This window comes from Pinus tabuliformis, chromosome 6, assembly GCF_031772625.1.
Source record: "Pinus tabuliformis cultivar Carrire ecotype Pingquan chromosome 6, CPIR1, whole genome shotgun sequence".
Classification (NCBI taxonomy): Eukaryota; Viridiplantae; Streptophyta; class Pinopsida; order Pinales; family Pinaceae; genus Pinus; species Pinus tabuliformis.
Window position 1 is genome coordinate 1,138,241,090 of NC_142292.1, and position 144,179 is coordinate 1,138,385,268.

At 38.7% G+C, this 144,179-nt stretch overlaps 1 long non-coding RNA gene across 2 annotated transcripts; it reads right to left on the minus strand.

Annotated features, from left to right (window-relative positions):
* Positions 1–24,824: 24,824 nt before the first annotated feature.
* LOC149262879 (uncharacterized) lies at positions 24,825–99,470 on the minus strand. 2 transcript variants are annotated; one of them, XR_016249591.1, is made up of 4 exons: positions 99,259–99,470; positions 69,371–69,437; positions 69,140–69,242; positions 68,413–68,949 (listed from the first exon to the last, which is right to left on the minus strand). It is a non-coding gene; the product is annotated as an uncharacterized LOC149262879 (long non-coding RNA). The 2 variants fall into 2 exon arrangements; XR_016249590.1 differs by lacking the exons at positions 68,413–68,949; positions 69,140–69,242; positions 69,371–69,437 and adding an exon at positions 24,825–24,906.
* Positions 99,471–144,179: the final 44,709 nt, after the last annotated feature.

Sequence of the window (144,179 nt, forward strand, 5' to 3'; positions counted from 1 at the left end):
ATTTTCAAACCTGGGATCATCGCACCCTTTTTCATTTAGATGTTTTTACCCAAAAATTCTTCTGTTTTTTGCAAGAAATGGATCCTAATTTGCCTTATGGTTGTATTTTCAGGTATTCAACGGATTAGAATGACGATTACATGGAGAGAACAAGAGCACGAAGAATAGGATATGATTGCTCTAAATAACCAGGGTACAGTTGAGGCCCTAAGGAATTGTGGGTTACTCAAATATTTCTGATTATCTAGTATGAGGTAGCAAATTGAGCTTTTGCAGTTCCTTGTTCGTTCATGGGATCCTACCAATCAGGGATTTCAAATTTGAGACAAAGTGGTCTCAATTACCCTCGATTACATGTACTTTCTTACTGGACTGTCGAGGCGGGGTGCCCCCATCTCACTTTCTGGATTTGCCAAAGGGGGTGAATTAGTGAGAGATGACATATGACAGTTCTGTCAACCAGGTTCATAGCCTAGTAGGGATAGAAAGATTAACATCAGGGATGTTAGTGATTTACAATTGAGGATGATCCTCTTGCCATTGCTAAATTGGCTGGTAGCATGACACTACATTTGGCAAACAGATCATACATGCAGTATGCATTAAAGTGTTTAGAGCCAAAAGTGTTCAACTAGTGCGAGGCAGTATTTTCATCCTTGAAAGAACAACTAACCAAGGTGAAAAGTGGAAAGGCAAAGAACTTTGGCTATGGGTCGATCTTGATTTCTTTCTCCTCGGAGAGAATTCCACTTATGCAGCCACAACTTGTTTCACTGGGTGTATCTAGACCTAGGGATCCATGGATGCAGAGATGGGTAGATCTTATGGCTAGGCATGTTGGTCAGTCATTGATTAAATTTACCCCTTCATTCTTTGAGTGGCTTGATCGGTAAGATATGGCCATCGCAGGTATCCATATTCAGGGATGGATTTCCACGGAGATCCATACTTGATGTTACCAGTTGGAGCACAGTGGGGTGCTATAGGTAAATTGTTATGACCAAAGTGTTTTTTTATTTTAAATTTTCTACATTTTTTGTGTTTTTTTATTGTTTCCAAGACTAAACAAAATAATTTTTTATGTATGAAGATGTTGGACATGTTCAACTTGTTGGGCACCAACGAGAGGTAGGGGGGCCAGCACAGAGACCTGTTGGGAGATCAGTTCTCCAAGGCTTAGATTTAGCCGAGACACTGGCTGAACTATAGGACCACATAGAGGATTTGACCCTAGGCATTTTGGATGTCTGGATAAAGGAGTTGCCTATGCAACTGTAGCGCCACACCATTGGTGTTCTGAGTCGTTGGATGAGACTTTTACACATGATAGCACAGGTTGTGACCTATTATCATGAGCACCACTAGTTCACTTAGATGTTTTCCGCAAACATTTGAGTTTTCGGGTCAAATGACCAATTTTTGTCTTGGACACAAACTATTTGTAAAAACTTTTAAAACAACTATCTATTTTACTTTAAAAGTTTTATTATGGTTATGTGATGCAATCCTATTCAACTGATGATGTGAATTGAAAATATTTACTTTACATATGTTGCAAATGTCTATTTAACACATAATTCGCTAGAGAATCAGTTAATGTGTTTAGATTTCTGGAAATATGTTGATATTGAATGTTTTCAAAATACCTTTCCAAAATACAAACTCTAAGGAACATGCGATAAATTGTTGGGTTTCGGACGGTATAAACACCAGTAAGTTGTAGTACAATGAGTTGTGAGTCCAGCCTAATGATGATTTGGCATATGCCAAGTGAAATTGCATCAGAGAGAAGTTAAATCAACGTGTTATACTCAGTGATATTGTTCGTCGATCGACCAATACAAATCCCTCTAAAACTCACTAATTTGCTGCTTGGAGCGAAAATGGCCCATGCTGCAAAGGATAGGTTCTGCGTACTACGACTATCCCCATCGGCGTAACCAACAAATGGTTCCGAAAAGTTTTACATCTACAACAAATGCAAAGTGGATTACTTAACCAAATAAAATCTCTAAAACAAACACACACACACACACACATACAATCAAAGAATATATATAGTGAGTTTTACTACACTTAACTAAGCATAGTAACGTTTAAGGTACAGCCCATTTCGGGGCTGCGACAATGGAATCCCATCATAGTCCACTAACTCGTAGGCACCTTTCGTCAAAAACACGCTTAACAATATAAGGTCCCATCCATAGTAGTTCAAATTTTCCTGCTCCAAGTTTATCAAACTCCTGATCGTAAATCAAGACCAGGTCACCTTCTTAAAAGACATGAGGCTTGAAATTTCTATCATATTGCGCCTTAATACATTTCTTATGTGCTTCATTAGCCAATGCGGCATCACGACAGGTTTCATCCAGATGGATTAACTCCAAGAAAAGCACTTCTTCCTTAGAAGTGTTGGGTAACAGGTCAATCGCGAGTTTGAGAGACGAGATCTCACCTTGAATCAGTAAGACTGCTTCCAAACCATACACCAAATGAAAGGGTCTGAATCCAATTGCCTTTCTCACCGAGGTTCAATATGCTCACAAAGCCGAGTACAGGATTAAAGGCCAATTTCTTTTATGAACTCCAATCATTCTCTGCAACATGTGCTTAAGGACTTTGTTGATGGCCTCAACTTGTCCATTAGCTTGCGAGTAGTATAGAGTAGAACTATCATGTGACAGTCCTAACTTGGCAGTCAACTCAGCCATCATGTGATTGTGAAAATGTGATCCATGATCTGTAACTATGGATTTTGGTACACCAAACCTGGCAACCACATGGTTGAAGAAAAATAAAGCAGTCGTTTCGCCACTGTTGTTCAATGCTGGCTTCACCTCGGCCCATTTGGTAAAATAGCCAACGACGACTATAATATACCCATGCCCCCCAACCGAGGTGGGGATACATGTCGTAAAGTCAATGCCCCATTTAGTGAATGGGCCAACAACAACGACTGGATGCAATGGTGCAGGTGGTAATTTGGTTTTTCAATCATATATCTGGCATGCATGACAACTTCTGATAGAAATAATGCAATCTTTAAATATAGTTGGCCAGAAGTAACTATCACGGAGAATTCTCTGCTCGATAGCATACCTAGATAAGTGTCCACCACAAGCACCTGAATGACATTCATTCAAAGCTTTCTCGGCTTCCTCATGAGTGAGGCACCTACGTAAAATCATATCGACACCACGATGATAAAGCGTATCACCAATGATCAGATAATATTTGGCTTGGTATCGGGCTCGTCACTGTTCAGAGTGAGAGGTATTAGGATTGAAAGCTTGGGTTTGGAGAGAGACTAGTATTTCTCCATACCACAGATCACTTGACGAGATAAGAAATAGAGACTTATCCAAGATTGATGCTTCTGATGTTGAATCATTGGAGGGTGCAAAGGTCGCAAAGTAATTCAACGAAAACAAGAGATTTCTTTGACTTAGATTTGATGAATTCCAAATCAAACTCCTGCAAAATAACTATCCATTTTGAATATTTGCCCCCCAGCAATTAACGTGACAAAATGTATGTCATAGGGTTGTAATCTGAAACAATAGTAGTTTTACGGAGGAAGATGTAATGACGAAATCTCTGCAACACTTGAACAGCTGCCAAAGCTAACTTTTTGACATAGGAATGCTTACTTTCTATATCGTTGAGATTACGACTCAAGTAATAAATAGGATGTTCATTTCCACTTTCTTCTTTGACTAAAACCATGGTGTTGTATCTACAGCGGTGAGATACACGTAATAGTCTTTTTCATAGTTTGGGGCATACATTAATGATGATCTAATCAGGGAATCTTTAAGAGCGTCAAAGGAAGCTTGTGCAACCTGATCCCAATGGAAGGGTACCCCTTTCTTCAATAGACGAGAAAAACCTTTAGCTGATTCAGCATAGTTTGGAATGAAACTCCTCAAAAAATTTGCCTTCCCTTGAAGTCTCTGTAACTGTAATAAGTTTAAAGGTGGAGGCAAGTCAAGGATTGCCTGAACCTTAATCAGATCGAGTTGAATTCCATCTTTTGAGACCACGAATCCAAGCAATCAACCAAAGCCAACACAAAAAAAAACACTTGTGCGGATTGAGTCGTATCTTGTAGTGTCGGAAACATAAAAATATTGCTCTCAAAGTTTGTGGGCGATTAGTCCGCTTTAGTGAATGAGCAAGAAATCATCAAGATAAGGTTGAACAATGTGCTTGATGTCATGAAAGGCATAATTCATTACCCTCTGAAATGTAACCCCTACATTCTTCAAACCAAAAGGTAACTTTCAATAGGCGAATGTGCCCCACGGAAAAATAAAAGTTGTTTTAGATTGGTCCTGTGGGCGGATATCCATGAATGAGAAGATTTCACATCCGGCACATTCATCAATAATATAGTTGATACAGGGTGTAGGATAATTGTCTTTTGGACATGCTTAATTTACATCCCTATAATCGACGCACACTCAAATTGTCCCTTGTTTTTTCATAACTGGAACAATGTTAGATACCCAATTGGTAAGAGGTACAATGAAAATGAAGCCAACATACAAAAGTTTTTCAACCTCTACTTTAATGGCAACGGCTTTTTTTGGATGAATAGGTCGAAGTCGTTGTCGTACTAGTTTGACATCAGGGTACATTTTGATTTCATGTTCAACAATGCTTGAGTCAATTCCTGGCATCTCCTCGTAAGACCATGCAAAAATATCTCTAAATTCATGAAAGAGAGTACAGTAATTATCAAGTTCCAATGGAGAACAAGATTTGCCGACATGAATGTTCTCTACAATGTTAGGCTTGGTCGAAATGTTTATATAATCATTTCTTCTATGTTTGACAAATTATGCTCAGAATCTACAGTGTTTACTCTAACAGAAGTTGATAGGAAATCAACGATTGATGGGTGGTTTAGCTCATTTGAATAATGTTCGATATCAACTAGAAGATGGGAACGATGATGATACTATCATCATTGATTGAATGATCACTTCATCCATAGAATGTATACATGAAAAAGGATCTAAAGAGGTACCATATTCCAACGACCTATCTACCCGTTAGTCCTTACAATCTCCTAAGCTAAAATGGAAATCGACAAGGGTAACCTCAAACCACTTCAGCTCAGTAGCTAGCCCTACTCAGCATGAGAGGGATCTCTCTAAGTCTTTTATCAGTGATATGCCTTTAGATCAAATGGATTTTAGACTAGATATAAGTAGTTGTTTGTGAAAATTTGGTTTTTAAAGGGTTTGTTGAACTTAGGGTTTGGAGCCACAAGTAGGTCTAGGCTATGGGAATACAGGAGCAAGCATAAGAAGGAACTAGATGCCAGAAGCCATGGTGTAATTTGAGTATTTTTCAGTGCAGTATAGAGGATATAGTGAGGAAGAAACTAATGAGCATAAATAAACATGATTTCATTAGCTTAGGAAGACCAAACACATATTAACCATGAAAACCAGATAAAAGAGCTTGAAAAACAACAATTATGAGTATTTATCACAAGGCATTCATAGAAAGAAGATATAAAATGTAGATAAATATTTTTATACCATGAGAAAACAAAAAGAATGAAGTACAACCACCATGAACTCACTGGGCTATAGTTCCTTGAAAATAGCTGCAATATGGGTTTGTATTAGCTGAAATATGATTACAATGCAAGCCTCCTTTACAAAAAGTTCAACCCTCTTATCCTGAGGTGAAATAGTACTTATAGACTCTCCTAGACCACTTTCCCACCTTCAGGAGTTGAATTCCTTGGTGGAGGAACTGACTCCAAGATTCTCTCAACCAACATGTGAGAGTGAGAAGGTGCAACTCAAACACCTCATGAAGAGTTTGATTAGGAGTTTTCTTCTTTTATGAGGCCTAATAAACATCAAAAAAAACCTATGATATGCATTTATTCATGCCTACATCACCTAGCCTCATAAATTGTGCCATTACATAGAGAATCTTGACTTTGACCAAGTCAGACTAGAAACTAGAAATTTTACACAGTGAAATTTTACAATTAAAAACACAGAAAGTGCAGAAGCGCAGTGCCAACTTTGAGCTCATTTTTAGGTGCCTTCTAGGGGTCAAAATGAAAATCTGAGAGAACGATCAACTCGCCCTTCAATTCTAGTTTCCATAACAGTTTGAATTTCTGAATTCGGAGCATGGGAAGACCTTCCAAAATCCATTCTCCCAAGGTCAATCCAGAAGCGCAACACCTATCAAAAAATGGTCCAGAATGCTAGTTTTTTGCCACTTTTTTGCCTTTTTCTCCCAAACTAAGCCACCTCTGCAAAATCTAGGAAAATGGGTTTTTAGAGGATGCCAAGAAATTTCTAAAAATGTAAACCTTTCCTCAAATGGATGCCTAAGGAAAAAGCACAGTTCCAAGGCGCTGCGCTTTTGGAAAGGCCAAATTTCTAAATTTAGACCAAAATTTGCCCAAAAACTCAAAATGCTTAGAATTAGCTCAAAATTGGAGGGAAGGTGTAAAAATGAGTTTTTTATAGCTTCATGGATGCTTCAGCAAGCATCTCCAAGTTTCCCTCATCCTTTTGATCTTTTTTGGTCTCCTTGAGCTTGTTTTTGAGTTGTTTCACTTTGACATTGGCGATCATGTTTTGAGCTTGATAGTGATGTGCCATGTGTCTGAGCATTTGATTATCTCTGTTTGCCTTCTCCAGGAGCTTCTCCAAGTGTTCATTCACCCTGTTGAGCCAATATTCTTTGTCTTGATGTACCTCAAGGGCAATCCTCTCTTCTAGGTCAAGGTCTTCATTGAGCAATATTTGTTTTTGTTCCTCTTGCAAAGCTTCCTTGAGACCTCTGGTTCTTGGTCTTTTCATCTTTCCTTTACCTTTTGATCCTTCAGGCTCGCTTGATTTTATGATCTCCTTACCTTTTCCAACCTGCTGCAATAACTTGGCTTTTTCCTTTTCTAAGATCAACTCTTTTGCTTTGAGTTGACTGTTTTCTTGTTCAAGGAATGATATAATGAACTTTGCTCTTTCCATATTAATTTCCAGCTCCTTGATTTTGTCGTCCTTGTCCCTGATAGTCTACTTCATAATTGAAATCTCATTTTCCCCTTCTAGATCAATAATCTCTAATTCATGCTCAACTGTCTTCTTATCCTTTGTTGTCGATACCTGCTTTTTCGATGAAGAAGGCTTGGCCCCTTTCTCTTTGTGAGAAGAAAACACAATCCTCTACCCTTTCTTATACACTTTGGTGACCTCTGGCCTAGGTAGTTGAATCTTCTCTGCTAGTTTTCTAGATGACCCCATCTTTGTTTGTTGTTTTGGTGCGCTTGTGGACTGAGATGTTGCATTTTCCTCATGCCATTTTAGCGCTCTTTCTAAGAAGGCTTCCCAAACCATACCCCTCTCTATCAACTGATGAAGGAAAATGGTTTTGATGAGATTGTGATGGAACAAGCTTGGAGAGTGCTCTTTGTCTTTCAACTGTATCTTCTCAAACATTTTTGAAATACTCCTAAACAAGTAATTACACATGTTGAGTGGCTTTTGAGATGTGAAGTGCATCAAGAGGCGAATGTGGTATGCATACAACCTTGAGAATATCCCTTCACAGGTAAAGAACCTCATGATGGTCTTCATTAAAGGAGCATACTTCTCAAGCAAATATCTGAAAGGCATAAGGTGAGTATGTGTGTCTCTATATGGAGTCTTTAAGAAGGGCTCGTAGTTTTCAAGATCTAGACTCATTCCCTTGAACCAGTATTCGCCATTGTCTGGTAAACCAGTTGCTACTGAGATGGAGGCCATTGAAAAACTAAACTCAATACCAGAAATGACAACAATCTCCCCTTTCAAGTGTGTAGCTACCCAATCTGTCAGCTGCTCATAAAACCCTGCTTCACTTACTCTTTTGCAAAATTCCAAACAGTGAACATATTGAAAGCATTGTTTGATGAAAGGATAGGAGTTGATCTGATTGCAATCTGATGATTCATATCTGAGAATCCTCCCTCCTTTGTTTTGTCTCTTTCTCTCCAGTGAAGAATCAATCTCCATGATGACACAAAATCCTAGCAGCAGGGAGTGAAAATAGATGTGAGGTGAGTTTGAAAATGAAGTGATATATGAGGGATTTTGAAAAAATGATGGGAGGGATTTTGTGAAAGATGAGATGGCTTTAAGAAACTGATGGAAATGAGTGAGGAAAGTAGTGAACAAACGTGGCTGCTTGTAAGTGAGACCAAGAAGGTTTATGATGTGATTTGGCCAAAATAACTCTAGGAATGAGCTAGGGTTTTGTTTTTTTAGTGTTTAAACTTGGTTTGGAGGTGGATGGACTGGTCAAAATGATTCATCATACATGTGTTCCGGTGTAGAATGTCATTTTACATGTTTAGGAGATGAAAAATTGTGATGACCATTTCTACCCTAGCCTTTCCCATGGACATTTTTGCTACAACCCCTAGCTTGAGAAATTATCGACATGGAATGCAAATGGGAAAGCAAAATTAGAGGGAAATGGTGTACTTACTTGTTCCTTAACCTTAGAAAGCAATTTTACCGAGTTTGAAAGCAAAAAATGTGAATTTTTGGAAAATTTGGGTGAGTTTTGGGCACTCTATCCTGCACGCAACGCAGTGTATCTATGCACAACACCTTCAATTTTTGGCCAAATTCTCCTAGGGAAACGGATTTTTTGCTTTTTTAGGTGAGTGAGCTCGATGACAAAGAGTGAATGAGAGATGAATGAAAAGGTTTTGAGTATTTTTTAGTTTATATAGGTGTAATTTCTTCACATTTTCAAAAAGAGAAAAGAAATTAATCCTCCTTTGTGAGCTAATTTCACTTTTTGAAGGCAGATTTTACCTTTATCGTTGCAAATGTGCTTTTTGCATCTCCTGCATGTTGGTTATTCCTTCTCTTGAAAATTTTGATGTCATGAAAATGTGAATAAATCATGTTTCAATTCTTGAACTCTTTGCTTTGTCATGTTTGACTTATTTATGATTTTTTTAAGAAATGGTGGACCTTGGGGGCCCTTATGACCTAATGGATGACTTAAGACCTAATGGAATGATGATGATGACTTGACCATTTTTCATGGTATATGATAAGCAACCATCATGAGTGAAATTTCAGACAATGACTTCATCTTGGACTGATCATACAATGACCAAATTTGTTGTGTAAACCTAGTAACAGAAAAATTTGATGATGAAAGCCTGAAAAGATCATGGTAAAAGCAATTTTTTTGATCCAGGTGACAGGCTAACAATACTGACACTAACATTAGCTCCAACTGGGGATGGAAGCTCCTTGGAGGTGTCAAGAACACCGTAGACCAAGTAGCCTTATTCATTGGGCAATGGAGTCAACATGCATAAAAACTGATTTTTTGACTGACAAAAGAACTAAAAAAAAATGAAAACAATACTAACTAAAAGAGCCTTAGGGTCTTCACTTCAAACTTCAAACTCTAATAATAGTTATCTAAATGCTAGAAGTAAAATACACACTGGTATGTACAATGTTGATGACTTTTCTGTATTTTAAACATAGTAGTGCTTGAGAAGCCTAGCATTGGTCACCCCTCCTAAATAGTCTTTTCCATCCATCTCTTCCAACAAGAAATCATTCTTTCCTGTGAATGTAGAAATTTTGTATCATCCCTTCCATAAGTTCTCAACCTTACCATGTTTGCCTTTGTCTTCATTTCTAGCATCCCATCGAAGGACTACTTCTCCCAAATTGAAATTGTCCTCCTTGGTTTTGTGATCATAAATCTTTTTGATTTTCTCTTGGATTTTGGATGTGTTCTGAAAAACTTCCTCTCTTGTCTGTTGTAAATGAATCATCTGGTTTATTCTCCTTTGTATGTCATTAGTTTCACTATCCAATTCTTGTAGGATTTTCCTTCCTGGGACAGCAAGAGATGTAGGAAACGTTGTGTCAACTCCATATACCAGCTGGAAAGGAGACATACCTATTGACTTTTTGGTGCTGACCCTATTCACCCACAAAGCATTGATGAGTTTTTTATGCCAATTCTTCTTGGTTGCCTCTAGGACCTTCTCGATGATGTTGACCAACGATTTGTTGGAAGATTCAGCTAGGTCGTTCCCTTGTGGATGATATGCAATGGAATTTCCTAGCACAATATGATATTTGGCACAGAAATCCACCATTATTTTTTATTTGAAAGCAGCAGCATCGTCTGTTATTATTTTCTGTGGGCAACCAAAATCTAGACAAGATATTAGACTCCAAAAATTTAATGATGACAGAATCAGTGGCTTTCCTGGTTGTGATAGCTTCAATACACTTTGTAAAGTAGTCGATGGTTGTTAATATCCATTTGTGTTGTGTTGAAGATGATGGATGGATTTCGCCAATGAAATCAAGGCCCCACTACTGGAAAGGATCTGAAATCAAAATTGGTTATAGTGGTAATGGCAAAAGTTTCCTCTTTCCTTGAAAAATCTGACATTCATGGTAGCTCATGACTGTTTTGTATGTATCAGAAAAGAGGGTGGGCCAACAGAAACCAGCTCTTAAGATCTTGTTTGCTGTAGTTTTCCAAAAATGATGACCTTCAAAATCTCCCTTATGAAAATCCTTCATTAAATCTTTACCTTCATTTTCTATTAAACAATTCAGTAGCACACCTCTAGGATCTTTCCAAAATAAAACACCATCCAGAATACAATATTTTGAAGCTTTGAGTTTCAGTGATCTAACTTTACCTTTGGGAAATTCCAGAGGAGGATTCAAGTGTTTCAAGACATAGACAATGTCAGAGTACCAAGGTGAATACATGAACATATCAGACACTTGCAACAAAGGGTCCTTTTCTTCTGATTCTTCTGATAGTGCAGCCATCAAATTAATGTCCAGTGCATGTAGATTTGATTCCATCATAAGCTTGGCTAACCCTTGTCCTTTGATGAGCTTTGTAGGTTTGATCTCCAGGTCATATTCTAGCATTGCTGCAATCCATTTTCCTCTTCTGCCTTCTGGATCTGTTTGTACAATAATTTCTTTCATCGCTGTAGTAGGGTCATAAGCAATAGTAAGTGAATGTAGAATATAAACTCAAAAATCCTTGAGAGATTTTACTAATGCCAATGCCTATTTTTCAATAATATTGTATTACAATGCTGCATCTCTTATAGTGTGACTGAAGAATGCTATAGGCTGCTCATTTTTCTGATCTTTTTTTTGCATTAGGACTACTGCTAATGTGTGCTCAGAAGCAAAAGAAAAAATGATGAAATCTGAGGTATAATCTGGACTAATTAGAATAGGAGCAGTAGATAATGCAAACTTTACCACATGAAATGATTTCTTAGCCTCTAAAGACCACTTTACCTCATGTCCTTCTTCAATATATTTGTCATTTCTTTCAAGTGCTCAGCTAGATTAGGAATAAATCTCCTTAAAAAAATAATTTTCCCATTGAATGATTGAATCCCTTTCTTGTTCCTAGGGAAGTCTAATTACTGAATAGCCTCCACGCTGGCAGGATCAATGTGGATGCCATCTTTAGAGATGATGTGTCCTAGTAGCTTACCTTCTTCCATGGCAAACAAGCTCTTCTTTGGGTTAAGTGAGACGCCAAAATTTTTGAATTTCTGAAAAAACAATCCTCAAGTGATGCAAGTGATCTTCATCATATTTTGAAAATATTGTTAGATCATCAAGATTGATAACCAGAAATATATCTATGTACCCCGTGGCATTGTGAAGGTTGTCTTGAGCTGATCGTCTTTGTGTACCAGAACTTGATTTTACCCAGAGTATCCATCAAGCAGTGACATCCTGGAGGATCCCACCACCTTCTGAAGTATGTGATCCATCTTAGGCAGGGGATAGTTGTCTTTTAGGGACACCTTATTGAGATTTTTGAAATCAATACATAGACGAATTTCCCCGATCTTTTTCCTCACAGGTACTAGATTAGACATCCATTTAGAAAATCGAATGGGAACAATTATTCCAGACTTATAAAGTCTATTTACCTCTTTTTCAATTGATGGCAGCAACTTGGGGTTGATTCTTCTCAATTTTTGGTGAAATGGCTTCTGATCCAACTTTATATGAATGATGTTCTAAATGATACTCTTATCATAAACTTTTAGATCAGAGTAATCCCAAGCAAATGCATCAGCAAACTCCCTCATTAAATACATATACTTACCCTTTGTTTCAGGAGATAAATACTTTGATAGTTTGACCAATTTAGGATTCTTGGTTGTGCCAATGTTAACATCTTCTACTCCCTTTCAGTAGGAACCATGGTGGGCTTCTTAGAGATATCATCCTTGTCAAATAACTCTTCCAAAGGAACAAAACCTCTTGGAATGTTGTTGTCCTTGAGATTTAATACTTCAATGTCAACGAAATGAATGTGGGAATTATCAAAATTGTATACATCATCAATGTGAGAATTCTGAAACTCTCCTTCCAACTGCAGAAAACTATTTATTTTCTTATCTTCACCAAATACTTGCCAAAACCTCATGTTATATGGGATAGTTGGGCGATGCTTAACATGTATGGAGTATTTATGATTAGAATGCAAAGGAATTTTCACCATATTGGCTGTAGTGTCAAGTGAATCAGCTATGAGATTTTGAGTTCTAGGAATAAGATATAATGTGTATTCTGGAAAAGTTTTGAGAATATCAAGTACAACATTGTGATAAACTCTCATTCTTGGGCGTTTTTCCTGGTATTCCCCTTTGACTTGCTTCATCACTAACTCGAAGTCGCCATAAACAGAAACCTTTTTTGCTCCCAACTTTTTCAGAATTTTGAGGCCAGCAATCAATGCCTCATATTATGCCTCATTATTTGAACATTCAAACACCAGCTTGTAAGAACTCATTCTCACATTTGGAGGGATTTTGTTTGGCTGATGTAATGGCCCAAGTATCCAAAAACCAATTCCTACTCCTTCTCTTCCTGATGCACCATCAAACTCCATGGTCCAAAGACCATTTTCTTCATCTCGAAAAATAATTTCTGAAGACTTAATTTCTTAATTTTTAGGATCTTGAATGGCTAGCTCAGAACTTTATGTTTTTTGAACTATTATTTGAATCTCCTTAATAGGATTTGTAGGCTGTCTAGATTCCCCACCAACCTATTTACTTTCTGCGGCGATAGTTTCATGTATGCTGCCCATTAGGTTGGGAACTTATGAAATTTCTACTAACTGACTTTCATCATCAATAAAATCCATATCACTAAACAAAATGAAATATTCGAGATCAGTATGAACAGCATGTGTAGGATGATTGACTGGCTTTTCCTTACTACTAATCATAAATTTCATCCTCTTTTCTCTATAAATTTTCCGGAGCTGTCCAAAAACAGGGATAGTGGCGTATGAAAAGTCAAGCTACAGAGTGCCCTTTAATTTTGCTCCCCAAGATCTTGAAAGTAACATGCCAAACCTAGGAGGAATATCAACCACTACAACATCCATAAGTACTTTTTTGGCTGGGATTTAGTATAAGGACACTACCAAGTCTTTAATAAGGCCAAGGCATTTCACTCTTCCAGAATCAAAAGAATAAAGATCATGGTAAGGTCGGGTGATGCTCAATCATAGTTTATCCATGATGGCTTTAGGCATCAAATTATGAGAGGCGCCAAAATCTAGCATAACATTATGAAGGATAAGATCATGAATTTTAAGACTCAAATAAAAAGGAGGAATTTCACTATCTTCAGGAGCTCCTTCTAAGGCTGGACCAAAAAGGATGGCTGGCTCATCATCAGCTACATTGAATGTATCAGACATCTGATCAACCCTAAGCATTTTTGCAATCTGAACTTTGTATTTGTCATTCCTTACCAATTCAGTGAGGGGAATGGCTATCTTTAATTTAGAAATTTCATTTTCCAAACTAAAAAGATTGGATTGCTTTTCTACCTTTTTTGAAGCGATGTCCTTCCTTTCTGTTTGGCCTTTAGCTTGAGTTTCCTTCTTTTGGCTTTTAGTTTTCATTTCTTTGTCCTTCCTCACATTGCTAGTAGAGGCTTCATTAGTTCTATCCCAATTCCATGTGACAATAGCTTTGTCTTTATTCTGGCCTATAGGAGGGGTTTCTTTGCTTGGTGCATCCTTTTGCAAATTTTGTCTTTTCTGAATTATAGTAATAGGCACATTTCTATTTCTTAAATTGTACTGCTTTTGGAGATGACTGAGGGCATTCTAATATCCTCTTTGGTACTCTTCAGTCCTATCAGCCCACAGATCTTCACTTGCAAGAACAAATCATTGGTCATCTAGTATAAAAGTGTCTTCAGAAAACTAATCTTCTTCTGTTAGGAAAGTAGGCAGTGCATCTTCTTGAAAGAAGTGGTTTGCCTCTACAATTTCTTCTTCATCTTCTTCCTTGCCTTCAATATAGTTTTGCTGAAATGGAGCTTTCACTTGACCTTGTGGATCTTGATTTCACTGCTCTCTCTATCGATTTCTAAACTATTATTGCTGTTGTCAGCGAAAGTTAGGATTCCTCACTGATGGTTCAGCTTTTTGATCAGTTACGGATATTTTATCCATCATCCTTTCCATAGTTTTTATCAGGCTGTCAAGCTTTGCATCATAAGATGATGCAAGTTCTTCTCTGAAAACAACTCTTTTTTATACCCTCTCTGGCTTTGATTTTGACTTCTTAATGAGCAAATTGGCTTCAACACTGATTACACTCCGTTGCATCTCCTCAAGGGTAATTGGGTCTCTTTCTCTGAGCTGATAGGCCATCTCTGGATTGAAAGCATCAGGATAATGAAGACGAGCCAAACCAGGAGGAGGTTTCATATCATCATGTATAGAATTGTACACTATATTAAATCTTGATGTGAATTCTTGAACTGTTTCATTGGGGTTTCTTTTCATTGAATTATATTCAGCCAATATTTGTAATGGATTTTTCTTCTCTTACCAACGAGCTAGAAATTATTCAGTCAATCTTTGAGAACTGTTAATGGAATTTGCAGCTAGACTTTGAAACCATTTCTTAACATCTCCTGAGAAACTCTAAACGATAATCCTCATTTTAACATTCTCCTCATCAATTACTTCTAAATCAATGAAGTCTATTAACTTGTCAACATGCTGCTAAGCTGTAATTTTTGCACTTCCATCAAACAAAGGAAGTCTTTGACCATAGTTCTGAGGAAAAGCAGTAAGTTGAGCAGGTAGTAAAAGAGGCGCAAATCTTGCCATGGCTGCTGGAGGAAGTAAAGGTGTTACAATAGGTTGTGTAAGTATGGGTTGTGTAAGTACAGGTTGTGATGAGGATGATGGAACTACTAAAATGGGTTGTAGAGGCAAGAGAGATGATGAAACTGAAGCTTTAGGAGATGTGGTAGATGAGCTTGGAGGTGTAAAAGAGGATGAAGTTGTGGCTAAGTATTCGAGTTGGTATTGAACAAAAGCTTTTTCGGTTGTGATTTGGAGTTGGCCAGCAAGGATTTGAAGCTTATCAAAGTTTCACCACAATTCATGATCAGTCTTAGTAGATAAAGATTCTGAAGAAAGAGAGTGAGTTTCAACCTTTAAAGGTTCTAGTGTTGTATCAGAGATGCAGGAGTTAGACTTAGACCTTGTAAGTGATAATTCTACCTACTCTTCGAATGGAATTTTCTTAAAGGCGAATAGGTTTTAGCCAGAGAAGTTGTTCTTTTAATTTTTTGAACTGCACTTTGAGTGATAGGTAGTCTAAGTTTTCTGAGCAATCTTTCAGGATCTTCAACAATAAACGGTGGATTTGGGTCAGGATTTGACCTGGTATGCCTTTTGGAAGCCAGAATGTATACACCCAAAACTGATGAGATTTATGAATTCAGCCTATCTTCAGATATTGGAAACTGAGAGGTATAGAACCAGTTCTTGAAAGCTCTTAAGATTTTTCCCAGGGATAATTTAACAATCCTTCCATGGCAACAACGCCAAAAATGTTAGTCCTTACAATCTCCTACGCTGAAAAGGAAATCGACAAGGGTAACCTCAAACCACTTCAGCTTAGTAGCTGGCCCTACTGAGCATGAGAGGGATCTCTCTAAGTCTTTTATCAGTGATATGACTTTAAAGAAAATGGATTTAAGACTAGATATAAGTAGTTGTTTATGAAAATTTGGTTTTTAAAGGGTTTGTTGAACTTAGGGTTTGGAGCCACAAGTAGGTCTAGGTTGTGGGAATATAGGAGCAAGCATAAGAAGGAGCTAGATGCCAAAAGCCATGGTGTAATTTGAGTATTTTTCAGTGCAGTATAGAGGATATAGTGAGGAAGAAACTAATGAGCATAAATAAACATGATTTCAATAAATTAGGAATACCAAACACATAACCAAGAATTCTGAGTATTTTATCACAAGGAATTCATAGAAAGAAGAGATATAATGTAGATAAATATGTTTAGACTGCGAGAAAACAAAAAGAATGAAGTGCAAGCACCATGAACTCACTGGGCTAGAGTTCCTTGAAAATAGCTGCAACCTGTGTTTGTATTAGCTAAAAGATGATTAAAATGCAAGCCTCCAGTACAAAAAGTTCAACCCTCTTCTCCTAAGGTGAAATAGTACTTATAGACTCTCCTAGACCACTTTCCCACCTTCAGGAGTCAAATTCCTTGGTGGAGGAACTAACTCCAAGATTCTCTCAACCAACAGGTGAGAGTGAGAAGGTGCAACTCAAACACCTCATGAAGAGTTTGATTAGGAGTTTTCTTCTTTTATGAGGCCTAATAAACATCAAAAACAACCTATGATATGCATTTATTCATGCCTACATCACCTAGCCTCGTAAATTGTGCCATTACATAGAGAATCTTGACTTTGACCAAGTCAGACTAGAAACTAGAAATTTTACATAGTGAAATTTTACAATTAAAAACACAGAAAGTGCAGAAGCACAACGCCAACGTTGAGCTGATTTTTAGGTGCCTTACAGGGGTCAAAATTAAAATTTGAGAGAACGGTCAATTATCCCTTCAATTCTAGTTTCCAGAACAGTTTGAACTTTTGAATTTGGAGCACGGGAAGACCTTCAAAAATCCATTCTCCCAAGGTCGCTCTAGAAGCACAACGCCTGTCAAAAAGGGGTCCAGAATGCTAGTTTTTTGCCACTTTTTTGCCTTTTTCTCCCAAACTAAGCCACCTCTGCAAAATCTGGGAAAATGGGTTTTTATAGGATGCCAAGAACTTTCTAAAAATGTAAACCTTTCCTCAAATGGATGCTTGAGGAAAAATCGCATCACCTAGAAAGGCCAAATTTCTGAATTTAGACCAAAATTTGCCCAAAAACTCAAAATGCTTAGAATTAGCTCAAAATTGGAGGGAAGGTGTAAAAATGAATTTTTTATAGCTTTAGTAGGCATCTCCAAGTTTCACTCATCCTTTTGATCTTTTTTGGTCTCCTTGAGCTTGTTTTTGAGTTGTTTCACTTTGACATTGGTGACCATGTTTTGAGCTTGATAGTGATGCACCATGTGTTTGAGCATTTGATTATCTCTATTTTCTTTCTTCAGGAGCTTCTCCAAGTGTTCATTCACCCTGTTGAGCCAATATTCTTTGTCTTGATGTACCTCAAGAGCAATCATCTCCTCTAGGTCAAGGTCTTCATTGAGCAATATTTATTTTTGTTCCTCTTGCAAAGCTTCCTTCAGACCTCTGGTTCTTAGTCTTTTCCTCTTTCTTGTACCTTTTGACCCTTTAGGCTCACTTGATTCTATGATCTCCTTACCTTTTCCAACTTGTTGCAATAACTTGGCTTTTTCCTTTTCTAAGATCAACTCGTTTGCTTTGAGTTGATTGTTTTCTTGTTCAAGGAATGATATAATGAACTTTGCTCTTTCCATATTAATTTCCAGCTCCTTGATTTTGTGGTCCTTGTCCCTGATACTCTACCTCATAATTGAAATCTCATTTTCCTCTTCCAAATCAATAATCTCTAATTCATGCTCAATTGTCTTCTTATCCTTTGTTGTCGATACTTGCTTTTTCGATGAAGAAGGCTTGGTCCCTTTCTCTTTGTGAGAAGAAAACACAAGCCTCTACCCTTTCTTATACACTTTGGTGACCTATGGCCTAGGTAGTTGAATCTTCTCTGCTGGTTTTCTAGATGACCCCATCTCTATTTTTTGTTTTGGTGCGCTTGTGGACTAAGATGTTGCATTTTCCTCGTGCCATTTTAGAGTTGTTTCTAAGAAGGCTTCCCAAACCATACCCCTCTCTGCCAACTGATGAAGGACAATGGTTTTGATGATATTGTGATGGAACAAGATTGGAGAATGCTCTTTGTCTTTCAATTGTATCTTCTCAGACATATTTGAAATACCCCTAAACAAGTAATTGCACATGTTGAGTGGCTTTTGAGATGTGAAGTGAATCAAGAGGCGAATGTGGTATGCATACAACCTTGAGAATCTACCTTCATAGGTAAAGAACCTCATGATGGTCTTCATTAAAGGAGCATACTTCTCAAGCAAATATCTTAAAGGCATAAGGTGAGTATGTGTGTCTCTGTATGTATTCTTTAAGAAGGGCTCGTAATTTTCAAGATCTAGACTCATTCCCTTGAACCAGTATTCACCATTGTCTAGTAAACCAGTTGCTAGTGAGATGGAGGCCATTGAGAAACTAAACTCAATACCAGCAATGATAGCAGTCTCCCCTTTCAAGTGTGTAGCTACCCAATCTGTCAGCTGCTCATAAAACCCTGCTTCACTTACTCTTTTACAAAATTCCAAACAGTGAACATCTTCAAAGCATTGTTTGATGAAAGGATAGGAGTTGATCTGATTGCAATCTGATGGTTCATATCTGAGAATCCTCCCTCCTTTTTGTTGTCTCTTTCTCTCTAGTGAAGAATCAATCTCCATGATGACACAAAATCCTAGTAGCATGAAGTGAAAATAGATCTCAGGTGAGTATGAAAATGAAGTGATATATAAGGGATTTTGACAAAGTGATGGGAGGGATTTTGTGAAAGATGAGATGGATTTGAGAAACTAATGGAAATGGAAATGGTAAAAGCAATTTTTTGATCCAATGACATGCTAACAAGACTAACACTAACATTACCCATACAATTGTTGAGTGCAGATTTGGGTTTACTGCACAAGCCTGAAAGATTGATTGCTAGGATGATTCAATGGGGCTTAACAGCATCACCTCATTATTACTATCAACTTCAACTTGGTTGGTAATCGTCCTTAAATCATATGAGGTGGAGGAAATCATGTTGCAAGTCTCTACTCTTGCCACTTCCACCAAATCAGATGGTGACGGGAGGGTAAAAGTACCCATTAGGGAAGGATCTTTAAAGAGACCTACTCCAACACTTTGAAGTGACAGCGGGGGTCCGTGTACCAACGAAATGCTTCCCGTAGCCTGTGAACTATTGGCAAAGAAGGCTAGCTAATCAATGATTGTGATTCCACCCTTAAAAGGGAATGCAATAGTATGAAAGTACGTGGAAACCACAGCATCCATAGCATATACCCAAGCCCTTCCCAGTAAAATGTTGTAATCAAGGGTTCTGTCAACTACCTCAACTTCAATAGTAACTATTTTTCCCCCAAGTTCGATTTTCAAGTTACTCAAAATCCCAGATGGAGTATATGTTCTTCCATCAAAAGATTTCAATATGGTTGGTAATCATGACAATGGCGGCGAACCAAGTGTTTTCCAGCAACTCATGGACATAATGCAAGTAGATACCTCCTCATCAATAATAGTTCGGTGAACATTCTTATTGATAGCTTTTACTTGGATTAGGAAAGCTAATTGTGCCGGTAACTGTGGTGAATATCCCGCATAGTTAAAACCCACAAGATTTGAATCCGTAGGATCTATTCTGCCTATTGCTGACAATAAAACCTGCTTTTGGGAGGGATAGTTTTGCAACACCTCGAGTGTCGACATAGAAGAATGTGATTGAGCAAGATCTTCCACTATGTTGTAATTTTGAGCTACTCGAGCCCGAGGGGTGAATGTCGATTTATGCACAACTCCCTTTGGTGGTTTTATTGTCAATTCAGGTATAATAGGTGGAACAACTTTAGATGAAGTCGAAGTCGAATGATTAGGTTGATCAGTGGCCTAATTATTCGACAACGACGGATTTCCATAATCGTTATTTCTTGTTAACACCAAAACTTCATTTTGTGGCTTTGTGATGGATAACATGAGTACTTGGGATGTGGAAGCATGGTCTGTCGCAACCAAATGTGTCTCCAGGGTTGGGAACGGATCAGTCAACACTGTCGATGTGTTTGAAGTCTTTAAAATTTTAGATACCTTAGAGCGATGTGGACAATCTCTTATAAAATGCTCGTCATTACATATCAGACATGGATAATGAGATTTCCTTGCCGAAGTAGAGGAATCAGATGATTTCTCTGGAGGGGAATTTTCTTGTTTCTTTTTGTTTTTCCCCTTTTTCTTGCTCCTTGGTTTCTTTTAATTTTTGCCTTTGTTAGATGAGATGGCATTAATCTCAGAGGCAAGAGTATTTTATGATGCATTGGTAGTTATATTAGAAATAGAAAGATTTTGACCAGATGATCTTCCTGCTGTTTGTGTGCTTGAAGAACCGATCACACCATCGCCGACATGATAGTCCTTACTCGATTATGGAGGAGGGGAACAGTGAAAGTTGGTCAAGGTGCATTGGGAATTTTATCATAAAGCGTGTCGGATTGTGTGTAAATCAAATCCAAGTATTGGGCACGAGTAATAACTTGCTCTTCTGTGACAACTACACCTTTTTCCACATCCTCGGTGATTGATGGCAACAAGGATTTTATGAACCACTCAGCTAAAAGTTGATCAGGAACATATGTCTTAACCATTCGACGATGACGCTACCACTCATGAATATGATCTGATATATGCGTAGCAGTAGTCTGTTTAAAGTTGGTTAGGAGTTCTGTTCCAATCTTGTATCTGATAGGTAACTGGAAGTGGGTCAAAAATGTAGTGGCTAAAGTGGTGAAATTATCGAAAGAAGTTGTTGGTAATTCAATGTACCATTTAGCAGTTGGACCAGTAAGTGTTCTTTGGAAAAGACGAAGTTTGACCGAATCGTCATTTAAGGATTTTGATGAACACCACAAATGAAAGGTCATAACATGATTTGATGGGTCTTCTCTAGGATTTCCATTAAATTTTGGAATGTCAGATGGTAACTTATGCAGAATTATCGGCCACCAAGGTGCATATAAGATTGGATCATTAGTGAGCTGATTTAAATCTGGTAATTCTAAAGTTGCTACAAATAGCAACTGTTGATTCAATTTAGGTTGATGATACCCAGGATATGATGGAATTGCCTGAGAAATAGGTCTTTGCATACCGACATAGAGCATCTGCATTTGGTTACCTTGGTATGGTTTTTGAACAAAACCAGTATAAGGTGGTTGTTCATAACCAAGTTGAATGTGTGGTTGTCGATAGCATGCAAAACCTTGTTGACCAAGACCTTGGTAAGCTTGAGATTGACCAAAACCAGGTTGAACTGTGGAACAAGTCCAAACTTGGGTTGGAATTGCTAGAATTGGGGTTGTTGAAATTGAGGCTGCCACGGTTGTTGAATCAAATGTTGTTGTTGTTGGTATAATTGTTGTTGATTTAATAGTTTTTTTTGTCCAGCAATGAAAGGTTGGCCAGGTTGTGAATAAATTATACTAGTATAAGCCTGGGTCAGTCAAGATAAGGGTATACTAACCTGAGTTTGTTGCTAAACTCCAGAAACAAGTGGTTGTTGTACAACAACTTGAGGAACTTGAACTTCTTGACTTGAAACTTGTGATTGCAAGGTAGAAGGACCAGTTTGTACTGGTTGAGATACAAAAGTTTGAACTTGTGACTGTGGTACAGTAGTAACAACAGGTGTAGTGGGAATAGCTGACACAGTTTGCATTGGTTGTGTTGGATACACAAGCCTTTTTTGAACTGGCATTGTTGGTTGCCATTGAAAAACTCTAATTCCAGATTGACCTAAATACTGTGGGATATTACCATATGGTAGTCCCCCGGAATAAGGAGGATATGGTGAATAAGCATATTTCTCTCCATATGGTGGCAATCTAGTATTTAATGGATACATAGGTCTTTGTTGACCAAATTGCCCAGCTTGATACTGATATGTAGGATCAAACTGTTGAGTTCCCATTAGAGAAGAACCAAGTAAAATTCTGGTTGAGGACATGGGTGATGACCATGGTGTAGAAGCAACCCCTCAGTGGGTTCCAGAAAATGATTGGTAACCAACTGGGACAGAAGATTCACCATACAGGTGCGACTCAGGTGTGGTAGAAAACATCGAAGAAGTTACAACAGAAGATTCTGCTACAGTTGCATCAGATGATACAGTCTAAGATGTTGACGGTTTTTCAGCCATAGTTAACTAACCCAAAAGTTGTCCTAAAGAATCAAAGGGTACTTGAAAAGAAGCAAGATCAAATGAAGCGAAAAAATCAGGAGTATTAGGGTAAAGATAAAGCCTAGTTTCAAAGTGAAACGAGGTTCCAGGTGTGGAATCTTCTTCCAAATCCTCCTCTATAGCAATTAAACCTGGTGGAAGAACTTCACCTTTAGGTCCGTAAAATATTTCTGGTGTTGATGAAGTCGAAGTTTCAACAGTTATTGATGTCTTAGGGGTAACTGGTTGATCATCTTCTGGTAAAGTAACAACTTCTTAATGTTCAAATTCGAAGTCCAGATGTTCAGTTAAATGAACAACAGTTTTAGAAAGAGGTTCCTGAACAACTTCAGGTTCAGATGTAACTTCTGTTTGAACTGGGATAGATTCTGGATTAACTTTTGGTTGAACTGATTCAAGTTCAGAAGTACTTTCTTGTTGAGGAATTTCAAGTTGAGAATCAACTTGTTGTTGAACAACTTCAGTCACTGTTTCACTAGGATCAGTGCTAATGTTCTCAGGTAATTGTTAACCTTCTTCTTCAGTAATGGATGTACCATAAATATTTGGAGTAACTGGAGTCTCTGTACTTACTGAAATAGATGATTCAGGTAACCCAAATGAAAAACTAGGAGTTATTGATGTACTAGACTCAGTTAAGTGAGACCGCTTTGCCTGAATTGGTGTCACTTCGGGAGGCAAATGCATTTTGCTCGTTGTTCTCCACGAATGATGGGTTGAAGTTCCTCCACGATTGCTAATTAATTTTATTATCAAAAAAGAAATAAACAAAAAGGGTATACCAGGCAAAAGATTTACCAAGCAACTGTGAACTACAGAATACCTCCTAGCGAACCAAGAAGTACGGCCAGGAAATCTCCCTGAATGTTGTGTTCAGTGTATCACAGTTTACAAGGCGGTCGACTCAGTTACTTAAGAATGGATAGCAACCTAGAGTTGTCCTCCCATATATACCTGAAGATACGCGGAGGCCTAGTCCGTATAAGGGTTGTCTAATGCAAAACCACACAGTGAGAGCATTCCCATATATTTTACGTACTGTAACACCGCCCTATATACCCGAAGGTACTTGGATGAGCTATGATATACTCACGTACGTGGAATGAGGTATCTCACTCAGGATGTATTGCAGACAATTTAGCAACATCTGCTTTTTTTTACAACGCCAGAACACGTCTCTAGCCTAGAACCACTAAATTTTCTCATTAATGACAATGCTCCATTAGGTAAATTGATGTTTATTTTAAGTTGATATTGCTTAGTAATCTGCCTTTCAAGTTCACCACATGATGTATTCTGAAATTCCTAGGAATGCAACTATCATGATAAGCATTTTTTCCATTCAATTTAACGATGAAAATCCTAGCTACTTAGGGATAGAGCAATCATATTCCTTTTGATCAAAGAGCAAAGATCACAATCTAAATGCAAATTCCCTACACTATTCCTATCATCACACACAAAAATTTTCAATGAAACATGCATGTATTCCTTTTCGATTTCCCTTAATGTGAATTAACAAAAAGGAAAACTAATGCACAATCGATCAATAAACTCTTTTCATAAAAATAATGATTTTGCGACAATTTCTTTTCAAGGAAAGGAAGACTTTACGACACTTTTGTTTTCAAAGAAATGAGGAATTACGACACTTTCAATGAAAAGACTAATCATATGCACACATTAATCAATCAATCTTTCATGAATGAAGACTTTATGACAATTAAATTTTCAAAGGAAAAGATGATTTTACAACACTTTCTTTCGACAAAGATTAATCGATAAAAAAAAACTAACTTTCGACTATAGGTTGAAAATGACAAAGTAAATACATAAGAAAAAATTATCAATCCTAGTCTAAGTAGGGCCAGCTAAGGAGATGAAAAACTATTTTCAGAGACAAGACATCATTGACATTTAGAAAATCATTCAAACAAGAGAAAATTGGCAAAAACTTCAGCTCCTAGATGGGAAACTGACCCTCAAGGGATCAGTGCAGGTTGCAGTGATAGACAGTGCACTTCAGTGCATTGGCTATATGCGGGAAGTGCATTGTAGCACATTATGTCCTTCATTGGGCTGCGTTGGTGACAGTAAGCTAATTTTGAAGGCAATTTGACAGAGTTTTGACTCAATTTTCAATGAAATAAGACTGAAATTCAATCAACGACCACAAGTACAGTATGTAGAAATGTCTTAAGAGGCTGATAAGCTACTAAGATGGATAATCGTCTCCCTAGTGGAGTCGCCATTTTTTTTGGGAAGTTTTAGTGTCTTTGGATAAACACCTAATCCCCTAGACTGGTAGCTAAGTCTAGAACAACAATGCAAAGCATTCTCTACTTTTTCTATAACCAATAGATTAAATAAGATAGTAAAGAAGCCTACCTGAACCTTTCGCTTACTCCTTATCTCCCTTGACCAATTTTGTCGCTCCTTCCCGTACTTAATTCACTTGAAAAGTACCTGCACACAGACAGAAGACAAAAACCGATCAAAGCATATGATAATGATCTATTGATTAAACATAAAATGGAATCAAGTGCATAATACACATATGAAAGCATCAATAAACAATACAAACATATGGAAAAATATTTGAACACTTTATTAGTAAAAGGAAGAGCTATAACCCAATTTGCTTGATTCAGTGTCACTCCTCCAGTTCAATCCCATCCTCTCCTCATAACAAGCAAGACATTTTGACATCATTACAATACTTGAAACCAACTCAAGTCTCATACTAACAGCATCTCCCTATAATTCAATGATTTCCAACCCCTGATCACTTAGATGAGTGGTCTTTTTATAGGTGAATGAAGGAATTTATGTCATAAATGGTGACAATGGATGCCCTCCCGAAATTAGGATTTAGTTCCATGGAGGAAGGGATAAAGGGATTGATATTCCCTAACTCCCTCCCTCATCCAATTTCGAGCCCAAAGGAGTGGATAGCCTTGGGAAACTTCTAGAGGCATCCTATGGATAAGAATATTCCAAACCCCAATGCATATTTCGCCCAGCGCAGGCCAAAGAGGGCTCAAGTGCACTTCAATGCACCCTGGCAGTGTACTAGTTGCACTGTAGTGCACCCTAATAAAGGCCTGCCTGCGCTGATCTTCTTAGAGGCAGTTTTTGGATGATTTCAATCATGGAATCCTTTGGGAAGGAAGCATTCTGATGATTGACTTCATTAGTGCATGTAACAACTGAATTATGGTTTGATGGGCCCTAATAGTACCGATCTGTAAGTCGAGGTTGATGTGCCCAAATGGATCTGTAACAAATATCTTTGGATCAATGGTGTCCAAATGATCACAGATCTTGGATGGCCCTTGGTGTCTAACTTTTGGATGTTGACTCGAAACTTGTCTGACTGAAAGTATAAGAACATGTGAAACAATACTGATGAGTATTTAAATACTCTCTCATTTGGAAATATGATAAATTGTTCATGGATTTTGTCTGCCAAGAACTGAGCAAAGTTGTAAACTGCAGCTGGAGGTTTCCTGGGAAAAAAATACAAAAGGAAAGAAAGTATAACCTCATCCACATGCTCATCAACGGTGTATCCTAGAATACAAGAGAGCATGGTTATAATTTGTCTGGCTCTCTCAGAAAATATGGTGGCAGCATATGGAGAACTATCTGTAGGAGTATGAGACTCTTCTATGATTAAATTCTGAAAGATTTGGGCTTTCTTGGGAAGGTCTAGCTTTGTTTAGAGTTAAAGTAAAGCTTCAATGAAAAGTGAGATCTCATTTGGGCTTGGTTGGATCTGCAGCATTTGATTTATTGAGTCTGCAGTAATTGTGAATAAAACTTGTTGGTCAGGGGAGACTATGGCTCTTTTACTTGGTATATAGCAAGTTTGGCAGAAGTGGATGATTTATGGGAATAAGTGTACCTTTGGGAACAAGTGTTTGGGCAAATTTAATTCCCATAGGTGAATGTCATCATTTTGGTTCAGGAACTTATCTTTAGTCCAACAGTGGAGTCTCAGTAGGTGGTTAGGGGAAACAGTATCCTTAATTTGAAAATCTATGTTGGCTAATGGGAGGTGATCAATATCTAGGTGAGGGGTTTGCAAGGGTCTTACATCCAAAGAGATTTGGGAAGCCATAATTTGTTTTATTCAACTAAATTACTTTTTCTTTGGCTTTAGGAGTAAGGTTAGAAGCTCTGGAACAGTGGGGAAGGTAATTACAGTCTATAGAACAGGGCTTTTGGATGCACAGTAAGGTTTTCTTCAGTTTAGCAAGGCTTTTTTAATTAATTATCTTTTTAATAATTATTGTGCATAGCTTAAATTACAGGGTTGTTCAGGTTCTTTCAAGAATACCTAGAAATTGACGATTTGGTAGATAGACAGGGTTCTGTGGTAGCAGCAGAGGTTTCTAAGGCTTCAATTGTCTATTTTATGCTTCAATTTGGTGTTTGTAGCATCTTTTGGTTGCAAAAGGTGGTTAAAATGGTTGCGCAAAGGTTCAAGGTGTCAAAATTAGTTAATAGAGGTTTTCAGCGAAAAATGAGTGAAAAGAGTGAAAGGGGGCTTTTTCGGCCTTTTAACCAACATCAGTTACATTTTGGAACGAAATTTGGTAAATGAACAGTGGATAGTTTTGTTTTGCGCGGGGAGTCGGTTTTAGGCCATATCGCACTGATTTTGGGTGGAGGGCAGTATTTTTTGCGAGCACATGATATAACTTGGTGTCTTCATATAGTGAAACAATGCTCGGCCAAAACTGCAAATCTCACGTGCTTTTGGACTTTTAACTGCTGGATGATGAAACTGCGTGATATGGATATGCATCGTTGGATCTGGAGGTGGGAGATTGGAGGGCTATCACACGGCAAAGTTGCATGGATGGAGCTGGGGAGTGGGGTCGGGTTTTAATTACAATGAAATGTAATTAATTAAAAAGTAATCACGGGATTTTAATATAAGAAATGGGTTAATAAAGGGTGGGGACCATGGGTTATACGGCGGAGGTTTTAACTATACACCAAGGTTTGGTGAATTAAAAGGGTGTCGGGGAATTATAACGTGGGGGACTTTAAATACATAAAGCGGGAGTATAGGAAATAACTTAGGATAAAGGGGTTTAGTGGGTTTTTAAGGGAAAAGGAGAAATTAATAAGGGAAGAATGTATTATTTTGTGTTGGGAATGGTTTTCACACTAGGGAAACGGGTTTTGGGAAGGGAGAATGATTTTTAAAGGGTAATGTCTAGGGAAACATGTGAAACTAAGGGAGAAAAGGTCAAAATGAAGGGAAAGGGTTTTTACAAGTGTAAATGAAGAGGGAGGGGTGCTTTGGAACGAAGAAAAGGGACAACATTAGGGGATGAAAAGTAATGAAGGGATAATGAGGGGAAATTAATAAACTAAGTATGTGGGGGTCTAGTGAAATGAGGGGAAATTAGTAAATAAGCTTTAGTGAATGTCCTTTCTCTTTGACAATTCTTCATGCACATGAAACATAGGATTAATCATGATGAAGGTGCTTTTGACTTAGCAACCTTGTGAACTTGCAAAACTTCTTCTACCTACCCTTTATTTACCCTAGCATTTTCTCTTCATTCATTGGGTGAATTTGAGCTTGCTGACCCTTCATTTCTTTTTCTTTGATAAGTAAACTCTCTAATTCTAACCTTATAACTTCCAATGGCTCATATTAAACTGATGAGCCCATTATTATTCTCTACCTAACTATTGATCTGCCAAGTTTAAACAGTTTGGCTAGATCTTTATTCTCTATCTATTAACCTGAAACTTAAAGCATAAATTAATCAAGTTTAAACTATTTGACCATCATGGATTGTGGCATTTTTGACAAGCTGCACACAATATTATTTTGCAAAGTAAAGTAAAAAGGAGTGGCATTTGAATTTGCACACTTTCATGATCTATTCTTATCTCTTTTTGGGGTTCATATTCTTTTAGTCCTTTAATTATTCTTTTAGGACTTACCCTCTTTACATTTTTTTTTAATATGGGAAAACATTTTGCAGAAAGAAAAAATATGTACAATATTACAAGACTAACCATAGCCAATTCAAAATTATGAATCATATTATTATAGGACCCTAACACTAAGAAGGGGGAGAAAATTGGTCAATGGACATGATATCATCGTCTCTATTATTAGCATCGTCTTCATTGATCAAATTTTTCATTTTGTCAATTATAATCTTATGTGTTGAGAAGATGGGGATATGATACTAGCATTAATGATAGGTGCATCATTTATGTTTTGTTTGTTAGAAAATTATATATTACAGAGAAATGGAACACATAAAATATTGCAGAAATATAAACACAAAAAAATGCATAAAACAAGAGAGACACAGATATACGTGGTACACCCAGCTTGGGCTATGTCCATAGAGAAACAGTCAGCCCTCCCTTTTATATTATCCATCAAATTGAAGAGATACAACCTATAGCAGATCCGTTGTAATTTCCTCTTCGCTCTCAATCTCATCTCTCTTCCTCACGCAGAATACATATCTACATAGACGCAATACAATTCCCTCATATATAGCGAGGGGTTTCCTTCTAGGGCAAAAAACCCTAAATTAAACATAAATTCTACCATCAGATCTCTGCCTAATGAACGGCCCAGATTGACTACGAAATTACATCATTTTACAAGGCAATTTTACATCTATTTTTAGCTTCGGGGGCACTACCCCTAATCCCCCCGCCAGGGGGGGGCTCCCAAAGGTCACTGTCACCCCCCTGGACCCCCCCTGCAACGAATATTTTATGGGCGACATTTCCACCCCATTACGAACTGGGGTCTAATGCGGCAATACCTTTGAATACAGAAGATAATCAGGCTCCACACCCAACAATCTCCCACTTGGAGACTGATTATAGCAACACCACCGCTTCTTCATTTGTTGGAGAATGACTCCACTTTGGACCTAGTTGTTTCTCATCCTCTTCATCATACTTGAAGACCAATTGAAACTGAGAAGATTCTCAGTTTCTCCTTGGTTACAACTTTTGTTAACATATATGCAGGATTCTGGCTAGTGTGTATCTTTTCCAGCTTCAACTATCCATCTTCCAACGCTAACCTTATGAAATGGTACTTGAGTTGTATATGTTTAGTCTTGGAATGAAATGTAGAGTTCTTTGCGAGATGTATGGCACTCTACCTGTCACTGTATAACCTGTCCAACTCCTGCTTCTTACCCAATTCATCCAAAAACCTATGTAACCAAATCATTTCTTTACTAGCCTCTGTAGCAACAATATAATTTGCTTCTGTTGTTGAGAGTGCAACAACACTTCGAATTTTTGAGACCCAACTTACAATTGTTCCACCTATAGTTAACACATACCCTATTGTTCTCCTCCTATTATCTCTATCACCTGCCATATTTACATCAACATATCCTTGTAGAGCAGTGTTTGAACCACCAAAGCATAATGCTTGATTTGTGGTACCTCTCAAATACCTGAGAATCCACTTCACCGCCATCCAATGTTCTTTTCCTGGATTCTTCATGTACCTACTTACAACTCCCACTGCATGTGCAATATCAGGGCTTGTGTAGACCCATGCATACATTAAGCTTCCAACTGCTGATGCATATGGAACTTTAGACATATGAGCCATTTCTTCCTGAGTCTTGGGACAGTCCTCCTTACTTAATTTGAAATGGCTAGCCAAAGTATACTAACTGGTTTTGCATTCTGCATATTAAACCTTTTCAACACCTTTTCTATGTACTCACTTTGAGACAATGTAAATTTGTGATTATTATTGTCTCTATTTATTCTCATACTAAGGATTTGTTTTGCAGCACCCAAATCCTTCATTGCAAATGAGTTCACCAATTTTCTTTTGAGCACATTTACTTCCTGCATGTTAGACCCTGTAACAAGCATGTCATCTACATACAATAACAATATAATATAGTTGCCATCATTTTGCTTTTTGAGATAAACACAGTGATCAGAGTGACATCTAGTATAACCTTGTTTAGACATAAAACTGTGAAATTTAGATACCACTGCCTTGGAGCCTGTTTTAAGCCATACAAGCTCTTCTTCAACCTTCATTCTAATTTCTCCTTCCCTTTTACCTCATATCCTTGTGGTTGTGGCATATATATCTCTTCCTCCAAATCCCCATGGAGAAAGGTTGTCTTTACATCTAACTGCTCAAGATGCAAATCTTCAGCTGCTACTAGACTTAAAATAGTTCTGATTGAAGTCATTTTAACAACAGGAGAAAATATCTCATCAAAGTCTATAACCTTTTTCTATGCACACCCTTTCACCACAAGTCTAGATTTATACCTCTTTCTACCTCCATCTTCTTCCTTCAACTTGTAAACCCATTTATTCTACAATGTTGTTTTACCTGCAGGCAACCTAACTAAGTCCCAAGTTTGGTTATGTGCTAAGGATTCCATCTCTTCTTTCATGGCTTTCTCCCACTTCTTCCTGGTTTCTACTTGTACTGCTTCTTCATAACATTCTGGTTCACCAGAATCAGTCAAAAATACATAATATAATGAAGGAGAGTATCGTTCAGGGGGTCTACTTATCTGGTAGATCTTCTAACACCACTTCCAGGTGTTTGAGGTGCTTGTTGTTGTTATGGTTGTTGTTCTAGATGTTGATCATTATGATTTTCAAGCAGCATCACTTTTTCTATGATCTCATCAAGCACTGTGTATTCTCTGTTTTCTTTTTCCTGTTTCTTTTCTTGTAATTGATCCTTATACAAAACCTTTTCATTGAATATGACATCTATGCTCCTAATTATTTTGTGTTTTTCATAATCATAAAAATGATAACCAAAATCATTAACACCATATCCAATAAAGGTACATTTCTTTGATTTGCCTCAAGCTTTGTTCTATTTTCTTTATTAATATGGACAAAGGCTTCACAACCAAAAGTCTTTAAAAAAGAGTAGTTTACCTTTTTACTTGTCCATGCCTCCTCTAGAATACCACCATCCAAGGAAATTGAAGGCCCTCTGTTTATTAGATAAACAACAGTATCGACAGCATCTGCCCAAAATTATAAAGGCAATCTTGCATGCGATCTCATGCACCTTGCACACTCCATGATTGTCATGTTCATCCTTTCTGACACACCATTTTCTTGTGGTGTTCCTGTAACTGTCTTCTCTCTGCGAATTTCATTCTCTAAACAGTACCTATCAAACTCTTTGCTGCAATATTCACCTCCATTGTTAAATCTAAGACACTTCAACATTTTTCATGTCTCATTTTCAACTAAAGCTTTCCATTTCGTGAAAGTATCAAATACATCGTATTTATTTCAAATACAGTAAATCCAGGTTTTTCTGGTTGCATCATCAATAAAAGTAACATAATAACAAGAGCCACAAAGAGATGATACCTGAGCAGGTCCCCATATATCTGTATGCACAAGCTCTATTTGTTTTCTCTTCTTTTCTTTCCCAACTCTGATGAATATGACTCTCTTCTGTTTTCCATAAACACAATTCTCACAAAATTTTAAATCAACATGCTTCAAACCTAGCAACAAATTTCTTGAGTGAAGGATCTGCATCCCCTTCTCACTCATGTGCCTAAGCCTATGATGCCACAATGTCGTATCTTCTCCTATAGAGGTAAAAGCATTAACAGAATTAGAAATACCATTACATAAATACAGTGTACCAACCTTTTCTCCTTTTGTTATTACCAGGGATCCTTTAGTGACCTTTCAGGTTTTATCTGTAAAAGTAGTCACACATCCTTCACCTCCCAACTATTCTGTTGAAATAAGATTTTTCTTAAGATCTAGAACATGCCTTACCTCCTTCAATAGCCATTGATTTCCATTCTGTTGTTTTATGAAAACTGTACCCATTCCAATGATTTTACATGGTTTATCATCACCCAACCGAACCCATCCAAAATCTCCTTGAACATAATCATGAAAATGTTTCCTATCAGGTGTGGCATGGAATGAGGCCCCTGAATCTACCACCCAGGCATCAATAATATTTTCTAAAGAGAATCAAAGCATCTTGCAACACATCACCTATCACATTCGCTTCATGATTGTTTTCTTGTTACGCATCTCCTTCTTTTCCCTTCCGAGACTTGCAGTCTTTCTTCAACTGTCCTTTCTTCCCACATTTTTAGCACACTATCCTCGATCTGGACTTAGATCTGCCTTTCCTTTACTTATTACGATATCCTGGGCTCTTTCCTCTTTCCATTTTTCTTACCCTAGTCTCTGTAGTCAAAGCATTACCTGATGTCTCACCAGAACTTTTCCGTCGCATTTCCTCGCTAAGGATTGCACCGACAACATCATCAAACTTTAAAGTATTAGATCCACGAACAGAGTTACTAATGGCCATAACTAAACCATTCCAACTTTCTGGCAATGAGCACAGAAATAACAAAGCCCTAACTTCATCATCAAAAGTTAACCCTACAGAACTTAACTGACTGGTAACTATATTAAATTCATTTAAATTATCAACAACAGATCCACCTTCTGACATTTTCATATTAAATAAACGCTTCATAAGAAATACCTTATTTGAGGCCGAGGGTTTTTCATATATTTTGGCCGATGTCGACATTAAACCCTATGTTGTCGTTTCCTTTGAAATATTAAACACTACCAACGCCGCTAGGCACAGCCGTATTGTTCCAAGTGCCTTTCTATTGAGAATATCGCATTTTTTGTCTGTCATACTCGTCAGCTTCTTTGCCTTTCTGCTCAATGGTTGGTACAAATCTCTCTGATACAGATAATCTTTCATCTACATCTTCCACAGCTAGTAGTTTTGGCCGTTAAATTTTTCGACCCTAAACCTACCATCTTCCACCATTGCTCCCACTCGAACCAGGAACCCTTCTCTCCTGCAAGTTTATCAGCCAAATAGACCTTCAGCTCTGATACTAGTTGTTAGAAAATTATATATTATAGAGCAATGGAACACATAAAATATTGCAGAAATATAAACACACAAAAAGACGCATAAAACAAGAGAGACACAAATATAAGTGGTTCACCTAGTTTGGGCTACGTCCACAGAGAAACAGCTAGCCCTTCCTTTTATATTATCCTGAAAACTGAAGAGATACAACCTACAGCAGATCCGTTGTAATTCCCTCTTCGCTCTCAATCTCCTCTCTCTTCCTCACTCAGAATACATTTCTACATAGACGCAAACAATTTCCTCATATATAGCGAGGGGTTGCCTTCTACGGAAAAAAACCCTAAATTAAACATAACTTCTACCGTCGGATCTCCGCCTAATGAATGGCCCAGATTGACTACGAAATTACAACATTTTACAAAGCAATTTTACATCTATTTTTAGCTTCAGGGGCACTACCCCCGATCCCCCCGCCAAAGGGGGCTCCCAAAGGTCATAGCTGCCCCCCCCTGGACCCCCCCTACAGCAAATATTTTACGGGCGGCGTTGCCGCCCCATTACGAAATAGGGTCCAATGCGGCGATACCTTGGAATACAGAAGGTAATCAGGCTCCACACACAACATTGTTGGCACTGCATCATTTGCTCATATTCTCAGCATATAACATTGTGATCGAGTAGGGGCTCCTAATAATCGTAGGGCTTCCCTTCAAATCGTTTTGGTGCATTTGGATCATAATACATCGGCAAACAATATAAGACCTTGTTCATTGTATATATTACTTTAACTCTTCTCCGAATTAATAGCATGGCATTATCTATTGCTGGTGTGATTGTTGTGAAATTAATTTTAATTTATTATTATTATTATTATTATTATTATTATTATTATTATTATTATTATTATTATTATTATTATTCTTTCTTGGTAGCTTTGATTGTGTGAAAGATGGGATTCAAAGAAAGATTGGCATTGTTCACTATTGGGTTGTAAAAGCTATTCTAGACTAATTTTCTTTATTAATGATGAAAAAAAAAAAACTAACAGTTGTGTAAATTAGTACATATTTTCGATATCAGAAGAAACTTTGGCTTCATTAACTTCTGGCTTGAGTTGAGAAGGGGGATAACATTGGTCAATGGCCATGATCTCATCATCTTTGTCATTGGTGTCCTCTTCGTTGATAAAAATTTTCATTTTGTCGATTATAATGTTATGTGCAAAGAAGATGGGGATATGATACTAGCATTAATGACAGGTGCACCATTCCTCGGTCTTTGGCACAACATCATATGCCCATATTCTCAACACATAACATCGTGATCTAGTAGGCGTTCCTGATAATGGTAGGGCTTATCTCTGGTGTCTTTTGGTGCAAATGGATCATAACACATAGGCAAAAAATATAAGCTCTTGTTCATTGTAGATATTTCTTTAACTCTTCTCTTAATTAATAGCATGTCATTATCTATTGTTGGTGTATTGTTGTGTTGCTCAGTTTCTTTGATAGGTTCATTCTATTTGTTGTAGTTCTATAGTTGTAGCAAATTCACAGGACTTGTTATTTTCGGTAGGCGATTATTACATTGTGATGACGATAATATATTATTTTAATATGTTCTTAGCATCTTTTGTTGATTATAATGTTATGTGTTGAGGATATGGGGATATCATATTACAATCAATGACAAGTGCATCATTTCTAGTTTGTTCGTACTACATCATATGCCCATATTCTCCGCACAGAACATTGTGATGGAGTAGGGATTCTCTTCGGAGTGTTTTGGTGCACTTGGACCATAGAAAACTAACAAACAATATAAGATTTTGTTCATTCTATATATTCCTTCAGCTCTCATCTGTATTATTAAATTTCCATTATCTATTGCTAGTGCGATTGCAGAAATTGTCATTTTTGGTAGATAGTTTTTGCACTCACTTTATTATTAGTACTTGCAAATCGATATCGATACACTTATGTGTGAAATTTGCATGAAATCTTTTTAGTTCAATTCAAAAGGATAACTCACATGTCGAATTTCTCAAATATATAGCAATCAATTCATTTGTGATTATTGTATCAATTATGGTAATTGTTTCATATTTCGTGAGATTTCTTACCATCAATTTCGCTGACTTTTCGTCGTCAATATTGCATTGAAGGCGTTGCGACGATTAAAAATCTAGACTAGATAACAATGTATCTAGATAACGATGAGGAAGATTAAACCGTGATTATGAAATAATGTCGGTTGCTTTATTTTAATTCAATTTTCATTTATTATTATTATAGAAATTATGGTAATTAATTCGTATTCGGATACCAATTGCATTAAATAACTTATTGTCACTTCTCATGTTTGGACGTGGTCAATATTGCATTGATAACAGTGTATCTAGATAATAATGAGGACAATTAAACTGTGATAAGGAAATAACATCGGTTACTTTGTTTCAATACAATTGTCATCTCTCTACGAGTAGAAATATAAGTTTCTCTTCTTGAGGAGCAAAAGTCGTGGTCAGTTGAACGTTGGTTGTTTTCCAGATAAATGATATATTGGAAAAGACATTTTTTATTTTCAATTGAGCCTAGATGGCATCTCCAATCTATGTTTGTGTTTTATACGATATTTAGAGATGCCATTTAGGCATAATTGAAAGTCGAAGGTGTGTTCATCTATGCTTTGTCATTCTAAGCAAATTCCTTATTTTGCATAGATCTAGAGCTTTATGCAATTGATTTTCTGGTTATGTATTATAAGGTTGCTCTGCTGGTAGTGGTGTTCGTTCTCAATGTCGTTTAGCCCTATATTTCTTGTTTTTGTGTATAACGAGCACGTGTAATTATTTTGCGAGTGAGGTAGAAACATATGAAGTTAAATAAATATGAAATTGTGTGATACATTGTATCGAATGAGTGATGTCAAGTGGGTTTTGTTGTTTAAAAATCAGTATTATGCAGAAGAAAAGTGTGTGGGAGACATTAGGGGAATTTTGAGGTCTGAAATGGGCCTCCTAAGGAAATTATAAAATAATAGTGGAAATAATAAAATAAGAATAGATTACATCATCAAATCTTAAAGGGAAAAAAGAAAAAACTATTTTTTCAACTCATTAACGTCCCTATGGGTTTGCTCAAATTTCGAGTGGAAACACTCGTTGGATGCAAAATTTGATTCCTCATCCAAGGAGTACCCATGTTGCATATTTTCGATGGACCATGCAACACAAAAAATGAAAAATACATGAAAAATGTGATTGCAATCACGTTTTTTCATGTATTTCTCATTTTTCATGTAGTAGGGTCCATCGAAAGTATGCAACATGGGTACTCCTTGAATGAGGAATTAAATTTTGCATCCAATGAGTACTCCCACTGAAAATTTTACTAAAACTTAGGGAGATAAGTTAAAAATATGAGTTGAAAAAATAGTTTTATTATTTTATTATTTTTTAATATTTTTACTTTTTCACTCCAAAAATGGTGAATCATCCCCCATGGTTGACATCATCATCTTGAATCCTATTTGTTCTTATAGAGCTTATTTTGGTTGTACATTTTTATTAGGAGGCCCATTTTAGTCCTCAAAATTCCCTAATCACTGTGCAAAGGGTTCCTAGAAATTTTAATTCTAATTTCTGATTGGCCTAGCATCTTCTGATGGGACTTAATTCCCCTGGTGGAGAGCGTTTATTTTTTGTATTTGTCAGTACCTGAAAATTGATTTAAAACAAACAAAAAAATATTTTCTAATTGGCCATTTTTTCAATGAGTGCTCTGACATTAACACTGACACAATTATGGTATTGCTTCTCCCCATGATTACAAAATTGGCACAATTGCAGGTCCTTTGTGTAGGCAAGGGGTAGTGGCAGCAGGCTACACAAGTCATTTTGCACAAATATTTTTACAAATTTCCAGATCGTATATCATATCATTGTTTATGGAGGACGAGGTATGTGTGGGAAAATGGGGAATATTATCATGTTTCATTGTGCGGAGCTTTTACTGTGCAGATTACGAAGTTTGTGCAAGAGAGCAGTTGCGTAGAGATTTATATTTTAGAGTTATGTATCTTTACAAAATGATTAATATTGTTAATTTCAATGTTCTGATTTTTCCAGAATATGAAGTCTTGATCTACTTTATCAGATCAACATCAGGGAGTGCTTGTTGATCTCTTTTAGAGGAATTTTGAGGTCTAAAATGGGCCTCATAAGGAAATTATAAAATAATAGTGGAAATAATAAAATACGATTAGATTACATCACCAAATTTTAAAAGGGAAAAAATAAAAATAAAAAACTACTTTTTCAACTCGTATTTTCAACTTATCTCCCTATGGGTTTACTCAAATTTCGAGAAGAAACACTCATTGAATGCATAATTTGATTCCTCATCCAAGGAGTACCCATGCTGCATACTTTTGATGAACCCTGCTACATGAAAGATGAGAAATACATGAAAAATATGATTGCAATCACATTTTTTCATGTATTGGTCCATCAAAAGTATGCAAGATGGGTACCCCTTGGATGATGAATCAAAATTTTCATCCAACGAGTACTCCCACTCGAAATTTGAGTAAAACCTTAGGGAGATAAGTCGAAAATATGAGTTGAAAAAGTAGTTTTGTTATTTTTTAAACTTTTTATTTTTTTACTCCAAAAATGGTGAATCATCCCCCATGGTTGACATCATCATCTTGAATCTTATTGGTTCTTATAAAGTTTATTTTTGTTGTACATTTTGTTTAGGAGGCCCATTTTACACCTCAAAATTCCCCTAATGCAAGTTCAGTCTAGCTAAAATTTAATAGGTCAAACTCGTACAATGGTGGTTGTGCGGAGAAAGCGTGTAGTTGTTCGAAGGTGATTATACAAAGGAAGTGTCTATAGAAGAAGCATGTGCGGAGGAAGTTGTGTGGAGACTAGCGTTAATCAATTAATTTAGTATTGTTCTAAGAATTAGTGTTATAATGAATCTTTGCAGAGGACGGGTATGTGCATGAGATTTCTTTGTGCAAAGATTTTACTGCCTTAAGATTTGTGGAAAAGACAAAAATAGGACGGGGTATTTTCAGGAGAAATATGATTATGTATTTTATGAAGGTATGTGCGGAAGAAGAAATGTGTGCAGAGGAAGTTGTGAGGAGATAGACTTTAATCAATTATTTTAGTATTTTTCTGAGCATCAGTCCTAGAATTGAATCTTTGTAGAGGACGGGGTATGTGCGGAGATATTACTGTGTTGCTATTATATGGAAAAGACGAAATTAGGATGTGGTATTTTCGGGAGAACTATAATTATGTATCGTATGAAGGTATGTGTAGGAGAACAAGGAATATTATTATCTTCTATTGTGTTGAGCTTTTATTGTGCAGAGATGGTATATGTTTGTCGATTTCTCGAACAAACCGAATATTTTTACAAATTTTCAGATTGTATATTGTGTGAATGTTTACGAAAGGCGAAGTATGTGCAGGAGAACAAGGAATATTATTATGTTTCATTACGTGGAGATTTTATTGTGCAGAGTACGAAGTATGTGTGGGAGAGAAATTGCGTAGAGATTGATCAGGATGGGATATGAAGTTTTTGCAATAGATTTCATTGTGGGGAGCTTTTATTAGGACTAAGTATTTCTGGGGCAGCTGGGGGTGCATGTGGAAATTAATGAAGATGGGGTATGTTTGTTGATTTTTCGAACAAATCTAATACTTTTACACATTTCCTGATGGTATATCATATAAATGTTTACGAAGGACGAGGTATGTGCAGGAGAGCGAAGAATATTATTATGTTTCTTTGTATGGAGATTTGTTGTCGACGAAGTATGGTCTGGGGAGAAATTGGATAGAGGTTTGATTTTAGATCTATGAGCGGAGAATATTGTTGTGTGGAGTACGAAGTATGTGCGGGAGAGAAATTGCATAAATATTTTCTTTTAAAACTATGAAATCTTTGCAGAGGATGGGGTGTTTTCTGAAGAACATAATAATTAAAGTTGTTAATTTTCATTGTGTGGTTTTTTTACTGTGGGTTTGTGTAGGACAATGGGTGGTGCATAACGCAATTTTGTAATTCTGTTTTTTTCCATATTTAGTAACATACAATCACTTGCACTTAGCTATTTGTGTACTCAGTAATGCTTTACAAATACTCATTTACGATTGACTATTGTAACTTCTATGACTTACAATATAAGTTATTTATTTTCTGAACAAATCTAATACTTTTACAAATTTCTTGATTGCATATCGTATGAATGTTTACGGAGGATGGTGTATGTGCAGGAGAGAGGGGAATATTATCGTGTTTCGTTGTACGAATATTTTATTTTGTGGAGTACGAAGTATGTGCGGGGGGAAATTATGTACAGCTTTGATTTTAGAACTATGAATCTTTGCAGAGGATAGGGTATTCGCGGGAGAACATAGTGACTAAAATTGTTAATTTTCATTGTGTGGAGTTTTTACTGTGTGTTTGTGCGGTTTAATGGGTGGTGCATAAGCAATTTTGAAATTTTGTCTCTTTTCAACGGTTTACAAATGCGCATTCACAATTGACTATTGTGACTTGTATGACTTAAAATATAAGCTTTAATATGAGTTTCACACAAGGAAAACCTTCATATAATAAAAATAGGTTTCTATCTTCAGTAGGAGTTATTTAAATACATATTTTCTTTAAGTAAACAAATTATATATGTCTATAAGCAAATTACTTACAAAAATTGATTTACACTTAAGCATTACAAAATGAAATATCGAGCTTTTTCGTAGTGTTTCGAATTATGCGAGTGCTTTGACAGTGTTTTATTGCTATGAACGGGACATTTCATTGTGCGCAGCTTTTAGTTTTCTTAGCTTCCTATTGGAAACTTTATTCAGTAGGGATAAAATTAGGACACAATTTTTTTGGGAGGACAAGGGGTGCATATAGAAATTAATGTTAATTTTTTATTATTATTCTTTTTGTGGAGCTTTGGTTGAGTGATAGATGCGATATGTTTTTTGATATATAGAAATACATATAAATGTGATGTATGGAAATTAATTTTTATTTTCAAATTCAGTGACAACTCAGAATTTCGAAGAAATATTGCCATTGTTCACTATTGGGTTGTAGAATATATTCTAGACTTATTTGCTTTATTAACAATGAAAACAAAAAACAAAAAAAACTAACAACTGTGTAAATTAGTGCATATTTTCGATATCAAAAGCGACTTTGGGTTCATTAATTTCTGGATCGAGCTGAGAATGGGGAGAACGTTGGTTAATGGCCATGATATCATCATCTATGACATTGGCATCCTCTTCATTGATCAAATTTTTCATTTTGTCAATTATAATGTTATGTCCATAGAAGATGAGGAAATGGTACTAGCATTAATGGAAGGTGCATCATTTATGGTTCGTTGGCACTGCATCATATGCTCATATTCTCAGCATGTAACATTGTGATCGAATAGGGGCTCCTGATAATCGCGGGGCTTATCTTTGGAGCGTTTTGGTGCATTTGGTTCATAACACATTGGCAAACAAGATAAATTCTGGTTCGTTGTAGATATTGTTTTAACTCTTCTCCAAAATAATAAAATGGAATTATCTATTATTGGTGTGATTTTGCATTACTCGGATCTTTTGTTGGGTTCATTCTATTTGTTGTAGTTTTATAATTGTAGAAAAGTCAAAGGACATGTTATTTTCGGTAGATGATCATTACATTGTGTTGAGGATAATGTAATTTGTTGAGCATCTTTTGTGTATTATAATGTTATGTTTTGAGGATATGGGGATATGATATGTTATGAGCTGAGGATATGGGGATATGATATGTTATGTGTTGAGGTCATGTTGCATGCAAGGAAAACCATGCACCATGCAAGATAAAGCTTGATCAAGTACGAAAGAAGACATGGCACATGTGAGGACAGTGTAACGGCCTTGGTGAAAATTCCATGTAATAAAATTTAAAAATAATAACGATGATTGATGGGACACTTATTCCAAGTTGAATGTTGGGAAAGACATCCTAGGGGTGTTCATTTGGTTGTTTATGGCTAAGGAAATTGGTAAAGGCAATGGCTAAGGCTTTGGAAAGGCAAAAATGGAATTTTTGGCACATTTATTTATGAAAATAATGGCAATTAGGAGAAATTGGAGGTGAAAGGTCACAGGTTGTATGTGAGGAGGAAAATGAAGAAAATAGAGGCCTCAATCATAAAAAGGCTTATGAGTATCAATTGGTAACATTTTGGCAGTTCAGTTTTGGAGCTCTCTCATTATTCTCTCTCTCTCTCACTCTTGGACACTTAGAGTTTTCTTGGAGCATTTTGGCATTGGATCGAGAAAGGCAAAGAAGGAAATAGGAAGAAAAGATCAAGCAGGGAAAGGAAGGATCAAATAGCTACAGCAAGATTCTTTGCAGGTTTCGATTTACATGTGTATTTCCCTTGCTAGATTCGGAATGCATGGTGTTGCATGTGGTTGTTTTCTATCATGGCATGGGTTTTTCTAGGTGTGACAGTGTTTTCATCCTAGCCTTGCCATTTCCTAATAACCTTGATGAGATGGGTTCTCATACTTCGGTTGAGATGGATTGTTGGATGGATTCGAAGCTCAATGGGGTGGAGCTCCGAAATCACAAACACTTGGCCTAGTGGTCCCTAAACTGGACTGTGGATCATGGTAACTCCACTAGCCTAGTAACCCCTGATCTAGACTGTGGGTTGCGGTAAAGCCAGGATTGTGTGCCTCGATGGGCCTAGGAATCCTTGTCAGTGAATGGCGGGATATACGATAAATCCAAGAGGTGGATTTCTCTCTGTTGGGCCTAGTGGTCCCAAGATGAGATGTACGATAAAGCCTAGAGACTGGGTCTCGATGTAGGGCCTAGTGATCCCTTGATGGGACTGTGGATTACGATAGATCCTCGGAAACTAGGAGGCACTCAAATTTCTCATGGCATAGGTTGAGAACTCTGGTAGCATCCATGCTTGTTTGGTTCTTTTCGGTTGGTTATGAGTCCCACATTCATTCTTAGAATATGGCATGGCGGTGATTGGCTAAAGAGAGACTTGGCTCAACCAATCTATGGCCTGGTGGAACATGGTAGTCCCATCTCTGGTTGGTTTTTGCATTCATTTATGAGAAATTCATTCCCTTAGTTTTCATGTGTAAATGTATTGGTTTATATGTGGATTTTATTACTGATATATTTATGGTATTTATGTTTTTACTATGATCCTTATATGTATGTTTTATGACATCATCTATGTATGAATCTTAGTATGTTTTTACTTGTAAATGAATGGACAATGTATCTATGACCTAATAGATTATAATGCAGCAAAAGACATGAGGGAAAAAATGGTTCTTGGTGATTCTCATATAAGTATGAGATCCTTATGCTTAATTTTGTTGTTTACACCTATAGATTACATGTTTGTGATATGTTTGAATAAATGTTTGTCATGGCTAGTAGAGGTTTGGTTAAGGGCTTGTTTAAATAATTGCTTCTACTTCATTGTTTCCCTTTTATTTTACTGCTCTTAAGATATCATTCCATTCTAGGCAACGACCTGGGCTCTAGGCTGGAAAAAGCGGCTCAAAGCCTGGGGACGTTGGCATAGAACTGGACAAATTGGTCCTTGGATGCTAGCATGCAAGCCTATGAGAGTGTCCATAGGGAAAGTGATCAGAAGTTTCAGTGGAACCCAAGGGCAAGCTGCCTGAAATGTTGGCATGGTTATCAGGGGTCCATGTGGAAGGTATGTTTGTTGTGTTTCCATCGATTCCATTTCCTTAAGGTCACATAGGAGGTCAAATCCAACCATAGTAGCTTCTCGTCGCATGTTTACCCTAGTTGGATAGTTACTTGGGTAGATGTGGGAAGAGGGTGTTACTGAGTAGTATCATAGTATGGTTCACCCCTCGGACTAGATGGATTGTGTGCTGGTCATGCATGCATGTCAGTTGCATGGGTGTCTCTCACTTGCATTCCATGTGTTTGTTGCATTGCATAATGTTGATCATGGTTGTAGTGATTTTGTCATGAGGAACTTGATGTTGTTGTTGTGGAGTGCATCGTCATGAGTGTATGACTTCCTACGTGTTGTTATATGTCGCTTACATGTTTTTATATGTTGCTTACATGTTGTTATATGTCACTTGGTTACATTCTTGTATGTTTGGTTACATTCTTGTATGCTTGGTTACATGTATCATTCTTGTAGGTTTCATTACAGGTATTGCTCGCTTATGCTTGATTGCATGCATCCATGTGTGTGTGTGGTTGCTTATGCATTGCTTATGCATGTTGATGTTTGTATGCGTCCATGTGTACAGTAGCGTAATGGTTGTTTTTGTCATGCATGAGGTCATGGTATGTTTAGTCGATATGGTAATGCATTGATGATTGGACTCTAACTAGAATGATGTTTATGTGTTCATGTATTGATGTGTATATGTCTATATGTTGTTATGATTATGTTATACATGTATCACATTGATTTGGATGATCTTGTAGACAAGGTAACCTCCCCAAATTATACTAAAGTACGTTAGTTTGTTATGATTTGGTTTATCTGACATATTATGCCTTGCAGGAAACAAGGTCAAAATGAATAGCAATATAGTAGACTACAAGGAATATCCCTATGAATCAGATGAGAAGCATAGTGGGAACTCTTCTCATTTGGTAGATAAATTGAGAAAATTGAAGGAATAAATAAGGAGTTGTAAGACAGACAATGGCAGGAACATACATGCACAAGAGAAACAAGTAGAGGTTAATACAATACTTCTTCAAAGTTTGTTAGAATTTTAGCGACAAGGGCCACTTTGGATCAGCCATGGATAGGAGGACATAACTAATGGTGCATATGGTAGTAGGTCTCCTAGTAGACACAGATTAGATAGAGCTGACACAATGAGAGATGGCAGGTTGTTGGACACTCTGAATAGGAGGGGTGATGAGTACAAGTACTATTCTAGTTATGGTTCTGACAAACATCATGATTGTCATCGTTATCATCCTTATAGGAGAAGTGATAGAGGATACTTGCTAGATGAATTTAAGAAAGAAACTCCACCTACTTTTGATGGATATGTGAAGAAGATGGAAGATCTAGAGGCTTGGATACTTGGGATGAACAAATTCTTTAAGTTGCATTAGTAAACAGATAACATGGAGGCCAGAATAGCTATCTTCATCTTGAAAGGTAAAGCAGACATTTGGTGGGAATATGTGAAGCGAGTTAGAGACATTAGGATGGATGACTTGAGTTGGCAGGAGTTCAAGAGGCTTTTCAGGAAGAAGTACTTATCAGAAAGGTACTACGATAGCAAGGCCAAATAATTCTATGAGCTAAAGATGGGGTCAATGACAGATGAAGAGTACACGACAAAGTTTCCGGACCTATTGAGGTATGTACCGTATCTTATAGATGAGAAGGCTAAAGTTCAATGATTTGCCGGTGGTTTTCCATTAGCATTTAGAGATCATATTGAGTATGATGAGCCTCAGTCACTTGAGGAATTCATTGGGAAATTAAAGCATTGCTATGAATAATCAAAGCGTAAGAATGAATATCAACAAGGATGGAAAGGGAAAGACAAAGGTAAAGGTAAATGGCAGCCTAAGAGAGCAAGGCCTCAAAATGTAGAGGAGAAAGAAAATGTGGCACCTCAAAAGAATTTTAATGTGGCTAGACAGGGACATGGATCACAGTAGCAGCATAAAGGAAATGGTACTCGATGGTTGTAGTGTTAGACATGCGGTGAGGAACACCTTATGAGATATTTTCCAGAGAATCAAGGCGGTAGGCCTAATATATACAGTGCACAATAGGCACAGACTGTTGGGGATGTTGGGAAGAGAATTCCTTGTATTTATGCACCCATGGAAAACAGATAGGCAAAGCACCAGGCATATATCATTGACATAGACGGTAAGATTTTTCATCAAGTTATTTCTATTTTGATTGACCCTAGATCTAATTATAACTATATTAGTCCCAAGTTGGTGGATAAGGGTGATTTGAGTAAGGAATTGCATGCAGAATATTGGTTAGTGCAATTGGCTACAAGCATAAAGAAGTGAGTTCAATTGAAAATACCAGCAAGAAATGCTAAAAATAGCATTGTTATAGATAGCATTTTGGGATACATTCCAATTTTAATTAGTCCCTAAATTAAAATAGTGAATTAAAATTCGAATTTGAGCTCAGTAGTTGTTTTTAAAATAATTAATTAATTCATCTTGAGTTAATTAGTTAGAGAAAATCAAACATGAAGTCTGTGTGAAGACATGCAACAGTTATCGCCTTGATTGAGGAAGTTATCCCTTAATTAAGGAGATCAGGATGAGTTATACTTTGAGTTGTAATTAGTTAGCTCAGTTAACTGAGTTAAGTCCAGTTAGATTAGTTCCAACAGTTTTTGGAACTAATTGTGATTTCAGTTAGTCAATGCATGCATGCATGCAACTAGTGTACTTCAGATAACTAAATATTCTCTCATAAATAACTCATGCATGTCAGTTCAGACAGAGACCCAGTTGAGATCAAAGGATGGGACAGTGTATTATCAGTTGCAGGAATATTCCCATGAGGATATCTCTTGCATGCATAAGGAATTCTTTCCTTGAGGATTGCATGGTTATTTCAGAGGTTAGTGAGTAGTGTGTGAGGTAATTACACACAGATGGCAGCTTGAGGACCCGGGAGAAACTGCGCAAGGAAATAGGAGGCTTGGAGGACTGAAGGAAGGCATATGTGTTTTATATTCTGTCTATGAGTAGCAATGAAGGACCGTACTGAGAGCTGGATAGCTTGTGAGCTAAAACTTTGTGTAATCCTGAGATATTTCCACTTGTATGATAATACAGATAGCAGGGTTTTTAGCTGAGTCTTTCCCCAGAGTATTCTTCTATGTTTCATGTGTGATTGAATATTCTTCTCTGTTATATGTGTTTTGTTTGATCTTGCTCAAATCGATTAAGCTTCTGTAAGTTTGATTGTAGAAGTAGATTAAGTATTTTGCTTTAGTACATTACATAATCAGTTTAATCTACGGTGAAATTTCTACATGGTATCCGAGCAAAGGTGATCAAATCAGAGAACAATATACAAAGAAGGGAGAAGTTCGAAGGTTGAAGTTCTTGATTATAGAAATCGAATTCTTATCACATCTCAAAGTTCACCAATGGCGTTCAATGGTTTGAGACTCGAGTATGCCCTGGATGGCAGCTCAAATTATATAGCCTAGAAGGACGCATGGAAGTGGTATTAGAGGACAATAGTTTGAAGGACTTCATTGATCAAGAAGTCCCCAAGCCAGCAGCAGCTAATGCCCAAGAATTGGCAAAATGGAAGAAACATGTGGCTAGAGCGAGGAGAATTCTTCTGGAGGGAGTTTGAGACCATATCGTCTTGAGTCTCCATGGGAAGGAGACACCATTTTCAATGTGGAAAACATTGAAGGATATATATCAGAACAGCAGCAATCAGAGGAAGCTTGCGCTGAAAGACAAGCTTTGGAAAATAAATTGTGAAAAGGGCGACACAATCTCTACATATCTGAACAAGCTCACCACCTGCAGGGATGATCTTGGAAGTGTAGGAATCACGACAGCCGATGATGACATGGTGAGTCTTGCTCTCCTTGCTCTTCCTAAGAGCTAGCATAGCTACCAAGACTCGATAAATGGAAGAGAGAAACTGCCAGATTGGGAATGACTGTGGTCGGATCTGATGCAAGAGGAGATCAGGAGAAGCACCAGAGATGGTTCTTCATCAAAGCATGATGATGAAGAAAATCTAGCCTTAGCAAGTAAGGCAGGGAAATGAAAAGGGAATGCTTCCCATTCCAAATCAAGTTCTTCCCATGGTGGGAAGAAGATTCACAAATCTAAAGTGTGATGCTTTAATTTTCATGAGGTGGGCCATTATGTAACAAATTGTCCACAGAAGAAATCCAAGAAGGGATCCTCGAAAGTATTAGATGGTGAGGCACTAGCCTCACAGTTTAAATTGGATTTCACCCTCATCGCATGCATGGCTTCATCAATGGTGGGTTTTGTTTGGTACCTGGATAGTGGATCCTCATTCCACATGACTGGTGACAAGAGTTTATTCAGTACCTTGGAGGAGAAGGACCTCTAGATGCGCATATAGATGGGTGATGATGGAAAGTACCGTGTTTCAAGTGAAGGCACGGTTGTGTTTCAGAGGGACCATGGAGCTCCTCTCACCCTCACTAATGTAAAGTATGTGCTTGGACTAAAGAAGAACCCAGTATCTGTCGCAATGTTGGAAGACAAAGGCTATGATGTAGCCTTTAGTAAAGGAAAATCATTCCTGAGACACATCAGCACGGAACAGACCAAGAGGATTGGGATTCGTTTGAAGAATCTCTATAAGCTAGAGGTAGTTGATTGTGTTGCATTAAGTTCCAAAGCAGAGTTGGTGAAAAGCCAAGATATTTGCGATCTATGTCATAGAAGATTGGGCCACTTGCACCATGGGGCCTTGAAGATCATGCAGCAGATTTCTGCAGGACTTCCCAAGGGTAAACTTGAGCAAGTGGATACATGCAAAGGTTGTACCTTGGGTAAGTATGCAAAATTTTCCTTTTAGGATCAAGACAGTCGAGCTGAAGCAATTTTGGAGCAAGTTCATACAGATGTGTGTGGACCATTCTCGATAGCCTCCACCGCCAAACAAAGTTACTATGTTATTTTCATTGATGATTTTTCTCGTAGATGTGGATCTATTTCATGCAGAATAAGGATCAAACCTTCTCAAGGTTTTGTGAGTTCAAAGCCTTGGTTGAGAAAGAATCAGGAAAGAAGCTAAGGGCCTTGTGAAGCGAAAATGGTGGAGAGTATGTCTCTCAAGAGTTTAAGGACTTTTGTGCAGCATAAGGAATTAAACAAGAGTTGACGACACCCCATAACCCATAGAAAAATGGGGTGGCCAAAAGGAAGAAAAGAACGATTGTGGGAGTTGCTCGGGCGATGCTGCATGACCAAGGCCTACCACTTCATTTGTGGGCTAAGGCATGCAATACAGCGGTATACTTGCATAATAGAAGCCCGGATCGCATATTGGGGATGAAGACACTAGAGGAGGCTTTCTCCAGGAAGAGACTAGACATGGGTCACTTCAGGATCATTAGCTCATCGGTTTATTGCCATGTGACCAAGGATGTTCGAAAGAAGCTAGAGCCAACAGCAGAGTTAGGGATACTTGTGGGTACACTGATACTCCCCACAACTATCGGGTGTATTTGCCTACCAATCAAAGGACAGTGGTTTACAGAGATCTTAAGTTCGATGAGCTGAAGGGCATGCGAGTTTCCCTTGAGAGGGAGCTCAAGTTGCATGCAGAGGAGGAACTTTTGGTTCCTAAGTAGGAGGAGCCTTAAACTAATGTGGAGCAGCCACATGCAGAGGATCCAGGAGTGGAGACATCCACTCATGCAGAGTCTTCCAAAGATGGGCAGAAATGCTCAAGGGAAGCTAGCAGATTGTTGATGGATGCGAGAGAGAATGTGGGAGAGCCATCTTCTCAGCATAGACAAAGGAGGTCACCTAAGCGGTACACTGGTTACATGGCCCTTGTTAGGGAGTGTGTAGAGACCGAACCATCTTCCTTTGAGGAAGCAGTGCAACAGCCAATTTGGGTTGATGTTATGGTGGAGGACTATGACTCCATAGTTCAGAACTGCGTTTGGGATGTTGTTCCAAGACCGAAGAACAAGTCAGTGGTGAGTTCCCGTTGGCTTTACAAGGTAAAGCAAGCAACTGATGGTAGTGTGGAGAAACATAAGGCAAGGTTTGTTGCCCGTGGTTTCTCACAGGTCGAGGGGACCGACTATGATGAGACTTTTGCTCCTGTAGCAAGGTACTCATCTATCAAATCGATGTTGGCACTATCAACACAGATGGGTTGGAAGATCCATTAGATGGATGTGAAGACTACATTCCTCAATGGCAAGATTGAGGAAGAGGTGTACTTAGAGCAGCCAGAAGGATTTGAGACCTTCGATCGTGAATCGCATGTGTGCTGACTCAAGAGAGCTTTGTACGGGCTGAATCAAGCACCTTGTGCTTGGTACACCAAGATCGATCACCAGGTTGGACTTCAAAAAGAGTGAAGCAGATGTGAACCTGTACCACATCATGGTAGAAGGTAAGCAGTTGATCATTTTTCTTTATGTTGATGATCTGATATTGACAGGTGATGATCAGTTGATCATGTCTTGCAAGGAGTACCTTGCAAGAGAGTTTGAGATGAAATACATGGGCCTCATGCATTACTTTCTAGGCATGGAAGTGTGGCAGAAGGATGGGGAAGTGTTTGTGTCTCAAGGCAAGTATGCCAATGACATACTCAAGAGATTCCACATGGAGAAATGCAAGCCTATGCAGACTCCTCTAGCGGGTAACTAGAGGAAGGAGCATGCTACTTCAGGTGAGGTAGTAGTTGCTACTGTGTATCAGCAGCTTGTGGGTTCATTGATGTATTTAGTGAACACACGACCAGATTTGTGCTTTACAATGAACCAGCTGAGTCAAGATATGGTTCAGCCTACCAAGCTATTTTGGAAGGCAGTTAAGCATGTGCTGAGATACCTCAGAGGCACATATCAGTATGGATTATGGTATATACAGACAGAGGGAGTGAAGCTTTAGGGCTTCACAAATGCAGATTGTGCAGGGAGTCCATCAGATCGGAAGAGCACTTCAGGAGGAATTTTCAACCTTGGTTCAGCTGCAGTTTCTTGGTACAGCAGGAAATAGAGGTCAGTTGCACTTAGCTCAGCAGAGGCTGAATACATGTCTGCAATCTAGGCAACATGTGAGGACATTTGGATGCGGAAAATTCTAGTTTGGTTGTTTGATCAGAGGATGGATCCAACTGTGATCTATTGCGATAATCAGAGTTGTATCAAACTCTTTGAGAATCCAGTATTTCATGACAGGTCCAAGCACATCGATATCCAGTATCATCATCTTCGAGACTGTGTGGTGAAGAGGATCATGTTGTTGCAGTATGTTTCGACCGAGGATCAATATGCAGACATTTTGACAAAGGCATTGTCAAAATGCAAATTCAAGTTCCACAGAGACAGTATCGTGGTGACAAATAATACCTTTCTTGTTGAGAGGGAGCGTTGAAAATAGCAACAAGAAATGCTAAAAATAGCATTCCTATAGATAGCATTTTGGGATACATTCCAATTTTTAATTAGACCCTAAATTAAAATTGTGAATTAAAATTCGAAATTGAGCTCAGCAGTTGTTTGTAAAATAATTAATTAATTCATCTTGAGTTAATTAGTTAGAGAAAATCAAACATGAAGTCTATGTGAAGACATGTAATAGTTATCCCTTTGATTGAGGAAGTTATCCCTTAATTAAGGAGATCAGGATGAGTTGTACTTTGAGTTGTAATTAGTTAGCTCAGTTAACTGAGTTAAGTCTAGTTAGATTAGTTCCAATAGTTTGTGGAACTGATTGTGAGTTCAGTTAGTCAATGCATGCATGCATGCAACTAGTGTACTTCAGATAACTAAATTTTCTCTCATAAATAACTCATGCATGTTAGTTCAGATAGAGACCTACTTGAGATCAAAGGATGGGACAGTGTACTATCAGTTGCAGGAATAATCCCATGAGGATATCTCTTGCATGCAGAAGGAATTCTTTCCTTGAGGATTGTGCAGTTATTTCAGAGTTTTGTGAGCAATGAGTGAGGTAATTACACACAAGTGGCAGCTTGAGGACCCAGGAGAAACTGCGCAAGGAAATAGGAGGCTTGGAGGACTGAAGGAAGGCATATGTGTTGTCTATCCTGTCTATGAGCGGTAGTGAGGGATTGTACTGAGAGATGGATAGCTTGTGAGCTAAAGCTTTGTGTAATCCTGAGATATTTCCACTTGTATGATAATATAGATAGCGGGGTTTTTAGCTGAGGCTTTACCCAGAGTATTCTTTTGTGTTTCATGTGTGACTGAATCTTCTTCTCTATTATATGTGTTTTGTTTGATCTTGATCAAAATCAATTAAGCTTCCGCAAGTTTGATTGTAGAAGTAGATTAAATATTTTTCTTTAGTACATTGCATAATCAGTTTAATCTACGGTGAAATTTCTACAAGTTCATCATTGGGTAAGATCTTTTGCATTTGATTAAATTGAATGGTATGTCTATAGCAACACATTTGAATGTATTACCATTGGGATTATACAATATCTTGTTGGTCATGGATTGGTTGTATCTTCATAGAACCAAGGTAGATTGTTATGAAAAATCCATTGAGTGCATTGATGACAACAAGGAACTGAGAGTCTTGCAGGGTAAGAAGAAAGCCACATCAGTGGGGATGGTGACAGCTATGCAGGCAAAGTGTAGTAGCAGGAAATGGTGTATTTTATTTGCAGTGCACATTTCTCGTGATAAGGGTAAGGACGTTGAGGATGCAGATGTGTTGAGAAGGTACCCAGTTCTACAGCAATTCAAGGATGTATTCCCTAAGGACATCTCAGAGTTTCCACCTCATAAAGAGGTAGAATTTTCTATTGAGTTAGTGTCAGGGGCAGCTCCAGCATCAAAGGCACCTTACAAGATGAGAACACTAGAGTTGGTTGAGTTGAAGTTACAGTTAAGGGAAATGTTGGACAAGGGATACATTAGGCCAAGTGTATCACCTTGGGGTGCACCAATATTCTTTGTGAAGAAGAAAGATAAAACTCTCAAATTATGCATTGACTACAGGCAGTTGAACAAAGTGACCATCAATAACATGTACCCTTTACCGAGGATTGATGACTTGTTTGATCAGTTGAAGGGAGAAACAGTGTTCTCGAAGATTCATCTGAGATCCAGATACCATCAGGTACACATCAAAGAGGAGTACATGTACAAGACAACTTTCTGAACCAGGTATGGGCATTATGAGTTTGTTACAGTTCCATTTGGCCTAACTAATGCTCCAGCTATGTTTATGTGCTTGATGAATTGTGTGGTGCATCCATATTTGGATAAATTTGTTATTGTGTTCATTGATGATACATTGGTATATTATAAAAATGAGGAAGAGCATGCCGATCATTTAGCAGCAGTGTTGAGGTTGTTAAGGGAGCATCAGTTGTATGCTAAGCTCAGCAAGTGTAGTTTCTTTTAGACTGAGGTACATTACTTGGTACATGTTGTCTCCAAGGAGGGCATTTTAGTAGATCCAGAGAAGATAAGGGCCATCATGGAGTGGGTAGCTCCTAAGAGTGTGGATGAGGTGAGATCTTTCATGGGGTTGGAAAGATATTATAAGAGGTTCATCAGTAACTTCTCACAGATTTCTTATCCTATCACATCATTGCAAAGGAAAGGTAAGAAGTTTGAATGGACAAAGGAGTGAGGCTATTTTTGAGCGTCTTAAGTAGTTTTTGACACATTCACCAGTGCTACAAATTGCATATCCGGACAAAGAGTTTGTAGTATGCACAGATGCTTGCAAGAGAGGACTTGGTGGGGTCCTTATGCAGGATGGACAGGTGGTATGTTATGAGCCACAAAAACTAAACGAGCATGAGCAGAACTACCTGACACATGATATTGAGTTAGCATCGATCATACATGCATAGAAGATGTGGAGACAATATCTTCTTGGCAAGAGATTTGTACTGATAAGTGATCACATTCGGTTGAGGTATTTGTTTGACCAGCCGAATTTGAATGCCTGACAGGCTATATGGTTGGCCATGATTAGTGAGTTCGATTTTGAGATTAGATATATCAAAGGTAAAGAGAACAGGGTGGCAGATGCTCTCAGCAGGTGGGTATAGGTAAATCACTTGACCACTATGAGATCCTATGGGACAGCCTTACAAGATTGGATCTTGCAGGCCGACCAGCAAGATGTCAGGTATATGGATATTGTGCATAGGTTGTAGCAAAGTATTGGTATAGGTACAGGTGATATTATATGTGCAGGTACAGGTGGTAGTATGGGTTAAGGTGCAGGTGCACATGATGTGGACTATTTCCTTACAACATATGGAGTACCTAGATTTAGAGACATGATATATGTGCCAGACAACAGTGAGCACAAGAAGGTGATCTTGAGGGAGTTTCATGTGAAACCATATTCGGGTCACCCAAGTTATTAGAAGACAGTGACAGGAGTGAAGAGATTGTATTATTAGCCTAACCTGAAGAGGGGTGTAGCAGAGCTTGTGGCTAGGTGTTTTAATTGTCAATGTGTGAAAGCAAAGTGTAAGCACCCAGGTGGACTGCTACAGTCCATCGTGATTCTAGAGTGGAAATGGGAGGTCATTTCCATGGACTTTATCATAGGGTTAACGAAGACAATGAGGCAACATGATTCCATCATGGTTGTTGTGGACAAGTTAACAAAGGTTGAAAACTTCATTCCAGTGAAGTCTACATTCTCAGCTAGTGATGTGGCATAGGTATTCATTCAAGATGTGGTCAGGTTGCATGGTATTCCAAAGAAGATTGTGTCAGGCAGGGATGCACAGTTCACTTCCAAGTTTTGGAAGGACTTTTTTGTAGGTTTGGGCATAGAGTTGGCCTTCAATACAACTTATCATCTACATACATATGGACTGACAGAGAGGGTCAACAGGATATTGGAGGGCATGTTAAGGATGTATGTGATTCATCAGTAGTGGAAGTGGGAGGAGTATATTCCCTTGGTTGAGTTCGCATACAACAATGGGTATCAGGAGTCATTAAGGATGATTCCTTTTGAGTTATTGTATGGGGTTGTAATACTCCTATCAGTTGGAGTGATTTGGTTAACAGGGTGTTTATTGGACCAGATGTTGGGTTGTGTTATATTCTTTCCACGACTAACCAACGTAGTGAACCGGGGGGTTCCGCCCCCCCTTCGTTGCGTCGATTGCGCAATGGGGGGGTCACAAGGGGGGCGGCAGCCCCCCCTGTCCAGGGGGTTTGAGGGGGGCGGGTAGCCCCCCTTTACGGGATCCGGGGCAGCGCCCCAAGAAAAAAAAAATTGGACCCTATATTAGGTTGGGCGAACCTACCTATGGTTTTCGGTCCTTGGTTTTGGACATGATGGTTTTCAGTCCATGGTATTGGATGCTTCGGCATGTATAAATATGTATTGTAACATTGAAAGGAATATAATGAAAAATCAAGCTGGTAGTCTCGGTTTTGGGATCCAGGGGAAAATCTTTGTGTATATGTGTTTTATGTGTTATGCTCTCGCATTGTTTATTTTTCTGTGATTTAGAATTCGTATGCAGGTAATTTCTGTACGGGGTTAAAACCTACATTTGGTATCGGAGTTGTTTTGGCTTCAAGGGGACGCCTTTGTTGCTGAGGGGTTTCGCTCGGGCCTGTGGAAGACCCTGTTCAGTGGGAGATCTACGAGATCGATTCTGGTGGTGAAAAAAGATGGCGAGCAGCGGAAAGATAGAGATCGAGAAATTCAATGGTCATAGTTCTGAGTTATGGAAACTCAAGATGGAGGATCTGTTGGTGGATAAAGATCAGTGGATCGCGGTAGATCCAGGTACTAAACCAACAGGAGTGACCGATGAAGAATGGAAGAAGTTGGATCGAAAGGCAAAGAGCACAATACGATTGTGTGTCTTAGATTCAGTATTGTTGAATGTATCAGGGGAAGCTACGGCGAAGGCTTTGTGGGACAAGTTAGGGACTTTGTACCAATATAAGTCTCTAGTGAATAAACTGTTCCTGTGGAAAACGCTGTATAACCTGAGGATGAAAGATGGAGACTTGGTGACAGAGCATCTGAACGCATTTAATACTGTGGTAAGTCAGTTAGCGTTTGTTGATATTAAAATTTCAGATGAAGATAAGTGCATTAGTTTGTTGTGTTCTCTACTAGATTCCTGGGATAGTCTGGTTATTGCAATAGGTAGCAATGCAACTGCTTTGCAGTTTGATGAGATAGTCTCAGCCTTGCTGACAGAGGAGATGAGACGGAAAAATATGGAGAGCCAGAATGGTGATGCCTTTTCTGTACGAGGACGGTCCCAGAATAGAAACGAAAATAAGTCATCGAGTGGGAGATCTAAATCTAGAGGGAGATCTAAATCTCCAGGAAAACCTGTAAAGGTGGTGTGCTGGAAATGCGGAAAGGAAGGGCACTTCAAAAGGGACTGTAAATCTAAAGCTCCTGATAAAGGAAAGGGATCTGATGATGCTCCTTCTGCAGAGGCGAAAACCACCTCAGATGAATGTGGGGATGTGTACTTGGCTTCTTGAAGTACACATGTAGATCATGAGGCATGCTTGATTGACTCATGTGCATCCTTTCACTTCACTCCCCATAGAGAGTGGTTCTATGAGTATGAGAAATACGATGGTGGTGATGTCTTCTTAGGAGATGATAGGAAGGCTAGAATCATTGGTCACGGAAAAGTAAAGTTGAAGTTGCAAGGTGGAAGGGTTAGAACACTTCCAGGGGTTCTGCATATTCCTGCATTGGCCAGAAATCTGATTTCTGTAAGCAAGTTGGATGATGCAGGTGTAATAATAGTGTTCGAGAAGGATACCTGCAAGATGGTTCGGGGAGCACTGGTATTGATGCGGGAGTTCGGACTGGAACTCTGTACAAGCTGCAAGGTAGCACTGTTGTTGATGGGTGCAATAGTTCTGTGGTCCCTGAAAGTGGAGCTGAAAATCTAGTGGTCTCTGGAGAGAATACCATGCTGTGGCATCAAAGGCTTGGACATATTGGAGAGAAGGGCCTTCGAATACTTCATGGTAAGGTATGGCAGAAGGTATGAGTAATAGCTCTCTGGATTTTGATTTTTGCAAAAATTGTGTATATGGGAAGCAGAATCGGGTGAGTTTCCCCTCTGGTACTAAGAGGGCGAAACAGATATTAGAGCTTGTGCACAGTGATGTGTTTGGACCTGTGAAAGTTCCATCACTGGGTAAGTTTGTGTACTATGTATCATTTATATATGACTTCTCAAGGAATACATGGATATATTTCCTTGAGAAGAAATCTGAAATCTTTGACAGGTTTAAAGAATTTAAGGCTCTGATGGAAAATCGGACAGAGAAGAAGATAAAGGTGTTGAGGACAGATAATGGTGGAGAGTTTTGCAGCAAGGAATTTGAAGAATTCTGTAAGAAGTGTGGTATAGCACGGCAGAATACTACTCCATATATACCTCAGCAAAATGGAGTCGCAGAAAGAATGAACAAGACGTTGATGGAAAGGGCAAGAAGCATGCTCAGTGGTGCCGGGTTAGGACAGGAATTCTGGGCAGAGGCAGTGGATACTGCATGTTACTTGGTCAACAGGTCACCTTCAACAGCGTTGGAGGATAAGACTCCACAAGAAGTATGGACTGGTAAGAAACCCTCTCTTTCACATCTGAGGGTATTTGGATGTGATGCATATGTACATGTTCCAAAGGAGAAACGAACCAAGTTGGATAGTAAATCAGAAAAGTGCATCTTTATTGGGTATAAGGATGGTTTAAAGGGTTGTAAGCTTTGGAACCCAGTCACACAGAAGGTTGTGTACAGCCGATATATGGTGTTCAGAGAGGTAAAAGATGTTATTAAACATGAAGTCCAACCAAAGGAACCTGAGAAGATAGAGTTTGAGCTAAAGGAGGAAGAATCAGACTCTGCAGCAGAGGAGGAATCAGAAGATGAAAAGCCACAAACTCCGGCTTTGAGAAGATCAATTCGAGAAAGAAGGCAGCCAGAAAGGTATAGTCCTTCTGCTTTCTGTTCAAATTTTGCTTTGTCTATTACTGATGATGATCCCAAAACTGTGAAGGAAGCGGTAGATTCAGAGTATGGAAAACTCTGGAAAGAGGCCATGGTTGATGAAATGGCATCTTTGCACAAAAATGAGGCTTGGGATCTAGTGGAGTTGTTGGCTGGAAGGAAACCCATTGGCAGCAAATGGGTGTTCAAAAAGAAGAAAAATGCAGAAGGGAAGGTGGAGAAATACAAAGCTCGGTTGGTAGCAAAAGGTTATTCCGAGGTGTCAGGAATTGATTTTGGTGATATCTTTTCTCCTATTGCCAAGGTAACTTCTATTAGGTTACTTTTATCTGTTGTTGTTGCTTTTGATTTTGAGGTAGAACAAATGGATGCGAAGACAACATTTCTTCATGGGGATTTGGAAGAGGAAATCTACATGAAGCAACCTGAAGGCTTTGCGGTGAAGGGTAAGAAAGAACTGGTATGCAAGTTAAAGAAATCTCTGTATGGGTTAAAACAGTCACCAAGGATGTGGTATCAGAAATTTGATACATTTATACGGGGACTTGGCTTCACCAGAAGCAAAGCAGATCATTGTGTGTATTTTAAATTAATTGGTGACCATGTTATTTATCTGGTCTTGTATGTGGATGATATGTTGCTGGTTGGAAATGACAAAGAAATTATCCAGGATTTGAAGACCCAATTGTCCTCCAAATTCGACATGAAAGATCTTGGTGCTGCAAACTATATTTTGGGCATGGAAATTAAAAGAGATCGGGAAAAGAGGAAGCTCTGGTTAAACCAAAGGAAGTATGTCGAGACAATACTGCAGAGGTTTAATATGCAGGATATTAAACCGGTGAAGGTTCCTATTCCTGTAGGTGTGAGGTTATCTGCTGAACAGTGTCCCAAGACAGAAGAAGAGGAAGAGGACATGTCCCGTGTTCCATATGCGAGTGCAGTCGGTAGCCTGATGTATGCAATGGTCTGTACTAGACCAGACATTGCACATGCAGTGGGAGTATTGAGCAGGTTTATGTCAAAACCAGGGAAGGAGCACTGGACAGCAATGATGTGGGTTTTCAGGTATTTGCGTGGCACTAGTGATTATGGTTTGTGCTACCAAGGAAGACCAGGATTGGACAGAGTGTTGGATATTCGTGGCTTTGTTGATGCAGACTGGGCTGGAGATCTGGATTAGAGAAGATCTACAAGTGGGTATGTGTTTAACCTATTTGGAGGTGGATTCATTTGGATGAGTAAGAAACAATCTGTAGTGGCACTATCAACTACAGAGGCAGAATACATGGCAGCCACTCATGCAAGCAAGGAAGCATTTTGGTTGCAGAGATTGTGTTCAAGTATGGGGTTAGTACAGGGAGCTATAAGAATAGACTGTGACAGCCAAAGTACAATTTTCTTGGCAAAGAACCCTGCTTATCATTCAAAGACAAAGCACATTGATGTTCAGTATCACTTTGTGAGGGATATGATAGAAGACAAAAAGGTGTTGCTAGTAAAGGTGGACACTTTGAAGAATATTGCAGATGCATTGACAAAATCTGTGAGCTCTGAGAAGTTCTCTTGGTGTAGAGAAATAATGGGCATTTCAGGGTTGGAAAAATGACTAAGCTCTCATGTGGCCCCCTATGGAAAGAAAACAACAAGTGGGAGATTGTTGGATTGTGTTATATTCTTTCCACGACTAACCGACGTAGTGAACCGAGGGGTTAGAGGGGGGGCGGAGCCCCCCCTTCGTTGCGCCGATTGCGCAGTGGAGGGGTCACAGGGGGGGCGACAGCCTCCCCTGTCTGAGGGGTTTGAGGGGGGCGGGTAGCCCCCCTCTACGGGGTCTGGGACAGCGCCCCGGGGAAAAAAAATTTGGACCGTATATTAGGTTGGTCGAACCTACCTATGGTTTTCGGTCCTTGGTTTTGGACGCGATGGTTTTCGGTCCATGGTATTGGATGCTTCGGCATGTATAAATATGTATTGTAACATTGAAAGGAATATAATGAAAAATCAAGCTGGTAGTCCCGGTTTTGGGATCCAGGGGAAAATCTCTGTGTATATGTGTTTTATGTGTTATGCTCTCGCATTGTTTATTTTTCTATGATTTAGAATTCGTATGCAGGTAATTTCTGTACGGGGTTAAAACCTACACCAAACATGTTGGCAAGCATGGAACAAGAAATGTAGGTGATCAAGAAGAATCTAAAGGTAGCACAGGATAGGAAGAAGAGCTATGAAGATCAGAACAAGTTGTTCAAGGAGTTCTAGGTTGGGGAACATGTGTATGTGCACATCAAACCGAAGAAGAGATCCTTACGAATTGGATAATGTGCCAAGCTGGCACCATGGTTTTTTGGACCCTTTAGTATCATTGATAGGATTGGGCCAGTAGCCTGTCGACTTGCACTACCTCCGACAGTGAAAGTCCATGATGTTTTCCATGTGTCATTTCTTAAGAAGTATGTTAAGGTTGTCGATCATATGATTGAATGGTTTGTATTGTAGGTGGAACCAGATGGAGAATTCTAGCTAGAGCCTCAGTCTATATTGTAGAAAAAGGTGCTCATGCTCCAGAACTAAGCAATTGAGCAAGTTAAGTTGCAGTGAAGCACTTTGGGCCTGATGAAGCTACATTGAAAATGGCAGATCAGATGCGAGCCATGTATCCTTCCTTGTTTTCCGGTTGAGGCAAAGTAATTTTGATATGGTGTTTTGGTATATGTTTTGATATGGTGTGTTTGTATATGTTTTGATAGGGTGTCTTGGTATATGTTTTGGTGATATTACTATATATACATATGTATATGGATGTAAATACCACCATGAGATATGTTATAAAGCTCCAATAAGCGGTATGGGTGTCATGTAATTATGATTGTCATGTCACTATGCTATCATGTTGTTATGATATCATGTTGTTATGTTGTCATGTGGGTTGGCACTTAGCAGGGTGATCATTATAAATATTGCATTGAGCTATGTTATAAATCTCCATGAGAAGTATGTTTTCTTTCCAGTGGTGTGTTGAGGTATATATGTGATTGAACATCGAGGACGGTGCCCCCCGAGGGGGAGGGTTCTATACCAGCCATGGTGAAAATTCCATGTGATAAAAGTTAAAAATAATAACCATGGTTGATGGGACACTTAATCCAAGCTTAATGTTGGGAAATACATCCTAGGGGGTGTTCATTTGGTTGTTTATGGCTAAGGAAATTGGCAAAGGCAATGGTTAAGGATTTGGAAAGGAAAAATGTCATTTTTCGCACATTTATTTATGAAAATAATGGAAATTAGGAGAAAATGGAAGTGAAAGGTCACGGGTTGCATGTGAGGAGGAAAATGAAGGAAAATAATGGAAAATAAAGAAAATATAGGCCTCATTCATAAAAAAAAAACTTCTGAGGACCAGTTAATAACCTTTTGGCAGTTCAATTTTGGAGCTCTCTCATTATTCTCTCTGTCTCTCTCACTCTTGGACACTTAGAGTTTTCTTGGAGCACTTGGCATTGGAGAAAGAAAGGGAAAGAAGGCAAGAGGAATCAAAGATCAAGCAGGGAAAGGTGGGATTAAACAACTACAACAATATGCTTTGTAGGTATCAATTTACATGTGTATTTTCCTTCCTATATTTGGGATGCATGGTGTTGCATGTGGTTGTTTTCTATCATGGCATGGGTTTTCCCAGGTGTGACAGTGTTTTCATCATAGCCTTGCCATTTCCCAATAGCCTTAATGAGATGGGTTCTCATACTTCAATTGAGTTGGATTTCCATATGGATTCAAAGCTGAGTGGGGTGGATCTCCGAAATGACAAACACATTTCCTAGTGGTCCCTGAACCAGATTGTGCATCACGGTAAATCCACTAGCCTAGTAACCCCTGAGCCAGATTGTGGGTTGCGGTAAAGTTAGGATTGTGTGCCTCAATGGGCCTACGAATCCTTGTCGGTGAATAGCGGGATATACAGTAAATCCAAGAGGTGTATTGCTCTTCGTTGGGCCTAGTATTCCTGGGATGGGATGTGCGGTAAAGCCTGGAGAGTGGGTCTCGGTGTAGAGCCTAGTGATCCTTGGATCGAACTATGGATTACGATAAAGCCTAAGAGACTAGAAGGCACTCAAATTCCTCACGTTGTAGGTGGATAACTCCGATAAAATCCATGCTTGTTTGGTTCTTTTTGGTTGGTTATGAGTCCCACATTCATGCTTGGAATGTGGCATGAGGGTGATTGGCTAAATGTTAAACACACATGGGCAGCGATAGAATATGAAAGATAAAACACGACAATACAATTTTTATTAACAACTGATATACCTTTATAGTACATTGTTTGACCATTGGGTTCCACATCCCAAGGTCTCTTGGACTCCTTTTGTCCATTCAGCTTCCACACTAACCCATTGAGGATTAGGTGTCCAACATTCCCCCCTTAATCCGAAAGGTTATGTATGAGTCCAAGAAGAGAGCTGTAATACAAAATGTGCAAAAATGCATGGCAGCACTAGGCTGAATGTGCTCTCTGAAATGTTGGTATAAAGGGAGGTGGTTTAAGGATGACCACCAACACTGGAACGCTTAGTGCAATTCCCGGAACTCTTCCAAAACTGGCAAGAATCTGAAGTCTTCTGCTAGAGGAAGTGCTCCTATTGTTTTGAAGAGGGAAACTTTCAACCAATAAAGGGAGGTCTCACCCCGCATAAAAGGGAGAACTTCAACCTGAAAAGGGAAGTCTCAACCTGTGATGGTTTAAGGATGACCAACAACTCTGGAATGCTTAATGCAATTCTTGGAACTCTTCCAAAACTGGCAAGAAGTTGAAGTCTTCTGCTAGAGGAAGTGTTCTCAATTTTGTTCCTGGAATTCTTCCAAAACTGGCAAGAAGCTGAAGTATTCCACTAGAGGAAGTGTCCCAGATTACCCACTGAGGGCATGCTCATGGGCATCTGTGTTTCTGCCTACAACTCTGAAACTGGTGTGGCAGGTTTTGGCTGAGGCTCGCTTGATGTGACTTTGAAGCTTGTAGATGACCATCATTTCCCCCCTGTCAGATACAAGGTGAGATGATGGAGAAAACTCAACTGCAAGATTGTTCAATACCCTAGAACAGGTTCTAACATGTGATTGGAATATCTTCTTGGCTGTTGATGCCCATTTCCAAGAAGCGATCCATCCGAGATGAATCTTTGTTCTTGCAGGGTGTTTGTTTCTTAAGCATCTGTGTGAAGAATGGGTGGTTTTATGACAGTGCTTACATGGATGAAGATAAAAACAGTGATCTTCCAAATGGCCAACTCGGTCACAGTGTTGGCATTTCAAAATTTGTTGTTGTTGTTGTTGTGGAAGAGGGGTAGAGTCTGGAACAGCTGGAGGTGAACTGTCATGAGGAGCAGGTGAACTGTCATGAATGAATCCAGTACTCTGAAACTGAATGGGCTTGGCATAGTCTAGAATATTAAAGGACAAGTCCTTGTCATATCCAAGACCAGTTTTGTGCTTGTTGTGGAGAAGCTCTTCCCAAGGTCTGATGATGGGCTTGGGAAGTGCAAGCTGAACCTCTGCATCTGCATGTAACCTTGCTGCTTTATCTGAATGAATTGTAACATTATTGACTTGCTATTGATGGGTTTTTGTCTCAATGTTCTGAACAGAAACATGTTCATAATGACTCCTCTATTTTAGTTCTTCTTGTTGTAGCTAAGATTCAAGTTGCAAAAAATCAATCTGTTCTTGTGCATTTTGCAAACAGGTTTGAATATTTCTGAGAATGACTTTATCAATCATGACTGTGTTGTCGACAGTAGAATGTATTAAATTGTTTAGTAGTTCCAACACTCCATCAACCATTTTCCAACAATTTATATTATTGAATGCAATCCCAAAATAAAATAAAGGGTGCTCCACAAAGCAAGACTTCAACGTACTAGCTTCAACGCTTCTCATCATATATGAAGGACCAATATTATACTAGCATATAGATTGGATAAGTGTACAATAACCACTAGCTCATCTCATCGCAGATAACCAAAACACACAACATCACCATCATCTCCCATGGAATCCATATATCACTCCTTCAGCATATAATAGTCTTGATCGCTGAAATTACTCCAGTATTTTATAAAATGGAAAATGATTTATTTATTTTTTTTTTAATTTATTTTTTTTACAGAGCTATTGTATGCAGTCACCAGCGCAAACTTAATTTTGAACAGAGCTAAAAATAAAGGCAATCACTCACTCACAGGTTTATTTACACAGCACCACACTATTTCTTTTCACCGGTCATCTCAAAAAACGAGCCCAAGTTGCTTGGCAGTAAGATTGACTTTGTAAACAAATTAACTTTAAATATTCAACAGCAAATGGATGGCGCTGACTCACTGTACTTTTATAGATTGTGGCTATAAATAACAGGAATCACTGGCTTCTTTACTCACGGTGTTGGCTCTGCCATAATTATTCTCCTTGTTTTGTGATGGCTCTGGCAATCTCCAGAATTCACGGTGCCCTCAGAGCGCGTAAACAACACTAGAAACTCACTGCACCAGTGCTCACGTTCACACCTCCCACGTGTTTTTCTCCTTTTCTCTTCTACTCCTGCAACAAATCGAACTTTGCTCTTCTCTCCTCTGGTGCAAGCAGCAGTTCTCTGTCAATCTAAACACACATGGAGAAATCTATCTCTTCACTGAAGCAGTGTGGACACTATAGGATGTTTTCTGGAGTACAGGTTCAAACAGTTACCATCATTGTCACTGCCAGTGGCATTTTTCTATCAACTTTCTTCTCATTTGCAAGAAGTCCACCAATGGACTGACATTGTTGATACATTCAGGCTTCAGGAACAACCTTCTTCACAATGTTCAATACATTAAATGCACGACCAATGCAATGCAGTCAACTTGTAAATACACAGCAGCAGAAATGTTTTTTTTCATAGCCTGGTGATGCCTTCTCGACAATTTCCAAACCAGCTAAATGGGTTGAAAAACTCACAGGAGTCGAAGTTTCAGACAAAACAGCCGAAGCCATAACCGGTCCACCACAAGGTTTTGCCTCATTTCTAACACCATTTTCCTTATCTCCCTCATTACCCTCCACCTTTACCCGACGATCAAATCCCTTGCCATCTCTCACAATAGGAGGCCCTCGTCTTTTAAGATCAACAACATAAGGAGATGGATTAAATGATTCAACGGTATCGGAAGGAATAGAAGCGCGGCAGGGTTAGTGTACAGAGCTGGAAGAAGAAAGTGGAGCAGTCGACTCCTCTCGATACTATGCTGAGAGTCTGTGTTCAAAGGATGGCTCAGAACAACAGCAAACTATTCCGAGTTCGATTCCCATCCACGCTCGTCTTTTATAGGGAACTGCAGCAATCTGACATGGAATAGAAGCAATCTGCTTGTCTTTGGAAGAGTTTGCATCCTCATCAAATGACTATCGCTCCACCATTTTATGTATGAAGGTCAAGGCGGAGTAAGAGTATTAATCAGGAGTAAATGCGTTTCCAAGTGATGAAACAGAGGGACGGAGGCTGCCTCAAAATAGTTGCTTCATTCAAAACCAAAAAGGTTCAGATGACACGCAACAGATTATTTCAACAGTATACATATTCTTATCAAAACCGCCCTCATACAACTGACCCACAAAACAATTGTGGTTTTCTGGAAATTATAGGTTGTAATCGTTTGGCAGAGGCTCACTATGGTTCGCAAAATATATAGGATATCGGACTAGGATTAGGATTTGAAAGAACAGGCAGAGTTATGGCTCTCCATGATGTGCAGACTTCCATAGGTTGAAGTCAATAAACATACACCAAACACTATAAACTATGGCACGAGTTCAATCAACCACGACTAGCATTTTGAAAATCAAAGGCGGTCAGTTACGCTTTTCAAAAACAGCCCTCTGCAATGGAACATTGTTACCAGGTCAGGGCCTAGGATGTCAGTTCTGCAATATGGGCAGAACAGGAAAATAGGCAGAAAAGCTGATACAAGGAGTTACATCTAATTTTAGGAATGCTAAAAATAGGGCTGGAGAAATCATAGAGGTGGCAGCTAGAATTTAGCTGAGAAAATATTCATGAAATGCAGAAGTCATGGCAGAAATAACCTACACAGAAAGGCCATAAAACAAATGGCTCAAATTAATTATGCAGGGCAGGAATACGCCTGCTCTGATACCATGTTAAACACACATGGGCAGCGATAGAATATGAAAGATAAAACATGACAATACAATTTTTATTAACAATTGATATACATTTATAGTACACTGTTTGACCGTTGGGTTCCACATCCCAAGGTCTCTTGGACTCCTTTTGTCCATTCGGCTTCCACACCAACCCATTGAGGATTAGGTGTCCAACACTAAAGAGAGACTTGGCTCAACCAATTTATGGTCGGGAAAAACGTGGTAGTCCCATCTCTGGTTGGTTTTTGCATTCATTAATGAGAAATTCATTCCCTTGGTTTTCATGTGTAAATGTACTAGTTTATATGTGGATTTTATGGCTGATATATTTATGGTATTTCTGTTGTTACTATGTTGGTTATATGTATGTTTTATGACAACAACTATGTATGTCTCTTAGTATGTTTTTACTTGTAAATGAATGGACAATGTATCTATGACCTAATATATGATAATGCAACAAAATACATGAGGGAACAATGGTTCTTAGTGATTCTCAGATAAGTATGAGATCCCTATGCTTAATTATGTTGTTTACACCTGTAGATTACATGTTTGTGATATCTTTGACGAAATGCCTGTCATGGCTAGTAGGGGTCTAGTTAAGGGCTTGTTTAACTAATTGCTTCTACTTCATTGTTTCCCTGTTATTTTACTACTCTTAAGATATCATTCCATTCTGGGTAGTGACCTGGGCTCTAGGCTGGAAAAAGTGGCTCAAATCCCGGGGACGCTGGCACAAAACTAGACAAATTGGTCCCTGGATGTTGGCATGCAGGCCTGTGAGAGGGTTCAGAGGTCCCTGGACGCTACCATTCCCATAGAATGAGAGCGTCCAAAGGGAACGTGATCAAAATTTTCAGTGGGGCCCAGGGGCAGGTTGCCTAAAGTGTTGGCATGGTTCTCACGGGTCTTGTAGCTGATGTGGAAGGTATGTTTTTTTTGTTTCCGTAGATTCTATTTCCTTAAAGTCACATAGGAGGTTGAATCCAACCATATTAGCCTCTCGTCGCATGTTTACCCCAGTTGGCCGATTACTTGGGTAGATGTGGGAGGAGGGTGTTACCATGAAAATAATGTCATGACTCACTACAAGGACAATCATTGACATGCAAAAAAATTCATGGAGCTAGATATTTCAAAGTATGAAGGAAATACCTTCCTCACTAAGGGGGAGTGTTCGAATTTTGGGTAGCTCAAAAGTTATTTCTGAGAGAAGAGACCCACCAAAAGTGAGTTGGTTGGGAAATTTACCCAAATTTGAGGTTTTGGACCCAAAGCTATGGGTTTGGGACCTAAGAAATTAATTGTTTGTTTTAAGGAGTTAAGAGAGTGAAAACCATAAATATATATGGTTTTAGCCTAAGAAACCCTAAAATAAAAGTATAAATAGAGAGGCAAAGGAGAGGCTCATTATACACACATTGTGAAGGATAACAAGTGTGGATTGATATATCCCTAGAGAGGGACAAGTTCTTCTCATGGATGTTGAGATCTTCACTTAAGAGAAGACTGCAACAAGAATACCTTATGTTTTACGAGGCTAATTCAAGGATTAGATAAGTAGCAAGAGTTCGAGGTTGAGGAGAGCTAGTCAAAGTCTATTTATGATACAATGGAGGTCTATTTAGGGTTAGGTTATGCCCTAGTTTGGGTTGCATCCATGAAGGTGACCATCCTTGTTGAAAGGATCAGACCAATCTTGAGTCAGGGCCTGGTCAAGGCTAATGAAGATATTTTTTCCATGATGTTGTGTTTAGAGGGGTTGGCCACAAGAAGCCTTAGTCTTTGAAGGAGCTTGAGTGTTTCATCCATTGTAAACATAAGTACCATGGAGGGCCAAGGGATATTTAGAGGGCATCTATGAAGCCTAAACAAAGCTAAGTTATGGTAATCCATTCTTGTGAAGAACATTAGTTTAACGAATGAGCCACAAAATCTCAAGGATAATTTGAGCTAGAAGAGGACAAAAGGAAGTTTGTTCTATTCATGTGAAGATGTCTAAGTCTATCCATAAGCAAGGCCAAAGTTTTGTCTTTATTTAGGGCCTTATAAGGATATGTTTCTAGGCTAAGATAAGCCTATCGAAATTATGCCTGAAGTGTGTTCTATTATGTAAAAAATGGGAGGGTTAAAGCCTTAGAAAGGGGCCTAACAGCCTCAAATCTGCCAATTATAGGAGGTTGAAAAGCCTCAGGACTTATGCAGGAGCTCTTTTGGGGGGGCAGCGGGGGGTGGATCCCTGAGGAGGCTTAAAAATACCTCTGACCTTAACTAGTATCAATCGAGGTACCTTAGACAAAGAGCAGGCCAGAGAGATTGTGTGGGGGGTTGATATGTCGGTGTAGTTGGATTGTTGAGTGTATATGTTGAAGTTTGCTCACTAATGGAGGCATGAACAACATGTATAGCAGTTAATTATGTAGTGAATTTGAAGGACTAAATTGGTTGTGAGTATATTTTGGTTCAGAGGAAGAAAGGAGCCTTTCTCTATAATTTTTTAATGGTGGATTGTAGATATGATAGAATAGATCTCAAGCCCTAATTGTATACTATGTATACTATTTGTATCAAGGTTTTATGAAGGGCCATGATACCTGGTATGAGAGCCCTAATGATTCTTTATTAATGGACTAATAAAGGTCAATATTTGGGCCATATAACTATGTGTACTTAATTGATTTCACTGTTGTTATATTTCCTTTGTGCAAAGTGTTTTTGTGTTGGGGTTCGTAGTGTGTTTATGTACTAAGATCAGTCATAGACCATATATAAGGCCCATGAAAAATCAACATTATTGGTTAGTAAAATGGGGCATTGTTATCTCTTAGTAAAGTTTAAATGTTATTAAATATATATTTTCTTTACTTGATAATGTACCCATATAAGTAATCTACTAATAATTTAAATAAAAGTCCTCAATAAATAATATAAATTATAAAATTTAACAAAATATGTGTTCTTACCATTTCACTCATCCAACCAAAATATTTCCAAAAAAACCCAAAATTTTAAAAAATATCATCCCAATCAACTAAAGCAATATGCACAAGTTCAAAAAAAATGATAAAAAAAACCAAGGCCATAAGCACAAGAATGTGGAGCGTCTTTATTTTTCAGTGAGAAAGATGAATGTGTAAAATACACTTGTAATTTATCCAACTTTATTTATTTAAATTTAATATGAATAGATGTAGGGACTTAATAATTATGCCAATAGGCGTTTCCTCTGCGAGGTTGGGGTGAGCATGAACTACTCACCCAAACCAATAGTATGTCTTCATTTTCGTCCTCCTCCCCGCAATTAAAATTTGACACATGGAGTTTTTGTCACCGCTTGCCTCGACGCTCTGTCGCCCTTCGCCTGCCACGTCAATGCCTCCATGGACATCATCATAAACAATGCAACACAACAAACTTCGTTTTCCAGTTCCTCGGCACTTAGTACTCAAGTCCAAGGCTCCAGTAGGTCATCGATCAACTCAAGAGGACATTGATCCATTTTTTATACTCATTTCTCTTCATAATGATCTGTGAACATCTCCAAGCATGTATTTCCGTCTGCTCCAAAACTCTAGGTAATATTCATTGTACATGAAGCTTATAAACACAGCAGGATGCTCTGCGTCAATCAATACCAGTGATAATTGCATCAGAAAAAGGGCAGTAAAATGACAGAATTGAAATGCATGCTCAACAAGATCATTTATAGCTTAAACATCATAACTCTATTATGTAAATTACATCACCATTTACTTCAGCGCAGTCATCTATTTATTTAACACAGGTACACACAATTGTGAAAAACTAACCAAGATAGCAGATAAAGCTTTCACACTTGATTCCTCAATTTCATGAAAGATGAATTATAGTCTCCAACGAACGTGCAGTGATTGGTAATGTCCCTCCTCCAGACTACAACACAAACAGAAAATAAATTTCATCAAGAGAACCCATACCTTATGATCTTCATGTGTTAATTATTAATCAAAAGCAACTGTAACACAAAAATTCTCAGATGACAGGCAGGGCGGTTATCAGACCTTAGCTTCTGAACTTGCATTACGCATCTCAACATTCGTATATCCAATATGTTCTTATGCATGTAGGCTATCACAAGAAAAACACAGTCATTCAACAAGATTATACAGTTTGTCATATGCACTAAAAATATAGTAAGATAGAATCACAAGACATGAATAAATATACAAGTTTGAGGTATAGAAGAACACCTCATCCATTAGCACAGGTTGATGTTTGCTCTTAGCATAATGAATGTATTTCTTTAAGAATTTAATAGTGAGGTTCTCACTTTTGAAATGCCTCGTATTTTTCTTGCCATGCAGCAGTAGACGATTGTATTTCACAAAAATGGATTTTTCCAACTCTAGATCATCTTCTTCCGTGTGTCTTGAATTTTCATGAACCACCACCATCCCTGCCAAAATTTACATCCAAACGGATATCATTTTAGCACTATTCCCACTAAAAATTTATCAGGTACAATGAATAAAAGGTCTTCATCATTTTACAAGAGTGTATACTAACTGGGTTCGTTCCCCAGTGGAGTCGCCATTTATGTTAACACCCAGGTTGTTCCCTATGACTCCCAAGGGAATACGGCCGGGGTAACCACTAACCAGTCTTTGGATTGCAGCCTCTAGCCAATCTGTAATCAGAGAGGGCTCTCTCTTTAAAGTTTAGCTCTGTTTTGATAGTATTTTAGGCTAGCTATGATGTTCAAAGTTTTGTTTTTGAAATGTGTTTGGTGATGATTCCACTTAATATATATAGGTACTTACTAGCATGTCTTAGTCCATTGGGCATGGGGTCAGTGGTCCTTTGGTTTGTCTGCTACTGTGTGATACCTTAGTGATGCTGCAGAGCCAGATTTGTGTCTCAAGAAAAACGTTCATAATAGTTATTAAGTGGGTGTATCCAGTTTATGTGAGGCAATTAAGAATCTCACAGAAAACTGCTAAAGAAAAGACGGTAGGAATATCAATCTAGAAGCAATGAAGAATTTCTAGTTAACATTGACACATATAAAATTAATAGACACATGAGCAGCTAAGAATTCATGTATATCGTTAATTCTGAAAACTAACATTCACAGCAGTAAAAATTGAGCACAAGGTGTAGTAAAACAAATCCTGTACTATTCTTTTTCTTCACTGCTAGCTTAGTACAACATAAGTATGGTTTGATAAACACAAGAAGACAAGAAACAGAGATTGAGGAAAACTTGTTATTTCATCAGACAGCACAGGAATTCTGCATCAGCACATCTAGCATCATCCATACATCAAATACTTCAGGAAATCACTGAGCTGGTCCAGCCCTCTGTATTAGATAAAACTGAAAGTATACAATAGATTCTCCTTGGAGTCAAAAATCACCAACCCCTTATGCTTTACTAAGGGGAGTATTTATACAAAATTTACATGTAAAAATATCAAGAAAAGGAGTTAATGGCTCATAAATGTTATGCCAACTCCTGGAGCTTGGTAGCTGAGAAAGTAAAAGCTGTAGTAACTTTTTATTGCTTTAGCTGTCAAAAACAGTCAGAAATTGATGACTTGGTGGGTGTCGAAGTCGGCTGAGGCTAAGCTGTCCAAATATGCGCATTTGCTTATCCTTTAGGCTAGTTGTCATTGTCCTTATGCTGAGTCATCCTTTCAGCTGCCTTTATTTCTGACTTTGTCATGCTGTTTGTCTTGTAGTGACCTGGAGCTGGCAGTGGCCGAACAACAGAGGCTACCATGGAAAAATCTGAAGCATCGCTTGCCACCAATCCTCCTTAGGCATTTGATGTCTCCGAATTTTTATCAAGGTCTCATCGGCTTCTGTATACCTATAAAAGTTAGGAGGAGTTTCAAACAGATGATTTACCTCATTTTCAATGAAGAACAGGCCTTCAAGTTTTTCATACAAGCTCTATCCTGTGGGGGGCCCTGTTTGCTCAGATGTACTGCCAGATGCAATAATCTGATTTTCAATAGTGGTTGCCATTCTTTTGGCAAATTGATCTCGAGAGATCAGTCTTCCTGCACCACTTAGGAGGCTGGGCAGTCCCTTTGATTGTAGCACTGCCATCTTGACTTTATATTCCTCCACCTCAGCTTGTATCTCATAGCACTTCCTCTCCATAGTTTGTACATAGTTCCTGAGAGTTAGTACCTTCTTAGCAGTGAGGACAGCCTCGGTTCTGTTGGCAATGCCTATGGCTGCCAGTTCCTCCTTTTCTTGCCTGTTCAGGAAGTCTATCATCCTGTTGGCCTGTTCTGGCTTGTCTCCCAATGTTGTCTTGGCCTTATGGATTTTTTCTTGTGCTTGGCCCATTAAGTCCATCTGTTCATGTATTGTTTTGATTGACCTCCATTGTTGATTGATGGAATGGCCAATTTTGGCCCATAGAATCCTCTTTATGTCAGCCATGGCAGTCTCTAGATTCAGTTCCTTCTCTAAGGCCTTGATCTTGTCTTTTAGGGCCTTTATTTCTCTGCCCTGCTCCACTATAGTTACTTTTGACTTGTCATATTTGGCATCCAGTTCTGCCAATTTTTCCTTGGCCTTCTTTATTTCATTGGCCTGGAGCTCCATTTCTTTGATTGCCTTAGTCAATTATTCTATACTTGCACTAGCATCTGGAGCTCCTGCTGTTCCTGTTGCTTCTGTTGTGGGGGTCACTGCTGCCCCTAAAGTTGTTGTTGTTGTTGAAGTAGTTGGAGGAGCTTGGGAAGTGGATTCTCCCTGTTTATCTTGTAATGCTCCTTCCAGCTCTTTCTCCAAATCCATGATCCTCTGGTCTAGCTGCATTATGAGGTCTAATTGGTTGTCAACCTGTTTTTGCTTTTGAAGCTCTGTGGTTTGAGGGTGCTCTGTGGGCTGCAGCTTCAACCTCTTCTTTAATGCATTCAGGTCATCATCTTTCTTCATCATAAGGGCCTTCACACCCTTTGGATCACTAGGATCATGTCCTAGATCAATGATGATGTCCTCAAGAGACTTTATTCTATTGTCTTTGGCCAAGGAGGACATTCTCTCAAAATCTAACTGTGTGTTGGTGTTTTTCAGGGATTCTTTTAGCTCATGGGCCATGGTTGCCCTCTCCAACAAGGTTGCATAAACCATTTCTCCAGCTTGCTTGTGGAGTTCTATTTGGTCCATGGGATGGATGTCTTTGGCCATGACCTCCACCCTTGTCTTCACAAAATCTGCAGCTGACTTAGGCTGCGGTATTGTAGGCTTAAAGTGACTGAGGATTATTTTTTCCTCTTTAATGTCATACACAGACATTAGCCTTTCTTGCTGGGCTGGTGTTGCATCTATAAATTTCTTGTAGACCTCAGCCCTCAGCAGATCATTCTGAGATTTTATTTGTTTGAAAGAAGCCTTAGTGCTCTTGGGCTTCTTTCTCTGCTGGGAGGAGGAAGACACCTCCAAACCAAGTTGCAATCCTTGCTCCTGCTGAAAGGAGCTTGTCCCTGTGTGCTGGCTGCCCTCCCTGTTTTTCCTTGAGCTGTCAAGGAATTCTTCAGTGATGTCTTCTACCTCTGGGGAGTCTAGCCTTTGCCTTTTGGATCCTGGTTGTTGGGAGGATCCACTAATTGGAGTGGACTCTTCTCTATCTCTTTTCATACCCCTTTCTTCATGTGCTGGGGTCTGCAAACTTGGAGCAGTCAATGGCTCAGTCTGTGGAGGTGGAGTTTGCATTACTGGAGCTGCTGGTAGCTCCGTTTGTTGAGGAGCAGTCTGCTCTTGCTGCTGTTCTGTTTGTTGCCCTTGTTGGGGCTCTTGATGCTGCTCATTTGTAGGGGCAGGCTTTTCTTTCACTGTTTCCTCCTCTGCACCCATTATCCCTTTGCCTTTGTCTGCAGCTGGTGCGGCTGTGGAAGGTGCTTGTGTGACTGGTGCAGTCCTTGAGGCCGAGGTCCCTTCTCCTGTTGAATAAGGCCGCTTGAAAGGTACCTGCTGCACAGAGTCTAGGTCAATGGTTTTTTCAAGCTCCTTCATATTCTTTAGCATTATCTCTTCTTCAGTAGTATTACAAGGCAAACATCCTCATAGGCACATATTTTGGGAGCCTGTATGGACAGAGCTCACAGCCATAGACTCTGATGACTGTATGATCCTCATATAGGTACCAATCACCTATTTTACATTTTTTGGAAAGCTACAGAGCCTTCTGCATCTCAGTTGATATTCTGGGAGGAGGGGACCTCATCAATAGGCAAGAGACTGGATACACAAATTGGTCAACAAACTCACAATAGGAATAGGGTGAGTTTGTGACTTTGTGATAGACAGAGGTCCAGAAGATGACAGATCTTCTTTCCCCTCTATAATCCAGCCTTTTGATATAGCATGGAAAAGCCTCAGACTGATAGTACATAAAGAGGTGATAGATATAGGCCGAGTACTTGAAGACCCCCTGTCTATCCACTGCACCCAACTGATCATGGATTTTGTTAGCTATAAACTTGGCAAAGTTATATTTGCGGGCAGGGGGTTGGCCTGGGCTGTAAACAGCTAGTAATACTAGCATTGTCTCATCCACATGTTCGCTGGTTCTGTATCCCATCACATAAGCAATCATGTCCAGGAGTAATTTGCCTACTTCAGTGAAGTGGACATCTAAATAAGGAGGTGGCCCTGCAGGCTGGCACTCAGGTTTCATGAATGTCCTGGTGAGCTTTTGAATCTCCTCACTGGTCATCTTGGCACCAGTGTCCAGCAGATAGTTCATGGAGAATGGGATTAGCAGCTCTGTCTGATCAAAATGTAGCATTTTGTTGATGGACTCAGGATTAATGTAGAAGAGGATCCTCCCAGATGGGGTGCTAATGGCTCTGTGCTGCACATCATAGTTTTCAGCACATAGGCGAATGATTTCAGGAAACACATTTACAGAGGGGAGACAATAGTATGGCAGGTTGGACTCCCATATGCCATATGTATCATGACCATTCAGGTAGTCCTCTCTCAATTGCCTAAAGGTCTGCAGAAAGTCCCTGTTTCCCACATAGTCTTCAATAAGGTAGTCCTTGTCAGCAAGAGGTAAGGACTGCAGGTCTTTATTGGGCGGATTTAATGGAGCAAAACTAAGAGTTGTGGGTGTAGGGGCAGCCATTGTATGATCTGACTTTATATAAGGTGAGTGCAATTGTTTGCAAAGTTCTTCAGAGCTTAAATGATAGGCCAACTGTAGACAGTGTCTGAAATGTTTTTTACAGTGGAAAAGCAGGCTTGTTTCTGCAGTTTTTGGTGAATTCACAGGGGTTGTGAATTGCTAGGGGTATGCGAGGTTATGTGAGGTCTACTTAGGAAAGCAGCTGCAGCTGGTCTACACCCGGCAAAAGGGAACAATGCCGGGCCCCTCGAGGACAAATTTAGAATTTTGGTCCGCGTTTTAACTGTTTTAGTGTTGAGTTATGGTTCTGGGGTAATGCAGGTTACCTTAGCTCACTTTTAGGTAGTAGATAGAGCTTGTATGGAATTTGACAAGTGCTTTAATGGTGAATTTACAGAGAAATGGTATGCATGGGCCAAATGGAATAATTACGGTGAATACCTGGACAAAAACGCTTGAAAAGCCTGCGGGCCGAACTGTGGAGGCACAAGGCAGCTGAGTTGATAAGCTCGGGCGGCACAAATTCGAATTTTGGAGGTTCAGGAACAATCTGGCGCGGAAGCAGCAACAAGATCTCTATGTATTTTCGCTCGAAAATGACACAAAACGGCTATTTCGGGCGTTAATAACGGCAATTTTGGCAAAAATGGGTTATTAGCGCTTTTCCGCCGATGACGTCAGCATGGCGCCACGGCGGGCCCAGGTACAGAGGTGACGTGGACGGTGAGGTGGCAGCCAGAGTAGCAGACGCGGTCACAGGGGAATGCGGTGGCAGACAGATGCGGTGGCCGACCACGTGGAGGGCCACGGGCGCGGGGGCGGGAGATGGTTCGACGTCATGATGACGTGTAGGTGACGTAGGAGGGACGGCGGTAACGGGGATGGTGGTAAGCGGTTTCCCCGCACCACCTTTGGGCAAAGGCGGTATCGGGGAGGGGGACTCCGAACAACCCCGCCGCCTGCCACGCGTCCCTTGTACGGGGCGGAAAACCACCGTTCCCCGGACGCTAAAGGTCGGGAGATCCGAAACTGAAAGTGCCCGCCCATCGTTGGATCGGGGGTGGCAGATGATGGACGGCTGGCGGGCCTTCCGACAGATCGTGCATGTTGGGGAGGGACCCGCCAGCATATTTAAAATATTTGATTTAATATTTGGGCGGAGAACTTTAGGTTTAGTGCTTTTTGTGGGTTTTTCGGGGCAAGGGTTAATCCAAGGGGGGAAAAAGGTTAAAAGATGGGTTTTAAGCAGAGGGAAGGGGTTCTTGTGGAATTTATTGAACAGAGGTGAGGTGATGGCTTAGGGAGAGGTTGTTACTCCAACCTGAGGTCAGAGCAATCCCATGACAGGGTTGACCATAGTCCCTGGTGGACTAATGTCTCCCTTAACAAACTTATTTAGCTATAGTGCTAAAGGGAGGATATTTATACAATGCTGGGGATTTGTACACCATGGTGTTATAATAGTAGGGGGAAGGAAAAAATAAGGGACTTAGATAATAGAAGTTAGGGGTTAATATGGATGGAAGAAGTGAATGAGGAGCGAAATCACTAAGTTTATGTGAAGATAACTTAGCTTAGGGAGTAGATCAAAATGAAAAGAATTTTAGACAGGAAATGTGGCTTATAAGGGAATAAGAACCCTCATAGAACCTCAAATTGTTCCATGAATCTCAACTGATGAAGGGATGTTAGTAATGAATCTGAAAGGGGAAAAATGGGAAGTTAGACATGCTTCTTTGCTTTGCTGCAACCTGATGGAGAAGAGGACCTTCTCAATCCATTGATATTCCTCTGCAACTATGCTATCAAACACACATTTGAAAGGAATGATATTTCTGCAACCCCATCTACTTACCCATCTATTTGCCTAGCATTTTTTGTTTCTTCATGGAGGGTGCACTTAGACTTGCAAACCCTTATTTGCCTTTTCTTTTCTCTTGGCCTTTTCTTTTGATTTCCTATCTAGAACTACCCTTATTGCTTCCAAGGTCCCAGATTAAGTAGTTGGTAACCTTAATTCTCTACCTAAGCTACTGGTCTGCCAAGATTAAACAGTTTGGACAAACTTCTTTCTCTATTCTACAACAAAAAATTGAAACATGGCATGGTCCAGATTAGGCTGTTGGACCATCCATCAAAATTTAGTTAACCTCACGCTATGTACACACATTGTTTTCTCTTGGAAATATGGGATCTTTGCGTCATCAAAGCAGAGCATATTTGGAACTTTCTTTGCCAATCATGAAATATGAAACCTATTGGTATAGGTAGCTAACAGTGGCTCCACATGGGGATGGTTTTTCCATTTGAAAGACCAAGAACAACAGGTCAGAATGCCTTGGCCCTTGACTGCTTTTACCAAAACTTGAAGTATGCTGCTTTGAAATGCCAAAATTGTGCTCTTCCCATCATGGTAAATGTGTGAACTTATTTGCCTTTTGCTGATACCTTATAACACTTGAGAAACTGCATTTTTACACAATTTGTTTTTTTAAAGAAAGCAATATATACACCTGGATATGTACAATGGAAACACAACTGTCCTCATGGATAGTAGTCAAAATAGTGCTTGAACATCCTGCCATTTACAGGACCTTCATTCAAATCAGTTTCATCAAGACTTTTGAGGAAATAAGTATTGTTTCCTTGCACTGCTTGAACAGCAAATGGTCTTGTCCAAAGGGAATCGAATTTTCCATCGTGGACAAAATAGATATAGGCCGAGTATCACAACTCCTGATGAGCTGTATCAAGCCTTTACTAACAGATGGGAGAAAAAGAAAGATCCTCTGCACATACTTGGCGAATATGACACTATCAAAAGAGGTCCCCAAGAGACTTTTTTGGAGTATTGTGCCAGATTCAACAATGTATATAACGCAATCCCACAAAATTTAAGACCTCCCCCTGATTTGGCCTTATACAAATTTCCTGATGGTTTTGATCCTGATATGGCCTACCAGTTGAAGGAGAGAGCTCCTGAAACCCTTGCAGATGCCCAGAAGGTTGTTGTCACAGTGGAGGCTAACCTGATTGCCAAAAGAAACAGAGCAAGGTTGGAAAAGAGAACCACCTTCAAAGAAGAACCCTCGGCCTTTGATAAAAAACTGGATGCAATACTCACTGGTATGAAGAGATTGGGAGATAGAGTGGAATCAGTTGAGAGAAAGTCATCATGGGAAGCACCACAAAACAACCCTCCTAGGAATCCAAATTTTAGGAGAACTCAAAATCCAAACGTTGGCAAGGCCAGTTCTGACCCAGACATAAGACCCCCTTTCCAAGAGAATTATGCTGAGACTTCCACAGCAAGTGAACCCAATGAAGATCCCCACATTAATCTAATGGGTTTGGATGGTGAAAGTCAAGTATTTTTAACACAAGAAGATCATGAGAATGATGAAATGAAGTTGTTCCAAACCAAATCAGGTGAGTCATTTGACTTTAAGCAAGGCTATGACACAGCTATTTATGAAGTCCATAAACAATACAAGCTAAGGAGTAGAACTGTAAATGTAACTCAGCCTGAAAAGACAAAGGACAGCCAGCAGCCCAAAAGAGCCATTGTCACAGAACCAGGTAACAAAACTGGTCCAAATACAGATGAGGTAACCGTTGAGGAAATATCTGAAACCTTTTCCTCAAAACAGCAGTCAGTAGATCCCTCACCCTTGAAGCCCAACCTAAGTAACACCTCTCAAGAAGTGAGTAAGAAGGACAAGCTTCCAGATCAAGATAAGAAACAAGAGGAGGACCTGGTTAGCAAGGAAAAGGCTGCCACTCACAACACCAAGATCCAATCTGATAGACCCTTTGACTTAGAAGCTGAAATTGGAAAATTGAAGGTAGTTATTCCCCTCTCAGAACTGGCCAAACATGACATTTATAGGCATTAAATCAAAAAGTCCCTTCAGCTAACTCGTAATAAAGATAATGTGAATGTGTTAGATGATACCCCAGAATTGCTTTTCGGTCCAGAAGTTGATGGAAAAGCAGCTGTTGCAGGTATTTTACCCTTTTATGTTAGTTTACATGTTCATGATAAGATATTACACAATGCAATGTTTGACTCAGGTGCCTATCACAATTTGATGCCTAAGTCAGTCATGGAAAGATTTAATCTAGACATTACAAGACCATATAAGGACCTACTCTCATTTGACTCCAGCCAAGTTAAGTTTCTAGGTCTCATAAAAGATCTCTGTGTCTCACTCGTCCAATATCCCAATAAAACAATCATGATGGATGTTGTAGTTGCTGACATCCCACCCAAATATGGATTGTTGTTATCAAGGTCATGGGGGGCTAAACTCCAAGGTTCCCTACAATTGGACATGTCATATGCAACCATCTCTGTCTTTGGGAAACCAAAAAGACTATACAGAGAAACACTTATGAAATACATGGTTAGCAGTGAAGAAAAACCTCAAAATTTTCCCATATATGCTGTTCATTCTGATATAGACTCATATATTATTTTCAATGATAATACAGGTCTTACAAATAATGATGGTGCAACCAAAACACTTGAGCAAGACCAGGATATTGATGGACAAACTACTACACAAGAAATAATGGTTAAACCATCACTAAACAAAACTGTTGTTCTAGAGATCAAGCAAATTCAATCAAGTGGTCAGACTGTCCTAGAAGACAAACGTGGTGAAAAACCAGAACTTCAACTTATGATCCCAGATCACAGGGAACTTATTAAATCTCCCCTAGAAAAAGAAAACCTATGGTTTCTTGAATTTGATGGGTCAGTAAACAAATTAGGGGCAGGAGCTGGAGTTTGGATACATAATAAACAACACAGTCATGCAGAGGGTCGAGCCTACAGACTAAATTTCAGATGCACCAATAACATGGCAGAATATGAAGCTCTTTTACTAGGCCTTAAACTAGTAAAGTCCCTACAAGCCATAAAAGTGTCAATTCTAGGGGACTCAGACCTAGTTATCCAACAAGTAAAGGGAAATTTTGTCACCAATGACAAAAGACTGAGATCTTATAGATCTGCTGATGCTGAAATGCTACAGTCCATCCAGTGAAGGACCATCTTACAGCTTCATTTCATCATTCTCATGATCTTCTTATGTTAAAAAGACTTGACTTTCACCATCCAAACCCATTAGATTAATGTGGGGATCTTCATTGGGTTCACTTGGTGTGGAAGTCTTAGCATAATTCTCTTGGAAAGGGGGTCTTATGTTTGGGTCAGAACTGGCCTTGCCAACGTTTGGATTTTGAGTTCTCCTAAAATTTGGATTCCTAGGAGGGTTGTTTTGTGGTGCTTCCCATGATGACTTTCTCTCAACTGATTCCACTCTATCTCCCAATCTCTTCATACCAGTGATTATTGCATCCAGTTTTTTATCAAAGGCCGAGGGTTCTTCTTTGAAGGTGGTTCTCTTTTCCAACCTTGCTCTGTTTCTTTTGGCAATCAGGTTAGCCTCCACTGTGACAACAACCTTCTGGGCATCTGCAAGGGTTTCAGGAGCTCTCTCCTTCAACTGGTAGGCCATATCAGGATCAAAACCATCAGGAAATTTGTATAAGGCCAAATCAGGCGAGGTCTTAAATTTTGTGGGATTGCGTTATATACATTGTTGAATCTGGCACAATACTCCAAAACAGTCTCTTGGGGACCTCTTTTGATAGTGTCATATTCGCCAAGTATGTGCAGAGGATCTTTCTTTTTCTCCCATCTGTTAGTAAAGGCTTGATACAGCTCATCAGGAGTTGTGATACTCGGCCTATATCTATTTTGTCCACAGTGGAAAATTTGATTCCCTTTGGACAGGACCATTTGCTGTTCAAGCAGTGCAAGGAAACAATACTTATTTCCTCAAAAGTCTTGATGAAACTGATTTAAATGAAGGTCCTGTAAATGGCAGGATGTTCAAGCACTATTTTGACTACTATCCATGAGGACAGTTGTGTTTCCATTGTACATATCCAGGTGTATATATTGCTTTCTTTAAAAAAAAAAATGTGTAAAAATGCAGTTTCTCAAGTGTTATAAGGTATCGGCAAAAGGCAAATAAGTTCACACATTTACCATGATGGGAAGAGCACAATTTTGGCATTTCAAAGCAGCATACTTCAAGTTTTGGTAAAAGCAGTCAAGGGCCAAGGCATTCTGACCTGTTGTTCTTGGTCTTTCAAATGGAAAAACCATCCCCATGTGGAGCCACTGTTAGCTACCTATACCAATAGGTTTCATATTTCATGATTGGCAAAGAAAGTTCCAAATATGCTCTGCTTTGATGACGCAAAGATCCCATATTTCCAAGAGAAAACAATGTGTGTACATAGCTTGAGGTTAACTAAATTTTGATGGATGGTCCAACAGCCTAATCCGGACCATGACATGTTTCAATTTTTTGTTGTAGAATAGAGAAAGAAGTCTGTCCAAACCGTTTAATCTTGGCAGACCAGTAGCTTAGGTAGAGAATTAAGGTTACCAACTGCTTAATCTGGGATCTTGGAAGAAATAAGGGTAGTTCTAGATAGGAAATCAAAAGAAAAGGCCAAGAGAAAAGAAAAGGCAAATAAGGGTCTGCAAGTCTAAGTGCACCCTCCATGAAGAAACAAAAAATGCTAGGCAAATAGATGGGTAAGCGGATGGGGTTGCAGAAATATCATTCCTTTCAAATGAGTGTTTGATAGCATAGTTGCAGAGGAATATCAATGGATTGAGAAGGTCCTCTTCTCCATCAAGTTGCAGCAAAGCAAAGAAGCATGTCTAACTTCCCATTTTTCCCCTTTCAGATTCATTACTAACATCCCTTCATCAGTTGAGATTCATGGAACAATTTGAGGTTCTATGAGGGTTCTTATTCCCTTATAAGCGACATTTCCTGTCTAAAATTCTTTTCATTTTGATCTACTCCCTAAGCTAAGTTATCTTCACATAAACTTAGTGATTTCGCTCCTCATTCACTTCTTCAATCCATATTAACCCCTAACTTCTATTATCTAAGTCCCTTATTTTTTCCTTCCCCCTACTATTATAACACCATGGTGTACAAATCCCCAGCATTGTATAAATATCCTCCCTTTAGCACTATAGCTAAATAAGTTTGTTAAGGGAGACATTAGTCCACCAGGGACTATGGTCAACCCTGTCATGGGATTGCTCTGACCTCAGGTTGGAGTAACAGCCTCTCCCTAAGCCATCACCTCACCTCTGTTCAATAAATTCCACAAGAACCCCTTCCCTCTGCTTAAAACCCATCTTTTAACCTTTTTTCCCCCCTTGGATTAACCCTTGCCCCGAAAAACCCACAAAAAGCACTAAACCTAAAGTTCTCCGCCCAAATATTAAATCAAATATTTTAAATATGCTAGCGGGTCCCTCCCCAACATGCACGATCCGTTGGAAGGCCCGCCAGCCGTCCATCATCTGCCACCCCCAATCCAACGATGGGCGAGCACTTTCAGTTTCGGATCTCCCGACCTTTAGCGTCCGGGGAACGGTGGTTTTCCGCCCCGTACAAGGGACGCGTGGCAGGCGGCGGGGTTGTTCGGAGCCCCTCTCCCCGATACCGCCTTTGCCCAAAGGTGGTGCGGGGAAACCGCTTACCACCATCCCCGTTACCGTCGTCCCTCCTACGTCACCTACACGTCATCATGACGTCGGACCATCTCCCGCCCCCGCGTCCGTGGCCCTCCACGTGGTCGGCCACCGCATCTGTCTGCCACCGTATTCCCCTGCCACCGCGTCTGCTACTCTGGCCGCCACCTCACCATCCATGTCACCTCTGTACCCGGGCCTGCCGTGACGCCATGCTGACGTCATCGGCGGAAAAGCGCCAATAACCCATTTTTGCCAAAATTGCCGTTATTAACGCCCGAAATAGCCGTTTTGTGTCATTTTCGAGCGAAAATACACAGAGCTCTTGTTGCTGCTTCCACGCCAGATTGTTCCTGAACCTCCAAAATTCGAATTTGTGCCGCCCGAGCTTATCAACTCAGCTGCCTTGTGCCTCCACAGTTTGGCCCGCAGGCTTTTCAAGCGTTTTTATCCAGGTATTGACCGTAATTCTTCCATTTGGCCCATGCATACCATTTCTCTGTAAATTCACCATTAAAGCACTTGTCAAATTCCATACAAGCTCTATCTACTACCTAAAAGTGAGCTAAGGTAACATGCATTACCCCAGAACCATAACTCAACACTAAAACAGTTAAAACGCGGACCAAAATTCTAAATTTGTCCTCGAGGGGCCCGGCATTGTTCCCTTTTGCCGGGTGTAGACCAGTTGCAGCTGCTTTCCTAAGTAGACCTCACATAGCCTCGCATACCCCTAGCAATTCACAACCCCTGTGAATTCACCAAAAACTGCAGAAACAAGCCTGCTTTTCCACTGTAAAAAACATTTCAGACACTGTCTACAGTTGGCCTATCATTTAAGCTCTGAAGAACTTTGCAAACAATTGCACTCACCTTATTCAAAGTCAGATCATACAATGGTTGCCCCTGCACCCACAGCTCTCATTGTTGCTCCATTAAATCCGCCCAATAAAGACCTGCAGTCCTTACCTCTTGCTGACAAGGACTACCTTATTGAAGACTATGTGGGAAACAGGGACTTTCTGCAGACCTTCAGGCAATTGAGAGAGGACTACCTGAATGGTCATGATACATATGGCATATGGGAGTCCAACCTGCCATACTATTCTCTCCCCTCTGTAAATGTGTTTCCTGAAATCATTCGCCTATGTGCTGAAAACTATGATGTGCAGCACAGAGCCATTAGCACCCCATCTCGGAGGATCCTCTTCTACATTAATCCTGAGTCCATCAACAAAATGCTACATTTTGATCAGATAGAGCTGCTAATCCCATTCTCCATGAACTATCTGCTGGACACTGGTGCCAAGATGACCAGTGAGGAGATTCAAAAGGTCACCAGGACATTCATGAAACCTGAGTGCCAGCCTACAGGGCCACCTCCTTATTTAGATGTCCACTTCACTGAAGTAGGCAGATTACTCCTGGACATGATTGCTTATGTGCTGGGATACAGAACCAACGAGCATGTGGATGAGACAATGCTAGTATTACTAGTTGTTTACAGCCCAGGCCAACCCCCTGCCCGCAAATATAACTTTGCCAAGTTTATAGCTAACAAAATCCATGATCAGTTGGGTGCAGTGGATAGACAGGGGTCTTCAAGTACTCGGCCTATATCTATCACCTTGATCCAGGTGGATGTTGGTGGCCACCCACCAACCCATTTGGACCCCCACAACTGTCTCTTTCAGTATTTTCAGTTTCCTTAATTGTAGCACAACTTACTATTTTTAGCAGTTTTTCGGGTCCTGAACTTCCGGAGCCGTTTTGAGGCCCTAAACGACGTTTTTTTGGGAATCTGGGGGCAACATGGGTCCATGGACCGATGTTGCCCTTCCCAAAGTGGTATTTCTCGGATAGATCTTTCTAACGAGCTATCGTACACGTCAAACGGCGATCGTATGCCAAAGTTACGACCCCGGGAAATTGATGTACCAATTTACCCAAACGGGGCCCACAATTTGGCGTTTCATCTTCTAGGGTTAGGTTTCAGGATGTGAAGGGTTTTCCATTGTTTCTCAACAATAAATAGGCCTTCGAGCCTCATTGTAACACAGTTCGGAACAGTTCAGAGGCATGTAGCCGCACATCTCTTCTCAGAGATAGCTACCATCGCCCTAGCTGGTTTATTTCCATTTCTGGTTGTAAGCAGATTTCAGTATTTTCCATTAATGAAATGAAGCATTATTTCCGCTGCATCTATGTGTTTATGGTTATTGCATCTCTGTATTTATGGTTATCTCTGTAATCTATTGCGTTCCTGTTTAAATCCGGATCAGTGGTATCAGAGCGGTCTGCTTTTTCTCTGTTTTTCTTTGCATGTCCCCAACGAGGTCGGGATATAAGGAGTTAGGGCTTGAACTGGTCGAACCTTTGCAAGACCAGCCTCGAAAATCCCGACGGCCTCCCATGGCGGATGAGAAGAAAGACGAGGGAGCAGGAGATCCTATCAAAATCTTGCTCGAAGAAGCGCTCGAGCGGCAAAGGAACGCGATGATGGATAGCTTTGCGCAGATCCTTCAGCGGCGACCCAGAGGCGACGCATCGACTTCCAACAGCGACTCTGGAAACGCCACACCGTTCAAGGTACAAGTTAATTTTGAAATCCCCATCTTCAAGGGTCAAATAGACGCAGATGCCGTAGATAAATGGTTAAATCTGCTAGATGGGTATTTTTCTGTTCACGAATTTTCAAGTTGGGAAAAGATTGTTTTTGCTCTTCTCAAAGCAGCCCCCCACGTCAAGGACTGGTGGGAAACCTACTGCGAGCAGAAGGATGAAAGTACAGGCTCACTGTTTTCAGCCGCAGCCACTTGGAATGACTTCCGGGATGCCATCAAGGAGCAGTACTACCCTGTCGGAAGCTATGAGGACAAATACATCAAATGGACCACACTGCGGCAGGGACGAGACCAAGATGTGCCGGAGTTCACAAACATTTTTCATACCCTTCGCACACAGTTGGGTATCAAAGATTCTGAGCTGCATCTGGTGCTCAAATACCGTGGCTGCCTGCACAGATACATCCAGGAAGAGATGGTGTTCTTGAACATCTCCTCACTCAGCACAGCATACCGATACGCTGTCAAAATCGAGCAAAAGTTCAAACAGAAGAAGCGAGACTTTGGATCTGCAAATCCGAAGCCCAAAGGACAAAGCCAAGGCGGGGTGACCCAAGATAACCCGTCGAAGCCGCAAGAAAAGAACAACACCATGAAGCCGAAGAAGGACACAGGGAAGTGGTGTGAGTTCCACAAGAGTCCCACTCATAACACAAGTGAGTGTCGGACCAAGCAGTCGCTGGTGGCTGAGTTGAAGGTTTCCGAATCAGATGCATGTTCCGATCCTGAGCCAGAACCCGACAAGGGGAATGGCAAAGGGAAGCAGATCATTGATGCGAATCCTAGTGCCACTGTTGCCACCGCCAAGATCAAGAAAAATGAGCCCGAAGATCCAGAGGAGGGGGAGCGTCTTTTCCACTCACAGATGTGGGTGAAGGGTTCACCGCTACGATTCATTGTCGACAGTGGTAGCCAAAAGAACCTCGTTTCAGCAGAGGTCGTGAAGCGGTTGGGCCTACCGACTACACCACACCCACAGCCGTACAGTATCGGGTGGCTTCATGAAGGACGAGATCTGAAAGTTCGCCAGCAGTGCCGCCTTCCATACAGCATCAAGCCCTTCACATACGAGGTATTGTGTGATGTTACACCTCTGGATGTTTGTGATGTACTATTAGGCCAGCCATACTTGTGGAGGCGACATGCTGTGTATGAGTCCAGGCCTCGTGCTGTCATTATTTCTTTGAATAATTCATTATACAGGATACCAGAGGTAGCCCCACCTACTACCACATCCTTGATCACTACCAAGAAAGGCAGCAAGCTCATATCACAGACCAGGAAATTATCTGTCTGGTTCACTCTCAAAATAAGGGGAAGATCGTTGCTACATCCATGACCCCTGCAAAGGGTTCCTACACGCAGCAGCAACAACAAAGGGATACAATCATGACAGAACACAGGAACAAATTCTCCTCACCCACAGGGGTACCACATAAGTTTCAGGTGGGCAACAAAGTTTGGTTACATCTGCAGAAAGAACGCCTTACAAGAGCCCATCAGAAGCTCCGACCACTCCGACATGGTCCTCACAGCAGTACCAAGGCTATGGGAAACAATGCTTTGAAGCACAGCATTCCTCCATTCCTTCGTTTGCACCGAGTGTTCAATGTGGATCATCGTCGACCATGCTTCCCACCATCACTGGACACATCAGAGATTGCAGGACAAGTTCAGCAGATGGAGGAACTCAACGCAATGGGGACCATTGCTTCCTAAGGGGGGAGGAATGATCCAGGTGGATGTTGGTGGCCACCCACCAACCCATTTGGACCCCCACAATTGTCTCTTTCAGTATTTTCAGTTTCCTTAATTGTAGCACAACTTACTATTTTTAGCAGTTTTTCGGGTCCTGAACTTCCGGAGCCGTTTTGAGGCCCTAAACGACGTTTTTTTGGGAATCTGGGGGCAACATGGGTCCATGGACCATGTTGGGTCCATGGACCATGTTGCCCTTCCCAAAGTGGTAGTTCTTGGATAGATCTTTCTAACGAGCTATCGTACGCGTCAAACGGAGATCGTATGCCAAAGTTACGACCCCGGGAAATTGATGTACCAATTTACCCAAACGGGACCCACAATTTGGCGTTTCATCTTCTAGGGTTAGGTTTTGGGATGTGAAGGGTTTTCCATTGTTTCTCAACAATAAATAGGCCTTCGAGCCTCATTGTAACACAGTTCGGAACAGTTCAAAGGCATGTAGCCGCACATCTCTTCTCAGAGATAGCTACCATCGCCCTAGCTGGTTTATTTCCATTTCTGGTTGTAAGCAGATTTCAGTATTTTCCATTAATGAAATGAAGCATTATTTCCGCTGCATCTATGTGTTTATGGTTATTGCATCTCTGAATTTATGGTTATCTCTGTAATCTATTGCGTTCCTGTTTAAATCCGGATCACACCTCTTTATGTACTATCAGTCTGAGGCTTTTCCATGCTATATCAAAAGGCTGGATTATAGAGGGGAAAGAAGATCTGTCATCTTCTGGACCTCTGTCTATCACAAAGTCACAAACTCACCCTATTCCTATTGTGAGTTTGTTGACCAATTTGTGTATCCAGTCTCTTGCCTATTGATGAGGTCCCCTCCTCCCAGAATATCAACTGAGATGCAGAAGGCTCTGCAGCTTTCCAAAAAATGTAAAATAGGTGATTGGTACCTATATGAGGATCATACAGTCATCAGAGTCTATGGATGTGAGCTCTGTCCATACAGGCTCCCAAAATATGTGCCTATGAGGATGTTTGCCTTGTAATACTACTGAAGAAGAGATAATGCTAAAGAATATGAAGGAGCTTGAAAAAACCATTGACCTAGACTCTGTGCAGCAGGTACCTTTCAAGCGGCCTTATTCAACAGGAGAAGGGACCTCGACCTCAAGGACTGCACCAGTCACACAAGCACCTTCCACAGCCGCACCAGCTGCAGAAAAAGGCAAAGGGATAATGGGTGCAGAGGAGGAAACAGTGAAAGAAAAGCCTGCCCCTGCAAATGAGCAGCATCAAGAGCCCCAACAAGGGCAGCAAACAGAACAGCAGCAAGAGCAGATTGTTCCTCAACAAACGGAGCTACCAGCAGCTCCAGTAATGCAAACTCCACCTCCACAGACTGAGCCATTGACTGCTCCAAGTTTGCAGACCCCAGCACATGAAGAAAGGGGTATGAAAAGAGATAGAGAAGAGTCCACTCCAATTAGTGGATCCTCCCAACAACCAGGAGCCAAAAGGCAAAGGCTAGACTCCCCAGAGGTAGAAGACATCACTGAAGAATTCCTTGACAGCTCAAGGAAAAATGGGGAGGGCAGCCAGCACACAGGGACAAGCTCCTTTCAGCAGGAGCAAGGATTGCAACTTGGTTTGGAGGTGTCTTCCTCCTCCCAGCAGAGCAAGAAGCCCAAGAGCACTAAGGCTTCTTTCAAACAAATAAAAGCTCAGAATGATCTGCTGAGGGCTGAGGTCTACAAGCAATTTATAGATGCAACACCAGCCCAGCAAGAAAGGATAATGTATGTGTATGACATTAAAGAGGAAAAAATAATCCTCAGTCACTTTAAGCCTACAATACCGCAGCCTAAGTCAGCTGCAGATTTTGTGAAGACAAGGGTGGAGGTCATGGCCAAAGACATCCATCCCATGGACCAAATAGAACTCCACAAGCAAGCTGGAGAAATGGTTTATGCAACCTTGGTGGAGAGGGCAACCATGGCCCATGAGCTAAAAGAATCCCTGAAAAACACCAACACACAGTTGGATTTTGAGAGAATGTCCTCCTTGGCCAAATACAATAGAATAAAGTCTCTTGAGGACATCATCATTGATCTAGGACATGATCCTAGTGATCCAAAGGGTGTGAAGGCCCTTATGAAGAAGAAAGATGATGACCTGAATGCATTAAAGAAGAGGTTGAAGCTGCAGCCCACAGAGCACCCTCAAACCGCAGAGCTTCAAAAGAAAAAATAGGTTGACAACCAATTAGACCTCATAATGCAGCTAGACCAGAGGATCATGGATTTGGAGAAAGAGCTGGAAGGAGCATTACAAGATAAACAGGGAGAATCCACTTCCCAAGCTCCTCCAACTACTTCAACAACAGCAACAACTTCAGGGGCAGCAGTGGCCCCCACAACAGAAGCAGCAGGAACAGCAGCAGCTCCAGATGCCAGTGCAAGTATAGAAGAATTGACTAAGGCCATCAAGGAAATGGAGCTCCAGGCCAATGAAATAAAGAAGTCCAAGGAAAAATTGGCAGAACTGGATGCCAAATATGACAAGTCAAAAGTAACTATAGCGGAGCAGGGCAGAGAAATAAAGGCCCTAAAAGACAAGATCAAGGCCTTAGAGAAGGAACTGAATCTAGAGACTGCCATGGCCGACATAAAGAGGATTCTATGGGCCAAAATTGGCCATTCCATCAATCAACAATGGAGGTCAATCAAAACAATACATGAACAGATGGACTTAATGGGCCAAGCACAAGCAGAAATCCATAAGGCCAAGACAACACTGGGAGACAAGCCAGAACAGGCCAACAGGATGATAGACTTCCTGAACAGGCAAGAAAAGGAGGAACTGGCAGCCATAGGCATTGCCAACATAACCGAGGCTGTCCTCACTGCTAAGAAGGTACTAACTCTCAGGAACTATGTACAAACTGTGGAGAGGAAGTGCTATGAGATACAAGCTGAGGTGGAGGAATATAAAGTCAAGATGGCAGTGTTGCAATCAAAGGGACTGCCCAGCCTCCTAAGTGGTGCAGGAAGACTGATCTCTCGAGATCAATTTGCCAACAGAATGGCAACCACTATTGAAAATTAGATTATTGCATCTAGCAGTACATCTGAGCAAACAGGGCCCCCCACAGGACAGAGCTTGTATGAAAAACTTGTAGGCATGTTCTTCATTGAAAATGAGGTAAATCATATGTTTGAAACTCCTCCTAACTTTTATAGGTATACAGAAGCCGATGAGACCTTGATAAAAATTCGGAGACATCAAATGCCTAAGGAGGATTGGTGGCAAGCGATGCTTCAGATTTTTCCACGGTAGCCTCTGTTCTTCGGCCACTGCCAGCTCCAGGTCACTACAAGACAAACAGCATGACAAAGTCAGAATAAAGGCAGCTGAAAGGATGACTCAGCATAAGGACAATGACAGCTAACCTAAAGGATAAGCAAATGCGCATATTTGGACAGCTTAGCCTCAGCCGACTTCGACACCCACCAAGTCATCAATTTCTGACTGTTTTTGACAGCTAAAGCAATAAAAAGTTACTACAGCTTTTACTTTCTCAGCTACCAAGCTCCAGGAGTTGGCATAACATTTATGAGCCATTAACTCCTTTTCTTGATATTTTTACATGTAAATTTTGTATAAATACTCCCCTTAGTAACGCATAAGGGGTTGGTGATTTTTTACTCCAAGGAGAATCTATTGTATACTTTCAGTTTTATCTAATACAGAGGGCTGGACCAGCTCAGTGATTTCCTGAAGTATTTGATGTATGGATGATGCTAGATGTGCTGATGCAGAATTCCTGTGATGTCTGATGAAACAACAAGTTTTCGTCAATCTCTGTTTCTTGTCTTCTTGTGTTTATCAAACCATACTTATGTTGTACTAAGCTAGCAGTGAAGAAAAAGAATAGTACAGGATTTGTTTTACTACACCTTGTGCTCAATTTTTACTGCTGTGAATGTTAGTTTTCAGAATTAACGATATACATGAATTCTTAGCTGCTCATGTGTCTATTAATTTTATATGTGTCAATGTTAACTAGAAATTCTTCATTGCTTCTAGATTGATATTCCTACCGTCTTTTCTTTAGCATTTTTCTGTGAGATTCTTAATTGCCTCACATAAACTGGATACACCCACTTAATAACTATTATGAACGTTTTTCCTCAGACACAAATCTGGCTCTACAGCATCACTAAGGTATCACACAGTATCAGACAAACCAAAGGACCACTGACCCCATGCCCAATGGACTAAGACATGCTAGTAAGTACCTATATATATTAAGTGGAATCATCACCAAACACATTTCAAAAACAAAACCTTGAACATCATAGCTAGCCTAAAATACTATCAAAACAGAGCTAAACTTTAAAGAGAGAGCCCTCTCTGATTACAGCTTGGCTAGAGGCTGCAATCCAAAGACTGGTTAGTGGTTACCCCGGTCGTATTCCCTTGGGAGTCATAGGGAACAACCTGGGTGTTAACACTAACCACCATCCTCGCCTGAAGAGCGATAATGATGCATGCGTAGAACATGCTTAGATATTCGGCGATCAACATCGAGCTCCATTTGATCGAGAACAATAAATACTAGATCAAAACGAGAAAGTAAAGAATGTGGCATATTCCTAGTTGGACAAATGAAATTATTAAGACCCTGTTAGAATGAAATGTATTCGGAAAACACAATCACCAGGGAATGCAAACAAATTATATACGATATCGATATCTCAACCAAACATATCAAGTGGAGAATGCTTTTCCATGTGCAAAAGAAGGGAACCTAGCTTGAAAATTAAATCCATTATGCAATTTCAGTAATGAAGGGTTAAGAATTCGGGAAAAACTTACTGTGCCATATATAGGATTTGCAGTAACAAACACACTACAACATGCATTAAGTGATGCGTGAATGTCATCTTTAGCAATTGTTATTATTTATTGCTCTATAACCTCGTGGATTGACACACGATCTTGATCACTCATATTATCAAATTCATCAATGCAAACAACACCATGGTCGGCCAAAACCATTACTCCAACTTCTAACTGGCGTTCACCTAAATTTCTTACAACCAGTTAGCCAAGGAATTCAAACAATTCCTTCGACAACATAATTTATTTCAATTTAAACCGCAAGAAGAATAATTTATTATCCATGATAACTTGTTGACAAAAAGTATTACCCATTTCTTGGTCGGAAGTGACAATTGTTGTCAAACCTACACTAGAGGATCCTCGACCTATGGTTGAAATTTCTAAAGAAGCAGAGAGTAGAGGCAAGCCTGCGACAACATTGATAGGTCTGAGACCATGTGAAATAAGTCAAATTGTTGACGAAGTGGTGGAGTCTCCATAGACCATAGCAACTCTCTCAATGAAGTGAACTGGGGACACAGGAGGGTGATTTGCAGCACATCACTTCAAGTCCTCCATTCTCTGTTACTTTGGGCCACTAAATTATGTAGTTTGAAATCTAAAAATCTAAATGACTCATTTTACATGCAAATCCTTAACCAGTTAATACACTCGTGAACACAATGATGTGTGTTGATGATGTTGATGCACCTCATGACATTTTTCGACCTTCTACAACAAAATTATTGATGGTGATGTGTTGGGGTAGGTTCGGTTCTGTTGATCCCTTTCTTTTTTTCAGGCCGAAAAAAGCTATATTTCATTTATATCAGTAATATAAACATTGACAAAATATCAACTCCTCATGACTTTGGAGAGAGGAAGCATATAAGATGTTTTACCCCAGGCACATGCCAAGAGTAATACACGAAAAAGTCCCACATATATTTGTCCAAAACCTCCCATTGAACAACATAGTCCAAAACCACCCAATAAACAACATCTTGACTATACTCCTAATTAAATCAGGAAAGCTATGGCGAAAAACACAGCCCACAGCAAAGCACAAAAACCCAAAAAAGAAAACAAGATCTGGCATACAGCGTCCATCGACTGAGGATTGAAGGCACAACCTGCGATCACTAGAAAAACATAATTAGCGAAAGGAAACCTTCATCAACCTGAAATATTGTCAGAGCTTTCATGAAACAAAACCAGAGAAAGAAAGAGAGGCTAGGACCGAAGCAAGGATTAGAAATCAGGAGGGAGAAAGTCCTGAATGGAGATAACGTTGCCCTCAAAGGAAACCTGCAAGAACCATAAACCTGGGGCCACCCGGAGACCATTTTTGGATAAGCCATCTGCAACATGATTAAGATCCCTCTTGATATGACAAATGGACGCCCCTTTTGATCTATTCCAGAAAAAATTAATCCTCTCAATCCATCCCAAGAGCTGCGGATTTCTAATAAAGTTCTTACCACAGAGACTATCTACCAAGACCTTTGAATCACCGAAGATGGAAACACCCTGAAGATTGAGAAAAAGGCAAAAATGCAGGAGACCAGCAAGGGCCATTGCTTCCGCCTTACTGTTTGAGCCACTGCCTCCATTCCAGAACAGCTGAAAATTACATGTTTCATTTACCACAATATGAACCCAGCAGCCACGTTGGCCCTCTTGCTCAGCCCCATCGAAGAAGGCTCTCGGCATGACAGATAGGTCCTACTGAATCCCACATTCTTTTTGGAGAGGCATCTTAGGAGGACTTTGCGGGATTGATTCAAAAATAGAAGAGATGGAGGAAAGAATTTCCATGTGATGGGGGATCTTACCATTGAAGATAACCTTATTACGCCACTTCCATATGCACCATACCGTAATGATGAATATTGATCTCCAAGTTTTCTTTTGAAGACAGCACCATAAGAATGCATCAATCGTCGAAGAATGAGATAGGAGCTGGACACCATGGGCATGCTCCAAAATCCGCCATAAAAGACGAGTCTTCTTGCAGGCAAAGAAAAGGTGGAAATTGGATTCTTCTTTAGCCCAACAGATTGTGAAAAGCCAGCCAAGAAAACAAAATCATCTTTAAGGGGCATCCTGTTTTCCATAGAATGGACGGAAAGGGCGGATTGAGCAGCGAAGGAGCTTTGCTTATCAAGTCTTTATAAACATCCTTAACTTGGACCTGATATAAAACCTTAGAACTTCTCCAGGTGAGACTATCATGTTCCTTTCAACGAAAGATTCCACAGTTCCTGAGTCGCAGTTTAATTTTGTCCCACAGAGAGGCAATGTTTGTTGGCATCTGCATAAGATCAGCTTCCTTCCATCGGGGAATGGGACCGTTCCATTCTGCAATAAGGTTTTCCTAGTAAAAAATACCAAATTTGTGGAAAAAGTTTAGTAGAGTCATTTGAATCTCATTTACATGAGGACCGCCTATAAAACAGTCTTTTCCAATGAGAATATTTTTGCCTGATTGAAAATGCCAGGATAAATTTTCCAGAAAAAACATGCCAATTTTCCGTAAGCTTTTCCATATTGGCGATCCTCTTGGAGAGCCCAGTTGCTTTCTTCTGAGCCAATGTGCCAGGCTCCTCCTTCTTAGGTATTTGCCTCGAATAATGTCACTCCATGGCCCATCCTCAAACACTCCTCTCCATAGCGTCCTGCACAGTAATGCCTTGCCGAAAGATTTCAAATCTAAAAGGCCCCAGCCTCTGAGTTCCTTTGGTTTGGATAAATTGGCTAAGGAAGATAGATGATATTTTTTTCCCGCTGCACGGTCTCCCCAAATAAAGCTCGTCGTGAGCTTATTCATTGTCGAAATAATGCTAGTAGGGAAGGCAAATAAATGTGCCCAATATACCATCATCTGATTTAGCACCGACTCGGTAAGGATCACTCTGCCTCCAAGAGAAAGATATCTGTACTGCCAGCCGGAAATTCTCTTACGGTATTTGTCTAAGATCCAACCCCAATCCTCCTTTTTGTACCCTGCGGCTTTTAGCTGAAAGCCCAAGTATTTCAGCCCACGCCCGATAGGATGGGCATTGATTCCAAACAACTCTGACAGCCAATCGATCATCTCCTGGCTCAAGCTGTTGTGAAAAAAGGCAGACTTTTCAGAATTGATTTTGAGGCCTGTTGCTTTTTGAAAATTATCCAAGATGACGAAGAAGCATGCCCAAGAAATTTTGCATAGCATTCCGAATAATATGATATCGTCAACAAACAGGTTGTGAGATATCGAGATTCCTCTGCAAACTTTAAGTGGAAAAGCTCTGGATTCTTCAACAGCTTTATTTATGTGGAGACTAAGAGTATTCATTGCCAAAATGAATAACAGAGGCGATAAGGGGCATCCTTGTCGGAGCCCTCTGGATGCAGAGAAGAAAGGGGAGGGGATTCCATTTATGATCACCGAGAAATTCACCATCTCGACACACGCCATTATCCAGTTTGTCATACCAGTATTTAGGCCGATTTTTACCAATAAGCATCTGAGGAATCCCCAATCTAGGCAATCGTATGCCTTTTGGAGATCAATCTTAAGGATGGCTGCATTCCTTTTCCTTTTCTGTATAGTAAATAGTCCTTCCTGGGTGCTTGCCACTGCATCCTGTATGTTCCTCCCTTTTAGAAATGCATGTTGTTCTGATGAGATATGCGTAGATAAGTAATCTTTTATCCTTTCTGCGATTATTTTCACAATAATTTTATAAGATATGTTGCATAAAGAGATCGGTCAGTAATCCATAAAAGACTCAGCTTCATCTTTCTTTGGGATGAGTGCGATATTGGTGGATTCAACTTTAGAGTTTATACTGCCCGCCATTCTTGAACCCTCTACCATTTTTAGCAAATCACTTTTGAACGGGTCAAAGAAATGGATATAGAACTCTATTGTCCAGCCGTCCGGCCCTGGACATTTATCAGCTTTAAATGATTTCATAATCCCAAGAAGCTCTTCCTCAGAGATTTTTTGGAAGACTTTTTCATTTGCTTCTTCATCAAACATCTTTGGGAAGATTTCGATACCCCACAAGATATCTTTAAAGTTGCATACTTCAGACCTTTGAAATTGCTTCCCAAAGAAACTTACTGCCTCATTTGTAATATCATTCTGAGAATAAATAAGCTGACCGTTGCCATTTCTTATCTTCCAAATGGTATTTTTTTCTCTCCTTGCATTTGCGAACTTATGAAAGAACTTTGTATTTCTATCCCCTTGTTTAATCCAGGTCGCTCTGCTTTTTAGCCGCCAGTAGGATTCCTCTTGTTCCATGATTTTGATTTTCTTTTTTTGCAGCTCCTTTATGAGGCATCTTGACTCCAATGACAGACTCTGAGAAGCAAAAGCCTTTGATGCCTTATCTAAAGCCTCTTGGATACTTCTTAATTCTTTTCTATTTGATTGCCTTTTCTCATATTGCCAATTTTTCACAATTCTCCTCAGATGGTCCATTTTGTCCTTAAAGGTCATCAGGAGCATGGAAGGACTTTTGTTTTTTGTGAGCTCAGACCATGATTTTTTAATGAGATCATTAAATTCTTAATCCTCCAGAAAAGAGCTATTGAACTTGAAAGAGTATCCCTTCCTGAAGTTACTTTCCTTCCAGCCTAGCTTAATTGGTCTATGATCTGAAATGACAATGTTTTATATTGAAGAAAACGGCATGCCCATACAATCAATCACACTAGCATGAATAAGGAACCTGTCCAATCTCTTTGCCACATATGCTTCACCATTTCTACCATTTTCCCAAGTCGGCCTCATTTGTGAAGGAATGACATCCACTAAATTTCTTTTAAGAAATTCATTTTTCAGTCTTTCGGCTATAGGATCCTTTTTCCTATTGCTTCCCCATATCTCGTCCATGCTTAAAGTAAGATTTAAATCACCTACAATCAATCAATTTTCCAAATCAAAAATTTATGAGTCCAAGATTTTCGCCCAGAAGATCATTCTGTCCCTGTAGGGTGCATACATATTGAGAATATTGATGGGAAATTTGTGTCCTCTCAGTTTTGCAGAAATTAAAATCCCTACCAGACAACTATAAGTTTTCACCTTGATCCAAGAGGGGTCCCAGAGGATTGCCAGTCCTCCCGAGAGGCCTTTCGCTTCAGTGGCCGAGATATGCCATGAAGGATACATCTTTCTAAAATAAGAAATGGCATCATAGGCATTACGCATTGTCTCCTATATTAGAATAAATTTAGGATTTTCAGAATGAAAAAAATAAAAATAAAATAAATAAAATAATAATAATAATAATAAAAATTCAGAGCCAAAAACTTGGGGTCTGCCCCCAATCCTCTAATATTCATGGAGATTGTAAAATTCATTTTGAAAAGGTCTCGGCCTTGCATGCTCTAAGAGGCATGTCTTCAGCCATGTCTACAATTGGGACATCAACCAGAGAGAGATTACGGATTCCCCTGCCCTCCCCTCTCCCCCTAAAATGCCTGCTTCCCCCTTTTGTTTTCCTTCTCACTGTTATATTTATGGCTGACTTCGGACTAATTTGAGGGGATGATTGGCCGAGGGGTTTGTGGATTGTAAGCTCTCTAAGTTGGAGAGATTTCTTGTTCAGCATGAAGTCCAAATCGATGCCTACCGAATTCGTAGGAGATGAGGAAAGCGAGTTAGCTGGAGTGGGCGAAATCATAATTTCTTTTCCTTTGTCTGCTGATATGCGTTTGTTGTTCCGAGCTTGAAAATAGGGTGATTGGAACCGGTTGTCAGGAGAAGATCCATAGAGAGGATGAGGAGATGGATTTGGGCAAGGGATCTCGTGGTCCAGAGGAGGTTCCAGAATATGGGGGATAATCTGATAATCATGGTCCGAAGCAGGCTCCAGAGGGGGCATAAACGGCGAAATGGGCTCTGGAATATGTGGGATAACCGGATAATCGTGGTCCGAAGCAGGCTCCAGAGGGGGCATGGACGGAGAAATGGGCTCCGACAATTGAGGGTTTACAAGCTGACCATGGTCCGAGACAGGTTCCGTAGATGGGGTCGACTCCCTCAATTGGGATGATGATCGGGGTTCCTTCTCTAAAGAATCCATTCGGTTATCAAAATCCATACGCGCCATATTCCTTTTAGGAAGCGGTATTTCAGAATCCCCTTCCGGGGATGAGCTTTTGACGATCTTCGCGGTGTATCTATAATGACCAAGTTGTCTGCGATTAATTGGAAGATGTCTTGGGCAATTCTTGATTAGATGCCTTGTGCGATGGCAGCCAGAGCACCTAAATGGAATTCCCCAAAAGTCGAGCCTTTCCCTGATTTTTAAGTCTCTCCATTGAATGTCTATGTGAGCTGGAAATCCCCCCCTGAAAGGTTTATCTATCAAAATCCAGGCTATCCTTTTGTCTTTTTCCCCTAAAACCCAAGAATCCACATAGACGCACCTTCTAATAGCATTGCCAATTTCCGCTAGCATTTCCTTTGACCACAGATCTAATGGTAAACCCGACAGCTTGACCCAAATTAAGTTATTAGATGTGGTGTTATTCAGTGGATTATATCCCATGTACCACCTGTGTAGGGCCAAAAAAATTCTTTTATAAACCCATTGATGATTTAGGATGATTTCCAGATCAGCAGAGTCTAGAAAGTGGAAACAGTACCATTCCTTTAAAAGCCTGGAGGTTATCGGCATATAACCAATTAATGGCTTCCATTGTTGTTCCAGCCATCGTCTCATTTTCGCATCTTCTAGTTCTGGGAAATTCCATCTCCCAACTAAAGCTTTAGATTGCAGGCTATCAATTCGATTTGATAGGTGGCTATTGTTGATGCTAATGTCAGAAGGAGGGGGAATGGTTTTAACAGGTTTGTTATTTCCTTTGAAACGAACTTCTTTCCCTGATTTATGTGTTACATCCGGTCCCAGATTTGGGTTAACACATTTTTCAATTGGCAGGCCTCTTCTTTCATTGTGTGGGACCGAAGGATGAATAAGCATCTCCTCCAGCGTGGAGTGCCACTCAGAATCCCCTCTGGCAGATTTTTGAGCCAATTCCGCCTAAATTGCTGCTTGAATCATTGCCTCAAGATCAGAGGTGTCAGACATTATTTAATTCTCCACCTACTTCTTGGATCAAGAGGATTACACCCAGACCTGCGCAGATATGATCCAGGATGGACTGACAGAGAGTATTGAATAATACCTAGAGACACAAACCCTTAAAATATTGAAATTAAGTTGTAGTACAGATCCGGAAAGCCTCGGGATTGAGTAGCCCTTATATAGGGATTTTGAGGACTTAATTGCTTATCCATCAGTCAGAGTTTCTATTACAGGAGAGGACAGAACTATGACCTGGATACTGACAGTCATAAAAAGAAAATGGAAAACAACGGCTAGATTTATTTCCCAAATTCAGATTTGGCTCTTCAGTAGATTCGAGACTCCAGGGAAAGTACAAAGTTTCCCACAAACCAAAATTCAAGACAGAACATGATTTTAAACTTTGTACTTATGAGAGCGGGAATCGGATCCCGAAAAAATAAATAAATAAATAAATTAAAAAAAATAAAAAAAATCGGCCCTGAAAACCTCTGAAGATTCAGGCAAAGGGAAAGAGGTCTGGTTGCAGAGGGAGGGCTTTCAGGAAGATTCCCCTGGGCATACAAAACAGCAGCACACTATTTGGCAAACACACCACCATTGGCAAATCCTAAATCGAAAGTCCGAGCATGGCTTGGAAATAACAAAGAAATTCTGAGGTTTTAGGAACGATGCCCATGACCGTCTCAAATCCATTGACATGGGGGGTGAAAATATGGTTGTTTGATTCCACTCGACTCCCTGTCCATTCTAAACAATCTCATACTACTCAAAAAACTAAATTACCAGATCCATAATTCTTAGTTCGAGAAAACGGCTACTGCTTTATAGTTCCTTTACATACCTCTTTTTGATAATTAGCAGAAAGATAGTGGATAGCAACAACTCACAGATTAAATATACTCACCTGAGGCCGCCAGCAAGCTGAGCAGAGAGTGTAGGTATGAGTCAACTTGAGCGATTCCAAAGAAACCGACGCCCGTCCCGTCCCTAAAGGAGATACAGCATAATAATCTTCCACCACTTCGCAGAAACAACTTCTCCAACGGAAGCTCTGCTTCATAAAACCGAATTCATGACATGCATGCATCGCCCTTTCTTATGCCTTTAATTATGGCATGTATGTATTTTTATTATGTGATTACTCCTTTGATTTTTGCCTCGTCTCATCGTTTATGTATGTATTTTGATGTACAAGTACTCGATTTTGTGATCCATTATATTCAACTACTTGGCTTTGGTATACGATTGATTATAGGTAGTTGAAGAATCGAAAGAATGATGTGTCATTTTGGTGTTTAGTCGGTTTGCTTTATTATGGTGTCCATTTTAAGGTGCTCTGCACATTGAGACCTAGTTTTGTAAATTTTCCAGCGGTTATACCTGTAATGAGCGCCACCGCGACAATTTTGCAAATGATATATTTTCCAAAAATGGAGTGAGCATGTATATATATATAGATGGATAATATTTTGAGTTTAAAAAATTAACAAATATATATATCATTAGTAATGTACAACATCAATTTTGATTTACTTTGTTTTCTTGTAAATTAGAAAAAGGGATGTGTCCCTCATTCTTATACGCTGCTCATTGCTACTAAGCTTGTAAATTAGAAGAAATAAAAAAATGTGTCTTTAATTCTTGTAATTTATCCCTTGTTTTAAAAAAATAATATCAATATGTAGAAAAAAATATCAGTCATTATTATGTAAGAATTATTTTACTATTGTTGGTGGTTTCATGGACATTGTGCAATATTTATAGTTCATAATATTGAATATTATATATTTTAGAGCCTCATCATTTGACAATAGAGTGCACTATTAAAATAATGTTTTTTATGTGGTTGATTCTAATCTCAACTAATCATGTATGTTGTGTGTGAGGTTATGTTGGGTATGCTTGGAGGTTATAGATTAGTGGATGGAATCAACCTCATGCCAAGGGAATACAAACTTATCCCAATTATTGATTCTACCAAATACAAAAGAAAATATAATACAAATTTTGGGGAAATTGTTTAAAAGGGGTAGGAAAGTTATATCCATTTCCTACAAGTCCAATTTTTTGACAATGAATATGTACTCAGAAGTAGAATAAAAAAATATTTACTCAGTAGTAGAATACAAAATATTTATTATAGTAAAATAAAAAATGTTGTGTCAATTGGAACATATGTTTTTTTAATTTAAATGCAATTAAATTTATATGTTATGATACATATTGTTAGATCCTAAATATAGACGTAACCTAATTATTATATGTTTTGTTTTTTTCCATCATACTCTAAAGATACAAACTTTGGCGAGATTGAATTTTTTATTGTTTAAAATGCATTTTTCAATGCACCAATAGATTCAATTCCCTTAAAACCCCCAACAACACTAGGATTGTGTAAACTACAATTCTCAAACTTGCGATTTCAACAAATCCTTGTCGGATTTCATCCAAAATTAATTGGAAATTATTTTAGGAAAAGGACCAAAATGTAGAAGAGTTAGACTATGCGTAAAATATATATTGTATAATGGTATATATCTCAACATTTCAAATCCAATAGTGTTGATTTCAACATTTCATATTAATGGTTTGTATTTCAACTTAGCCTATAGAGCATATGCTTTAGATCCAAAAATGTATATTCCAACATATATAACATTTATTATTCTATTATTGGATGTATAATGTTTGTCCAATCTTCAATTCATATTTAATCATAAATGAAAAAGTAGATCTATGTGAAAAGTTAATGGAGGAGATTCAAAATAATATGGGGAAGTGATAAAGCTAAAACCTTAAGTAAAGGAAAAGTAACGTTAAAAGAATTTAAATTACATTCATAGTTCAATGAAAAGTGTAATCCAATAAGAGAAATAAATTAAAAATACAATAGCAAAGAGAATGGCCTTTTATTTCATACAATTATGAAGAAGTAAAAAGTATAAATGTAAACTTATGAGGTTAAGACATCAAGAAATGTTGAAGATAGCAAAGGAAAACTTGTACAATTTTTGGAAGGGATTATGAAGCCAAATGAAGGGGTAGTTAATGGTATTATATTGACTTGGTGGTTATTTCAACAAAACTTTAGATGAAAATCAAGCAAAGAGAAAGAAACTTTTCAAAATCAACATAAAGAAAAATGCCTCCACAAAAGCAGATGAGCAAAAAGGTTAGATAATGGCATCACATTGATTCCAATCGATTTGGCAAATGAAGTGGGCATTAGATTTGACAATGATAGTTCAAGCAAAACCTTAATCTCCAGTTGCAAAATAGAGGTGATAGGAAGAATGGGGTAAATTAGGTATTCCAAGAACATTGAACCCTTGACCAAAGACGAAGGCTTGGAATTATTTATAAAAGGAGCTTTTGAAACACCATCATGTGTGTATATGAGAATGTCTATAGTGACTAACTCATAGTAATGGATTCCATGGAATGCTTGTCCATTATGATGATGGACCATTGATGGAGAAGCATTTTACGATATTTTTCATAGTTCCACCCATGAAAAGAAAAATATATATACAAATTCATGGTTGCACCACTTACAAGTATTTCATACAACACATTTCACAATGATGCATAGAAGCAAGAATCAAGAACCCCTATGTAAGTCCTCGTGTGTGTTTGTTTACCTCACTATTGTTTATCTATGTGCTTCATATTTGGGTTAACAATTTCTTCAACTCCTTTTATCACTCTGAATGGTAAACACTTAAATGCAAGTCACACACTTGCACCACCAAAACCACATCACTATTACCATCGCTCACTCACTTTCCACATAATAAAACATCTCCCTTGACTTGACCCCCTTTAATTGCAAAGAATGGAGTGGTTCTTAAGATTAGAAAGCATTTTCCCTTTAGTGTGTCATTGCACACCCCATAAAGTGACATCAATAACACAACATGACATATTTCACAAGAAGATAGTTTCCTTCCACATTCCCACTTCTCCTATCGATATTCCTTTGTACCTCTTGATACCATTACTAATAATAAATTAAAAAGTGCACATGGTAGTCATAAATTAAAAAGTGCACATGCTAGTCATAAATTAAATTAAGTTGTGGACACATTATGATTATTGAGCCGCTAGGAAGGTGTATTATGAGTTGGTAATTTGTTTGGTGAGGATTATAAATAAACGCTTCAAAGTTAACCCTTCTCTTCCTTAGCCTTCACTTCACTTCACTTTTCGTTGGTGCGTCATCAATCATCCACGACACTCCACTCTATCATTGAAACTAACTCTAACTTATATTTTTTGTTGGCATGTTCTTATCAGATCCAACCCAACCCAATCATGGTAACCCCTCGTGCAAGATACCAATCATTCCAATAATATTTCATTTCCAGTTGTATTTTTATTATTATTATTATATAAAGATCTCCGTTTGCATTCACATGCAATGAGCCACATTAATTATATATAACAAATATTAATGAGCCAGATCTGCGTTTTCATAAGCCAGATTAATTATATATAAATAATATTTATACAAAATATAAGCCAACCCAAATTTGATGTATTGAAAATAGAACCTACTTTACTTGAGTGGGCCGCTTTGGTGGTCATAATAAATAATAATATTATATTATTATACGGGGAGAATCTTTTATTTATGTTTTAGGAGAATAATATTATATATTATACGGGGGAGAATCTTTTATTCATGTTTTAGGAGCGGCGGTTAGAGGAAAGCTTTGATTGTTATTAAGGAGTTGGCACACTTTCATTTTCTTACACTACATTCCATTCCATGCTTAAAAGGAACATTTCTTCTAAGCAATTTGACTTTCAACCACCTTCCATCACTAAGTTGTTGGTGAGGCTTAACATCATGTTGTTGTACTTTGTTTGAGGTGGACTTCAAGTTTGTTGATGTGAAAGTTTTAAATTGGTTTAATCATATCAAAGTTAAATATGGGCAATTATATTTTCAGATGGGTTTATAATAATGTTTTTAAATATATCTAAATTTTAATATATTAATAAATAAATAATTAATTATGTTAAATTGGTAATTTATGAGAGTAATTTGAGTGAAGCTCATAATCAAGAGTATATCCAAGGTAATTCATGAGAGTAATTTGAGTAAATCTCATAATCAAGAGTATATCCAAAAACTCACAAATCAAATATATCAATAATTTATGATTTGGCAAGAGTCAAGACTTAACATGGTGGAGAAGGTAATTCATGAGAGTAATTTGAGTAAATCTCATAATCAAGAGTATATCCAAAAACTCACAAATCAAATATATCAATAATTTATGATTTGGCAAGAGTCAAGACTTAACATGGTGGAGGAGTCTACTTCTTGAGCTACTTAATTTTAATAATAATAATAAGCTAATTATAAGGTCATAGGCAAGCAAGACACCGGGTTGTTTATGGGACAAGGGACTTACCTTTGTGCAGTGATTTGAATAGTAAAGTCTACAGAGGTGTACATAGTCCACCCCTTATTATATTACTCATATATGTATGAATAAATTGTTATTTCATAAATATTAAATATTGTTATATTATATTGTTAATAATAAATATTTAGCATACTTCAACTAATTTATGTTTTTGTTTTTTTCTTTCTAGTTAATTTTATATGAAATTCTATAAAGATTTGTTCGAATAGCAGGTTTGAGGTGTGTAGTCTTCACAATCTATGTCCCATAAAAATTTGAATTTTTTCAAGACACTCAATCTATTTATAAATTCAAAAATAACATTTGAATAGTGAAAAATTATAATCTTGCCAAGAATTGTATTACTAGCTTTTTAATGAAAAATATACAAAACAAAAAACCATTAAATTGCACCATAATATTTTATTATCTCATACTTACAATATATAACAATATTAAATATCAATATTATTATTATTATTATTTAAATTATACAATTTGATAAGTGAAATTATATTTATTTATAAAAAATGTAGTTTAACGGGGTCACAATTTTGCTCGAAAAGCAGTGGAAATTCAGACAAGATTTTGATTAAAATTCGGCAAAATTTTGGGAAATTTAGATTACAACTGTCAAGCTTCAGAATTTTTGGTGCTCCAAAAGTTTTTGATAGTGCTAAATCTATTTCTAGCATCAAAAAAATATTTAAACACTGCTATGATTAGAATTTTTAGGAAATAAATAGTCGAATTCCAACCAAAATGACTTTCATAGTGTTTATTGCCTTATATGCTTACTTTAAATTGATGATAATTTTGCAAAATTGTTTTACCAAATGAATCTCTTCTTAATTCTCGTTAAGCACTTTCCAATGGCTTCGTTACTTCAACCCATTTTCGCTGCCTTTTATCGTTTTAAGTAGTTCAACGACTCTCCATTAAGTCTTGTCCCGTCCTTCCATTTTGAGAGGCTCTTGTTAAGTGTCCGTGCGTTAAAAAGCCTTTATATTTAAATTTATCGGTTATGTTTAAATGTGGATATTAAGACTTTCGAACTTTATTTCTGACCTTAAACGCAATAATAGAAATTTTTTTAATTAATTATTATTATATATTTATTTTAATTCTAAAATTATTAAGTGTTAAAATTTAATATAGTTTGAAGGTCACGGGTATAAAATAGATGGTGATGGGGTGTATTGTTAAGGTATTTTGTGATGTGAAGGTCACTCGTTCGAAATTTTATGGGCAAAATTCTAGCCATGTTAAGGGTTGGTGTCGCTCAGGTCGAGTGTGATCACCAAATGATTTTGATGGCTTAGATGCTCCTAGGTCGTAGTTTCTTAAGCCAAAGGTTAAATGTTTAGTCATGACCTACACAACTTAGTTTTAAAAAAAAATTAATATATTTCTATATTTATATTAAATTATTTTTAATTTTAAGCGTAGTCTAAATAATAGATGAAATGGTTTTTTTTGCCAAAATGTGATTTCTTATTTTTTTAAATTCACTTTTGAAAGCATAAATATATTTAGCATCCTAAAATACCCCTTTGGCACTCGATTTTTGGAGATTACTTGTGATTTTTAAAAGTTTCTACCTGATTTTCGACAAAATTAATCAGAAAAATTGTTCTGAAGAGGGTCATTTTGTCTATTAGTTAGACTACGTCTTTTATCAGTTATGTTTTTTTTTAATGATTGAAACAATGATTGTTATTCTCATTATCAAAATTCAATTCTCACAAGTAACATGTTGAGATCATATTAGCCAAGGGACTTACCCAACTGATGCTCATAGTGACAATTAAGTTTATTATTGTGCTGACTTTAAGACTTATTATTGAATAGCCTTAAAATCCTTACTTTTAATAATATTGTTATATTATGATAATTAATTACATCGATAGGCATGCATATTTTAGGATAGGTTTCTAAAATTTTAATTCAATTACCAATAAGTAATAAATGGATGGTAGAGATTTAACCTCCATGAAATATTCTAGAATATTCTTAGTAGCATGCACAAATCAAAAGTTGAGATTTATCTGAAAAATAGTTATGTCCCTTTTCCCTTTTTAATTAAATTGATTAATTGAAAAATTATCATATGAAAAAGTGTCATATGAAATGAGTTATGGTTTTTTGGGCATATGGTATACATAAGTCATGGCGTTGGCCCATCGTATTGTAAAAAACATGATAAAGTGGGAATGAATTTTCATAGTTAAAAATCATATTACATGTTTTTTAAAATGTATATATGTTTAATATGCATATTAATTATTTTTATCATTCAAAATAAAATAATTTAAAATAAAGTTATAATTTAGTTAAATTTTATTATTTTTTAAATTTGAGCAATGCAAGATGTATTATTAAGTGGGATTGATGCCTATAGGCATTTACCAACCATTTAATTTATACGGATGCACCGCTAATAAATGATTGTCAAATTTCATTGGTACAATTGGATTTTGAGATTTTCATTTTATAAGCTAGCCAAGGTTCAAAATGGATTGTAATTGGGAGGAGGCACTGAAAAAAATCCAGTCATGTTAAAGGTTGGTGTGGTCCAGGTTGAGCGTGGTCCATATGTGATTTCCACAGCTTAAGTGTCCCTAGGTCACGGCTCTTTAGATGACATAGATATCCTTGGGTCATGCTTTCTTAAACCACGTGCTAGTCCTATGAGTGACATGTTAAGCTTAGATTGAGTATATTGTTTTATGGTTTTGAGCCTTATTGTTGAATGACATTAAAAAACTTGTTTTTAATTATATTATTATATTATGATCATTAATGATAAATAATTGTCAAATTTCATAACCGCAATTGGATTTTGAGAGTTCCATTTTGTAAGGTGGTTAAGGTTCGAAATTGGTGGTAATTAGGAGAAGACACTAAAAATATTCATCCATGTTAAATATTGGTGTGGTCCAAGTCGGATGTGACCCTTATGTGATTTTGACAGCTTTGATGTGCCTAGGTCATGGTTCCTTAGACCACTTAGATGTCCCTAGGTCATAGTTTCTTAGACCACAAGCTAGTCACATGAGTGACATGTTGAGCTCATGTTGAGTATATTGTTGGATGACTTTAATATTTGGTGTTGAACGACCTTTAAAAACTTATTTTTCATTATGTTATTATATTATGATAATTAATAAATTATTGTTAAAATTCATTAGCATAATTAGATTTTTAGGTTTCATTTTGTACGGTGGTCAAAGTTCGAAATGGGTGGTAACTAGAAGGAGACACTAAAAAAATGCAGCCATGTTGAATGTTGGTGTGGCCCAGGTTGGGTGTAATCTCAATGTGGTTTTGACAGCTTAAATGTCCCTAGGTCACAGTTCCTTAAACCACTTAGATGTGTCGAGTTCATGGTCCCTTAGACCACAAGCTAGTCTCGCTTTTAGCCTCATAATTGAATGTCATAAAAAGAATGATTATATTGTTATATTATGATAGTTAATAATAAATGACTGTCAAATTTCATTAGCGTTCTTAGATTTTGATAGTTTAATTTTGTAATGTGGTAAAGGTTTGAAATGAGTGTTTACAGGGAGGAGACACCAAAAAATCCATCCATCTTAAAGGATAGTGTGGTCTGGCTTGAGTGTGATCCCCGTGTGATTTTAACAACTTAGATTTCCCTGGGTCATTATTCCTTAGACCAATTAGATGCTCCTGGGTCATCATTCTTAGACCATGTGCCCAGTTCATTGTTCTTTAGACCACTTAGATGTCCCTAGGTCATGGTTTCTTAGACCACAAGCTAGTCCTATGAGTGACATGTTGCGCTCATGTTGAGTATATTGTTGGATGGCTTTAATCTTTGTTGTTGAATGACCCTAACAAACTTTTTTATAATTATATTGTTATATTATGATAATAACTAAATGATTGTCAAATTTCGTTAATGTAATTGCATTTTGTGTTTTCATTTTGTAAGGTGGTCAAAGTTCGAAATGGGTAGTAATTGGGAGGAGACATTAAAAAAATCCACTACAACAAAACCAGCGATTAGCGTCCCTTTTTACTTCTTTTTTTGCATCTAGTTTGGTGCTATTTGCATCCATTCATCAAATATGGTGCAAAACTTGACACAAAATTTGCATCAAGTTTTGCACCAAATCTTACACCAAGTTTAACACCAGGTATTGCAATAGGTTTTGCACCACGTTTTGCACCAAATTTTGTGCCAAGTTTTATGTCATCCTTTGCACCAGGTTTTGTTCCAGGTTTTGCATCAATTTTGGCATCTATTTTTGTTTGACATACTTTTGCATCCACTTTTTGCACCTACACTTGCATCAACTTTTGCATCGACTTTTGCATCCTTTTTTGCATCCTTTTTTAAATCATTTTTTGCATCCATTTTTTCATCCATTTGTGCATCACTTTTGCGCCACGTTTTACATCGAGTTTTGTGTCTAGTTTTGCATATAATTTTGCATCTACTTTTGTTGCATCCACTTTTCCATCTTGTTTGGCATCCATATTTACATCCTCTTTTGCACCTATTATTGTACCCACTATTGCATCTAATATTTTTGTGCCACAATTGGCGCCTAGTTTGGCACCTCCTTTTGCACCCACTTTTGATTATAATTTTGCATCCACGTTTGCATCCTCATTTGCATCTAGGTTTTCATCAACTACTACATCTATTTTTGCATCCCTTTTTGTATCCAATTTTGGACCAGGATTTGCATCGGGTTTTGTGTCTCGTTTTGCATCTACTTTTGCATCGACTTCTATTGCATCCACTTTTGCATACAATTTTGCATCCACTGTTACACCCATTTTAAATTTCACTTTTTGCATCCCTTTTTACATCTTCATTTGCATCATACTTTAATTCTTTTTTTTCATCTATCATTACATCCACTTTTGTTATGCCATAATTTGCACCATGTTTTGCACTCACTATTGTATCCACGTTTGCTTCCAATTTTGCATCCATGTTCACATCCTCTTTTGCATCAAATATTGCATCTATTTTTGCATCCACTTTTGTGTCAGGTTTATGCATTGGGTTTTGCATCTCGTTTTGTATCTACTTTTGCATCTACTTCCATTGTATCCATTTTTTTCATCCAATTTTGTTTTGCCTGTTGCATCAATGTTTGATTCCACTTTTACATCCATTTTTGCATCTTATTTTGCATATTTTTTGTCTATTGTTACATCCACTTTTTTTGCACCATATCTTGCGCCTACCATTGCAACCACATTTGCTTCCACGTTTGCATCCACATTTGCATCCTCTTTTGTGTTCAAGTTTGCATCAAATATTGTGTATGTTTTTGCATCCCCTATTGTATCCACTTTTGTCTCATCCATTTTTGCATCTACTTTTGTGTCCGTTGTTGCATCCACATTTGTTTCACCACAGTTTGTGCCAAGTTTTACACCTACCATTGGACCCATGTTTGCTTCCACTTTTGCCTTCATGTTTGCATCCAAGTTTGCATTGACAACTGCATCTACTTTTGAATCCACTTTTGTGTTAGGTTTTTCATGTTGTTGTGCATCTACTTATGTTGTATCCACTTTTCATCCAATTTTACTTCTATTGTTGCCCCCATTTCTATGTTCGCATTTGCATCCCTTTTCCAACACTCATCATATTTTCTGCATTGATGATATTCCTTATGGCATTGACAATTATGAACAATTGATGACAATGTCAATAATATTGACAATGATGAAAATGAAGATGATGGCGATGACATGAATTGTGAATATGATGATAAAGACGATAGTGGTTACAATGACATTAATGATGATGATGGCAATGATTATGATGATGACGACGCTAATGACCTTGGCGAATCTTCCCAATTTTAGATGTTGTCATTGTCATAATCATAAGAATTATCTTTGGTGTCATCATCATCATTTTCATCTAGGTCATCATCAAAAACAATAATGGCATGAATGATGATGATGATTACAACAATGTTGATAGAAATTACATTAATGATGATGATGGGGATGATAAAAATGACAATGACGATGATAATGGTGGTGATGATGATGATCATCGATCATCTCTCAAAAATAGAGTTGTTATTTCTCTTACGTATATCAATGTGTCTTAAACAACCCTTTTCTAGCACTGATCACATTTTTTGGGTTGATGATATTTATTACAACGTCTATAATTATAAACAATTGCAAACAATGTCCATAATGATGATGATGATGGAGCTGATGATGATGGCATGAATGGTGATTATGATGATAATGTAATGATGGAAATAACGATGACAAGGATGATGGTGATGATGATGACAATGATTATGATAATGAGAATGAACATTTACTAGTTTCACTACCATCTTCTGGATACATATTACTATCATACTGTTTAAATTTTCTGTCTCTCTTGAGGTATCTTACTATAATGGTGTTGTCAACACTAGAAAGATATCTTGTTGTAATGGTGGTTCTAATGTTAGCACTAGCAAATTTTTTGTTAAATTTTGGTTAAAAAAAATCGATTTATGCAATTATTTTGACAATCTATGTAAAAAAGTAAATAACATCCAATTATTTTGACTGTAGTCCCATTGTTTATCATGAATTCACCAGTCTGAAGACCATCTTCTACATACATATTATTATTAAACTTTTTGCATTATATCCCTCTTATATCTTGTTGTAATGGCAGTATTAGCACTAAAAAAATATCTTGTTGTAATGGTGATGTTAGTATTAGCACTAAAAAAATCACTAAATTTTGGTAAAAAAAAGTTTATCATTTATTTATTTTTAATTTGGGAAATTTTTTATTTTATTTTTTTTGTTTTTAATTCTATTTTTATGCAGTAATATTTTTTTTGGTTGAATTTTGGTAGTAACTAGTTTTTGGTCGAATCATATGTATTAACCATGTTCTTTATGCTACAAGTCTAATTGTTGGGACAAAATTGCTCTTTCAAATAAGTTGCAAAAGCTATTTTACATCCATTGTTGCACCCATGTTTACACCCACTTTTACATCCCTTTTTGCATCCTATTTTTCATCTTCATTTGCTTCTTTTTTTGCATCTATCATTACATCTACTTTTGTTGTGACAAAATTTGTTCCATGTTTTGCACATACTGTTGTACCCATGTTTGCTTCCAATTTTGCATCCATATTCACATCCTCTTTTGCATAAAATATTTCATCTATTTTTGCATCCACTTTTGTGTTGGGTTTTGCATCTCATTTTGTATCTTCTTTTGCATGTACTTCCATTTCATCCATATTTTGCATCCAATTTTGTTTCTCATGTTGCACCTGTGTTTGCATCCACTTTTACATCCCTTATAGCATCTTGTCTTGCATCTAAGTTTGCATATTTTTTTGTGTCTATTATTACATCCACCTTTTTTGTGCTATTATCTGTGCCATATCTTATGCCTATCATTGCAACCCACATTTCTTCCACTATTGCATCCATATTTGCATCCTCTTTTGTGTCCAAGTTTGCATCAAATATTGTTTATGTTTTTTGCATCCCATTTCGAATTTACTTTTACATCCACTTTTGATTTGTCTAGTTTTGCAACTAATTTTGTGTTCACTATTGCACCCATGTTTGGCCCATTTTTACATCCCTATTTTCATCCAAGTTTTCCTCCTTTTTGCATTCAAGTTTGTGTCCCTTTTTTTTACATTCATTGGAGTATCCACATTTGTTTCACCACAATTCATGCTAAGTTTTATGCCTACTATTGTGCCCATGTTTTCTTCCACTTTTTCATCCATGTTTGAGTCCTATTTTGTGTTCAAGTTTGTATGAACTATTGCATCTACTTTTTCATCCACTTTTGTTCAATTTTTCTGTCTTGTTCTGCATCTACTTATGTTGTGTCCACTCTTCATCCAAATTTACGTCTATTTTTACCCCCATTTTTTTGTTTACTTTTGCATCCATTTTCCAACACACATCATATCTTTTGCATTGATTATATTTCTTATGACATTGAAAATTATGAACAACTGATGACAATGTCAATAATTATAACGATGATGATAATGAAGATGATGACGATGACATGAATTGCGATTGTTATGATAATGACAATGATGATAAAGACGATGCGAGTTACAATGACAATGATGATGATGCTAATGACCTTGGCCATTCCTCCCAATTTTTAAATGTTATCATGGTAAAAATCATAATAATTATCTTTGGCGTCATCTTCCAAGTCATCATCATCTGATCATCATTATCATTATTTTCATCTTGGTCATAATCAAAACAATAATGGAATGAATGATGATTATGATGTTCATGATGAAGATGACAAAAATTATGATAAAACTTATATTAGTTATGATGATGGGGATGATGACAATTATAATGACGATGATAATGGTAGTGATGTTGATGATCATCAATCATTTCTAAAAAATAAAGTGGTTATTTTTCTTTCATATATCATGTGTCCTAAGGTTGGTGATATTTCTTATGATACCTATAATTATGAACAATTGACGACAATATACAAAATCATGATGATGATGATGATCATGAAGAAGACATGAATGGAGATTATGATGATAATGAAATGATGACAATAATGATCACATTGATGGTGGTGATGATGGCAATAATGAAGATGATGACCCTCCCTCTAAACTAGCGAGGTACTCATAATGAGACAAAAAGTACTCTCAAGTTGAAATATTCATATAAGAAGGGATCTAGGTTGATAAGCATCAATGATGATTTACATCATCATAGCCAAAATTTTCAAAATAGTAAGGCCTTGACTAACAAGTTTATCTCTCCATTAGATCAGAGCACAATGTTGGGAGGCATAAATTTTGACACCACTGCCTTTCAAGGCACTTACCCCACCAAGATGTTTACCAGGTATGTCCTCACATGATCATTTCCTAATCCACTATCATAATATTTGACACCAGAAAATGTCAATCCTCATGACTATCCTTATCTTGGATTAATGTACTTGACTTATGGCAATTAGTCCTAGTCAATGTCCAAATTCTCAAAGAATATTGGTCCCAGATGTTTATCCAATCCACCATTATCCCTACTAGTGCCTATACTAGGCTTACGATTGTTAATCCTAGCCATAGTACATGACACATGGATAACATGGTGTCTACCCTCACTCCCTCTCAACCAGGGAGGAAACATCCACAAGCATAAGATTTGTTATCACTTGGAACTATAGTTCATGTATATAAGGTTGTCCATAAGTTTTATATAAAGTCTTGAAGTCTTGTGTATAGGTTTATTAGCATATGTCAATTTCAAATTTGAAATTCAAGAGCTATTGATGTGAATTCGTGTAAAAGAAAAATCATTAGACACCCTCCATCATTGTTAGTTAAAACATGTCATGTCATTGGTACTTTGCGCAGTTTCGCAGCGCGGGTATGATGTCTTTGGTACTTGCGCAGTTTCGCAGCGCGGGTATGATTGGTCAGTTTAGCTGCGAAATAATGTTTTCGTGTTTTCGCAGCGCTCTGTTTGTCAGCGATTTCGTAGCGCATCCTGTTAAATTTGAACTGCCCGCACTACGAAATCGGGGTTTCAGGGTTTTTTGCAGCGTTTTTCTCTGAATGTCAAATCCGAGAGTAGTGAGTCACAAGTTCGTTCATGATTGTCATTTCACACCCTCTCTATGTCATGATAAGCCATTATTTCGCCATAAGGTCCGAAGTCATGTAGTTGTGTGTTAGTTTAGGGGATGTTATAAGAGGTGGTCATTTCATAATGGGTTCTTCATATCATATGAACGTGTTTGCTATATGAAAAGCTCAAGCTTTTATTTAAACGGACTACTGCAAGCGAGCCTGTTCTCTAAAGCTGAAGATTGTTTTCGTGCTACAAGCCACCATTAGTCCCTTGTGTAAAAATACTCAAAGTAGCATGGAAAGAAAGGAACACCGTTCTGGTAAATGTGTGAGGACAGAGCCGGAGGGGTTAGATGTTACTCTCAGGGATGAAGAGGTAGCAAAGGCCTTTCGAAGTGCTGGCTGCTGGCGGTTTTGCGAAAAATTGAAGGGAGGACATGCAGAAGTGACCAAGGCTTTCGCATTAAACTTCACTAGACTGAATTCGAAGGTGGCAATGTTGGAGTTTCCGGTGTCCCCTGAAGTTATTTCCACTGTCACAGAAATCCCGAGGGGTGGCCAAGAATGGTTCAAGAACTTCAAGTTTGACATGGGTCCATGCAAAGAGTTTTTGAAGGCACCTTATGTAGATGAAGATCTCACCAAAGCAGTCCCAAGGAGCTATCTAAAGGAGAATTATGCTATGCTATTGACATGTATCCAGAAGTACCTGACATGTGAGGGTAGGTACAATAAAGTTTACTCCTACCACTTCAAACTTCTGTTACACTTCACTGGTAAGAGTTCAATAGACATACCTTTCTATTTGTTCAGGAGTATTAGCAAAATGTGTGATAAGATTCAGTTAAAGAAAGATGCTTATGAAACATCCCTTTTTCATCATGGTCTAGTAAAATTGCTGGTGTTGGATAGTTTACAAAAAATTGGTAAAGACTGGGATTCATTTGTGTTTATGGCCGGTTTCCCAAGCAAAACAGGCCTCACTCCATTACCTGTGAGAGAAAGAGAAGAAAGGAGTGAGGAACCTACTTTGGCTGACCTTAGAAGAGAAGTGACAGACCATAAGAAGCCTAAAGCTAAAACAAAGAAATCAGAAAGGTCTATAGCGGTTAAAGAAACACCTGAAGCATCAATGAAGAAAACTCCTAAGCCAGCAGTTAAAGAAACACCTCAGTCATCAAAGCAGAAGATTCACAAAAGGAAAGATGATACTAAATCCAGTGAAGTTGAAAAAGTTTCAAGGGTGAGAACTAGAGGCCAACTAAGCAAAGAGAAAGGAAAGTCAGTCCCTGTGGAAGAAAGTCCTGTTTCAAAGGGTAGTTTAAATGACTTACTTGAAGCCATTGAATTAGAGCAAGATCATCCAATACAAATTGAACCACTTGAACTTGAGCAGGATCAATTGGTACCACCAATGCATATTGATCTAACTCAGTCCTCACCTGAAAGTTCTAAAAAATCAAGGGCTTCTAAAAGGTTAAAGTTTGAAGAACCAAGTGAAGAATATGCCTTTAAACCACGCAGACCAGTGACTAGAAGGCAAATTAAAGAAGTGGAGAAAGCTCAGAAAGAGAAAGCACCTTTGGAAGTGCCTAGGACAGAGGCACTTGAAATCTTCTCTGAAATAGTTCAAGCAGCCAAAAGCAAGAACAAGGATAATAAGGTTGTTATCAGTCAAAGTGGAAATGTGATTGCTATTAAGAAACAAGCTGGAGCAACAAAGGAAGAAATACCTCAGGTTCAAAATGTTTTTAAGGAAAAGGCAGTAAGATATACAAGTTATAAGAAGGCTGTAATGAAGGGCAGAACAAGTTTGATCAGTCAAGCTGGCTCGGTATCTGATGCATATGTGTGGACAGTGCCAGCTCTGAAGCAGGCAAAAATCATGAAACAAATGAATACAAGTTTAAGAGCAGAAAACAAGATGTTAAAGGAAGAAGTCAGCAGCTTGAAAGGGAAGCTAGGCAAACTAGCTAAATGATCCAAGGACAAATGTGCTTTCCAAATTTTGGTATGTTTTGGCTGTCAACATTTTAAATCTTTTTGAGACTTTTTGATGTCCTTACACCTGTGTAGAATGACTGAAGAAATCACAGAGTTAAGTTATTGTTGCTTTAAGGTTCATATGCTTAGTTTTGATTACCTACAGCAGTTTCGTAGCGCGCTACGAAACTGCTGTAGATGACTGTTTATGTTGAAAACCTGAGTTTGAATGCTGAGGTCAGCAAATATTTAAAGGGATGACTTAATGCCAGCATGGAGACTATAGAAAGTCAGTCAGATGTTTAAAAAGGATGCCAAGTGTAAGTATTCGAAGAAAAGGTGAAATTTTGTCTTTTGTTGAAAGTTTTCACTTTATGTCCGAATTTTTAGGGTTGTGATAGAGCTGCCGAGGTGTTGAGTGGTACACCTGTTCAGTTATGGGATGGCCAGATCATTGGTTTTCTTCAGTCATACGGGACTATCAGGGGATTAAATGACTTGAAACATGATCATTAATGCATGAACACTAATGGGAGGCAGAAACCGTGAATGTAGGGTACATATTCTTATTGGTTGATGAATCATCTACACATCAGGCATCCGAAGCTGCTCATCCATTGAATGTGTTTTCAGTTTGGTTTGGCTATTATTGAACTGCTACAGGTGTCAAGCTTCAAGAACACAGCAAAGTACACGAGGAGATAAACTTGAAGTGTCAATGTAATGGAGTCCTCTGTTTTCGTAGCACAATATCTCTTGTAATTAATTAGTTTGTTTATGATATAGTTAAGGTCATTAATGACAGAATTCCGAGCTCCCTTCATGCTTGTTGAGGAGTCTCAGGTAGTAGTGTTTTTATTGGCTATATATAGAAATGACTCTTATGTAAAAAAGGTTGGACATTTTATAGAAAAAACAGAGTTGTTTTGGGCCATTGTAAGACCTTTTTTGACAGTAATAGTAAAACAGTGTTGTTCTCTACTCAAGATTCTCGATGGATTGTTATGTTCAAATATAATGATGGTGTTTTATACTTTATGTTCTTTTATAGTCTTGTTGTAACACAATCACTCAGAATTCATAATCCTATGCTCTGACTTCCTGTGTGTTTGGCAAGCTATGTTTTGATGGAGTATGTTTGACATGTAATGCAAAGAGCCTTGACTTCCATGAGATGACTATGTTTTCCTTGTTTACTTAATATATGAGACTCCATAGCCCAATGAGAACCAGTTTGATATGTTTCCAACCAGCTTTGCTTTCATGAATGAATAAAGAGTTAGCCATCTTTTGTAGTGAATGCTTTTTATCAAGAGTGTGTGAGAGAGCCCTCTCTGATCAAAGAGGCTAAGATTTGATCTAAAGATAGGTTGAAAGAGTTACATGAAATCTTGCTTGGTTGCAGCCCTTAGTAGTGATTTTGTGATAACAAGATTTTCTCAAGAATACCCATCATTTTCGTAGAGAATAACATCATTAATTTGTTTTAATCACATGATGACTTTATGATTAAGCATTCATAGATTTGTGGCAAAATATTTCCCCTTTTGTATTTGTGATGAAATACAATAAAAAAGTGAAAGCAAAAATCATTAAACATACACTATATTGATTTATCTAAGTCTAAACTCTAAGGTTGAAGTGAAAATTCATGTAAATATTATATCTATGAGTTGTGCCAAACTTATGAAAACCTTATTCCCTAAGTCCTATATATAAGAAAATGAAAAAGAAAGAAAAATAAGGGCCAATAAATGGTAACTACGTATTCACTCCCTCTTTGGAAAATATATGAATATATACACTCCTAGTCACACTTGATCACATGTATGTGATGGTTAAATCATGAATTCTTCTTTTCTCCTTGCATTTTCACTTCATCATTTAAGCACCTAATTGAGTATCTAAGGAATGTTTGTTTCCTAAGGCTTTCATGTCTACTCTTGGTTTACTTATGTCACACTACTGTCAATTTATGTGATAGAGTGAAATACATAAGTTTGTGGAGTTATTATAGAGATGTATTGAGTTCGTAACCACACACACATGTATTACATCTCATTGATCCACATGTGTGGGTTGGAGACTCGTTTCTTGACAACTTTAATGGAGACTACTTTGTGGCTTTAATGGTATAGCTTACAAAATATCTTGTTAAACATTTCGATTCATTCTTTCTTTTCCTCGAGACATTTATAATATTGAAGTCACTCCCAACAATCCATGGAGATGGGGAGTATAAATTACTTGTGCTAGAAATAGAATTGAGAAATAGAGGTTTTCCATTTGCGATATTGGAGTCATAGACATTGGATACATGGTAGTAGTCCTCAATGTCAATTAACTAAAATTGTATTGTCATAATGCGAAAAGAGGTAAACATATTGGTAACCTTGATGTCTTAATCATTTCAAATAATAACCATTCCACCCAAGTATCTCTAAGCATCAATCACTACTACTTGGAAATTCCTCCCCCATTTTCTAATTATATGAGGTTGAACCTCACTTAATATTTTTGCTTCTTATATCAACATTATTTATGAGTGCTTTGCATACCATTTTTCTTTTAGGAGTTTGTTTTCGCTTACTATTGACGCCCCTCATGTTCCAAGACTATTTTCATCAAAAATTTACATAGAAAGAAAGTATAAAGTGACTAAAAATAAACATGTCTCAAGATTTAAGTGCTTGGACAATTCCACTTCATGACTCCTATATTTCCTTAACCTGGGACCAAATGGTGAACTTGATGGCCTTAAGGGAAATTGATCAATGAAAAACTAAAAAAGAGGTGATTTTTGACTTTATCACATACAATTTAATATACTAAAAAAAATATCCATAACAATTTCATCAATCAATGAATCATTAAAAAAAATATCCAAAACAATTTCATCAAGCAAAGAATCATTGCATTATAAAATACAATCTATAAACATTTTGGGAAAGTTTTGCTAAAACATGCTTAAAAATCAGCATATTTAATATTAATATTTAATAATAATATGGACAATAACACATTTTGATAAATTAAATAACATATTATCAAGCCTAAAAAATGTCACTAATTGAAAACTACAAAGCATGCAACTAATGGAAGTGACCACTCAAGGCCACCACAAGACAATTAATCTATTAAGACCAAGATTAATGGGGACAAAGATCTATAAAGGACAAAGGAAAACCTATTTTAACTTTATTGTTTTATTAGCCTACTTCAAGATGAACATTTCAAGATATCATGAAGAACATAATTAGTTTTATTGCATTAAGAAAACCCAAGCACATTCTATAACTTAGCAAGAAAGAGATGTATAACACCCATCTCAGCAACACGACACATGACATTAAGTTACTTTACTATATATAATTTAAACTCCTATCATAAAATCACAAATTTAGCATGAATGGAATGTTTAAAATCCATTTTTATAAAAACAAAATATAATTTTTCTTGTAGAAAAATATACCAAAAACTAAATATATTTTTCTAGAAAAAAAAAATACTAAAATTAAATATATATTTAAAAAAAAACTAAAACATAAGCAAACTAGAATTTGAATTTTACATTCTTTGTCACTTTCGGAAACATATGGTGGAATGTAATCTCTTTATCCCCATCTTTAGCTTTTTCCTAAAAAATAAAAGCACACAAAAGTGGGAAAGAGCCATAAAGCATGGGGAAGCTTTTTCCTAAGCACAAAAGCATCTAAAAAGTGGAAAATTCCTTTTTTATATGAGGAAACATTATTCACCCAAAAGATTTTTCCCAAATTGAACTAATGAGGAATTTTGGAAATCTTCATAGCCTCCACTTTCCTATATATTAGAGGCTTGGCCATTGAAAAAATGATGGGAATTTTGTATTGTCACGCTCTTGAGATCTGTCTTGAGAGGGAGAGTTTTGGAGCTATGAGTTGGGGGAGGTGATGTTGCAACTATATCTGATTGTTGTAACTTTCCTCCAACTCCTTTATTCATATAGATCAGTTTTTCTTCCTTCCATATGTTTCTATTCATTCTTTACTTCTTCTATTTAACTAATGTATGCATGGGTTTTTGGTTTATATTTATTTATTCAATAATATTTATATGTTTTTTATAGTTTTGAATATTAAGATATTATGTTGTGAAGGTTGCTTTATTCTCTCTTTTATGTGTAGGACCAAGCTTTGGAGCTAGCTAGGAGCACTTCTTGGCTATACGAAAAACTCCAAGAAGACCTGCATGTGAGGACTCACAAGAATTCATTCTCTTTTTCTTAATCTATACTCTACATCTTGATCTACTAAGAATCCTAAGCCTTAGAACAACCTTTCTCTTAATTGGTTTGTCCTATGTTTCTAAGATAAACTGAGAGGGTTTTGTTTTCATTTAACCATGCATTAAATCCTACAGCAAAATGATATTTAGAAAATTTAATATATTTCACTATGTAAATGAACTTAGTAAAATGAACCCATAGAGGTGGTCATAAATGGAAATAAAAGTAAAACTCTAAACAAGAAGCCAAAAGTGGATTTAACCATGGATGAAAAATTGGGAGTAGAATTGGATGTTAAACTAGCCATCAAAACAATATGCAAACAATGACACAAAAAGCTTTTTAAAGTAAAATTAAAAAAGGGTGCAACACTAGACACAAAGAAGGGAACAAAATAGGGCATATGAAAGGATACCGAATTGGGTGCAAACAAGGATGCAAAAATGGACACCAAAATGAGGATGCAAAGAATGGTGTAAAATTAGGATGCAAAAAGGATGTAAGAAAAGACATAAAACAAGATGCAAAATGGGACTAAAAAATGGTGAAACCAAGGATGTCAAAGATGATGCATAACTAGATGAAAATTCCAACTAAAATCTAGGTGCAAAATGAGATGCAAATGTGGACACAAAATGTGGCAGAAAAAAGGATGCAAATTTGGAAGCCAAAAAGGATGAAAAACTAGATACCAAAAAGGATGCAAATTTGGACATAAAAAATGGTGCAAAATTGGACACAAAAGAAGAAAAAATGGTGCAAAAATGGGCATAAAAATGGCTCAATTTTGGATGCAAATTGAGATGCAACATTGGATGTAAAATGATGCAACAAATCATTCAAAACTTGGTGCAAAAACAAATGCAAAAGTAGACGAAAAAATGGCTCAAATGTGAACGTAACAATAGACACAAAATGGGATGTAAAGGTGGATGCAATATATGGTTCAACATAGGATGCAAATTTAGATGCTCAAAATGATGAAAAATTGGATACAAGAAATGGTGTTAAAAATGATGCTAAATTGGATGCAACAAATGATGCAAAATTAAATACAAAATATGGTGCAAAATAGGATGCAAAAAAGGGAGATAAATAAAACGCAAAAGTGGATGCAAAAAATGGTGCAAAAATGCATGCGAAATTTGGTACTAAATGAGATTCAACATATGGTGCAAAATTGGATGGAAAAGATGGTGTAAAAAAAGGCAGAAAAATTGGCACAAAAATAGATGTAAAAATAAGTACAAAATTAGAAGCAAAAGATGGCATAAGACCAGATGCAAAAATTGGCAGAAATTGGATGTAAAAAAAGGTGCTAAATAAGATGTCAAAGATGGTGTAAAAATCGATGCAAATTATGACACAAAAATAGAAGCAAAGAATTCCACAAAAGAGGGAGCAAAAAATGATGCAAAAATAGATGCAAAAAAAGGCACAAAACTAGAAGCAAAACCTATTGTAAAACCAAATGAAAATCTTGGTGCAAAATATGATGCAGAAAATGATGGAAAATTTGGCGTAAAAAAGATGCAAAATTTGGTGCAAAAAAGGACTCTTTAAAAATTGTACAATAGAGCCAGATTTAGCGCCAGGTTTCTCATCCCAATTGAGAAAAAATTGCACTAGAATCTGGTGCTAAATCTGGCGCAAATTGCCTGTTTTGTTGTAGTGATCTAGCCATGTTGAAAGTTGGTGTGGCCCAGTTCAGGTGTAATATTAATGTGATTTTGACAACTTATATGTCCCTAGGTCAAGGTACCTTAAACCACTTAGATGTGTCGAGGTCATGGCTCCTTAAACCGTAAGCCAGTCCTTCTTTTAGCCTTATAGTTGAACTACATTAAAAATGTATTTTTAATTATATTGTTATTGTGATGACCCCAACCATTTGGAAATCGCATAGATATTGTACATATGGCCCTGGTCATTTTGAAATCGTATACATATTGTAAATTTTTTTCTTGGTCATTTCACAATGGTGTAAATATTGTAAATATTTTAGAAGTATATATATATATATATATATATATATATATATATATATATATATATATATATATATCGTTTCTAGTCATTTTGTAATGTGTAAATTTGCCAAACATTTTGGAAGTAATAGATATACTTTTCATGTTGCAATTGTGTAATTGTTGTAAACATTTTGGAAATACTATATATGCATTCATATCGTTGTAAACCCTGTGTAATATTGCAAATATATATAGACACATGGGTTAGAACAAGGAAAAATTGATTCCAATGTTAAGAACATTTTTTTCTGCTTAGGACACATTTTAGAACATTTTTCTGCTCGAGACACATTTTAGAACAAACCTTAGAGGTTGACAAATGGAAATCAAGGGGACAAAAGGCTAAGTGGCATTAGGATGATTGACCTGCAAGAATAAGCTAGAAGACACAAAAACCAACCAGTGATGACAAGGCCAATCACCACAAAAATCTGGAGACTGGAGACAAATGAGACACTTTTGATTAGTCAAGAGGATCTAGACCAGACTGGACAATAACGACCAACAGACAAAAATCAAACATGAGAAATTGGAGAAGGGGGTTGAGAAAAGGAGCACGAGGAGAAAGACACGAGGAGACAAAGCAAGAATTGAGAAAAAGGGAAGGAATTCAAGGAGCGCGGAATAAAGAGTGTGTTATGAATTAGGAAGTAGAGAGGCAAAGGAGAGGTGATCTGGAGTTTTTTTAGGAGTGTATTTTAACCTAAACATATGCCTTTTACATTGAGAGAAGCAGGGCCCTCCCAAAATGAAGGGAAAATCATAAGGAGAAACGTGTAGGCAGATCTGAGGTTTAGCAGTAGTAACAGTGCATATTTACACAGTTACTGGAGACTCCCTTAGTTGAAAAAGGATGATTGCAAGCTAATATAAGGTGCTGACATATCAATGCAAATATATACTCTATCCTCAAAGGTACTCGTCGTTGATTGTGGAACAATCAGCCGATGCCCAATAAATTAGTGTCCTAGCTCACAACTATTGGGGGAATGCATCCTGGAGAACCAAGGTCAGTGAAATCAACCATATATTGATATAGGTGGATATTGCTGGCCACCCACCTATTCCACTTGGACCCACAGCAATGTTTCTTTTAGTTTCCTTAATTGTAGCACAATATACTATTTTTGGTAGCTTTTTCAGGTCTTGAACTTCTATAGCCGTTTTGAGGCCCTGAATGATGTTTTTTTGGAAAACGAGCAAACACATAAGTTGTGTTAGTGCAAATTAAAGATGTAGTCCTTGGATAGATCTTTCTAACAAGGTGTCATACACATCAAATGGAGATGGTATGCCAAAGTTACAAACCCAAGAAGTTGGAGTACCAACTAATCCCAACGAGGCCCACAAAATGTTGGTGCTTCATCTCCTAGGGTTAGGTTTTTGGACGTTTGGGGTTTTCCCTTGTTTCTCAATAATAAAAAGGCCTGTGAACCTCATTGTAACATAGTTTAGAGGCATGTATCTGCCACATCTCTTCTCATATACAAGCTATAGTCACTTGAGCTAGTTTATTTCCATTCTGCATGTAAACAATTTTCAATATTTTGATATTAATGGATTGAAGTTCAACTTTCGTTGTAGTTATGTGTTTTTTATTTAAATTTGTATTTGATTTTATTCCTACATAAATCTGGATTAGTGGTATTAGAGTGGTATTCTCTTTCTTTGTTTTTCTGTGCATGTCCCCAATAAGGTCGGGGTATAAGGAGTTAGGGCTCGAACTAGTTGAACCTATGCAAGACTGACCTCGTTGACCCCTCAAGTGACAAAGGAATGAGATAATGGACCACTTTGCCCAAATCCTTCAGTGAATTCCCAAAAGCAACGCATCTTCATCCAGAAACCACCCTAGAGGCACCATTCCCTTTAAGGTACAAGCCAACTTTTGACATTCCCATATTTGAAGGCCAAATAGATGCAGATGTTGTAGATAAATGGTTAAATTTGTTGGAAAAATATTTTTTTGTTCATGATTTTTCCAATAGGGAAAATATTACTTTTTCAATCCTCAAAGTTGCTCCACACGTTAAGCACTAGTGGGAAACCCACTGTGAGCAGAGGGATGAGAGGGAACCCTCACTGTTTTCAGTCGCACCCACATGGAATTCTTTCTGAGATTCCATTAAGGAACAATATTACCCCATCTTGGGGTATGAAGATAAGTATGTAAAATGGACCACACTACGGCAAGGAGGGCACCAAGACATGCCAAAGTTCACAAAAAAATTTCATACCCTTCGTAAAATTGGGTATCAAGAATTATGAGTGGCATCTGGTACTCAAGTACAACGGTTGTCTACACAAATACATCCAAGACAAGATGGAATTCCTAGACATCTCCTCATTGGCGCTACCTATCGATATGATGTCAATATCGAGCAAAAATTTAAACAGAAGAAGTAAGACTTTGGATCTACAAATCCAAAGCAAGGGAAAGGCGCCCCCAAACTACAGAACAAAGGACAAAGCCAAGGTGGGGTGACTCAAGGAAACCCACCGAAGCCACAAGAAAATAAAATCACCACGAAGACAAAGAAGGAGATAGAAAAGTGGTGTGAGTTCCATAAGAGCCCCACTCACAACACGAGGGTTGAGCCAAGCATTCACTAGTAGCCAAGTTGAAGGCTTCAAATTAAGATGCATGTTCTGCTTTTGAGTCAAAACTTGATAAGGGGAATGACAAAAGGAAGTATATTATTGATGCGGAGCCCACCACCACCGTGGCCACCACCAAGATCCAGAAGATTGAGCCTGAAGAAACAGAGGAAGGGGAGCGTCTCTTCCACTCACAGATGTGGGTGAATGGATCTCTATTGTAGTTCATTGTCGATAGCGAGATCCAAAAGAACATCATCTTAACGGAGGTTGTTAAGTGGTTGGGCCTATCGACCACACCACACCCACAACCACACACCATTATGTGGCTCCACCAAGGATGAGATCTTCGTGCCAGCCAAAAATCTCGTCTTCCTTATGGCATCGAAACCTTCACAGATAAGGTATTGTGTGATGTTGCTCCTCTCGAAATTTGTGATGTATTATTAGGCCAACCATACTTGTGGAAGCATCATGTTTTGTATGATTCAAGGCCTCCCACTATTATTATTACTTTGGGCAATAAGTTACACAAGATACCGAAGGTAGCCCGGGTTACCGCCATCTCTTTGATCTCTGCTAAGAAATGCAGTAAGACCATCTCCCATACCGGAAATTTGTTTTCTTTTTTATTTGTTCTCAAAGTAGGGGGAATATGGTGGCCACATCCATAGCCCCCGTGAAGGGTTCCATCATGCAGCAAAATTAGGCGGATAAGGTCGTGGAAGAATACAAGGACATCTTCTCCTCACCCACAAGGGTACCTTTGTGTTGTCAAGTCAAGCATTCGATCGATCTGACTCCCAAAGCACCTCTTCCCAATGGGTCGATATATTGTCGCTCTATTATAGAAAATGAATAAATCAAGAAGAAGATCCGGGAGTTGTTGCAAAAATGGCACATCCAACCAAGTTCCTCACCTTGTGGGAGCTTTATTGTACTTGTACAGAAGAATGATGGGACCTGGAGACTCTGCATTGATTATCAGGGACTAAATAAAATTATTTTCAGGAACAAGTATTCAATCCCACAGATTGATGACCTTCTTGAACAACTCAAAGGGGCCAAGTATTTTAGCAATATCGATTTAAAGTCTGGTTATCACCAGGTTCCAATAGAACCCGCATATGTATGGAAGATTTCCTTCAAATCCAAGGAGGGCCTTTTTGAGTGGTTGGTCATACCTTTCAAGTTGACCAATTCCCCTACAAATTTTATGATGTTGATGGATGACATCTTGTGGACCTTTACCAACTCATTCTTGGTTGTATATCTAGATGACATCCTCATATTCAGAAAGAGTTGGGAAGAGCGCTTACAACACATTCAAAAAGTCCTTCAAACCTTGTGGTAGCACAAACTATGTGTCAACTTGGAGAAATGCACCTTTGGCATGAGTGAGGTCCAATATTTGGGTTACATTATTGACGAGAAAGGCATGCATGTGGATCTGGCTAAGATCCAAGTCATTCGGGATTGGCCAACCCCAACCAATCTAACATAACTTCACATATTTTTGGGCCTTGCCAATTTTTATCGAAGGTTCACATTGGGATTCTCTCATATCACTTAGCATTTGAGTCAAGTTATCAAGGGTAGAGAGAAAGTAAATTTTTTATGGTTTGAGTCCCAACAGAAGGCATTTGTTGAGTTGAAGCACCACCTTGGCTCTGCACCAGTACTCACATTGTCAGACCTGCAACAACCATTTGAAATTGAGACAGACACCTCTGACTATGCTTTTGGTGCAGTTCTCACCCAACAAGGGCATCCGATGGCGTATCCTAGTGAGACACTTTCTGACACAATTCAGAGATACCCCACCTACGATAAGGAGATGTATTCCATCGTGCAAGCTTGTCAGCAATGGAAACATTACATTTTGGGGAAGGAAACACACATCCACACAAATCAGCGACCCCTGTAGTTTATACAAACCCAAGGGAAGTTGCAGAACGATCTCCATAAAAAGTGGTTGATATATCTGCAGATTGCCTCAATCAGCCCTCATGTTGTAGATTGCCTCAATCAGCCCTCGGTTGCAACACTGACCATTGTTCTCAACTCTTGTGGCCATGAGACCTCTGGATGGCTGCAACTATATAAAAATGATCCAGAGTTTGCCACCACATACCAGATGCTAGTGGATGGAAAGTAAGTTTCAGAGTTCCATATCCAGGATGCATTATTATGCTACTTCGGCCACCTTTGTGTTCCTTGAGGCGAGCATTCCAATCCAATTTGGGAGGTGCACTACAGTCGAGTCGCAGGACACTTTGGTGTGGAGAAAATTGTGGCTACACTAAAAAAGTACTTTTGTTGGCCAAATCTCCGAAAGGATGTTGGAAAATACATCAGATCTTGCATTGGATGTTCTATCACGAAGCCAACCTTTAATAAGCAATGTTTGTACACTCCTCTTCCTACTCGTATCCAGCCATGGGAATCCATCTCCATGGATTATATTTTTGCCCTTCCTTCTACCAAGCATGGAAACGACTATGTATTTGTGGTCATCGATAGATTTTCTAAGATGGTCATATTGATTACCTGCAAGAAGAGTATCATAACATAGGTCACTGCCAAAATCTTCTTTGAACAAGTGTGGGTACATTTGAGGATCACAGGGACCATTATATCAAATCAGGATAGTAGGATCCTAGGCACATTTTTGTTGAGCCTTTGGTCATGTTGGACACCAAAATCACTAAGTCAGTTGCATTCCACCCCCAGAATGATGGCTAGATAAAGGTCATTCACATGATGATTGTGCACATACTATCCATGTACAACTCTAAGAATCTGCAGACATGGAATGAGAGTATTCCCTATGTGCAACACAACTATAATAGATCTCTTCATAGCTTGACTGGCCACAACCCCTTTGAAGTGGTTCTCGGATTTCAACCATTATGTCCCCTTGATGTTGAAATGCCTTTTGCGACTACACAAGAACAATCTTCCCATATCCAATCTGAAGCTGATAAATCCACCAGGTTTATTGAGTGCATTCAGCACATCCGTGTTATAGGCATTTTTGTGCCTTACAGCATTGAGCATGAAATGTCCATAATCTAAGGAATCCAAAGTCCCTAAACATGTTGTTCCTACCCCTAGAGGAACAAGGCTAACAAACCACAGCAATTCACAGAAGTTCTCCACCAGAAACTGCTCAAAAACAAGTCAATTCAGGATCAATTCAGTGGCTCCACTAGCTGTCTGCGCTGAAATGCAAAGTCAACACTGGATACCTGCACTGCAACGCAGGTAGAAGCACTACCAGGGTGCGCTGAGCGGTAATTGACAAATGGAAAGTTCATTCCAAGAGGTGTCAAGACCCAGGAAGCTTCCAGAATCTCCCTCAATGACACTTGCCTTAGTGAATTCGACTAGTGATGAGTAAGAGGTTCCCAATCTCCAAGTGGAAGCAAGAACCTCCAAGTGGAATCAAGAACTGACAGAGGGAGAGGACACTAGTCAGATCTCAAGCTGACTCATCCTCTCTCCAAACATCTATATATGGATCTCTCCTCCATGAGATATGGGGGCTGGAATTTTGTTATTACAAAGAATTGTTGTTGGTTTGAGGTTGGAATCATTGGGTGCTTAATGCTTTGAAGGGAGGTGAAGATAGGAATTCCATTTGCTGGGAAGGAGATGTTGGATTGGAGCCTTCTTGGTTGTATCTCTTCCTGAACCTTGTTATTCATCAATAAAGCTATCTTGGTTTCTCCTATATACTGATGTATCTTTGATGTATGATCGCATTAGTATGTTTAGTTTATTTCTAATCCTGAACTAGTTATGAATATGAATCTATGTCTTTGTGTATTGTTCTCTTCTTGTGATCTTGCAGAGACCTGTTGAAGCTGGGCGAGCGAGAAGGCAAGTAGTTGGGAACTCTCAAAGAGAAGAGAAACCGGATCGAGGGACAAACGGAAGACATCGGTTAGTCCATCCATCTCTCTTCATTCTTAATTCATAAAGGAAGAATACTAGAATAGCTGTCTCTGTTTGTTGCTAAGGCACTGTCACACCTTAGGTGGATAGGATCATCCTGCATAGGCATTTTTCCCCACAACAATCCGCCAACAATTTCACGACATCTTAGAGAAAACCAATTCCAAATACAAGTAATGGCATGATCACCATAGGGTTTAAGTGGGCAACAAGTTTTGGTTACATCTGTAGAAAGAATGCCTCGTTGGAACCCATCATAAGCTTCAACCACTTTGATAAGGGCCTTACACCATTACCAAGGATGTAGGATACAATGCTTTCGAGCTCAGTATCCCCCCATTCATTGGTTTTCACCTTGTATTTTTGGCCATACTTTCCACCATTGTTGGACACATCAAACATTGTTGAGTAGTTGACACCAACAAAGCTCAACCCAGATACATTAAATAGGCCACAAATGATCAGATCATGGACACATAAATCAAGAACACTCACAAATAGAGGATCCAACTGTATCAATTTGTCAATGTTGGCCAACTATTGCACCAGGGCAAGTGGCTCACCAGGGACCAAGTTTAGAATAAATTCCCCATAGGGGAAAATATTGATCTAGGTGGATATTGGTGGCCACCCGCCTATTCAACTTGGACCCTAGTCATTGTTTCTTTCATTTCCATTAATTGTAGCACAATTTACTATTTTTGCGAGTTTTTCAGGTCTTTAACTTCTAGAGCCATAAACAATGTTTTTTGGAAAACAAGAAAATTTTTAAGTTGTGGAAATGGTTTGTAGTCTAAATTTGTATTCCTCAAATAGATATTTCTAACAAGGTATTGTACGCATCAAACAGAGATCATTTTCCAAAGTTACAACCCCGAGAAGTTGGTGTACCAACTAACCCGAACGGGGCCCACAAAATTTTGGTGCTTCATCTCCTAGGGTTAGGTTTTTTTATGTTTAGAGTTTTCCCTTATGTCTCAATAATAAAAAGGTATGCTAGCCTCATTGTAACACAGTTTAGAGGCATGTATCCACCACATCTCTTCCCAGAGATAAGCTACCATCGCCCAAGCTAGTTTATTTCTATTCTGCATGTAAACGATTTTCAGTATTTTCTTATTAATGAATTGAAGTTCAATTTTCATTGTAGCTCTGTGTTTTTTGTTTAAATATGTATTTCATTTCGTTCTTGCATAAATCTGGATCATATATTGTGATCTACTATGATTGTGTTTATTTCCGACTTAAAAGAAAATGGATTCCTAGAACAACATTCCTTATTGTGTATAAATTTTGTAGTAGGCTTTAGACTCCCCTCATTGGGTGGGGCTACTGTGAAAATAAAATTTATGTGAAGCTTAAACCTCTGGAGTCCCCAATACTGATTGTGGGTGGAGGCTCTTACCTCTGGATTCCCTCATTGGTTGGCGGGTGGAGGTAGCAAGCCTCTAGACACCTCTATACTCCCTGGACTATCCCTCCTTACTAGTGTATCAAGTTTGCAGTAGATTGGAGACTGCCAATATCAAGTGGAGATATCGTGACAACAAGTTGGGGTGGAGGTTAAACCTCTGGATTCCTTGGCATTGATTGAGGGTGGAGGCTATTACCTCTGGACTCCCTGATATCATAGGTAATATACCTCTATATTCCCTGTACTGTATTGTATTGAGTATTCTTATGCTTAAAGAGTGGAGGTAGATTGGGCCTCTGGAATCCCTGCTTAACTGGTAGATTGATTTGGTCCTAGAGCAACCTTCTCAAGCCCTGGAATCAAGCTTGAGGGTGACAGTTATGCAAGGGGTCTAATTACAACTTGTCTATGGTTGGGAGGTGAGTTATTGTCCCTGGCCTAGTACCTATCCTCCTAAAATGTGTGACTCTATTATGTTAATTGTACAAAAAATTAATGCTCTGGTTAATATGTTAAATACATGGTATTTCTAAGCTTTAAATGTGGTCATTGTTTGGTGTTATCAAAGGTAAATGATGAATTGTGTATGGGTCGTGTGTTTGGATTGTCCTTAATGTGTTAAGTATGAGGTATGACATACAATTAACTGTCTGTGTATGTCACATGATATTCTCCCTATGTATTGTGGGTAATTGTTAGTATGTTATGTAGAATGATGTGTATATCGTATGATGTATTCAATAAGTGGCTCTACACCTCATATGTAAGACTTGATGAATTTCCTTGTTGTAATCTTCAACACTCTATATAGAATAGGGTCACATAGTTTTCTGTAGTATAATGAGTACACCAAAGTGACACTACCTTTTAGAAGTGGATGAAATTTCTATGTGAACCATAATATGTAAGGTTGTAGCACATATTTTATTTAACTAAATAGACGTTGGTGTGTTATCTCACATGTTATGTTTACACCGTTAAAAAGAATGGATTTGTTGAAGAAGAATTAATAATGTTTTTCTAAATGTAGTGAAGAAAATATGTCTAACATGATCAGTTCACATGTTCCAGTGTTCAAGCTTGTCCCAATTTGGTAGCCCTTAAGACCATTCTTGAAGTGATAATCATCATGGGTTTTCAGTATGACATCCTTATGGGCAGTACTCTTGTACATTCATATGCAATATATGGAATTATATAGGATGTACACTATCTATTGAATAGAATACCTCAATGAAACATAATGTCATGGAATACCATGATTACAGGGTATATGTTGAATGGGCATGTCTACGAATCCCTAAAGCTCCTTTAGGAAATTCCTTAATGAAATGTAATTTCCTGAATAGCAGTAATTGCAGGATATTCCATGCATGCTTGTGGTGATAAGGTTATCAAACTCTTTGAGTAAGAGCAAGACTCTAACATGAAGCCAAACCATGTCACCCTAGTTTGTGTTTTGGTTACATGTTGTCATTCAAATATAATTAAAAAGGGACAACAATACTTTGATTGCATGAAGGAGTATAACGATAATACATTAGCAACAGAACATTATGGATGCATGATCCGCCTTCTTGGTCGTGTTGGAAGCTTGGATGGGGTAAAATACATCCTCGATAATGTGCCACCAATACCTGATACTTCTTTGTGGGTGAATTTACTTGGTGTTTGCAAAATATATAACAATATGGAACTAGGAGAACATGTAATGGAAAATATTTTTGAGTTGGACTGTAATAAATTTGCACCTTATGTTCTACTATCAAACCTCTAGGCCGCAACTAGTAGGTGGAAAAACATTTAAAAGGTGGCAAGCCAATGCAATATAGGATGCATGATAGATATTGTTTGAAGCAAAGGGAACAAATCCTTGGACACCATATCAGATTGTTACTAATTTCATTTGGGTTAAACAATAGATTCCCTTGAACTATTATTCAATTTATCAAGGCCTTCAAGTATGCATTTATAGCTAAGATCAAGCCAAATATTTTTGCATGAGAAATTGCCTATAGAGAGTAAAACCTTTTCCATCATTTTAAAGGTAGATATTGTTCTAGTGGAGACTATATTGACATTAAGTGGAACAAACAAACAAACAAACAAAAACTTGAATCTCAAGTGACTTGAACTACATTGGTCATATTGGCTTCCTTCATGGGTTTTTGGAGAATGTCATACAGCTCAGTGATAATGGAATTCTTGTATTTCATAAGTGGAGTTTATCTATCCTTAATGTGTGCCCATCTAGTTCATCCATATTTCCCTTTAAAAAAAGGAAATTTGATCTCATTCTCATAATTGCACCTTGAGTCTTGGGTTAGCATAGTAACCACCTCTAGTTAGGTAAGGGGGTGTGTTACTTGTCACCGCATGACCAGAGTCGAGTATTATAGTAGTGTTATAGACATTTTTTGGCACTGCAACCCCAATCATACATGTCCATAAACCAGGGGCTCCTAAGTCCCTAAAAGTGTTGCTTCACACCCTAAAAGAACAAGGTCAGCTGATTACATCATCTCCCTGAAGTTCTCCACAGGAAACTGCTCAGAACTGGTCAAAACTGGACCATACAGGTTGCTCAGTTCTAAGGGTGCGATGCATACTGAAAAGCCCTTTTGTAGGGTGCGATGGGCGAGAGTGGACAAATGGCAGAGACAGTTTGCGAGGTGGATGATCATATAATCTTCCAGAAACTTATCCTATGACACTTTCCTCTCTGAATTCGCCCAGAAATGAGTAGGAGATCATTAATCTCCAAGTGGAATCAAGAACTATCAAAGAGAGGACACTAATCAAAATCCCAGAAGCTGACTCACCCCCTGCAATCATCTATATATGGATCCCTCATACCAAAGATCCAGAGGCTAGAATTTCGTATCTTGTAAGGAAGTGTTATTGGTTTCTTGGTGGAACATCATAGTTTTGGGTGATATAAGCTTTTCATGAGGTGAAGAAGGGCTTTCATGCTAGGAGGATGACGTTGGGTCAGAACAATTGGTTGTAATCCTCTTTGCTATTCTTGATATTAATAAAGCTATTCAAGTTTTCCTCCACATTCTTGTATGTTTGATGATATATGCATTTGTGTGGTCAATATATATCTGGTCCTATATTGTTTATGATTGTAGATCTTTGTTCTTTGATAGTATTACGCTGCTTTGATTCCACAGGTGCTCTTTGAATCTGGGTAGACGAAGGCAAAGCGGCAAGGATCTGTCAGAAGGGAGAGGAACCAAGCAAGGAACCAAGCGCAAGACTGAGGTTGGTGTCCTTCATTTCCCTCTTATATACTTCTCATAAAGGAAAGCAAAAGCAGTTTTAGTTTGTTTGTTTCTAAGATAGCTACCAGTCTTAGTGGGACTAGCAGCTCTGAGTGGACACTAGATTTCCCCATAACAAAATGGCGACTCCACTGGGGAGCGAATAGATTGTTTGCTTGTTTATATTTGTTTGTTTTATAAACTTACAGATGGAGCCTGAAGTCAAGCGAGCTAGCCTTCGAACTGCATTTGCTATGTAAGTGCAAAGTAGATCAATGTTGCTTCAGTCTATCTCCAGGTTTTGTTTATAAACTGAACAATCGATTTGCAAACATTCTAATTGCCCTAGCGGTGGCTCTAGTAACCGCATTAGATCAACCCCTGTGATTTATATTTACTGAACATCGCTTGCTCGGCCTAAATCCCTGAACTGAGCTGCAAACTGTGACCCGGAACCCAGTTGAAGTCTCGTCCCTGGACCATCGCACCTTCTCCTCTTGGGAATCTGGATGCATCACACCTCCCGTGTGTAGTACATGCACTGCATCGCACTTTCCCTATGTTGCAGGTGCGCTAATTAGACAAGACCTCTTCTGCTCTCAGATTTTGGTTTCTGTGTTCACTCTCTTCAGCTTTATTCAAGAGTTTTGTTTCTGTGATCAATATACCACTGTGGAAACTCCCTTCCTTTCCATCATTCTGCCTCCATAGTGCAAAGAACTGTGAATTTTTTTATGTATTGTGCGCCATTTTCAGTTCTCTTTTACAAAGAAGTAGCATAATCAAACTGTTGTCTTTTGATTTGAAAGTGTCGCAAGTGTCGTTTTCAGTCAAAGAAAAGAATTCTACAGTTCTTGATGGTCTATTATATAGTTACTCTTGTATTTGATTTGAATTATTAGTTTTTCAAGTGTCGAAAGCAGTTTTCAATTCAAAATAGCAAAGTCTCGTCATTATCTTCCTTTCGTTTTTGAAGAGAAATTTGTTAGTACTATCGCTTTGAAAAGATAATTCAGATTTGTACTTAGCATTCTTCTTGTCGTTCACAAATTAAGAAAGCTAAAAACAAATATATGCATGTGCATTTGCATTTAGACTGCTTGTTGGTTTGATTTAGGACAGTGCATCTAATGTGTGCTTTCTGCTCTATGTTGAGAGAATATCATCTCTCTTTCTTTGGTAGCTAGGATTTTCATTGCAAAAATAAGATTAAACGATTGTTTATCATCTTAGATTGCATTTTAGGAATTGTACATCTACATCACATGGTGAACCTGAAAAACAAATTTATTAAGAAATATCAACTGTAAAATAAATTTAATGAACCTAAAAACGCTTTGGAACCTAACGCACAACATCTAGAAGTCTAGGCTAGAGACGTATTCCGACGTCGTAAAGCCTGGTAACTGTCGCTTTCGCTGTTGGTTGGGTGATTCCTCCTCTTTGAGACGACAAGTTCCAGTATGGACTTGTGCTCCCACGTACCATCGAGTATACATTGGGAGACCACAATAGGTTATATCATTTATCCATAGGAAGCCGTGTCTACCGCCCTATAGATCGCAATGCATTGAACACAGCATTTGGGAAGATTGACTGTCGTACCGTAAAAAGTATTCTGCAGTTTTGTGATTGGTTTGGTAATCCCTCTGTCTATATTTCCAGAGTAGTCTCTTTCGTTCCTTTTCAGACTCCTTAAAGGAAAAGGTCCATTTGAGCACTTGTCACTTCAGGCTCATTAAAAATCGAAGGCGACTAGAGCCATATTTTGTTTTTTCTCGACTCTTAAAAATTGAAAAAACAAGTTGTGTCAAAGCATCTAAAATTCATTTAATTCGGAAACATTTTCCCCTTTATTTTTAGTTGATCAAGTAATCCGCAATCGTGGAGGAAAGTCAATTAAAACCTCATCACTCGTGGAGACTTACGAGTCAACCGTCTTTGTCTCCAGAACCAAAACTATTCCAGACAAAGAGAACTTGTTTAACCGGCTCAAAGTCCCCTGGCTGGTTGGAACAAGTGTTCCAACACCCTCGGAGACTCCGGTTACTCCAAACATTTCTGGCACCCCTGCCTTTACAGAAGAAGTTTCGCAACAACTAGAGGGCAGCAGAACTGATCCTAGTATACTTGAACCGGCTCCATCTACGGCTGATTCGTAAGGTGTTATTCCCAAAACATCTGTCGCTACAGAATCTATACCTTCTACAGCACCGGAAATATTTTACGGACCTGACGATGTACCTCTTCCACCTGGATTGATTGCTATAGAAGAGATTGTGGAGGATCCCCCAGCTAGTGCTCCATCGCATTTTCGGGTTGGGATTGCCCTATATCCTTCTTCATCAGAAATTAGTCTACCATTATCGGAAGTTCCTGTAGAATCGCTAGGAAATCTTTTGGATAGACTAGATATGTCTGAACAACCGTCGACATCTAGGACTATGTCATCTAACACAGCAGCGGCAGAACTTCCTGCTACCACTCCGACAATGTTCGCCGGCATATCATCTATCGCAACTAGCTCTCAATCGCTGGATGGAATCCATCCAGGGGTTGTCTCGACAGTATGGTTTGTTCTCGTTTGTTCGTCCGGAATAATATCTGGAATCTCTTATGTTGAGTCTCAGCAAATTGATCCTTCATAATGTCAATTTGGGCAGTCCGGTCCTCAAAGGCAAATCATTCCCTTAAGCACTGGATTACCACCGTATGGGGGACAATATGCCCTTTCATTGTCTCCTCCAGGAAGTCAAACATACGAGAGTTCACAACAGAATTTAGGTTATGCTGGAATTACATCCAATGGTTGGATGCCAATACCGCCTCAACAACCAAGAGTTGTATACTCAATGCAACAAAGTCCGCCTATGTCAAATATCCCCACTACACCGGCTATTGTGACAGTGTCGCAAGTACAAGCGTTTCCTGTTGTATGCCAACCTCAAGTCTCTCAGGTCACAATCCAACATCCCCTTGTCTCTATGACGCCACCACAATCATCGATTAGTGGCTCCTTAACTGGAGTGACCCAAGCTCAAACGGGTACCATTACCCCTCATCTTGGTCAAACAGCCAGTATTGGACAATAGCACATGGTCTCACAACCATGGCTGGTGCAATATCAACAACCGCAATTCCAACAAGTTTACCAAGGATCTGAGCACCAAATCTTTGCAAGTAATGGGCAGTCGTATATTCAAAACGGTCAACATCAACCATTTCATAATAGTTATGCCCATCAACCTTACCAAAGTTATCAGCATCAAATGCACTATGATGGTATGCAAAGACCCACTACTCAGGCTATCCCATCTTATCTTGGGTATGCTTCGCCGAACCTAAATCAACAGTTGCCCTTCGTAGCCACTTTAGAGTTACCAGATCTAAATCGGCTAACAAATGATCCAATCACTTACACCCCTTGGTGGCCAGCGATTCCTCATAAACTTCCGTCAGATATTCCTAAATTTAATGGAAATCCGGGTGAAGACCCGTCGAATCATGTGATGACCTTTCACTTGTGGTGTTCATCTAACACTCTAAATGATGATTCGATCAGGCTTCGCCTTTTTCAGCGAACGTTAACTGGTCCGGCAGCAAAATGGTATATCGAATTGCCTAGAGCTTCGTTTGATAACTTCAGTACCCTAGCCACAACCTTTTAAACCCATTTTCAGTTACCCATAAGGTATGAAATGGGAACAGAGCTTCTTACCAATTTCAAGCAAACGACAACCACTCACATATCTGATCATATTCATGAGTGGCGACGTTGTCGTAGAATGGTAAAAACATATGTTCCTAATCATCTTTTGGCTGAATGGTTTATTAAGTCATTGTTACCTTCTATTACGGAAGATGTGGCAAAGGGAGGAGTCGTCACTAAAGAGCAAGTAATTGCTCATGCGCAATATCTAAACTTGATCTATACTCAGTCTGGCACGCTCTATGACAAAATCCCTGATGCTCCTAGACCGGAATTTTTCGTTCCTCCCTCTCCTAAATCAAACAAAGACTCTCATGCCGGGGACAGCATGATAGGAACGATCAGCACGAAAACCGTAAAGGCTAAGTCAAAGAAGGCCCATACGGTTTCAGGTCAAAATGCAGATGAAGAACTTCTTGCCTCAGAAGTAAATGCAGTATCGACTGACAAAGGTAAAGAAACCAAGCAACCAGGAGGTAAGAAGAAAAAGAAAGGGAATAAGAAGAAACAGGAGGAGTCGTCCCCTGAAAAATCTTCTGCAAACCCTTCTGGAGATAGGAAACCAAATTGTCCATGCCTTATATGCGATTAGGATCATTGGACAAGAGAATGTCCATATAAAGCCGAGCTTAGGAAATTCTTCAAGAACTCAAAAACCTCGGCGATATTGACTGATCCATTTCCAAATCCAGGAACAAATATGGTTGCTAGTGACAATGCTTCCCCATCCCAAGTGCTAATGTTTTCGGTTTCGAAGCAGCAAAATGATGCTTTGATATCGACAAGGAATAAAGATTACGGGAATCCATAGCTGTCGGACAACAAGGCCAATGATCAACCTAGTAGTTCGACAACAACTTCGACCGAAGTTGTGCCACTCATCATTCTTGAACTAACGATAAAGCCACCGAAGGGAGTAGTACACAAATCGACATTTAATCCTCGTGCCAGAGCAGCACAACATTATAATATAGTGGAGGATCTGGCCCAATCGCCATCCGCTATGTCGACACTTGAGGTACTGCAAAATTGCCCCTCTAAAACAGGATTTATTATCAGCGATAGGTGGGATTGACCCAACGGATTCCAATCTTGTATCCTTTAATCACAAAGGATATGACCCTCAGTTACCAGCTCAACTAGCTTTCCTTATTCAAGTGAAAGCCCTCAACAAAACTGTTCATCGAACAATTATTGATGAGGGGGCATCTACATGCATTATGTCGATGAGTTGCTGGAAAAATTTAGGATCTCCACCCTTGTCGCAATCTTCGACGACATTAAAAGCATTTGATGGACGAACATACACCCTATACGGGATTTTAAGTAACTTGCAAGTCGAACTTGGGGGCAAAACAGTAGAAATAGATGTTGAAGTAATTGACGGAAACGTCGATTACAACATCCTACTGGGAAGGCCCTAGATATATGCTATGGCAGCCATTATGTCGACCTACTTCAGGAATATTGCATTTCCCTTTCAAGGAGGAATTATAATCATCGACCAACAAACATTTCTCCCCAACAGTTCACAAGTTACGGGAAGCATTCTGATGATCCATGGAAGCGCTCATTCGCTTCAAAATATCGGAGTATGCCTACTAAAAGACCTAATATTAATGGGGACTTTTGCCCTACCGCCTCCAATCAATCTGGTGGAAGTGGAAGTGGAAACGGTGGGAACCTACAATATGATATCTTCTATTCAAAAGATCTGTCAAAACGATATTAACATGGATCATCTACAGGTATTGCCTCCAAGCCCAATAGAAATATTGTAGAAATCAATGTTTTCGGCATGGGAGGCAAATCAAAATCAATGCTCATCAAGCGTTTGGATAGATAGGTCTAAGGAATATGCTACCCCTTCAGATCCTTGGTCGCAAGTACATTCTACAGACGAAGGAATTGTTCAGTCAATGATAATTGACGGGGCACCATGGGAAGATTACCACCATCGTTCCCATCTTCTGGATTGCAAGGAAGATACTCCTAGTGAACCTCATCATCCCTCGGTTTTTTATTTTCTGTCAAATACTGTAAACACGGTGGATTCCGAGCGAAAATTGTCCAATATTGAAGAGACTATCGCCATAAATATCTCGACCAAAACAGATGTTGTAGAGAATATTCATGTCGACAAATCTTGTTCTCCTTCAGAACTGGAAATATATCACGCTCTTTTTCACGAGTTCAGAGATGTCTTTGCTTGGTCTATGATGAAATGCTAGGAATTGACTCAAGCATAGTTGAACACGAAATTAAGATGTATCCAGATGTCAAACTAGTACGACAACAGCTATGGCAGGTGCACCCCAAGAAAGTCGCTGCCATCAAGGCAGAAGTTGAAAAACTTCTCCATGCTAGTTTTATTTACCTGATTCCTCTAATTGATTGGGTATCGAATATTATTCCTATAATGAAAAAACAAGGAACGATTAGAGTGTGCATCGATTATAGGGATGTAAATCAATCTTGTCTGAAAGACAACTACCCTACACCCTTCATTAACCAGATAATTGATGAATGCGCCGGATGTGAAATCTTTTCATTTATGGATGGATTTTCCGGGTATAATCAAATAAATATCCGCCCACAAGACCAGTCAAAGACTGCATTTATTTGTCCGTGGGGCACATTTTCATATCGCAAGCTACCCTTTGGTTTAAAGAATGCAAGGGAAACATTTCAAAGGGCAATGAATTATGCCTTCCATGACATCAAAAACATCGTTCAACCATATCTCGACGATCTTCCGGCTCATTCGCGAAAGCGGACTGATCATCCGCAGCATTTGAGAGCGATATTTCTACGTTGTCGAAACTACAAGATACGACTCAATCCACACAAATGTGTGTTCTGTGTCAGTTCTGGTCGTTTACATGGCTTTGTGGTCTCAAAGGACGGGATCCGTCTCGACACATGTAAGGTTCAAGCAAACATTAATTTTCCTCCACCTTCAAATTTGCTTCAAATTCAGAAACTCCAAGGGAAAGCAAACTTTCTAAGGAGGTTCATTCCAAATTATGCCGAAATTGCTAAAGGTTATACTCATCTATTGAAAAAAGAAGTACCCTTCGTCTGGGATCAGGTCGCGCAAGCTTCCTTTGATGCTCTAAAGGAATCCCTAATAAAAGCATCATTAATGTACACTCTTGATTATCAAAAAGACTTTAACATGTATCTGGCTGCAGCAGATATGACCATCGCAATGGTTTTAGTTCAAGAAGACAATGGAATTGAACATCCTATATATTATTTAATTAGAAACTTAAATGATACAAAAAGCAAGTACTCCTACGTTGAAAAGCTAGCTCTCGCAGCTGTTCAAGCAAGATAGAGATTTCGACACTATGTCCTCTTTCGAAAAACTACCATTTTGTCAGATTGCAACCCCATGACTTATATATTGTCGCGACAGTTGCTGGGGGGGAAATATTCAAAATGGATAGCAATTCTACAAGAGTTTGATATGGAATTTATAAAATCCAAATCAAAGAAATCCCTGGTTTTCGCGGAGTTACTATGCAATCTCCCATCGTCGTCCAACGATGCAACATCAGAAGAAGCAATCGTGGACAAATCTTTGTTTCTGATATCTTCAAGCAATCCGTGGTATGGAGACATAATCATCTATCTCCAAACCCAAACATATAGGTCTAATACCTCCCGCTCGGAACAACGACACATTCAATACCAAGCAAAAGACTACATGATCGTCGGTGATACACTTTACCGTCGTGGTGTCGATACAGTTTTGAGGAGGTGCCTCACCCACGAGGAGGACGAAAAAGTCTGAATGATTTCCATTCAAGCGCGTGTGGGGGGCATCAATCTGGTTACGCTATGGCACAAAAGGTTTTACGAGCAAGATACTTCTGGCCAACAATGTTCAAAGATTGCATAACCGCAGTCAGAAGTTTCCATGCATGTCAAATCTTTGATTGAAAAACCAGAATACCACCCGCACCTCTGCAACCAGTAGTTGTTTTTGGGCCATTTTCCAAATGGGGCATAGATTTCATGACATGTAACCCCACCTCGGCCGGGGGGCATGGGTATATCATAGTCGCAGTAGACTATTTTACCAAATGGGTCGAGGCGATGCCTACATTGAACAACAGCGGCGAAACGGCTGCCCTCTTCTTTTTCAATCATGTAGTCTCCAGATTCGACGTTCCACATGACATAGTCACAGATCATGGATCGCATTTTTGCAATCACATGATGGTTGACTTAGCTGCCAAATTAGGGCTGTCCCATGACAGCTCTACTCCATATTATCCGCAGGCCAATGGACAAGTTGAGGCAATCAACAAGGTCCTGAAGTGGATGCTGCAAAGGATGATTGGAGTCCACAAAAGGAGTTGGCACCTGATCCTGTACTCAGCCTTGTGGGCATACCGGACATCGGTGTTGGGGGGAAAAGTATCTAATGCAGAATGCCTCTATCCCACTCTAAAGGTGATAGTACTTCAGCAACAACTGAATGCAAAGCTATTCAAAGTTTCTTCTTTATGAGATGAGAGAGGGAAGAAAAGGATGATCTACTAACCGTTATCTTGCGCTAATAGTCGATCCAGTCTTCACTCCTTGCCACTTGCTCCTAACTCCTTGTTCTTTCACCGGCCCAGCTGCACACAGATCCTATAAAAGCACAAGAAAAGGAAACTACAAGAAGCATACATCCATAATCGACTATAGGATTAGCATAAATCAAATATACAAGCATCTATTCATCATAAAGACACATGCATATAGAAGAACCTCAAATACTTTATTGATAATAGAAGTAAAGTTCTGAGAGAGTTAGAACCACAGTAGGTCCAATCCAGCAACACCTCCCAACTGAAAGAAATCTCCTCTTCACCTCCTTCAAGCAAAACACCCAATAGCTCTATACTCAAACCAACAGCACTTCCTTACTTGCACAAAATTCCAGCCTCCCTAGACCTCATGAGAGAGATCTATATATAGGGTTTTGGAGAAAGGATGAGTCATCTTGAGACTGGCATAAAGCTGACTAGTGTCCTCTCCCACTTTAGTTAATCTTCAGTTCTTAAGTCCACTTGGAGAATCTTGCTTCCACTTGGAGATCAAGACCCTCTTACTCATCACTAGGCGAATTCCTTGACCCAAGTGTCAGTTTGGAAGCTTCCTGGGCAGTTGACACCTTTCAGAATGACTGTGCCACTTGGCCAATCTCGCCCAGCGCAGGTAGCCTTCATTATTTTTGACCTTCAGCGCAGGTACAAGGAGGAGCAGTTGACATTCAGCGCAGATGCTCAGTGGAGCAGCTGACATGATCCAGAAATAGCCTGTTTTTGAGTGTTTTTAGGTGGAGAAATAATTCTCAGTGTTGTGGTTTGCAGACCTTGTTCCTCTAAGTGTAAGAACAACATGTTTAGGGACTTTGGATCCCTCAGATTATTGACATTTCATGCTCCATGCTGTTAGGCACAAAAATGTCTATAACAATCGGTGAGGAATGCAACCAGGTTTACACCCTTTCAACTGGTGTATGGCCTAGAAGTAATCTTACCGGTTCAGTGTGAAATCTCGTCCCTCAAACTCGCGGTCGACCTTCTCCCGTAACTTCAGAAGAGGAGGCTCATTTCTTGGAACTAATCTAATTCGATGAAACCCGTCGTGATGTCGCTTTGGCTAATGAAGCCCATAAGAAACAAGTCAAGGCGCAGTTCGACAAGAATGTTAAACCCCGTGTCTTCTCAGAAGGTGACCTGGTCTTACTTTACGACCAGGAATCCGACAAATTGGGAGCAGGTAAGTTCAAGTCCTTATGGATGGGCCCCTATATTGTTAAATTTGTTTTAGCAAAAGGAGCCTACGAGTTAGTAGATTATTATGGGATTCCACTGGCACAACCTTGCAACGGGTTGTACCTTAAGCGTTACTATGCTTGACTCAAGATAGTAACCCCTATGCTTTTGTTACATTTTTGTTTTCGCTAAGGGTAATTGTTTTGGTTAAGTGATCCGCTTTTACGTTGTTGCAAATGTCGGACCTATTGGAATCATTTGTTGGATATGCTGACGGAGCGAGTCGTAGTTCGCGGAACCTATCTTCTGCGGCCTAGGCCATCTTCGATCTAAGCGGAGAGTTAGTAAGTTTCAAAGGGGTATGTATTGGTCGGTCAACGAACAATATTGATGAATGCAATGCATTGATAGAGCTCCTCTCTGATGCCATTACGCGTGGCATACGCTGACTCGTCGTCAGGCTAGACTCACAACTCGTCATCCTACAGCTCACTGGTATCTACTCCGTACAGAATCCAGCTACCTATCACATGTTCCTAAGGGTCAAGATTTTGGAAAGCCAGTTTGATTCTATTCAATATCAGCATATTTCCAAAAACTTAAACACATTAACAGAATCATTGGCAAATTATGTGTTAGATATACATTTGCAACATTTATAAAAGAAGCATTTCATTAATATTTGCATCAAGATCACATAACTCAACCAAAATAAAGCTCCGAAAATCAAAAATATATATATAACTGTTTATGGTTTATACATAATGTTCTGTAACCAAGACAAAATCGGTCAAATGACCCAAAACTCAAAATTCTAGGGGCACCCTAGTCTAATGATGCTGGTAATAACAAGTCACCACCTGTGCAATCATGCGTAAAGGCCTAGTAAATCGACTTGGCACGCCAGTAGTATGTCGCTGCAACCTCAGAGGCAGCTCGTAGGTCCTCACGTCTGGAATACCAAGATTGATGCCCTTGACCTGATCATGCAATGCTAAAAGAGTCTTGGCCACATCAAGGTCGCGAAGGATAGCCCTCCCCACAGCCTTTCCTGCTGGAGCGGCAGCTGTTGCTCTCAGACGTACTGCTGGCCTAACTAGTCCAATATCTGCATGAACACATGATTTTTGATTAGTCTTGATAGAAGAAAGCACGAGAACATTATAAAAAACAATAAACAGAGATATGGTCAGAGAATTTACCAATAGCACCCCACTGCTCACCAGCCGGCAGCACCAAATCTGGGTCACCCCGGAAATCCATACCAGCATATGGATACTTGGAAAAAACCATCTCTTGACGGTTGAACCACTCGAAGAAGGTATCAGAGAAGGAAACCTAGGACTGACCAGCATGACGGGCCATAACGTCGACCCATCTCTGCATCCGTGGCTCAGTCGGTGGAGGTAACCCAAGTGAAATGTACTGCGGCTACATCAGTGGGATCTTTTCCAAGGCGAAAGCAGTCAAAATAGAAACATAGCCGAAGTTCTTGGATTTTTCGCTTTTTACCTTGGTCAGTTGTTCTTTCATCACAGGGAGTACTGCATCACACCAGTTGAACACATTTGGTTCAAGGCATTCCAAGGCGTACTACATATAGGATCTGTTAGCCACGTGAAGAGCCGCACTACCAGCCAGTCTAGGAAAAGTGAACAGAATGGTCCTCAAGGACTGGTCGTTGACATCTCGGATGTTGATCTTGTCATCCCTAATCGGCTGAGATCCCTCTCTACAATACCGGCGAATATAATCTCTCATGGATTCGCCCCCATGGGCGGA